Source organism: Rosa chinensis, chromosome 1 (assembly GCF_002994745.2).
Source record: "Rosa chinensis cultivar Old Blush chromosome 1, RchiOBHm-V2, whole genome shotgun sequence".
NCBI lineage: Eukaryota > Viridiplantae > Streptophyta > Magnoliopsida > Rosales > Rosaceae > Rosa > Rosa chinensis.
In genome coordinates, this window is record NC_037088.1 from 39,553,238 (window position 1) to 39,697,416 (window position 144,179).

Consider the following 144,179-nt stretch of genomic DNA (forward strand, 5'->3'; position numbering starts at 1 on the left):
GGGGATCTAGATACGGAATATACATGAAGGTTCATGGTGAACTTCATTTACCCAAGTCAAGAGGCTCTAGACCACGGAGCGCGTTTACAATAAGGTTGAAACATTCACTAAAGTGACTACTTGATTGGGAAGGGATATGCCCACGCATTTCCATAAGAAGTTTCGGATTCCATCGCGGTTCATGTTGGACATGATTAGAAGCCCTTAAAGAGTTAAGGGAAACCGCTGAACACTTGAAATCCGATCTTGAGATGAAGGATTTTGGGAGAACACGATTATGTCTCAGTTTAGAACTTGAGCATCGTGTCGATAGATGCTTAGGCATTTGACAAAGTCAAGCCTTCAATCACCCCCATGATCGTCCATAGTCTTGATCCTGAAAAGGATCCTCTTCATTCGAAGGATGATAATGAAGATGTGTTAGAGGCAGGAGTGCCTTACTTGAGTACAATAGGCGCATTATTGTACTTAGCTAAATGCACAAGATCGGACATCTCATTTACCATGAACTTGTTAGCTAAGATATAGCTCTGAACCAACGCGACGCCATTAGATTGGTGTAAAAGATATCCTTCAGTACTTGAGATGTACGATTGATATGGGCTTATTCTATCCCTACAAAGAGATGATGGATTCGGACCCATCACACACCAGGAACGCCGCCAACACTGGCCTGCGTTCTCTATCCCCATCCCAAAACGATATAAGTGTTTTGAAAGGTTTTGCTGATGTTGGGTATCTATCTGACCCACACAAAGGTCATTCCCAAACTGGTTAAGTGTTCACCATGGGAAAAGACCGTGACATCTTGGAGGTCTACAGAACAGACCGTCGCTATATCTTCGAACCATGCAGATATTATTGCTCTTCACGAAGTAGTTTGTGAATGTTTATGGATTGGATCCATAATTACGCATGTTTGAACAATTGTGGTTTAAAGTCTACCACAGATGAGCCTACGAGCATTTAGGATAATGCTGCTTGTTTTAAACAAATAAAGCTAGGCTACATCAAAGGTGACAACACCAAGTATAATCAGTAACAACAAACTCTCCTCAAGATCAAAGTGAACTAGGTTCGATCTGAGGACAGTGAGGCTGACTTGTTTACTAAGTCATTGCCCAAATCCACGTTCGAGAAACATGTGGCAAGAATTGACTTGCGGAAATTATCTGAACTCCCATGATCGTACTCATCAGGGGGAGGCGCAGGCATCAGGGGGAGATGTCTACATGTTCACCTCGAAACGTGAAGGGTGTGTTGTGCTCTTTTTCCCCTTCGACCGGGGTTATTTTTGTCCTACTGGGTTTTTGTTACTCGGCAAGGTTTTTAACGAGACAACGAGAGAAGCACCGCGTTTGGACAACACAAGGGGGAGTGTTTAAGGATATCTCTATTTTGTGTTTAATCCAAACTCTAGGTTACTCGACCTAGTGGTAATAGGGTTCAATTAAAAGAATCTAGAGATTCTCTTTCCTTGTATGATTCTAACTCTATGCATTGTAATCCTCTATATAAAGAGGCCCCTATTATCAATGAGAATACACAGCAGATTTCTCTCAATTTCTGATTCCCTAAAACAGTTCTGTATTTGTACATATAAATTGTCTTCCTAAAACCTATTACGTGCAAAGTTTAAAATCATGTTTGGATGGATATATAAAAAAATTTCGCCGCCTTCTCCTGTTCATCTAGCTACCAAATATACTAAATTAATTGCAAAATTCATATAGTGATTAGTACGCATGTCGTATGTAATAAGCGTTTGGGCTAACCCTGAAATTTCATGGATGACTCTGAAGTTAATAATTCAATCATTGTTCTTCCTTATTGCCAAGTCTCTTTAAAGAAAAGGGCAATGATATAGGGCCTCAATGAGGCCTAAGATTTATGATCTCAAATCCTAGGTGTCATGCCATGTAAGCAAATACTAATTTTATTTTCAATTTCACATAACATATCTTACCACATCATACTATTGCAACATCAACTTTACCTTTTGAGAGTTTCTATTGGGATCTCCAAATCTGCTCAATTGACCTCATTCTATTATGAATTATTAAATGACATATATAACCTACTATAAAATGATTATTAAGGACAATAATTATACCAAAAAAATATTATATTTATTTTATGTAGACTTTCCAATTCAATAATATTAGATTGTATTCCTTATTATTTTCCTTATCTATTTTCATTTTCCAATTTAACTACATACTCATTAAAGCATTCATATATATTTAATAAGAATTAAAAATATGATTAAGATCATGTGACATAAAAATGTATGATATATATGTTGAACGCATATTGGTGGGGGAAAACAAAATAAATCATCTTATGATTTATGACATAATCTAAGTCAATCCATTATATTTGCAAAAAAAAAAATTAATAAATAATTAATTAATCATGTGGTACAAAAAATACAGAAAAAAATAAACAATAAAAAAACAAATTAAAATTTTTTTTTTGAGAATAAAAACAAATGATTTCTTCATATTTTTTTTTTGCACAGCTAAAGTAGGAAAAAAAAAACATAATAGTTCATGGCATTTTCTTATTGATTAGACATTAATTTTTGAAACTCATGTTTGATTAAGAAATGTATATTTAGTTAAGATTTATGGAGTGATTAAATCATTGAAATGACTAAATTTTTTATTTTAAAGATAATAATTTGTTTGCAAATTATATGAGTGAGGTTATTTGAGAAAATTTAGTGAGGTTTAGTGAGTAAATTTAGTATTTGAAAATTTGATAAGAGGTGTAAAAAGCATAGAGGTCAAGAGAGTAAATTTGGAGGTTCCAATAGAAAAACTCTTACCCTTTTATATTTCCGTTTAGATGTTAGGGGTGAATCAATTACATTAATGAATTTAATTGGTGACGAAAAAAAATCAGCTATTAATTATGTATTAATTTAATAGATATGTCTACAAATTCTTTAACCAATATTTTTCTTCATTTATTTAAATTCTTTCCTATAATTTTTCTTTCCAAATAGCATAAATATATTGAATTAGGTGTCAAGAAATAGGCAATAACTTTATTGATTAATTTCATCCAAAAAAATAGCATTAATAAATTGAATTTGGAAAATACATATGTCTAAATTAAGAGGTAAGAAAAAAAATTTCATGTTAGTAGCATTCATTAATTATCATCTACAATCTAAATATAAGGAAAATAAACAAACAGAAAATAATAAACTAAAATATAACGTTTAAACCCTAGCTACATAAAGAGAAAAGAATGTACATAAGAACATATATAATGATATAACTATGTATTTTTCACATTATATTTTCAAAATTTACAGAACGCAACAAATGTTGAACTCATATACATATGTTATGCAAATCTATTGATCAAATGTATGTGCAAATCTATTGATTGAATTACATGAAATTTTTTCTATTCTTGACATTGTTATTTAAATCTAAGCATGAGTGTAATGAAAAGAAAAAAAAAAGACAAAATAATTTTTTCTTTTAGAAAAAAAAATCAAAATAACTTAGAGTCATTAAATTTTGGAAGACTAAAATGGTATTTTTCTCAAGAATTACATGGCATGATTTGACAAATAGGTGATGTGTGTATGTGACATGGCATGACACCTAATATTGAGGTCATAAATCTTAGACCTCATTGAGACCACAAATAATTTTCCTAAAGGAAACTTGATAAAAGATTAAGCACAAATAAAATTTGTTAATGCTGATGATTAGTTACCCATTAAGAAAAGTTAGTTCTTCAACCGGGATTTAAGGAGATGATATGAAAACAGGGAGAAACAAATTATGTTTGAAATAAAATTAAGAAAAATTAATTTAGAATTATGTTGAGAATAATGGTGAGAGTTAGTGGCCGGTTTTATATATAGGTTATGGGAGTTAGGAATGTTTAAGGTTAGTGTAACGATCTAAGGAGGTATTGGGTTTAGGGTTTAGGAGATTGTCTATATAATTAAGTAGGCTAATCAAGTTGAGTAAGGTGTGTAGAGGAGGATTTTGAAGAAGTATTGTATGTAAGAGTGAATTTCTATTATCAGTTATTTTACACCATTGGGTAGCTCTGTACAATATTGAGTTGTACATCTCTCATATTGTGTGTCATTCATACACCATGTCTCTCTACCAAAAATTAGTTTTCAATATTTATGCTTCCGCTCATATCTAACAAATTATATGAAACAATAAAAGATTAGAAACAGCACAACTACTTTCAAGGAAATCACATACTGTACTACTCAAAGCCGAGAGTAGCGAGGAGTGCCACCCTCAATATGCTGGACATCACATGCAAGGGAGGCCATTACATGAATCCTACATGGTCGACGCCTTGGACAAAATGTCGCTGTGATCAAAAACTCTATCTTGTTGTAGTAAAAAGGAATTGCAGGGAGAATTGTGTTGTATTATTGATAATATGAGCCCTTTATATAGGGACTTACAGAGTACATGAAAGGTAATAGAATCCGAACATAACTAGGAAATCTAGAACCTTCTCCTATTACAACTCTACGACTAAAACCCTAGTTTGAAGAGGCACACATGATGTCGACATCCTTCAACACTCCCCCTTGTGCTTCTCAAACTTAGTGATGACGCTTTGATCGTTACCTCACTAAAAATCTTGCCAGGTAACAAAAATCATGTGGGACAAAAATAACCTTGTTCGAATGACAAAAAGAGGACAACACATCCTTCACTCTTCGAGATCAAACATGTAGACATCATACCTCCCCCTGATGTCAATATCTCCCCTTGATTGCAACAATCATGGGAGTTTGGATAACTTTCTTAATCCGATGCTCTTCCACTACTAGAATTTTTCTCATATACATCGGCCAAAAACCGATGTAAAAAAAAATTTGTACACATGTGTTAGTGGGTGATGTAAAAGATCGCCAAAAAATAGACATCGGTTAAAAACCGATGTCCCATACAACAATAAACATCGGATTAGATTCCAGAATCGATGTTAAACTGCTATTATGATCACAAATTGATGTTTTTAGATATTGTTAAACCTTCATATTTATGCATTTAATGCTTAACGAAATATAGGTCCAATAGCACTAGTATTCATTTTAACATCGTTACTCATTCTAGAAACGATGTGTAATATATTCTTAAACATCGGTGTTTTTGAAATTTGCCTGCTGTTTATAAGCTTTACGGGTACTTGCCATAAATCACACTATTTAAGATTGAATCTACATTCTTTTGTATTACTCGACCGATGTTCATTATTCTGTTAAACATCATTTCCTTTTACGAAGTGATGTCCATTTTTCTATTAAACATCAGTTTTTAAGGTTGACACCGATGTTCATTCTTATACTAGACATCGTTTTTCATTTAATAAATCGATGTCCATTGATTTGTTTTACATCGTTTCTTACTTAATAAGTCGATGTCCATTGCGTTGTTTTACATCGTTTCTTACTTAATAACTCGATGTGTATTGAATAAAGAGACATCGATTTTTATTTCCAATCTAATGTATCATCTCTTTAATGACATCATTTTTGTAGTTTAATATTGATTTGAAATAGACGTATATACATCATGTCCTTTACATGAGCATGATGTCCACTAACTTTGTAATTGCTGCTACAATGCATCTATGTAATCCACATTTGACAACATGAAATCCCAAATAATTTGAATATGGGGCATTGCATTAATTTGTATCCAACATCAAAGATGTTAATAGTTCAAAAAATAGGCAAAAAGACCCCAATCTACTTCAAGGCTAGCCTAAAACATACCATTGCAATAAGTGTACATGTAGTTTTGTTCACAAAAAATCTAGCTAGCTTTACTGAAAATCACTTTGCTAGTCAACATCTATAGCAAAGTCTGCAAATAGTCAGCCACTTCAATGCGCACCTTGTCAAGTTGCTGTTGGGTGTATCCTTTCCGAGTCTTTGTTGCCCACTAGGAATGTATTTCATAACGTAAGTCATAATCATCGGGTAAACGCGCTATTTATAATTAAACAAAAGTTTATATCAACTATAATGCATATACCTTAGTCGGACACAAAAACGTGTCATCATTTATAATCTCCTTCATCTATCTCCTACACATAACATCTACAAAATACTGCCTAAGTAATCTCCAGACTCATATAGAATAAACCATGCCCCTTTCGAAGTCTTGCCCAGGCTATGGTTGCTGCTGCCGCACCACCCAAGTGTGCAGATTTGGAGATCTGACTGTTTCCCTGTAACAACAACATAATGTCACACTGCATTTACTAGAAAATAACAACGGCTGTGTACTCGGGGTTTTATGGGGAAGAAAGTTCAGTAGTTCAAACTCATTATGGCACAATGAGGTTGCTTGGTCATGACAAGTCGGGCCAGCTTATCACACTTGAACAATAATATGCACAGAACATAAACAAAATGATGAACAAAATCTAATTGTCAAAATACTCGGTTTAGTTTTAAAACAACTGAGTGATGATAATCATGGCTAAACTCCAACTCTATTTTAAAAGCCAATGCGCATGCAGAAATATAAAAACTGTAGAAATCAACATACCTCCATTATTCTTAAGATATCCTTTCCAATTAGAAAGATTCCCTAAAATAGAAAAAGCAGAGGTAACATATTTTAGGTATTTGCATAACGGCCTCAACAAATCAAACGACATATATAGAAGCACACTTACCAGCAGCATGGCAGGAACTGGTATGATAAAATCAAAGTAGAGGGTAGCTGTGGAGTGAAGGAATATATCAAGCAACATGATGGCATTAACAGCACCGCTTGCCCCCTAAATGTCACAAACATACTCAATAGTTAGATGTTTCAAGTCATGATCCTGACAGAATATAACAACTAATCAAAGTTAGTTTGTCAACTTTTAGTCAAACAATCGATGAAAATAATGAAGCTGGTGGAGTGAAGGTCTATGTTAAACTATTCATCCTTTCTTGCCTCCATATAACATGCCTTCATTCAAAACATAACTAGCATTGTGCATGGCATTATATGTCAGAAAGTAAACAGTGACTTGAATAAATAGACTACGTCTCACAATGCCATGCATAAACAACAAGTTATATAGTGGTGAGAATGACAAATGTTCTCGGAGAGAAGTTAATTTCCACAGTATATTTTCTTATATTCATTGGTAAGATTTGACACCAGACACTTCTACAGGAGAGGTAAGGAAAGGGAAATAAATAGAAACCCAAATACCATGCAAAAAAAGAAATATCACATTTCTATTCCCATTTATAAACTTCATTGGATGGATAATTCAGACTAAAAAGTATAACATCCCTTTCATGATTATTTCCTTTGGTAATTTTTTTTTTTTTTTTGAAGGGCTTTGGTAATTATTTATAGGCTGTTAAAATTTGTTGAGAATTTATATACAGAGAATCTACTATCATTTAGTAGCCTGGTTGATAACATACCAATCCTGGGGCCTTAGAAGCGTCCATAATCCCAAATGGTTGATTCTGCAAACATTAGACTGAGAGAATTCTCAATAGATATATTCAGTAAAAGTTCACTGAAATATATTGACATCTACTTAATGTTATGATCTTTTTGGGTAGAATAATCCCATCTTATTAGAGGGGATTACCACTTAATTCCATTACAGTATCTACTACTTTGCTAGAAACTTCAATTGCGGACAATTACTTTTTATGTTTATAAAATACTGACTCAATGCTTGATAGCTGATAGAGTTGTTATCTTTAGTATCATGGTACCTTCAATGATGCAGCAAGGAAGGCATGGTGCACCAAGTAAAAGATTGAGCCACCAATAGCTCCAGCTAGATACAACTTCAGCAAAAACTCAGGCCCAAAAGTGAAATCCAATCTGGTCAATATACCAAAGCCAGTAAGCAAGATTGAAACTGATTGAACTCGCCATTTCATAAAGATTATATTAACAAAATAAGTTGGGCAAACTTAGCTTTATGATACATGCTTCAACTAAACAGATTCCATAACAAATATAGTAGCATACAGGAATCCTTTAGGATATGTGTGTTTAAGAAAAATTGGAACCAATAGCACGCAAGAGAAATAGCTTATGAGGAAGCTGAGCTTACATTGATCCCAAAAAAATACAGTCCAATCATGTTAGAAATGATAGGCCCAATATCAACATGACTAAATGCAGAAGTTATCAATGTGTGATGACGTCCACTTGTAAAATTGTTTAATGAGATCTGCTTAGAGAAAATCAAGAAGTTAGGAAAATGAAGTAAGAAATGGAATATTATGAGACAAGAATACTAAGCACCTATAAAGAGTTATGTCCGTCAACACATTGTTTCCTTGAGTTGTGCACTTGTTACTTAAGTCACTTATGAAAAGCCAATGGGTACACATAATCAAGCAGCTGCTCCAGAAGACAGAGCCCATAAATGGTCAGGAATTAAAGATTAAATACAAAAAAGTTGACAGCACTTAGTAGCACACAAGTTCAAATTAAGAATTCACAGTAAAATTGTTGTATATGAATATAGGGTCTGCTATCCTCCATAAAAGAAAAATAGCAACATTAGCTACAACCAATCCCAAAACCATGTCACCTCTTGATAACCTTCGCAACCATGTTCTCCTGCAAACAGAACATATAAATTATTCACAAAAAGGATCTTGCATGTAGTGTGTTAAACGACAAATATGGAGTGACGAGAAACTCAAAAATCTGCTGTTGTGTTTGATAGTATTCTCTTTTCAATATGTGTTTCTTCAATAAGTGAAATCCGAGATCTTGTAAGTGTACTTATTTTGTAGCAGTATCGAAGAAACAAGCTGAACTAGAAACTGCATATCAGATCTATACTTGATTCGTAATCCATAACATGACCACAGGTCCACAAGTAAAGTAATACCTATAGTCATATGCAGTAAGTCTTGCAACTGAACAACTCATCGCTACCAGAACTCGTTTTTTATTTTAACTCAAAAACACAGTAATTTCACATTTCCAACTCGAAGATGATATCTCATAAAAAATAATAAAAAATTAAAAAAGGAAAAAAACTTGAAGACGGTATGAAGGCATATCGAATCTCAGACTATTCTGCCCACTGATGTTTAATACATAATAATGTAAAACCCAAAACCTATAACTCAACAAAAGTGCAAAAATTTCCCAAAATCAATCACAAACAATGAGAAGAATCGAGAGAGAGCAAACCAAACATGGAGAATGCCTAGAAAGCTCAGAACATGAATGCCCAGAAAGCTCGAATGCAGCCCACAAAGCTTCGGTAGATGAAACACAAATCCTTGGAAGCAAAATAAGAAACAAAATCAGATCAGTGAATTAAGGACTCACAAATCTTTCGAAGACATGCATTGAACAAATTCGTCAATTACCTAAGACAAAAAGCTCAAATTTTCTCCAAAAGCCCGGCCTCCATCTCTAATTTTCTTCACCGTCTTCGAGCAGAGGAGCTGGTCCGAGGCGGAAAAGGAGGAGGACGAGGCCGGTCGGATTGTGATTGTAGCTGGAGAACGAAGACGAGGAGGACGGTTGTGGTCGGAGGCGGAGAATGAAGAGGAGGATGGTTTTTGTCGGATGGGGAGAACAAAGAGGCTGATTCTCTTCACCATCTTCGAGCAGAGGAGCTGGTCCGAGGTGAAAAGGAGGAGGACGAGGAGGGTAGGGTTGTGATTGTAGCAGGAGAACGGAGACGAGGAGGAGGGTTGTGGTTGGAGGCGGAGAACGAAGAGGAGGATGATTTTTGTCGGAGGCAGAGAACGAAGAAGAAAAGGGAGGTTTGGTTGAATAGTGTTAGGGCAAGCTGAAGTCAATGATACTCCAAATATGTCTAAGTGTGGGAATGAGTTTTTCCTCCCCCGCGCTTCTTTTAGAAATTTCAACTTAGCCGCTCAGCGGTTTTTTGAAAATTCAAACAAAAGTTTTGTTATCGGTCAACAATAAAAAGCGATGTCAATTATATGCATACAAATCGGTTTTTGAGGAATCAATGTTAATGACATTGTTTTACATCGCGTGTATTTCTCACCGACTTAAATGGCATGATGTCTATGAGCATAATTCTAGTAGTGTTCACATGTTTCTTGAAGGTGGATTTAGGTAACGACTTAGTAAATAAGTCTGCTACATTATCCTCTGATCGGATTTGGTTCACTTCAATATTTAGAAGTGCTTGTTGTTGCTAATTGTAAAAGAACTTAGGCGATATATGCTTGGTGTTGTCGGCCTTGATGAAACCTAATTTCATTTGCTCAATACAAGCTGTATTATCTTTATAAATGCATGTAGGTTCATCTGTGGTAAACTTCAAACCACAAGTTCCTCGAATGTGTCTAACTACAAACCTTAGCCATATGCATTCTCTCACAACTTCATGTAGAGCAATAATCTTTGCATGATTTGAGGAAGTAGCAACAAGGGTCTGCTTTGTAGACCTCCAAGATAACATGGTAAAAACATAACCCGTTTGGGAGCGACATTTGTGAGGGTCAGAGAGATACTTTGCATCAGAAAAACCCATCAAGACATCGTTGTTATTTTGATGGAGGGGAGGAGGAGGACGTCGGCCACCATGGACGGTGTCACTGGTGTCAACATCACGGAAGATGGCATTTTGCCTTGTGGGGTCCGATCCCACACTTCCTTTATTTCTTTTCTCTCTGTAGGGATAAAATAAGCTCATATCAATCGTACCTCTCAAGTGTCTTTATACCAATCTAATTAGGCCTCATCAAAAAGCCCGCGGATCAAGTGGGCCGATGGAGGCCCGCCGGCCCTGAGGGCTAAAAGCCCGGGCCGGCCAGTTAAAAAGCCCGCAAAAGCCCTCCTCCTTGGGTAGTGGGCCGGCCGGCCAAAAGCCCGCAAAAACCCGGCCCGGCCCACCAAAGGCCAGCTAAGCCCGGCCCGTAAAAGCCCGTAAAATATTATATATATATATATATATATATGTGTAGATATTTGTGTGTGTGTTTATAAATATATATATATATATATACACACACACACATATAGATTTATATTTGTGTGTGTGTTTATATATATATATATATATATATATATATATATATATATATATATATATATAGAGAAGGTACTGTTTGATTGAGAATCTGCAGTGCAGTAAATTGGTTTTGCTGAATAAGGAACTAAATTACGTAAGTAGTAAACTCTTTTTCACTTGCCTTGAATCATGCTTTTAGGGCCTCTGTGTATGCTGTTATTGTTAGACTAAGAAGAATGGGAATTGGTTGTCTTTCTACCATAAAATATCCTTTGTTTGAGTTTAGACTAGCTAAAAGGCTAGGAGAGGGTATAATACTACTCCATTACTTTGAAAATGGAGCCATCAAGGTTTAAGTAAGGCCATTCAGCAGTGGTTAATTATAGTTTTCCTTCCTCTATTATTATGGCCAATTTACATATTTGTTCTCATTTAATCAATCTGGTAATTGGTCGTGTTAGACAGTGTTTCCCTTCGATCTACTATATTACTTTGATCATTGCTTTATGGGCTGAGTGTTGAATGCTTTTTTTCGTTTTCAGTTCAGATTTTGGACTATATTCTTTTCATCCTATAATGCACTGTGCAATTGACATTAATTAATATATAAGTGAATATATATATGCATATATTGTTTACTCATCCACCGTTTTCAGTTCACATCCCAAGTGTTCTGTTATGATCTACCATTGGCTGCTAAGGAGTTCGCATGAATCATCCCGTATTTGTGAGATACAGTATTCTTCTCAAAGTTGATGACTATTTTGTTTCATTTAAAAGAGTATGTACAACTACAAGGAAGAGTATCTTTGAGGTTTATTCTTTTAGGGGTGATCAGAATTAGGTTTATTCTTACAATGGTCATCAGAATTAGGGACAATCTTTTTAACTTTTTGCGTATTTAAGGTTTATCTCCCCTCGATGAACACAAATTGAAAGAAGATAAAAAGAAAGTAAAAGACTTGTTGTTCATATATATCACCTATAGGTTGTCAGTCATATTGATCTTCAAATCTGAACTTTTCTGTGGTAATGCAGGTATCTGTGTTGAATATAGATAGCAGAAGATTATTCTCACTGTGAGTTCCTGATCCAGCTCCCAGGATACTGCCCAAGTATGTGGTTTTGTACAACCCGAAGAGTAGTATTTTACCTTATTTTGTGGGAAAAAAAGTCCAGCTAGCAAAGATTTTTTTTTTTGGGGCCTTCTGATGAGTCCAGCTTCAGTTCGGTTGGTTCACTAGAACAGTTGGTTGGTAATAGAAACATCGGAAAAGGTATGTTCAAAGTCTCGATTCATTGCCTTTGCATAGAAGCCTATATTTGCCTTCTCCTTCGTTTTTTTTTTTTTGGCAGGAACCTTCTCCTTCGTTTTTGATGGACTTGAAGCTCTTTTTTCCCTTTCTTTTTTAACTATAGTTTTATTGAAAGTTTCAATCAAAGTTATTATTTTCAATTGTATATCCAATCTTTGTTTCCCTCTCTCTCTCTCTCTCTCCGGTGCACATGGGACTAATGGTGTTTATCTCTTTTTCCTATTCTCTTTTAGGCTTCTTAGCTTCTTTATTTTCGGTTTGAGGTTGGCTATGTTTCCTATATACAGGACTAAAGTTGCAACTATGTCTGCCGGTGCTGGCATCTTCTCTGGAGTTGCAACTATGTCTGCCGGTGCTGGCATCTTCTCTGGAGGTTGAATCTGCAGGTATCTGAGTTTATGACAAATGTTTAACTTGAGTGTTCTCTTATCAAGTTAACGTGATCCAATAATTGGAGCAAAGGTGTTGCAGTTCATGGTATGTTCTTCACTTGGTAGATCCATTTCACTTTGTAGTAAAAAACCAAACACACTATCTTATGTTCTGTTATTTTTTAAAATAATTTTTTGTTCTTCTATGTACTCTCAATTTGTAGGTTGGGCAACAACTGATGACAAATGGATGGCTGAGATGGAGTTGATCGGAGCATGTGGGCTTTACTTTATTGAACAAATACACTTTGTGGAAGTTTCTGTTTAAAAAGTACGTTTCTATTGTAAAGATTTGTATATATCGGTGCATGTTTTATGTTTCTTACTAATAGATTGCTAAAGACATACAATATTTTATAATATTTGTATACGAAAAATAGGAGTTAGGTGATATGCAATGCAGAAATTATATTGCACTCATGAGTAACATATCGGATATACGTAGCAAGAGAGGATGGACAAAACGCACGTGCGAGCGCGGCCCTTCCGCACCCGCATCGCGCTTGCAGGAAGGCTAGTATATATATATAGATATAGATATAGATCTATATAGAGATATATGTATCTATATATATCTATATATATATATATATGTAATATATATATATATATATAGATAGAGATATAGATATAGATATAGATATATATAGAGATATAGATATAGATATATATAGAGATATATATATAGAGAGAGATATATATATATATATATATATATATATAGATGTTTCTATATATATGTGTGTGTGTGGAAGTTCTTATACTTCTATATAGAATATGTGCATTAGTGCATATATATATGAGAAAAATTCAGCTACCATCCCCAAACTATTTTACCAAGGCCAATTTGATACCCGAACTCTCAAAAGTATCAATGTGATACCCAAAGACCTAAATTGGTATCAACGTGATACTTCCGTCCAAAATTTCTGACGGCGCCGTCTGTTTGCTGACGTGGCAAGCTCATGGGTCCCCAAAAAAATGAAATGACCAATTTACCCTTCTTCTTTTTTTGAGAAAATTTCATCTACCATCCCCAAACTATTTTGCCAAAGCCAATTTGATACCCGAACTCTCAAAAGTATCAATGTGATACCCAAATACCTAAATTGGTATCAACGTGATACTTCCGTCCAAAATTATGACAGCGCTGTCTGTTTGCTGATGTGGCAAGCACGTGGATCCCCAAAAAAAAGTGAAATGACCAATTTACCCTTTTTTTTGGTTAATTCATTTTTTTCCTTTTCTTTTCATTTCTTTTTCTTCCTTCTTCTTTTTCTTCCTTCTTCTTCTTCTTCATTCTTCTTCTTCTGGGATTTTCTTCTTCTTCTTCTTAGGGTTTCGCTGCGCCAAGTAGCTTGGGGCTGAAGCTTCCAATCGAACCCAATACCGGTCGAAGAAACTGCTGGTGCTGAGATGATCAACGACCCGTCGGCGTAAATTGGGGCCGCCGAGTTGTTGAGCGAGACGAGGCGTTCAACCTGAAGGTACCGTGAGAGAGTGGTCGTCGAGCATGGTAGCGATTTTGGCGCCGAACGGGAGGGATTTGAGTGATTAGACAGGGAAAGCGATGGGAGGAGGTGGTTAATCCACAGGAGTGCGAGGGAGATGGATTTGTAGCAGGAATTGGAGAGGATCTCGACGGCGTTAGTGATGGTTTGGGCGGAGGAGAAGGAGAGGAGAGAGAGAGAGGAGGAGAGAGAAGAAGAAGAAGAAGAAGAATAGCTAAAATGGCTTCCCTAGAACTGGACAGCCTTCCCTTCGGAGACCGTACGTACCCCGCCTCGACTACCACCCTCTCACGGTACCTTCCGGCTGAACGCCTCGTCTCGCTCAACAACTCGGCGGCCCCAATTTACGCCGACGGGTCGTTGATCATCCCAGCACCAGCATGTTCTTCGACAGGTATCGGGTTCGATTGGGAGCTTCAGCCCCAAGCTGCTTGGTGCCGCGAAACCCTAAGAAGAAGAAGAAGAAAATCCCCGAAGAAGAAGAAGGAAGAAAAAAAATGAAAAGAAAAGGAAAAAAATGAATTAACAAAAAAAGAGAGGGTAAATTGGTCATTTCACTTTTTTTTGGGACCCACGTGCTTGCCACGTCAGCAAACAGACAGCGCCGTCAGAATTTTGGACCGAAGTATCACGTTGATACCAATTTAGGTATTTGGGTATCACATTGATACTTTTGAGAGTTCAGGTATCAAATTGGTTTTGGCAAAATAGTTTGGGGACGATAGATAAATTTTTCTCAAAAAAAAAAAAAAAAAGGGTAAATTGGTCATTTCACTTTTTTTTGGGACCATGTGCTTGCCAAGTCAGCAAACATACGGCGCCGTCAGAAATTTTGGACGGAAGTATCACGTTGATACCAATTTAGGTCTTTGGGTATCACATTGATACTTTTGAGAGTTCGGGTATCAAATTGGCCTTGACAAAATAGTTTGGAGACGATAGCTGAATTTTTCTCTATATATATTCTACATATCGGTTGACCAATTCGATCGGATTCTAAAATATGGTGAAATTGGCTAAATTTTTTACCACACTCATAATTTATTGTAATAAACTCATCCAACGGTCGGTTTTTCCATTTTCTTTGAATTGATAGGGGTTGCTCTTTGGAGTGTATGATAAATAAATATAAGTTTATAAGAGTAACTAAGTTTGACCTAGTGGATCGAATTCGAAACGAGAACCAAATTGGCTGAATTTTCTACAACCACCATAAAACATTACAATCTCTCCATCGAGCGGTTGATTTCTCCGAATTCATTTTCCACTTCATGGTTGCTTTAGAATGAACCTCAACAATTTAAATATAATGTATAAGTCATACAACTTTAGGAAGAAAATTGGTATAGGCCAATGTGTTTGTAATTAATTTTTTTTTTTTTTATCTCATGTCCACACACATCCATCGATGGAATATTTACAAACGTGATGTGAAAAAATAAACACGTTTCGCGGTCGTCATGCCATCGGTCAACCAAGAAAACATACAAGTGACGACGGTTGACCAATTCGATCGGATTCGAAAATATGGTGAAATTGGCTAAATTTTTTACCACACTCGTAATTTATTGTAATAATGTCATCCAACGGTCCATTTTTCCATTTTTTTTTGAATTGATAGGGGTTGCTCTTTGGAGTGTATGATATATAGATATAGATTTATAAGAGTAACTAAATTTGACCTAGTTGATCGAATTCGAAACGAGAATCAAATTAGCTGAATTTTTTACAATCACCATAAAACATTACAATCTCTCAATCGAGCGGTTGATTTCTCTAAATTCATTTTCGACTTCATGGTTGCTTTAAAATGAACCTCAACAATTTAAATGCAATATACAAGTCATACAACTTTAGGAGGCAAATTAATATAGGCCAACATCTTTGTAATTAAAATTGAAATTTTTATCTTATGTCCACGCACATCCATCGATGAAATATTTACAGACGTGATGTGAAAAAATAGGTACGTTTCGCGGTCGTCATGCCATCGGTCAACCAAGAAAACATACAAGTGACAACGGTTGACCAATTCGATCGGATTCGAAAATATGGTGAAATTGGCTAAATTTTTTACCACACTCATAATTTATTGTAATAATCTCATCCAACGGTCCATTTTTCCATTTTATTTGAATTGATAGGGGTTGCTCTTTGGAGTGTATGATATATAGATATAGGTTTATAAGAGTAACTAAATTTGACCTAATTGATCGAATTCGAAACTAGAATCAAATTAGCTGAATTTTTTACAATCACCATAAAACATTACAATCTCTCAATCGAGCGGTTGATTTCTCTAAATTCATTTTCCACTTCATGGTTGCTTTAGAATGAACCTCAACAATTTAAATGCAATATACAAGTCATACGACTTTAGGAGGTAAATTGATATAGGCCAACATCTTTGCAATTAAAATTGAAATTTTTATCTTATGTCCACGCACATCCATCGATGGAATATTTACAGACATGATGTGAAAAAATAAGCACGTTTCGCGGTTGTCATGCCATCGGTCAACCAAGAAAACATACAAGTAACGATGGTTGACCAATTCAATCGGATTCGAAAATATGGTGAAATTGGCTAAATTTTTAACCACACTCATAATTTATTATAATAATCTCATCCAACGGTCGGTTTTTCCATTTTATTTAAGTTGATAGAGGTTTCTTTTTGGAGTGTATGATATATAAATATAAGTTTATAAAAAATATTATCTTTAAAGATTTATTTGTAAATAAAGCCCGCAAGGCCCGCCCCAAAAAAGCCCTCAAGGCTTAGCCCTGCCCGGCCAGGCCGGAAAAAGCCCGCGAGGCCGGCATTAAATAGATGGGCTTGGATCCTTCAATTTACAATAAAGCCCGGCCCGCTACTATTTAAAAATAGAGTAAGGCCCGGCCCGGCCCGGCCCGTTGATGAGGCCTAAATCCAATGGCGGTGTGTTGGCGCAGAGCTATGTCGAGCTAACAAGTTCACTGCAAATGAGATATCCGGTCTTGTGCATTGAGCTAAGTACAATAATGCGCCTATTGCACTTAGATAGGGCACTTCAGCCTCTAATAAGTCTTCGTCCTCATCCCTTGGACGAAATGGATCTTTTCTGGGCTCAAGACTACGGCCGATCATGGGAGTATTCACAGGCTTCGCTTTATCTTCATTAAAGCGCCTTAGCAATTTTTGAGTATATGCAGACTGATGGATCATAATCCCATCACTACGGTGCTCGAGTTCTAATCCGAGACAAAACCGTGTTTTCCCAAGATCTTTCTTCTCAAATTCGGATTTCAAGTATTTAACAGTTTCCTTTAACTCATCTAGAGTTCCAATTAGGTTCATGTCATCGACATATACTGTCACAATTGCAAATCCGGAACTTGTCCTTTTAATAAACATGCATGGGCATATTTCATTGCTGACATATCCCTTCCCAATCAAGTAGTCACTTAGACGGTTATACCACATCCGTCTGGATTGTTTTAATCCATATAATGAGCGTTTCAATCTTATTGAAAACGCGCTTCGTGGTTTAGAGCCACTTGATTTGGGTAATTGAAGTCCATCTGGAACCTTCATATATATATATATATATATATATATATATATCAGTGTTCTAAAACGCGGCCACCCAGGCCGCCTAGGCGCTGGGCGGTGCCTCTCCGCCTCGAGGAATGCATAATCGGAGCTTCTGGGCGTTTGTGATTTAGGCGGGCGTCCAGGCGGCCTAGGCGGATGGGCTGCTGGGCGGCTCGCTGGGCGTTTTTTATATTTTTTATTCGCAATTCAGACCTAAAGGCCAAAACGCCGCTACTTCGCCTCTCTCTCTCGCTCGACCTTCTTTTCCGTCGTTGCTATAACTCTCTATTTCTCTCTGCGAGGCTGAACTCTGGAAGTCTGGAACCAGATGGGAACTCTGAAGCAGATAAGATCGGAAGCTTCTTCGTCGCTCTGGGTCTTTCTCTCTGCGCGCGCGGCTAATTCGTCGCTCTGGGTCTTTCTCTCTAGTCTCTGCTCAGCTGAACTCTGGAACTCTGAAGTAGATCGGAACTCTGAAGCAGATCGGATTGGAAGCTTCTTCGTCGCTCTGGGTCTTTCTCTCTGCGCGCGCGGCTGAATCTTAAGCAGATCGGAAGCTTCTTCACCCCTTCGTACTGGAGTTGAGTCAGTTGACTCTTCCTTCACCATCTCAACCGGCAGCTTCTTTACCCCTTCACTCCACAGCTCCTCCCCTCAGCTTCTCCATGGTAAGTAATAATCTTTGCTTGAATTGATAATCATAATCTGGAAATTGATCATCTTTGTTCTGGTTGAGTTGATGGCTTGTTGCTGGAAAATGGAAATTGATAATCTTATTGTTCTTGTTGCTAGAATTGATAATCTTGTTGTTGAGTTAAGTTGTTGCTGGAAAGTGGAAATTCCGAAATTGATAATCTTCTTCACTTCTTGTAATCTTGTTCTTGTTGGTGGAAATCTGAAATTGATAATCATAATCTTCTTCTTGTTGCTGGAAAAGTGGAAATTGATAATGCTATTGTTTTGGAAATTGATAATCTGGAGACTGGATGTTCCTGTTATAGGCAGTTGTTGATTTGGTGCTAATCCGTGCTATAATCATATAATGTGAACTGTTAAATTATAATGAGTTAAATTAGACAATTAGTTAATGGCTTAATGCTCAACTTTGTTGTTAAGAAAGTTTATATATTTTTAAAAAATTAAATAAAAATTAAAAGGATTAAATACTTGTTACTCCTCAAACTTTTCCCTGAAAAACAGTTTAGTCCCTTGCCTTTCAAATTAAACTGGATGGTCCTTATTCTTTCTAATTCTCACACAACAGGTCCAAAACAAGTCTAAAATGACTATTCTACCCCCAAGATCCTTTTTTATTTTTTTCTCTCTCTTTTTCCAATTTTTCTCTCTTTTTTTATTTATTTTTTCTGCTTCTCTCTCTCTCTCTCTCTCTCTCTCTCTCTCTCTTCATACCTGCAAGAATGTCCAATTCCAAACAAAAAGGCCGGAAAACAGCCCAAGTAAAAGGATTTCCGGCGAGCTACTGTTCACCTTCGAATTTCTCCTCTACTGGTCGCTTCAAGCTGCAATAAGCATACCCACAAAATCAGTGTTCTTCCAACAACAAGATTCACCAAGGTTTCCAGCCGAAAAATCACCGAAAACCAAAAACCCAACCTAGAAATCGACGTTTTTCTCTCCTCTTCGATTTGCTTCAATCCAAGCCTAATCACCTAAAATCCTTACCAGAGATGGAGGAGGAGGAAGAGAGGAAGCTTCGATGGCCGGCGACGAGTCCAACTGGGGTCCGGCTGCAGTGATTTTGCCGGAATTTGGGTCCGGTCCGAGGAGAAGAGAAAAGAAAGGGGGAGGGGGCTGGAGGTGAATTTGGATATGGGGTTACTCTTGGATTTGGGAGTGTGAATTTGGAGAGGTGGAGGAATTTTATGGGGAGGATTGGCTCTAGATTAAATTAAATTGGAATATGGAGTAGAGTAAGAAGGGGAAAAAATAGCAAAGAAGAACGAAGAACGAAGAAAGAAGGAAGAGAGAGAGAGAGAGAGAGAGAGAGAGAGAGAGAGAGAGAGAGAGAGAAGCAGAAAAAATAAATAAAAAAAGAGAGAAAAATAAAAAAGGATCTTAGGGGTAGAATAGTCATTTTAGACCTGTTTTGGACCTGTTGTGTGAGAATTAGAAAGAATAAGGACTATCCAGATTAATTTGAAATGCGAGGGACTAAACTTTTTTTCAGGGAAAAGTTTGAGGAGTAACAAGTATTTAATCCAAATTAAAAAATACAAAACCGCCAAGGCGCCGCCTAGGCACCCGCCTAGCGGCTTGGGCGCTCCTCCCCAGCCCACCGCCCGACTAGCGCCTAGCGTTTTTTAGAACCTTGATATATATATATATATATATATATATATATATATATCTGAATCTAGATACCCATAGAGATATGCTGTAACCACATCCATAAGTTGCATGTCAAGTTTTTTGGAAACTACCAAACTGACAAGGTAGCGGAACTTTATAACGTCCATTATGGGAGAATATGTCTCCTCGTAGTCGATTCCAAGGCGTTGTGAGAAACCTTGTGCCACAAGGCTGGCTTTGTATCTAACAACCTCATTTTTCTCATTACGCTTTCTATCAAAGACCCATTTATGGCCAACAGACTTTATACTTGGGGGTGTTGGAGTTATAGGCCCAAATACCTGTCTCTTTGTTAGTGAATCCAATTCAACCTAGATCGCATCTTTCTATTTATGTCAATCTGCTCTTCGTTGACATTCTTCAATGGAGCGAGATTCGATATCATCGTGTTCTATAATTCCTTGAGAAATAGAATATGTAAACACATCATCAAGGATAATAGAATCTCGATTCAATGTCTCATGTATACTAGTGTAATTCATGGAGATCTCCCTATTCCCTGGAATTGGTTCTAACATTGCAGCGTCCTCTAATGATGTCTCTTGGACATAACCATAATCCGGAATATCTTCATGAGATGGGTTATTTATGTCGATGATTAATGGATCTTTTTGTGCCAAACTCGCTTTCTTTCTCGGGCAAGAATCCATCGAACCTTTGGGCCTCCCACATTTCCTTGCTGGGAGCCCAGCCTTAGCCACATTGCCATCACTATTAGTGGTGGCGACGCCATGCCCAATACCCCTAGGGGTGGCGCCATGTCCTTGATTTTTAGGGACATCAATCCTTGCAGGCAAGTTCGCAGCAAGTATATGTGATCAGAAAAAGCATCAGACATAGAGTCTGCTATGTTATGAAGATCCAGAATTCTCCGCACTTCAATTTCGGACTGTGCGGTTCAGGGATCAAGATGAGACAAAGTGGGGACAGACCACGACAATTCCTGTCGTTCCTGTTGAACATTATTGTTCTTATCTCCCCTTAACGACAGGAAGACTGTCTCATCAAAGTGACAATCCGAAAATCTAGCGGTAAATAGATCACCTGTCAAGGGTTCTAAGTAGCGGATAATAGTTGGAGAGTCATATCCAACATAAATGCCTAATCGTTTTTGAGGACCCATTTTGGTGAGCTGTGGCGGCGCAATTGGCACATAAACTGCACACCCAAATATGTGTAAATGTGAGACATCAGGCTCATATCCAGTAACCATCTAGGATGCAGAAAAGGGTTGAGTGACAGTAGGCCTCAGACGAAAGAGCACAGCTGCATGCAATATTGCATAGCCCCAAGCAGAAACAGAGATATTGGTGCACATAACCAATGCTCTAGCTACCATTTGAAGTCTTTTAATGGCAGCTTATGCGAGACCATTTTGGGTGTGAACATGAGAAACAGGGTGTTCAACCTCAATCCCAATGGACATACAATAGTCATCAAACGTTTTTGATGTAAACTCTCCAGCATTATCAAGATGAATTGACTTAATGGGATGATTAGGGTGTTGAGCCCTTAATTTAATGATTTGTGCTAGGAGTTCAGCAAATGTAGTATTTCTTGTGGACAAAAGCATGACATGTGACCAGCGTGTCGATGCATCAACCAACACCATAAAATATCTAAATGGTCCACAAGTTGTTGAATAGGTCCACAAATATCACCTTGGATTCTTTGCAAGAATGGAATATTTTCCTTAATGTCATTTGCATAGGATGGTCTTGATCCTAATTTTGCTAAAGAGCAGGCTTTGCAAAACGAAAGATGGGCTTTAGAAGCAACCAGGGAAGAATCCGGTTGAGCCACAAAGTCACAATTGACTTTAGAAGTAGAAAAAGGAACCAAGGAGGCATTGGTGGCATCAATACCACTTTTGGGCCACAAGGGGTAGGCGGCGCCAGCCCTACCTTGGACCGGATTTCAGTTCTGACTTTTTTTTTTTGAAAAATGGATGTATGTGTGAAGTCTTTAATATACGGATCATCATATCATGACCTGGATGTCCCAAATGGTCATGCCAAAGCCTATATGTGTCAGATTCCCATAAGTCATCTCTCATGACATGGTTGGATTCAATAATTCGAATAGTGGTTGCATATAACCCACTAGAGCGACACATAAGTTTCTCTAATACTCATTTATGTCCTTAGTCATTAGAGGTGATGCAAAGGAACTCTTGTCCATTCTCACAATGTGTTTCCACATGAAAACCATTGGCTCTTATATCTTTAAAACTCAATAGGGTTCTTCCAGCCCTAGGAGCATATAGAGCTTCGGTGACATTAATATTTGTGCCATTTGGCAACATAAATTGAGCTAGTCCTCGACCATGAATCAATTGTGATGGTCCAGCCATCGTAGTCACTGAAGATCGACTAGGCGTCATCCATAGAAATAGTTGCCTATGTCACAATATAGTATGTGTGGTGCCACTATCAACAAGGCATTCCAACTCTCCAAGAAACATACTGAAAAATAATAAAGTTTGGAATTAAAACATGTTCATGACATCGAATAATAATACGAAACTTTATTAATAAAAATAGCCAATGATTACATTAAAGGTCCCAAAAAGTCTAATCAAAAATAAAGAAAATCAAACTTAGACAAATTGTAGTCACTCAATCCGTTTGGTAACTCCAATCAAATATGATTAGGAAAGTAGAGAGAGATGTTGGTGGAGCGAGGCTCTCTTAAGTACCACTGATCTCAATTACTTTCCTAGACATCATACTTCATTGGATGCGCCACATGAGAAAGAGTTAATACAATTGTCATTTATTGACTAAGGCATATTGCCATTACATAATTCTTGGAAAATAAAAAGGACTATTCTAATCAAAGTCTGCGGCATCCTTGTGCACTTCATCTCCAGCTTTGAAGTCCTCTATGGTGAGATTGACATCTTCACCATCTTCTTCTTCTGCAAGGTATACTTCTTGCTCCCTCAGGTCCTTGTATGCCCTGTATCTTACAGATAGTTGCTCGCTTGCCTTGCATTGCTTGAACCAATGCTCACTTGATCCACATCAATGACACACATCATTATGGTTGCCCTTCAATTGAGGTGCACGTTGTGGGCGTTCCCTAGGAGGGTTGACACCACCACCACGACCCATGGCGCCACCACCACGGCCAGGGATACCACGACCACCTCTCCCACGTGTGGCATTGCCACCACGTGTATCCGCACCAAACTTGCGGTTTCCTTCCTTGTTAGGGCAGTTATATGGACCCATACGTCCCTCATGTCCCTTATTAGGGTTCCACTCCTTGCACCCTCTTTTGGGTGCATTATAATTCACCTCATGAACGCTCTTAGTTCCAATGGGCCTTGAATTATAATTCATCACGAGTATGTTATCATGTTTCTCAGCTACAGATATAACATTGATAAGCTAATGAAACCTCGTGATCCGTCCAGCATTGACCTCGGTACGATATTTCTTTGATAACACAATGGCTGGAACGGGGAAGGTGGAGAGAGTTTTCTTAATTAGCTCTTGCTCTATGACAGGTTGTCCACAAAATCTCAACATGGATTGTAGGCGAAGAGCTTCTGAATTATATTCAGCAATAGACTTGAAGTCAGCGAAGCGCAGATTGTTCCATTGAACCTTCAAGTCAGGGAGGAGGGAATCTTGGACATTGTCAAAGCTCTCTTCTAGAGCTACCCATAGCTCTCTTGCATCTTTGATCGACATGTACTCCAATCTGAGTGCTTTGTCCATATGACGTCACATCAATATGACTACTTGAGCATGCTTTGTAGGTGTTCGCACTATGGGAAAATCTTTATCAGATGATGCTTTTCACACAATGAAAAAAAATATTCCATCGTGTGTTGATGAAAATGGCTTCAGACAACACGTTTAAAGAACTTACGTCGTATAAGGCTGTTGAAATTCAGAAGTTTTTAGCTAGAAGGTCATTGCACAACACTTATAAGAATGGTCTATTGTGTGAATGAAAAAAAAAATGAGCGGCAGATTTCCCTCCTAGCTTGCTCAAATTTAGCTTCAAATTTATACAACATTATACAACAGAATAGCTATATCTGTTGTTTGAGTATAGCTTATAAAATGTCATACAACAGTTTTTTACTTTTGTGTTGTGTGATCAAGGAAGATAATTTGGGAAAGTTTGGATTTGCCCCCAAATATCACTTATTCCCCCAAAGCCTACAAATTTTGATCGACATATATGTGATGACTGTAGGCTCATACAATACAAATACATAATTTGTGTTGTCTGAATGAGAAATGTTTGTCCCTAGCGCCAAAACTAATACTTTGATTGCACATAGGTGAGAATTTTGCCTCCTTGCTCCCTTAACTCAAATTTAATATGTACATTATCAGACAACCACAACTTATTTTTGTGTTGTGTAATTCATGAATACAAAATTGAAAAAAAAAAGAAGGTCGGGCTTTGACAACTTCATTAGGGTGACTTTGTCTCCCCATTTGGACAAAATAGCTTTCCTATCACTTACACAATAGCTCTGCCTTTTCATCCCTCTTCTTTTTCTATCTATCTCTTATCTCCTCTCATTTCCCCTCTCATCTCCCCTCATCACTTGCAAACCAAAAAGGGAGAAGCCCAAACGTTTGGTTCTAAGCAACATCACCACCAAGGTAATTCCCTTTTCTCCTTCTCTAGATTTGGTCTTTTTGCCCCAGTCTACCACGCTTGGATTTCCATATTTTCCATATTTTTGTTTTTTAGATCGGGAAGAGATACTCTTCATCCTCTCTTCAACTGAGCTACTACAAGAGAATTTTGGTGAGGAAAAGCTAGTTTCTCTTTTTTGATTTTCGATCTCTCAATTCAATTTCTCTTTCAGCTTGGGTCAATAAAATTTTAGAAACTTAGGTATGTCCTAGTATTCATTTCGATTTCAAGTTTATTTGTGTGATTTAAAAACTTGGGGTTTCATATTTGGGCAACAGAACTTCTGATTCGGGGGAGGAGACGATTTTGACAAACGTTAAGGTATCTCTCTCTTAGGGTTAATTAGTTTCTCTTGTTTGACTGTACCTTATTGTCTTTTGTATCCCTTGCATTATATTCTGAAAAGAGAATTGAAGTTTGGTTTGGGAGAATCTGGGTTTCTGTTTATATTGTGCCGTACGAACTTTGCGTTAGTGTTCCTGTACAGAAACTTCGTATTTTGGCTTGAAATTTTATATCTTAAAATAGACATCCTAATCGTTCTTCGGTTAAAATTTCATAAACTTCCAGCCCGTTTTGAAGTCTACATGATTTTCTCAATTTGGGATAGAAGTACAGAATTTTCTGTCGACAGAATTAAAGAACGTCTTGCAGTCATCAGTTGAAAGACCAAATGATTTATTTCAGTCTTCATATTTTTCTGGGATGTTTATCTTTGTGTTTAGTTTCTTTTTACAAACTTTCAAGAATTTATATCTTATAGTTATTTTTATAAAATTCGAAAATCATCTAAACCATGCCTGTTTAAGTTGAGAAATTTGTTTCTGTTGTGGTTGCAAGGGAAACTTTTGGGGTTCATGGAATGATGGTTTTGCTCTCAAATTTTTAATGTGTTCTAACTATTGAGTCTTAAATAGTTTTTTAAATTTCAATAATTTTAAGATAGTATTGAAACCTATGGACTTTTTGGAATTTCCATTGATAGTGATAGTTTCATTTCTGGGCAGCAACAGTGGTCGTTTTTGGAAAATTATTTGGAATAGTTTTTGCTCTTCTTTTGACTTCATATTTTTACAATAGATACTTGAGGTTGTCTAGTTTTATCTTGTAAATTTTCAAGGGGTTTAGTTTATGAGTGTAGCAAGTGAATGAAAATACGTCCTGCTAAGGTGCTTTTAACACAGATTGTAAGATTCTAGTTCGTGTCTCATTTTGAGTGTTTGTTTACTTTAGGCTGAGAAAACTCAACTTAGGACGCCTTGCCGGTTGCTGGTATAACCTTTTCAATTGAGGTAAGTAATTCTAGACTCTTCCTGGGATCACAATAAACATATATGTGCTATTGTCTTGTTGTGGTTTATACGTACGATGTCTATGCATGTATACCATTGTGTAAACTCCTAGTTGGTAGTGAAACTAAGCAGATGTATATACATACACAGTGTATACATATACAGATATATGTTCAATGACATGAATAAATGGTTTGTGCTCTATGTTATGAGAATTAAAAAACAGGTTAATGTCTGTATGAATGTTTGTTATCTAGAAAGCTTTGTGTTCATCGTGCTCTTGGTAGGCATATGGAGCTTCTGTCTAGTGTCTCTATATTCATATGGAGACCGATTGGTACATGTGGGAGGGTCTATCGATGATCACGATAAGAGTCTGGCTCTAGCCTTTGTGCAACTAGCTTAAGTTTGTGATGTATACATTCTTGTCCTGATATGCAGCTTTTTGTCAAGTGTGTTCATATGCCTCATTCTTGTAATTATATCTCTTATAATTGAATATCACAACTTAATGGCCTGCTTCATGAGTCTAAAGTTAGTCTAATCCAATTTATGGTGTTTGTGAACTCTTAGTCTGTAGCTAAAGATTATTCATCTATTCTTTTACTTTGTAGCCCTGAAGGTATAATTGAGATGGAATTCTTATAAAAGAATATGCCGTTACAATATATTTTGGTCTCTCTGTTCTTGTAATCTCATATGTTGTGAAAAGTGAGTGTGGTTGGAGCCAAACTGCCTTTACATATTTGTCATGAAAACAAAAATGAGTTGATTTTGATTTTAGAGTTTTTCTTTTGTTTTCCAAAGCGAAAAGAGACATGTGTCTAAGTGTGTAACATAGACCAGATGTCCTCATAAGTGCTTAGAGGTATTTAGTCTTCGTTAGTTGCTCAGTTTACACTCTTTCATGTTTAGTTGTTCATATTTTAAAGGTTTTCATGATGGTTTTATCTGCTCATGATGCAGAACATTGACAAAATTCATTTGGTCAATTGCCCTAATTTGGTCATCCATGTGAGTAACTCCTTTCCTTTAAATTATATTCATTATGTTTCTCAGATGTTTGTGAATCTAAATATGCATGGTAAGCTATTAATGTAGATTAATGGCATAAGAGATCTTCAACTCATGCACTGGTGCACTAGTACTTCATTCAACTTGCAGAGATTTAACTGATAATTATCAAAAGAAAGGAATATTTTATGACTATGTTGTGATTCTTTGCTTTTGCTCTTCCTCCATAAACAAATGGAGACACTCTTGAGTATTCATCTGAAGAAACTTTGTGAATCATATACAAAATAGGCACAAAAGGGGCTTCAATTTCTCGTTTTCATTTTTTCATGATATTTTCACATAGAAGGGAAAATCCCCTTTTTCCAGGAAGAAAAACCTATCCCTGTTAAAGTACTAAACTTAATACAAATTAAAGGTAGGAGCTACCTGCAATATATTTAAAACCTCTAGCCAAAGGCCACAGCCTGCAAAATATAAAAGTTTGATTGTTACCAGTTTTCTGAAAAGGTTTGAAGCTTGCATCTTATTCTTTTAAATATGTTCTATTTCGAACATGCATAGGCAACAACTATAAATCTTGTTTTTTGGTCCACTTTTTAGTTAAAGGTAGCTGAGGTTGAATGCAAATTGGCAATAGATTCTGTTGAACATGTTGCTTTGTCTTTCCCAGCTTGTTCAAGAAACTCCACTAGGTCATGCTAACATGTGCGTTTCTATCTATGAGGCACTTGAGGAGAAAGCAAAAGTGTCATTTCCTGTGAAAGATGAATTGAAACAGTGAAGCAGGCTTTGGGGAGTTGAGTAGCATGGCCTAAACACTTGGTCATAAAATCATATGTCAATGTTGGAATTAACTCAGTATAATTCAACCTAGGTACTTTGATAAAATTCATTTGTTTGAAGATATTTACTCTTTAGATATGTAGCATATATTTATGATATATACCTTACATTTATTTTCTTATTCTAGAAACCTGCCGAGGATAATGTTGAGAAGAAGAAGAAAAGGAAAGAGATAGGGGAGGAAAGGTAGCAGCCAATACACCCAAGCATATACTGATCAAGTGCCAAATGAGTGGGAGAAGTTTGTTGTCAACACATATGTGCATGAGCCATAAAGTAGCGCGCTTGTTGCTGGTCTATTTTTGCTAAGGAAAACATTTTTTTTTATGCTTCTCTGCTGGTACATTGTCATGCACCATGTGTTGCCTGTTTTGGAATAAATGGATATATATATATATATATATATATATATATATATGTATCAGCTTTTTGATGTCCCAAGTAGATGAGCATGCACTAGAATGCTTTTCTTGTTTAAAATGTTGGGTTCAATGATTAGTGGTTTGCAATGTTTATATTTGATGGTTTGCAATGTTTATATATGGTATTTAAATGGATCAAATACACAATTTAATTCAGGAATGGGATTTTTCAAATAATTAGACAACATGACAGATATAATGATAAATGCATGTTGTCTGAATGGCCAAAAATGGGGACAAATCACAGTGCAATCATTTATATCACACATCGGTTTTTAACAAATCACTGTCTTCTAATCTACACTCACACAACAAAGCAATTAAACTTTGTTGTCGCAAATTTAATTAGACAACAGATATAGTCAAAGAACTGAAGTTTGAATATCAGTCAGACAACACACAAAATAAAAGTCCGTTGTCTAAGAAGCTCAACATACAACAGTTTCAAAACTAGCACTGTTGTCTGAAGGCAGCGTCGCAACTGTGTGGCATCTGTCAAGCCACCTACCGAGCCATCACACAACAGTTATAACACATACCCGTTGTCTGTGTATTTCTCAGACAACTGTGTTCCACCGTTGTCTGATTTTTCATCAGACAACGGCTCGCTCTACAACGGTGGCACTCCAAATCACACCACAGTTTTGGCCCGTCGTCTGATAAGGTTTTTGGCATAGTGTCGTATGAACACGAGATACAGGTTAGGTTCCTAGATTATGGGTAATATTCCCTTTGAAGTGAGGTGGTTCTCAACATTGGTTACCCAACTATAGTAATCCAAGTCTGTTGAGTCAAGCATGAGAAAGTCGAGTCTAGGTTCATTCGACATCTTGAAAATAAGAAGAGAAGATATATTAGTTTCGGAGCTAAACTTTCACGAAAACTAAAATAATAAGATTTCCGAGCTATGCTACCAAGAAATCAATTTCCAAGAATATTTGGATTAGACCAAACAATGATGTTTTAATATGATCACAATTTGATGCTTGCGGACGCTCTTAGTCTGAATATGATGAACACTCTTAGTTCATTGATTACGAACGCTATTAGTTCGTTTATTATGAACACTCTTAGTTCACTGATTATGAACGCTCTTAGTTCGTTTAGCGTGAATCCGACAATTCCGCTTATAAATACTCGAAACCATGTTCATATATTTCAAAATCCTGCAGCAAATAAAAGAAAGGGTTAAATACTTTTTACTCCCTGAACTTTTACCCAAAAAACACTTCAATTCCTGTCCTTCTAATTTCACACATTTACTCCTTGTACTCTCAATTTTGGACCAATAGGTCCACTCCGTCACTCTCCATCCAAAAATTAATTCCGTTAAATCGCTGACGTGGCAATATTTCTGCGTAGAAATGTCTATTATACCCTCACTCATTTTTATTTTTTTTAGTTTTCTCTTCTTCTTCCAGCTCTCCTCATTCCAGCTTCCATTTCTATTCAACGATCTTCTTCTGATTCATCATTCTTCTTTCTTGTTCGCTTCTTCTTCTTTTGATTTTTCTTTCTTCTTCGTAATTGTCTTTTCTTTAGAATTTCTCCTTCATTCTTCTTTTTTGTTCGTAGTTCCCTTTTTTTTTTTTTTTTGAAAACTTCATCTTCTTTTGGTCATTTGTGCTGACCTATTGGATTCTTCACAAACCAAACTTTTCAAGGGTCAAGAAAACAAAAAGTATACCAGCCGAGCAATTAAACACCACATTCTGCAAACCCAACGCACAACAAGCCAATGCACACAAATCCCACACCTTCGTTTCCAAAACTGAGCACAAGAACATCAACTAGTGTGAAAAATCCCAAATTCTGCAAACCCAGATATGGAAAATCCCATTATTTGTCAATTAAGCTTAAAATCCCAGATTCTGCAAACCCAAATGATTAGTTCATCTCCAAACCCAGATTCTCCATTGATCTAATCATGAAAATCAAAATCAAAGCAAAACCCATGAATGGAAACCCACAAATTCAAGAACTTTGGAGATCAAAAACTCAATCTCAGTCCCTTTCCATCCTCTTCATTATTAACAAACAAAAAAAAATCAAAAATAAACTCACACCTATACCCAATACCATTATAGAACAAGATGGCAGTAGGCACAACCGTTTGGTAGCCGAAATTCAGCAACGGGGAGAGAGATGAGCAGGACAACGGTGCCAGACTTAAAGAACGAGAGGTCGCGGTTGGTCTCGATGCGATTGATCTTCTTGGTCTTGGTCTCGCCTGTGAGATTGTCTGAGTATTTGAAGTTTGAGAGGAAAGAAGGGGTCACCATTGGAAGAAGGTGAAAGGAAATTTGATCTGAAAAACTTGGAACGAGTTTGATCTAATGAAGAAGATGAGAAAAAAAAAAAATTAAATAAAAATGTGTGAGGGTATAATAGACATTTCTATGCAGAAATATAGCCATGTCCGCGATTTAATGGAATTTCTGGATGGAGAGTAACGAAATAGACCTATTGGTCCAAAATTGAGAGTACAAGGAGTAAACGTGTGAAATTAGAAGGACAAGGACTGAAGTGTTTTTTGGGTAAAAGTTCAGGGAGTAAACAATATTTAACCCTAAAAAGAATTTAAAATACAAGAAATCAGCAACTTTAATCACAAAAACTTACGTGATGGTTCGGGGCTTGAGAACACGAGTATGTTGGAGCAGGAGTGTTAGGGCAACAATTAGCAGCAGCAACAGCACTAATCGGCAGCAGCAGCAGCAGGCTTGCGGCAGGGACGTTGGTAGGCATCAGCGGGCAACAGCAGGCGCGACAGGGATGCTCACAGGCAGCAGCAGGGGTGGCAGGGACGCTCGCAGGCAGCAGCGGGTAGCAACAGGCTAGCAGGCAGCAGCAGGCACGCAGGAGGCTAGCACGGGCTGTAGGCTATAGAGCGGGGAGCGGTGGCAATGTGGGCTGCAGGGGCGAGTGCGGATGTGCAGGCAGGGTAGGCGAGCTGGGCAGGGCTGGTGCTCGGGCTGCAGTGGGAGTAGGGCTGTGGGGCAGTGGATGTGCTTTAGGGGCAGCGTGGGCTAGGCACAGGGCTACGGGGAGCAGCAGTTGTGCGGTGGGGAGGCTGTAGGGGGCTGCGGTGCTTGCGGCAGCAGGCTGCAAGTAGGGTTTTCGCAGTTTTGGTGAGGGAAGCTTTTTTTAGGGTTTTGTTTTTTTTTTTTTTTTTTTTATGCTAGGGTTAGAGCGTCGTGCTGATAACGTGAAGGAATTGCAGGGAGAATTGTGTTGTATTATTAATGATAGGAGCCTTTTATATAGGGAGTTACATAGTACATGAAAGGTAATAGAATCCAAACATAACTAGGAAATCTAGAACCTTCTCATATTACAACTCTACGACTAAAATCCTAGTTTAAAGAGGCACGCATGATGTCGACATCCTTCAACATATCTGAAACGTTTGGTTGGAGCGAGTGAGGCGGTAATGGGGTATGATATATTGTTTAATAATAATGCTTTAGTAATGAAGATAAGAAAAAGTTGGAACTCTTGGCAAAGGAATTAATTTTTCTAAATAATTGGATTCTTGCATACTCGATCGCATAGAAATATTTCCGACCGCTGTCTTGTCTTTCTGTGTATGTCCAAGGCACCTCCAACAAGTATTCTGTCTTTTGGTCGTTGTACCAATTACCAAACCTGCTACGCGCTGTTGTCAACAAAAGAATAATCAAAAGATTAATCTTCCCTAAAAGGAAGAAGGAAATCTAGTAATGGGGAGAGGTTACTCCTCATAGTCCAAGATACAAACAAAGAAAACATATCCCTTTCTTTTCTTATTCTTTTTTTTTTTTTTTTCTGAGAAGAAAACATTCATTTCAACTTCTATTCAAAAGGTTTAGGCACGTAGACGTCTCCAGTCGCTTGAGCATATATAGCTAGAGGGAAGAAAACTAAACACTAACCTCTAAAAACCTCGATGTTAAATAAACGGAGTGAAATAGAAAAGGCCCGTTCGACCCCATCGATCACACTTCAAATGATGCAGGATGCCATCGCCGTCAAGGTGACACCGTTCGACGAAAGATGAAAAGAAGACCTAGCTTAGGGTGAAGCACGTGGGGTGACTATGTTGTTTATAAAGAACAACCTCCTTCCTGCCCAGACCAAAGAAAACATGATATATATCATCATTATTATATATATGTTACCTCAAAATAATGGTGAACGATTCTAGAGGAGCCAATGGTACCTTACCTAGCTCACTGTTACCGCCGGTCATTGTTGACTACAATAAAGGGTTCTTTATGCTAAAATTCTTTTCGAGACGTATTCTTAGATTATCTTTTCATAATATATTGGGCCATTCTTCAGCTGCGCGCTTTCTATATACACAATACGTAGACACCCACCCACTTAGACCCTTAATAATTTCCACAGCACTGTAGCTCACTCAGAGCTCATCAGTAAACCAAAACAAGGTGTTAGCGATGGCCGATGTTAGAGCAGCTCATCACAAAACTTCATCTTCCAATACTGCATCTCCTTTTCCCAGTAGGTATCATGTGTTCTTGAGTTTCAGGGGCCAAGACACTCGCAAGACTTTTACCGATCACCTCTATACAGCCTTTAAGGACCAAGGCTTTCGCACATTCCTAGATGACGATGAACTCGAGAGAGGGGAAGATATTAACCCGGGACTTGAGAAAGCCATTCAACAGTCGCGAAGTTCTGTCATTGTGTTCTCAAAAGATTACGCGTCTTCCAGGTGGTGCCTTAACGAGCTGTTGATGATCCTTGAACGCAAGAGGACCTCAGATCATGTAGTTTTACCAGTCTTCTACAACGTGGAACCATCCCAAGTGAGGAAGCAGACGGGAAGTTTTGGGGAGGCATTTGCCAGACACCAAAAGACTCAATCGTTGGACAAGGTGAAAGAATGGAAGGACGCACTTACGAAAGTTGCAGATCTTGGAGGGATGGTCTTACAGAACCAAGATGACGGGTAATTAATTATTTTCATTTTCAGATACAAGTCTTTTTTTCATTTAATTTTTTTGTCAGAAACTTAAATTTTCTTTTGTTTTTGTATGGAGCTCTACATCAAAAACATTCCATTAATGAAATATGTAAATTCATTGGAAAATCAAAAATATGCATGTTGGATGAAATGGTTCTATCAGATCTGGGAATTTCCTTTTTTTTTATTTTTATAAATAATAAGGTCCAATGGCTAGTGCACACCCTCAAACCATGATTAATGAAACCACAAAATACTTGAAGTGGGGGAGGGAGATGGTGTCTATACCCTAGATTATAAAACACAGCAAAAATGTTTTATAATGAGATAGTAACATGAGTCTCAACTAAAAATATGTATTCTAACCAACATCAATCAGCGAAGAGTGCTATCTGGCTACTTCATCTGCTTTTCTTTTTAGATTTAGTTGTCTTAAATAATTTGACTAAACGAGTGGTGCTCTTCATACTTTCATAATTCAACCCCCTTGTTTGAACCATGATATGTTCCATTACACTTCTTAGTTTGATTATACTACTTCATGACTTGTTTGACTAATCTTTAATTTCATTTGCATATTCTAATTTTCTAGGTATGAGTCAAAGTTTATTAAAACAATTGTTAAAGAGATAGGTGACAAGCTTAGTCGTACACCACTAAGTGTTGGCTTCAACCTGATTGGAATCCATTCTCGAGCCTACGAAATTAATCAATGGATACAAGATGGATCAAATGGTATCGGTATACATGTAATTTTTGGGATGTCTGGAATAGGGAAGACAACAGTTGCAAAACATGTCTATAATGCAAACTTCAGAAGATTCGAAGGAAGTAGTTTCATCGAAAATATTAGAGAAACCTCAGAACAAACCAATGGCCTAGTTAAAATACAAAAACAACTCCTTAATGATATTTTGAATGGAAGAGAAGTGAAACTACGAAATGCTAGCGAGGGGAAAATTAAGATTGAGGATGCCATAAGCTGTAAAAGAGTTCTTCTTGTTCTTGATGACGTGGATCATATGGACCAATTTGATGCAGTACTTGCGATGCAAGATCGATTTTATCCAGGAAGTAAAATCATCATAACAACTAGCCGTGCAACGCTACTAAAGGCTCAGGGAGTTAGTGGGGTGCATTATGTTCAAGCTTTGGATGATAGTGAATCATTGAAGCTCTTTAGTTGGCATGCTTTTCGACAAGATCATCCTATTGAAGGTTACATGGAACATACTAAAAAGTTTGTACGCCACAGCGGGGGGCTTCCATTAGCTCTTCAAGTTTTGGGTTCTTCTCTATTCAGAGAAAATATAGATGTTTGGGAAAGTGCATTAAGAAAGTTGGAAGCAATTCCGAATAGTGAAATCATGCATAAACTCAGAATTAGTTACGATGCAGTAGATAAACATGATCAGGAAGTGTTCCTCCACATTGCTTGTTTCTTTATTGGAAATGATAAAGATTACACTGTTGGAATACTAGATGAATGTGACTTGCACACAACTATTGGCATTATAAATCTCATTGATAGATGCTTAGTAGCAATTGACGGCAATAACAAGGTAGTGATGCATGACGTGGTTCGTGATATGGGAAGAGGAATTGTTCGCTTAGCAGCAGAGGAGCCCCGGAAACGTAGTAGATTATGGCATCACAAGGACTCTATGAGAGTATTGAGAGAAAAGAATGTAAGCAACATTTATTCACTCTGTTTATGTGTATTTTTTATTCCTTCTTTTTATGCAACTTATATCTCCCCCCCTTTTTAACTAGGGTACCAAAAGAATTGAAGGTTTTGAATTAAACTTGCAAAGGCACCTTGGAGTTACTACCCCTTCAACTATCCCGAACAATTTTGTCGTCGAAACCAGTGCATTTGCAAGGATGCACAAACTAAAACTGCTCCGGCTCAGTCATGTACATCTCACTGGATGCTATGAAGAATTTCCTACAGAATTGAGAATGTTGTGTTGGATTGCATTTCCTTTGGATTCTATACCTATTAATTTTCATTTGGAGAACCTAGTTGTTCTGGAAATGCAGTATAGCAGCTTGAGACAAATCTTGAATGGAACAAAGGTATATGTAACCATATACTCTACTCTTTGGCCATTTTTCCTTTTTCTTTTCTCTGTCTGTTAGGGTTTAATTAATGAAAAACATAAACAAGATAATACTGAATGAAAGTTCTCTGTATACTGAATTCCAAACTTTAATAGTTACATGTGTAAGGATTTATACTAGTGATTGAGGCCTTGATTAAGGAAGCCCTAAAGAACCATGCCTATTGTGACACCTATATTGGTTTGTCCATCAGATTTTGGCTGTTTATCATGCATGCTCAATAATCTTGGTCTGCAATCACAAGTTGCACATGTCCATTATCTCTGCAACTCTTATCTTTGAATGATTCTTTTGAATTGATTCCTCTTACTGAGGTGGTGTGCTTTTCCATTTCATGATCTGATGATGCCGGTGATGACTATGATGTTGAATGCTGATGTAGAATTCTACAGCTGCTATTATTAATTATAGTAATGAATGCTAGGTAATTAGATAATTAAATATTTTTTGCCCCCAGTGTTTGTACTTGCTTTACCTTACTTTTCTTTCTTCTTTACAGTGTTTTCCATCCATGAAGATCCTTGATCTCAGCCATTCTCATGACCTTATTGCAGCTGTTGACTTCTCTCTATGTCTGAATCTAGAGAAACTGATACTTCTAGAGTGTGAAGGCTTGATTGATGTCCATGAATCCATTGGAAAGCTAGGCAGACTTGTTTATTTGAATATGAAAGATTGCAAAAGTCTTAGGAGACTCCCAAAGACCATTGGTACGCTAAAGCGACTTGACACACTTATTCTATCTGGTTGTTTAAATCTTAACAACTCTTCAATTGAGATGATTAGGGGCATGGAGTCTCTGAAAGTGCTTGAATTGGATAGAATTCCAATAAGTCAATTATTCACTCTCTGTGGGGAGGTCAAATTAGAGAGTTACTTACCATTCTCTTTACTATCTTTAAGTCTCAAGGGGTGCAATCTTTCTGATGATTCTTTTCCTGTGGATTTTGGTAGCCTATCCTTACTGAGAAGTTTAGATCTAAGTGATAATCCAATTTGTGGCCTACCAAATTGCGTCAAGGGACTGACAATGCTAGATGAACTCTCTTTTTCCAACTGTTTGAGCCTCAAATCCCTTTTAGGGCTACCAAAAGTAAATTTTATGTTGAGTTTGGGTGATTGCAAAGCATTGGTAAAAATAACATATCAGTCAAGGTTTGGCACACCATACCAATGGGATAAGAACCACAGCCTAGTTGACTGGGAATACAAATATAAGTTAGAACCCATTGGAAGAGTTGATGTAGAAATACTTAACCTTTTGGGCTTGAGAAACTTGGACTTCGAAATCATGCCAACCATTCGGATATGTAAACCATTTCAAGGTTATGAAATATTTCATCATGGTGGAATCCAGGTGCGTTTCTATCCTTCCCTTTCTCGCTTCTCATGATCATATGTAAGAGACACTAAGAGTTGACTAGAAGTATTAATATTTTGCATATATGACATAGGGACTGCATGAGTATGATTGTACAAACTCTTACTTCAAAGGAAATGCAAGAAAGATAGATATGTTCAGCACATTTCTTCCTGGGAATGTGGTTCCAGGCCATTTCACCCATAAAAGTAAAGAACCCTCCTCAATATCATTTATAGTGCCTTTGCCTTCACTTCCCGGTCTTAGAATTCGAGGCTTTAACATCTTCATTGTCTATGCAATTTCTGATGATGTCGATGACAAAAATTATTACTGGCCTAGTAATGAACGTGACAAGGGTGCAGTATCTATTAAAGTCGAAAATGAGAGCAACGATGACAACTGGGATTATAGTCCAGTATTCCATGCTATTCCAGGGAAGGGAGAAGACATGACATGGTTAAGCCATTGGAATATGAAAAATCAAGTCAAAGGTGGGGATCAAATGGCTGTTTCATTCCAGGTACAATTTAGTACATTTTTGTTTCTGGTAAAAGAGTGGGGAATCCAGGTTGTACAGGAGAAGCAAGAGGATAAGACGTATACCGACCTCAACAGTACCACCAATGCTAATTGTAATCCGTGTGCCACTGGCGGAGATATGTCAAGCTCTGATGAGCCATTGCCAGGACCATACTTGCTCTCCTATGAACCTCATGCAGTGGAAGCAGATAATTGTAATCCCTGTGGCACTGATGGAGATATGTCAAGCTCTGATGAACCATTGCCAGGACCATACTTGCTCTCCTATGAACCTCATACAGTGGAAGCAGATAAAGGTGTGTTGTTTGTTACTGCGCACATCTGATTTACTTCAACTATTTTTTTCATGCAAGGTGTTAAAAGCTGCATCATAGATTAAACATATCTATATGGACATATGGATTCACTTCGATAGATTAAAAAAATGTTGCCTCTAAATTTAAGGTGGCATGGGGATCATTTCCTGTTGTTTTTGTGTTTTTTTAGATAAAAAAGGAGATGAAGAAGAGGCAGAGGGTGATCTTTTTCCTGCATCAGCAATGAGGACTGGCAGCAACAGCCGCGAGCGGGGTTTCAGAAAGTGGAAGGTGCTTATCATTGCCGCTGTCATCCTTGCTGCTGCCATCAGTGCCGCTCATCATTTTGAGGACCCTGATCTCGACACAAATCTATCTAAAACTGTCACTAATCCAGGTGTGTTAGACAACAAAGCATTTAAGTATACTCCAATGAAATTGCTCCATGAAACATGTACATCCATATCGATTCTCTTCCTCTAATTTTCTTTATTTATATGCTTTTAATTACGACAATGAAGAAGAAGAGGATGAAGATCAAACACTTGGAGCAGCAGCTAGCACTGATGGCAGTAACAACGGCACGCAGGGACTCAGAATGCGGAAGATGCTCATCATTGCCGCTGTCTTCTTTATTCTCTCTTTATCTGTTCACTGGCTCTTCTCTTTCTCCGGTAGAGAGAGATCCATGTCGTCCATTTTGGTACCTACATGAATGTATTGTACGTGTTCAAAATATCTTGTGGGTACCTTCTAGCTCTCTCAGCTCCTTTTGAGTTATGTACAAGTAATCTCTGGTAGTGAGATCTTTGGATATCAATATACCTTATAATTTTGTTCATTCACTCACTCATAAAATTTATTCCTTGATAACAGTAGGGGAAGAAAACCAGAATCTGGTGCTCTCACTAAAAATTAATGCGAAGCTACATGCTAGATCACATTTGATATTTCCCCTTTGACCCCCAAGATTTAGAGTACCTTTGGTGTTTCATGAAACAAACTAAAATAGATATGTCTTAAACAAGATCGGAACTGAAAATTTGAACTACGCTCAAGACAAAATAGTTTTCTAGATGCTAGAGACGCTTTAGTACGATGAAGAACTTCATTAATAAACGAAGAATACAATAAGAATGATTACAAGAGTTTTCCAACATCCCCCAACAAGAGTCAGAAAGAAAACGGTTCCCACTTGGACTTTACACTCAAAATTCATACTGACATACTGATGGAACCAAATAGACCCGACTTCAAACAAAGAAAAAGTTGACTTAATTTCAAGGTGCGAAGTTAATATTAAGTTCATCTAATGACAGATTATATATATAACATTCTCTTCCAACTTAAAAACCCAACTAACAATAAATTTTCTTTTCCTTTAGAAACTCGCTAAATCTATAGCCCAGATGATGAACCCATGATTTAATTTGATTCCATCATAACCTGCAGTACTTATTTCCAATCCTGATTTAAGGCCTTTCATAAATATAGGTTGGCATTGTCCAAAAAGTAAAAAGCTTAGCAATGCACCAGGAACTTCCTCTTTTCTTGTTATGTATGTTTCCAAAAAAAAAACAAGGCTGACATTGCAAAATTTTTGTAGATTACAGAACATATGAGCTTAAATATGATATCAAATCAGTTAAATAACAAGATGTAAGAGCCTTGGGTGTAAGGACTATAAAGCTTGCTCAGCCATGCATGGGTTACCACTACCGCACTACAGAAGCTGGTTTTGAGTTCTTCATTCCGAACAAACAAGTGAGGTCAGGGAACATAGGAGGAAGAACCCTAGGCTCTGGAGCCATGAAATTTACAATCTTCTCATGAACATTATACCTGCCAAAGCACAATAGCAGCAATCTTCAATAGTCTGGCCTAATATGCTCAGTGAATAATACAAAATTCCACAACAAAACTGCAGCACTTTCCCACATGAAACGCAAAAATCTACATTTACCTTATCTTACGACTCTTTGAGGCTCGCCTATCAACAATCTTCCTCTTCTTAGACTGCATCTTTTTCAGTGAATAAAAGGCCGTCTCTGTTGATTACAAATAGTAAAGATCAATATCATTGAATATTATGCTGAAAAGAATGATTAGTAATTAAATATTTGGAGCTACTATGCTATCGTGCTCCACTTTGGAAAGTTATAAGAACTTGAAACCAAGAGGCAGTAACCGAATAGCCCACTGTAGTAGAAACAATTCAGTGAAACAGCCGGATAACATTAATCTCGACACTGACTTCCCCTTGTCACTGACTTTAAAGTTGGTTAGAGGATTGCAAATTGGTGGACAGCTATATCCATCGACTCTTCATATCTAAAGCAGCAATTTAAAGAGCATAATTATATATGCTACAAAGATATTACCAGAAGATGTTGGGTCAATTGTCTCAAAAAATTCTTTTAGTAATTGCTGGTAAAACTCCGAGTCATCCAAAAGTTCAGGGTCACCATCAGCTTGCTCAGCAGCATCAGATTGGGATTCCTGTCAGATTCAAGGAATACAATTACCCAATTTGTGTCAATAGGCACACAACTTTGCATAATATCTAAATTTACTTCCCTGTCACCAAATTGTAGCTAAAAAAACAAAAAATTATGTGAACTTGATATACATTTTCTTAAGGGTCCTTTCTTAAGACAATTGACCTAAAGAGAAAAATAACGTCAAACGTTTATCTAATGACTTGTTTTAAATACAATATTATTAGAATTCTCACAGGTTCCACACTTCCGCATCAAAGTGGCAAATGATTAAACTGAAACATACTAGATAGAATTGAATCTGATGACGTTGACCCATGATGGGTATAAAACTAACAGCCCTCATGCAAAGAGGGCACGATTCATCACTATATAGTGGTGAAAGAAAAAAATCAACATCGGGACCATCCAAAAACAAACACTATAACTGACCCAAAAATTAGTCAAATATTATTTTTATAAGACTTCGGGTAAAGATATATCAGTTTTATAATCTGGCTCCATCCCAAACAATAGATTTGCAACTTGCTTGCAAATCAAAATAACACAAGGGAATATAAGGGTCATTATTTGCGATGTGATTCACATAAAGGATGGGTCTTGAAAGTAGGACATAGTTGAATTAAGTGAATTATGTGCAGTAGAGTAAATTACCTCTCCCTTTGGAGTATCCTCCCCCTTAAGAACCTGCCAATATGTCAGGTATCAGTAGATGTACATAATTAAGAGAAGTTATCTCGTTAAATGAAGTATGAAGTGCAAGTCTGTCATCGAGAATTCACTATTTACAATTTAAAGGAAGATTTAACATCTTACAGTCCCAAATACACCAACTGCCGATCGCCTCATCTGCATCTGTTTAACCATTCTGCTTGGATCTCTCATATAGGCAGCAACTTGTTGGCTAATACTCTGCAATTGGAAAAGGAAATGAATGCCATCAAACATTTGGCAAAGCATGGTCACAAGTCACTTATAAGCATGGCATGAGTCAATCATAGGGTCCAACCTGATTAAAAGCTTGTAGTCGGCCCTTAATAGAAGCAGCACCTGTGTTGACCTGTGCCCTCGTTTGCCATTTGTCAATTTCTTTGTTTCTGAAAGTAGCTATTCTATAAAATGCAACAGAAAGGTCTTAGTTAGCTCAAGTCAGAATTAGAAGATTTTAAATGCAAATGATAAAAGAAGTTTTTGAGCATGAACAAATAACTTTTTGATAGAACAGCACTGATTCAAATTTTTTACAACAATAAAGATATAGATAGGCATTATGTTCGACTGCTGGCTCGTTTTGAAAGCTTACAAATCTACTTTTTAGTACTGTAATTGGAATTGTTAAGAAAATCAACCAATTTTAATTGCAAGAGGACTATTCTCTCGTTCCATCTGTTACAGTTACAGGAAACTTCATAGTATAATACTATAAATAGATGGTGTATTAACCATAAAGAATAATGGTGTATACTGGGGAACTGAAAAGCAACAATAGTAATTAAGAATCAGATTTGAGAACAAAACTGAGAAACTTCAACACAAAACTGAGAACAAAAGTTCATTTTACTGCTTTAGATGGATCAGATTTGAGAGTATTTGACAAAGAATCAAAACTCAAAATATCAACAACTGTAGTTAAAGTTCAAGGGAGCAAATTTAGAATATGAATTGAGTACCTTGAAAGCCAGTTAGAAATCCTTGACCAATCCTCATCACCATCAACACCAATGTTCTTAGATGGTTCTGAATGCTTAGATCGTCCAGAGTTACCTTTAGAATGGGAAACACATTAGGGCAAGCAATACATGTACATATGCAGTATGAAATTAATGAAAAACTCAAAATAGTAACTAGGACTATCAATTAAACCGAGCTAACCCAAAAACCAAGTTTGACTTGACTTTCAAGCTAGTCTTTATAACAATTCGAGCTAGCAGGATTTCTGGGTTGACATTTTAGTCCAACCAGCAGATATTAGTATTTGGTTAAACCAGGGTTTAGCCTACAGCGTAACTGGCCAAGGTTTAGGTTTGAAACTCATGTTTACGTGATCCTTAAAATTTCAAGCCAAGCTCAGACAAAGCCTGAAACCAAACCACACCCCCTTTCAAAAAAAAACAAAAAAACAAAAAAAAAAAACAAAAACAAAACAAAACAAAATCCATTCTGCTTGATTGACACTCTCAGTAGTTAGCAATCAAATAATATGACCAATAATAGTCCACATTATAGTGAATAACCTTGCAGAGAACGCTCTCGAATTATGGGAACTCTCAAATAAAGGGTAGGAAAACTTTTATGGCAAAGATCAATCTGAATAACAAAGTAATGTAATATAATAGTTTCTCGTCTATACATACCAGTTGTTGCATCTTGTGTGATAGATGGGCTCTTTTCAACCAAAGCCTGTAACAAGAAGCTTAGGATGATGAGACAAGTGTGGTACAGACATATGAAAATATTAAACAAATTATGAAAATGTATAAAAACTTATGATATTACTACAGGCTAACTATACCTCTTGCAGTTCCAGAAGAGAATTCAAAGTTTTCTTTGATGATGTAACTAGATCGGAATATGCTGCATTCACATCCTCATGTGATCCACAGAACAGAGACCTAACTGGCTCCTGCAGACAACAATTAGGTATGACCGTATGACCATAATGCAGAGAGCTAGAAGAATATGAAAAAATTAGCCTGCTACAACAAACCTGTGGTAATCTATTTGAACTTGAGAACGCTTTCTGAAGCAAGAATCTGAACTCAAGAGTTTTGTCCCAGATAGCCTTCAGAAAAAAAAAAAAAAAAAAAAAAAAAAAAGCAAGATTTTATTAAAATCAAAATGAACAACAAGCAGGTAATAATTTGCTCCAATGAGAACTAAAATGGCATCCAACAGTTAACAATCTAAAAGCCATTTGCCAAATACTTTAAACAATGAGCAATAATTTTTCTGGTTACATCAATGAACGATTGTGTCTATGTGTCACAAATATTATGAACCATTTTCTACAAACAACACACCTTTTGGTTCTTCAGTGCTTGACCTTTGAGAAGATCTTCACCCTTGTGATGCTTTAGATTCTTGAGAATATCTCTGAACAAAAAGAATCCAACAAAAATGAATGAAAATGAAGAAGATCAACTCCATATATCAGCCCAGATATATGTACTTTCCATTTTGTTTATCGACAACTGACATATTCACATGTCTTCTCCTTGTAGTTTGAGACAAAACACCAATGCAATTAACCACTACCATATTAGCTCACAAATTGCAACAGAATCTACATCTCAATCCTAAAGCAAAAAGAAAAGACTGGTGAAGCATATATCTTACTGCTCTTCGTGACGAATATCCATGTATTGTTTCTCAAGTTCTTCCATCTCAGCATCTTTATTACCATTTTCTTCTTCCCCCTCTTCTTCATCCTCTTCTTCTCCGCTACCGGATTCTTCTTCATTACCAGATTTTTCATCCTCCTCGTCCTCAAATTCATCCTCCTCTTCCTCCATCTACAATACAAACTATCAATTAACAACATACCCACCAAAATAAAATCAAATGATTACGAAAACCCGAAAATAATCTACAGAAATTAAACTAACATTTAGCTCATGGCTATCCAAATCACCACCGTCCTCAAAATCACTGTCACTTTCAGGCGCCTTTCTCGACCGCTTTGAAGGCTTTCCCATTACTTCTGAACCCCTGCAACTTCAAACACTAGGTTACAGACGCAATCGATTCCTATAAAATTGGGTATCTACACAATTAGTGCCCTAAAGCATTTAGCTTCACGCATACAACTTCACTTTTGGAAGATTAAAGGAGTTCAGGAATTTCTGAACTCCGAAAATAATTGAGCTTACCTTGTGTCTTGTTCAGAAACCAAAACAGGTGATTGCCCAGGCAAAACAATAGAAGAGTGAGGCTTTGAAGGTGAAAGACGGCTAGAGAGTTGAGAGGTCAGAGAAGCAAGTGCGTGGGGTTTTGAGGGTTTAACCGCGACTCGTGTAGCGGCTCTGCTACCTGTGATTCTGTTTTTTTTTTTTTTTTTTTTTTTCCCTCTTCTTCTGGCACTACCCGTTTGTTTGGGCTTTTGACTAGGAGGGCCTGCTGGCTGCTATATGGGTTTTCCCTTTTGGGCCTTTGTGCTTCTGCCTGGTTAAGGAAAAGTGGGACAGCTTCATGTTAAAGGAATAGAGTAATAGACACTCTCATTTTCTCCAATATCTTTATGTCTCTTGTCTTGCCTCTGTTCATTCTACAACATAAATCATTATATGAAGAGAGTTTTGGCTCTTTTAATCCTAGTTATTATGGCTTTGGGTTCTAGCAATGGCATAAGGTATCGATCTCAAATCTATGTGGAGTTCTCCTTTTTGTACATATAGGTCTGGCAATTCAACCCATGACCCGTTAACCGTTCATTAACCGCCAGCTAAAAACTCATTTATTTCCGCCCGATAACTTAACGTATTAATGGGCTGCCAACCCGTTAGTTAACGGGAGGAAACGGGCTGCCCGACTGAACCCATCGAGCCCGGTTAGAAGAGGAAAAAAAAAAAAAAATATATATATATATATATATATATGTGTGTTCAAGGAAAACCTAATTTGTGTTTAGCCCAAACTCTAGGTTACTTAGGTAATAGGATTTAATTAGAAGGATCTAGAATCCTAATCAATGTAGAATTACTTTCCTTGTATGATTGAGATTCTATGCATTGTAATCCTCTATATAAAGAGGCCCCTATTATCAATGAGAACACACAGCAAATTCCTCCCAAATTCAGTTTCTCTAAAACACGTTATCAGCACGAGCCCTAACCCTGAAACAAATAGCCAAACCCTGATTTAAGAAGCTAAAAACCTTGAATCCGAATACAAATCTTTGAAGCCTTTTCTGCCTCCACCTCACAGCTTAAAGGAATCGATCTCAGGAGTCCAGAACTGGCAGCCCCACCCCAAGAACCGGCCGGAAACTTACCGAACCGGCCACCGGAAGCTCCATACAACTCGCAGCAAATATTCCACCGGTTCACCATCTTCCGGACCTTCAAATTTCACCAAATTTTGATACCAGAAGCCCATTGATATGAAGTTTCAGGAACCGGAAGAAAAATTGCAAAAACTGGCCTAAAAAAGCGTGAACCGGCCACTTGAGCTGCTGCATCTTGAACCGGCAGAAAAGAAAAGAAAAGAAAAGAAAAAGAGAAAGCAAAAGAAGCCCAGAAGGACAGAAGCCCAAGCCCAAGCCCACTGACGCAGACCCCACGGCCACGTCAGCACCCTGACCCACTGCCACGTCATCACAGGGACCCACTGCCACGTCAGCAACAGGGACCCACTGCCACGTCAGCAGTGGTCGACGGTCAACGGTCAACAGTCGACGGTCAACATTCCGGTCAACACTTTTCCGGCCAACTTCCGACCACTTTTCCGGCTAACTTCCAGGCACTTTTCCGGCGACTTTCCTGCCAGCTATAGTAACTCACTGCTACAGTACTTCCGGCGCTACAGTAACTTCCGACGACGATTTTTTCCGACCATCTTTTTAAGGTACTTTTTCTAAAAGTTCCCGTTTTTGAAGTTTTATTTCAATTTCTTCTTCTTTTCTCGGGGACTTCCAACATCCCTTCTTCTACTCCCCTTTCTTCTTCATAGGGGAGACCAATAGCCGAACTGTAGGGGTTCGTGCTCACTCCAAGCTTGGAGCTTGTAGAGTCCTCCAAACTTAGAGTTTGTTGAGAAGAAAACGATCGACCACATACATCGTTGTTTCGATCTAATCCAAAAACCCCTCTTGGAATCGGATTTTCTTAGAAGCGACTACGCTCAGAAAATCTCTAATTTCTTGGAAGCAACTACGCTAAGAAATTTAATAGTTTTTCGTGGTAGCCCTTTCGCTCCGAAACTAACCCTAATCTTGTGTTGTTTTTCAGAATGAGTAACCTGAACAAGTTGAACTTCGTTCCACTAGAAACAACTGGCGCAGGATACCATAGGTGGGTCCGAGATGTGCGCCAACATCTTAAGGCTGATGGACTTCTGGGAGCCATCCAAGAGCCTGGTCAGAACGTGCTCTCCATTGAGCAAGCTACTGCTTTCGAAGCAAAACAAGCTAAAGCCATAATTCTCATGACAAGGCACATGAATGACGCGCTCCAAAATGAATACCTCAATGAGGAAGACCCAAGAAAGCTATGGGTAGAACTTGAGCAGCGATTTGGCAACGTTCGTGACTCCCTGCTTCCTGATTTAGAAGTGCGATGGCATAGCCTCCGCTTTTGTGATTTCAAGTCTGTGCTTGATTATAACTCGGAAGCTCTTCGTATCAAGTCTCTGATGGAGTTTTGTGGCCAAGCCATAACTGATACGATGTTGATCAAGAAGACTCTCTCTACCTTCCCCGTCTCTGCACTGATGATTTCAAAGAATTATCGGATTGATGTAAATGCAGGACGTATCACAAGGTTTCATGAGCTCATTGGCGCCATGAACGTAGCTGAAAAGCACGACAATATCCTTGTGAAGAACTATAATGCTAGACCCGTGGGAACTAAGCCTATTCCGGAGTCTAACTATAGTCGCGCCCCTAATGGAGGACGTAAGGAGCGAAACCCTAAGGATAGGGACAATTCTGGACATTCTGGTCCATATGTTCGCCCTAAAGAGGAAGGAAATCGCCAAGAGAGGCGTGCACGGAACCGTGGAGGTCAACGTGTGAAGAGAGAGAGAGGCGGAGCCTCCGACCATGGTGGTAACGCCACCAAGAGGATAGGTCATCCAAATCGCGCCCCAATGGCGCCTCGATCAAGGGAGCCTGACCATAATGATGTTTGTTTTAGATGTGGATCAACTGAACATTGGGCCAAATCATGTACTGCACCCCAGAATGTTGCAAACGCATACAAGACGTATCGTGAAGCAAGGGAAGCGAATTACATGGCACAAGAAGATCAAGATGGCGATCTAGATCTAAGGGTGGAAGACTACAAGGATCAAGACCCAGAAACTGGCGATTTTGATTAAGTCTTTTTATTTTCCAAGAGTTGTAGGCGATTGCCATATTACTTTTTATTGGATTAGATTTTCTTTGATCATAGAAACAATGATGTATTCCGTTGGCTTATGAATAAAATTTCAAGTTCTTTTCATTATGACTCAATTTTGATTCTGAGCATATGACTTTGTGACTACGATGGCTGGGCCATCAGTATTAATTCAAGGACATGGAATAGCCCAAGTTCCACTTGCCAAATGGCACCTTGATTACAGTTGTCACAGAAACTCTCTACGCTCTTGGGGCAAATAGTATCCTATGAATAGCCAACGAATTCCATGCGAAAATGCATGTAGAGAACGGAAATGAGTTCCTTTGCATTACCTCTAATGATTGCGAACAAAGACGCATCTTAGAGAAGTTTATGTGTCGCTCTAGTGGACTTTATGTCACTATTCGAGCTATTAAATCCAATAAAGTTATGAGAGAAGATCTCTTGGACTTAGACACATATTGGCTTTGTGACGACATGATAAGTCATCCTGGTCATGATATGATTATCCGTCTACAAAAAGACTTCACACGGACATCTTTTACTAAGCCTGTTCCTTAGGGAAATTAGGACTGAGACCGTCCTATGCAAAGGATATGACATTACTCATTATGTTCTTCCAAAGAATCCGTAGGGATTTTGTGGATTGATTCAACCAACTTGCGGACGCTTAAATATTTCATGATGTTGGTTGACACGCAAACACACTGGTCACGTGTTGTGCCATTGTCCACTTGTAATGCTGCATATGCTACACTCCTAGCACATATCATACAACAACGGGCTCACTCCCCAAATCATCCTATTCAGTCAATTGGATTTGACTATGCTAGTGAGTTTACATCGAAAGACTTTCGATGGATATTGCAATGGGTTTGATGTTGGACATCATATTCCCATGAGCACACCCAAATGGTCTCGCGGAAACGACTACGATGGTAGTCCGAACATTGGTAATGCGCACCAATCTTCTTCCATCCGCTTGGGGTGATGCAATATCGCATGCAGCTATGCTAATTCGTCTACGACCTAATGCCACTCAATGTACCTCTGCGTTACAGCTAGTGACTGGGTACACGTCTTTTGTACTTACGCACATTTGAGTGAGCCATTTTTGTGCCAATTGCGCCGCCACAGCGCCCTATGATGGGTCCTTACAGACGAATGGGCAACTACGTTGGATTTGGGACTCCAACAATCGTCCGCCTCTTAATGCCCTTGCAAGGCGATCTCCTTACCGCTAGATTTGCGGGTTGTCACTTTGATGAGACAGTCTTCCCGTCGTTAGGGGGAGATAAGAACACGGATGTTCAGCAGGAACGACAGGGATTGTCGTGGCCTGTCCCCACTATGTCTCATCCCGATCCCTGTCAAAGTGACGAGATCAAACAAATATGCTGCAAACATGCCTGCAAGGAAGGACGTCCCTACGAGAGGACGTAGCGCCACCCTACACGGAGGTAGGCAAGGCGCCAACGCCAAAGAGAGTGGCACTCTGGCGTTACAGGCCATGGCCCCAGCTAGGATGCGTGGGAGGCACGTGGGTTCGAAGGATACTTTGGCACATTCCAATCCTTTGATCATCAAGACTCAAAATCCGTCTCATGAGTATCTTCCGAGTTATGGTTATCGTTGGGGGACGCCTCAACGTTAGAACCTATTCCTGAGAATATAGAGCTCTATGAAACTTACACTAGTGTACATGAGATGTCGGATAGAAACTCCATCATAATTGGTGATGTAGTTGCGTATTTTGTTGCGCATGAGTTTGTTGAGTCAGATGATATCGAACCACGCTCCGTTGATGAATGAATGCCAACGTAGAGAGTTTTTGGCCTAAATGGAAAGATGCGATCCAGGTTAAGATAGATTCTCTAACGAAGAGGAAGGTTTTCGAGCTAGAGATGCCAACACCTCCTAACATAAAACCTGTTGACTAATGGGTCTTCGTTAGAAAACGTAGTGAGAAAAAGAGATGGTAATCTCACCTTATGGCGCAAGGCTTCTCACAAAACGCCCTGGAATTGACTACGATGAGACATATTCTCTCGTAGTGGATGTCACTGCACTCCACTACCTTGTCAGTTTGGTAGTTTCCGAATAACTGAACATGCAGCTTACAAATGTGGTCACTACGTATCTCTATAGGGATCTAGATACGGAATATACATGAAGGTTCATGGTGAACTTCATTTACTCAAGTCAAGTGGCTCTAGACCATGGAGCGCGTTTACAAAGAGGTTGAAACGCTCACTAAAGTGACTACTTGATTGGGAAGGGATATGCCCACGCGTTTCTATGACAAGTTTTAGATTCTATCGCGGTTCATGTTGGACATGATCTTCATTAGAAGCCCTTAAAGAGTTAAGGGAAACCGCTGAACACTTGAAATCCAATTTTGAGATGAAGGATTTTGGGAGAACACGATTATGGCTCGGTTTGGAACTTGAGCATCGTGTCGATAGATGCTTAGGCATTTTGACAAGGTCAAGCCTTCGAGCACCCCCATGATCTTCCGTAGTCTTGATCCTGAAAAGGATCATCTTCGTCGAAAGGATGATGACGAAGATGTGCTAGAGGCAAAAGTGTCTTACTTAGTACAATAGGCGCATTATTGTACTTATCTCAATGCACAAGACCGGACATCTCATATGTTGTGAACTTGTTAGCTAGATATAGCTCTGCGCCAACGCGACGCCATTGGATTGGTGTAAAAGATATCTTTCGATACTTGAGATGTATGAATGATATGGGCTTGTTCTATCCCTACAAAGAGATGATGGATTCGGACCCATCACACACCAGAAACGCCGCCAACGCTGGCCTGCGTTCTCTATCCCCATCCCAAAACGACATGTGTTTTGGAAGGTTTTGCTGATGTTGGGTATCTCTCTGACCCACACAATGGTCATTCCCAAACTGGTTAAGTGTTCACCATGGGAAAAGACCGTGATATCTTGGAGGTCTACAGAACAGACCGTAGTCGCTATATCTTCGAACAATGCAGAGATCATTGCTCTTCACGAAGTGGTTCGTGAATGCATATGGATTGGATCCATAATTACGCATGTTCGAACAATTGTGGTTTGAAGTCTACCACAGATGAGCCTACGAGCATTTAGGATAATGCTACTTGTTTTGAACAAATGAGGCAAGGCTACATCAATAGCAATAACACCAAGCATAATCAGCAACAACAGACACTCCTCGAGATCAAAGTGAACTAGGTTCGATCTGAGGACAGTGAGGCAGACTTGTTTACTAAGTCATTGCCCAATACCACGTTCGAGAAACATGTGGCAAGAATTGGCTTGCGGAAATTATCTAAACTCCCATGATCGTAGTCATCAGGGGGAGGTGCAGACATCAGGGGGAGATGTCTACATGTTTGTCTCGAATCGTGAAGGGTGTGTTGTGCTCTTTTTCCCCTTCGACCGAGGTTATTTTTGTCCCACTGGGTTTTTGTTACTCGGCAAGGTTTTTAACGAGGCAACGAGAGAAGCACCGCGTTTGGGCAACACAAGGGGGAGTGTTCAAGGAAAACCTAATTTGTGTTTAGCCCAAACTCTAGGTTACTTAGGTAATAGGATTTAATTAGAAGGATCTAGAATCCTAATCAATGTAGAATTACTTTCCTTGTATGATTGAGATTCTATGCATTGTAATCCTCTATATAAAGAGGCCCCTATTATCAATGAGAACACACAGCAAATTCCTCCCAAATTCAGTTTCTCTAAAACAATATATATATTTTTAGAATTGTGAGCCCAATATGTATTAACTTTTGATAGTTCGATTTAATGAAAATCAACAATGAAAAAGAGTTTTAATGGGTAATGGGTTGGAAGAGGGTTTTTAAAAAAATAAAAAAAATAAAATTTGTTTTGAAGGGTTTTAATAGATAATGGGTGTAAAAAAGAGTTTTAAAAAATGCAAAAATAATAATAATAATAAATTCATTTTTATGTTAGTTGGTCTTAACGGGTTTCAATGGCCAATTTATTGTTAACAGGTATTAATGGGTTTTAGTGGGTAATTGATTAGAAAAAATTTTAATTTTTTTAAAAAAAAAAAAAAAAAAAAAAACCTTAGCAGTCTTAACTGTTTCCAACGGGTAACCTGCGAACCCATCGGGCTCAACCCGTTATAACCCATTAAGATAACAGGTTATAACGAGTTGAGCCCATTAAGACCGCCAACCAGTTAAGTCCGCCTGTAACCCGCCCGTGACCGCACTGTTGCCAGGCCTATGTACATACCTAGTTGTTGACAGTTCCATCTCCAATGTTGATATCCCTCGGCGAGCACTAAATTGAAATTGAAGGATCGAGCATAGTTGTTGGACTTCGCATCACATAAATGACTTTTTATTAGACCAGATTTGTAGCTGATGGCGAGAATTAGATGCTACGAACCCATTGTAAAAAGTAAGTGTAAATTGATGCTACAAACTTGCTTAATTTTTATAGCATCAATTCACACTTCTCTAGTAGTAATGCATATCTTCCTTTTTTGATAGATTGATGAGTGCTATATTCTGTAATGAGCTTTGTATTAGTGGTTTAGATGAGTAGTACAAACTTTATGCAAGGTCAAGGGTACTGCTAATCAGTTTGCTTTGATGGGGTCTCACTTTTTTTTTAAAGCAGTCCATTAGTTTCCAATACACGTCTCAAGAATTAAGATCATGTAGGTGGTTCTCTTGGTAATTGTCTTTGGGATGTTGAGTAGTTGTTATGTTATGTATAATTATGCTTGAGGGTGGATAAAGTCGCTATGTTATGTCATACAAAAGTCGTTCTCAAACTTTCCGTAGAAGACATTATTAAATTCTCCTCTTCCCTATCACAACCAACTACATAAATTGTTTTTTATTTTTAAAAATTAGATAAAAAAAAGACTTAACCCTGATTAAATTTTGTAATAAAGAAAAGATCTGAAAGAACATTTCAAAAAAAAAGAAAAAAGATCTGAAAGAGAGATCATCATTATCCTCATTCCCCCCCAATTTGGGTCCAGATACAGTAAACCACAAGTGAAAGCAAACTCTCCTTTTAACCACAGTTAAAGCCAACCCCAATCATGGTTAAAATCATTGGTTAATGAATCTGGCAGCAAAAAGCTAAAGCCTACACAGAGTGACAGAGCCATCAACAACTTTATCATAATAGCCCAGTAGACCCCATAGCTTCCCTAGTCAGCCTCCCTCTGGTACAAGTCATGATTACCTCAACACCCTCTCTCTGTATCTGAATCTCTTTATAACAATAATAGCCCCATCATCCTCTTACTGCAAAAAGCAAAAACCGAAAGGCAGACACACACACCCACTGCCATTTTCAACCGTCCTTACCATTCTCTCTACTCTGGGGAAAGAAAAAAATGGGTGACAAAAATGATGAGTTGGGGTTGAGTTTAGGTCTGGGTTTGGGTTATGGAGCCAAACCGTCTTCTTCTTCTTCTTCCTCATTTCACTTGAACCTCATGCAGAACCCAGAAACTAATCATCAACGAGTTTTTGGGATTTTTGGATTCACCGGTATGTTTTTCGGGGTTTCTGTTTTTTTTTCTTTCCCATCAGATCTGTTTCTTATGGTTTTGTTTGTTTACAGATCGAAATGCGACTTCGTTTCGGCGAGGAATCGACGTGAACCAGGCGGCGGTGGGGGATTTCGAGGACGAAAACGGCGTGTCGTCTCCGAACAGCACGGTGTCGAGCCTGAGCGGGAAGCGTAGCGAGAGAGGCGAAGACAACGAGGCGGAGAGGACTTCGTGCTCGCTCGGCGGAAGCGACGACGAGGACGGCATTGGCGGCGGCGACACGTCGAAGAAGAAGCTCCGCCTCACCAAGGAGCAGTCTCTGCTGCTCGAGGACATGTTCAAGGAGCACCATACCCTCAACACGGTTAGTGTCAATTCGGTAATTTTCCACTCTTCTTTAGTGGCAGTTCTGTAATTTTGGCGGTGGAAGAGGCTGTTTTGGTTGCGTTCTTATTATTATTATTATCATTATTATTATTTTTTTTTTTTTTGTGGGTTTCAGAGGCAAAAGCAGGAATTGGCACAGAAGTTGAACCTGAGCGCAAGACAAGTGGAGGTGTGGTTTCAGAACAGGAGGGCAAGGTGAGAAATTTCCTCACTATCTCAAGGGTGGAATTGTCATTTGGACATATACCAAACTGCTTTCACAAATCACTCTGCTTCTGTAACTTACCAGACTGCTTTCACTATTCTCATGTGTGTGCATTCAATGATACGAGTAACTTGTGGTTACATGCAGTAAATGTCAGTCTGATTATAACTGCCCACCAAACCCATTTGAGTAAATTTAGAAAAAACTGCACACAGTTTGATTTGAAAGTTGGGTTAAAATAATGTGTGGATGTTCTAGAATAGGAAGAGTATGTTATTGGTTTTTGGTAAATGGTTTGTGAGGGGTGACTTCAAGTAATGAACTATGCTTTTTGGGTATTTGGTAAATGCTTCAAATAAATATTAATGAACTAGGGCATTGAAATTAATTTTGAATGCAGGACTAAGTTGAAGCAAACAGAGGTGGATTGTGATCAACTAAGGAAGTGCTGTGAGAATCTGACAGAAGAGAACAGGAGGTTGCAGAAAGAAGTGCAAGAGCTGAGGGCACTCAAGCTTTCGCCACAGTTCTACATGCAAATGAACCCCCCCACGACTCTCACCATGTGCCCTTCATGCCAATGTGTGGGTGTCTCATCCTCATCCTCATCCTCTGCTAGTGCTACTACTGCTTCCTCCACAGTTCCGGCAACCAGCCCAACTGGCCACCCAGTGCAGCCAACTATCCATCGGCCTGTTCCAATCAGCCCGTGGGCCACATTGCCGATCCCGCAGCATCGACCAGTTGATGCACCTGCACCTGCACCTCGGTCGTGACAACTTTTAGGGCATTAAGAAAGCTGATGCCTTTAGATTGACATTTTGGTCATTAGGAGGTAATGGGTGACAAATGTATATGGAAAGGAAGGGAACTGGTAGAAAATATGGCGGGGGGTTAGTTGTCAGGGTATGATTTTGTTGGATGAAAACCCCCACCCCCTTGTTACTTTGTTCTTCTCAATTTTGGGCTTTTACTGATTGGTATAGCCAAAATTATATAAGTGAGATGGAAATAGGGTTTGGTGGATAAGCAAGAAAGTGATGTTTATAAATGCCAACTAGTAGGTGTAGAAATGTAGGATAAGTTAAATGGCACAAAAGAGTCTGAACTTGTCCATCAAAAGGGTGATTTAAAAGCAGGTGAACATTGAAATTGACCATATTCCATCACCTTTCAACATGTGGTGCAAATGCAATTCAGTAATTGGCTCAAAGTAGACCTAATTTGTACTTTTATATTGCAAATAGAAATACAATAAAATATTAAAAATTAGTCTCTTTTGTAGGGCATGTAGAATTCTCTCATATCAACGGTTTATGACTTCAATAGAAACCAACACAATCAAAAACATAATAGAAACCAACACAATCAAAAACATAATAGAAACCAACATATAAAAGATGGAAAACACCACTAAGGATTTGATATTGAGATTGCTCAGAAGCAGAAAAAATCAGTACCAAGATACAAAACATTCTGGAAGGGCATTTGCTGGAAGTTACAGGGGAACAGCAGGTGTTCTAGTTTGTTATACATTTAGGCGAGCATATCAACCTTGTAAGTGTTTACCAGAAGAAGTGATGGAAATCAAACTGTATTCACTGTGTCTGAAAGCGAACGTAGTATGCATCCCAAACCAGCTCTCTCCGTCAGTTTTTCATGAATCCGAAGGCACTGGTCGCATGTGGGGCGGTCTCCAGTAGACAAGCCTCTATACAAGTACCTTCAATGATAGAAATTTCAACACTGTAATATCTCTTATAAACAATATGCACCAAAGATGGGGGAAAGAAGAGCAGTATATCCTTGGAAAAGGTACCGTAATTGTGAAAACTACTGAAAATGACAGCATAAAACTGAAAATACATATATAGAAAACAAATAATAAAAGGACTAATGACTATACTGACTTTCTGAAAGACAAGAAAAAAGCGTTCCATATATAATGACAGATTATAAGTACTATACTAAACTATATCCAGATGTTTACTTTCAGGCACTTTTCGGTGTTTTTTTTCTTTCCCTGAAGATCAAATATATCACCCAAACTTTGATAAGCCATGAATGCAACCATCTTCTCATGATAATGTCAGTCTCAAAATAAAATTGGTGCGAAAGGTAGATGAAAAAATGCATGTTAAAATCCATGAAGGTGCAGAAGGATGCAGACATGCAGTGTTGTTACAAAATCACGAGGAAAACTGGTTCTTATTTCCCCTGATTCTCACTCATTAATTACACAAGTTTTTTTTTTGACTTTGTCAAGGGGAACCCAAAGGCTTCCTAGGCCCAAGATAAACCCTTTCGGCGCATGTGAAATGCTCCAACTATGCATTGCAGCACAGTGCCTGGCCACTTTGACAGCTTCGGGGTTCGAACCTAGGTTGGGAAGCACACCCAACTAGGCAAGAACCATTAGACCACTTGCAGTGGTTTATTAATTACACAAGTTATTGAACCCTTTAGAGTTATAAGTAACTTGAAGCAATAATGGTGGATACTCTGAAGGTTCTTTGTTGCCTAACAAGAACAAGTTGAAGTCCTATGAATAATGCAATTGTGCGGCTACCCCCCACTACAAAACTTGCTTATAACCAACACCATCTAAAGGTATAAAGATATATAATTCATGCAAGAAGAACCAACCCCATGATGTACAATATCATATCTACCTACTTCATCAAAGCATATTCATTTCTGTAGCTCAAGATACTTTTAAGCATACCCTATGTGCACTATGAACTTAGTCGAAGAACTACCACTAGCTAAATAGCTCACTGAATCCTACACTAGCAAAAGTAAGTCCTTGTATCAAACTAAAATCACCCCTGAAACATACACAAACAATCTAAATTGCCCCATTTTAATAAATCACAATTCAGTGTTATCCACATAAATTACCTCAATGAAAGTTCATTATTATAATTAAAAGAAGAAATTGCGGAATACTTACTTCATAAGAATATCATAGTACTCAGGATCCAAAGAAGAAAACATTCCATCAACATCTTTTATAGCCATAATAGCTCTATGCACCATTATCCAATTCGCAGACTGCAAAGAGGCCAAAATTTCTCATCAATTTTTCTCCATTTCCACCCCAAACCGACCAAAACCAGTAAATTAAACACATTAAAATCCCAAAATTGCTCAATTTTCTACTGGCTCGTCAAATTTCCAAGCCAAAAAAAAAAAAAAATTGAGGAAAATAGGAAGGATCAGACCTTGCATCGTTCGTCTCTGGTATTGGGAGGCGAGCCTTCGAGAGCGGTTTTGAGAGCTTCGACGGGTCTGTACCTGAAAGGAGAGTGGAGCAAATAGTTGAGAGGGTTTGGTTAAATATCAAAGAAATGAGGGGGGGTTTCAGAGAAAAAGGGGATTACTGTTTGAGTAAGCTTTCGATCTTTCGAGATTTGTGCTCGATTCGGGCGATTATTGCCTCTGCGTTATCGGCTTCCACATGTTCGTCTGCCATACTCAGCTCCTCACTGGGGTTTTGAGATTCTGGGCGATTGGAAAGGACCAGGGAAACAGAGAGCGATGCGCGCCTTGATTAAACGGGGTCGTTTCGTCTGGAAGGGAATCAAGGGATTCTCTGTTCTCTTTTTCTCACTGTCCCTCTCTGTCACCAAACCAGGCTTTAACATCTGTCTCTGTCCTTCCATCTCACCAACTTCAAAAAAAAAAAAAAAGAACAAGAGGGAAGTAATGTAGTTCATAAATCTACACTATCACAGTAAACAACTTGTTATGATCGTAGGGCTAGATTAAGATTAGAATGACTATTCTATGAATGCATGGCCGATATAAATTTATATCAAACTAATGTATTTTTGAATTAATCTCAAATTGGATTATAATTTCATTAGATATATTACATACTTATTTGCTTTCATGTACGGACATATCAATAAATTGTGGTAGTATATATTCACAGTTATACATAAAAATAGATTCACTCATTAGACATCAAGTGCATAGATAATCCTCCTCTTTTGATACTACTCTAAAAGATTCACTAGAAACACATAGAAATACCTCCCTAAAAAATTAAGAAATTATTGAAAAATACAACTAATTAAAAGAAAAATAATAATTAAACAGCCAAAGGCCTAACCGCCCAACTCCCTCCTCCACCTCCCCCTGTGCAGAGAAGTCACGCACACACCGTAGACAACCGCCGCCCATGGCCATGATCATACCGCCGCTGCCCAGGTCAAAGAACACCATCACCACTACTCGGTCACCGGTCAGAGGACGATATCAGAACGCACACCAGACCCGATCCAAACTGAAATTGGATACACTGCACCCCAACAGTCCACAGAAACCCATTAATTGATGACGCCAACATTAGAGAACATGTTCTCTAGAGCATGTAAAGAGTTGGGTCTTCAAGTAGTGAACACGATTGTGACTAAATACTTCACAACAAGTAAACATGCTAGTTATTTGCATAAACTCAGTCACCATTAAATCATTGCACACACGTACAACTTACTTTACAAGTACGTGATCAGCAAGTAATCAACAGTCTGCAACTTTCTATTTGCATTATTACATTATAAAAACTGAAGCAATAAGCAGATTCGGATTGTAGCTGATACATCCATTATAAAAACTACAAAGAGAAGACAGACAGATACCAAGCTAGTAACGAGTAACTAGGAAACAAATATCGAAAGACACACAAGGAAAAAAAACAGACCAAACAATATATGGCAGCCATCAAATAAAGCGTCCAGACCTCTTCCAGCGTGTGATCCTTCCCATTAGTCTGATCAACGTTCCAACTATCTCAAGAAACATCACAGGCCTCCTTGTGATTGCTACATCCGCAAGTACCACTCCCACCACCAACCCACTTCCAAATCCCGACAACACAAATTTCCAATCAAATTCAATTCCAAACCCTGAACTGTTTTCTTCTGTGCCAGAAGGTGGCAGTTGAGCCAGGGTATCAGAATTCCCACATTTCTTTGGCAATGGATCTCCACACAGCCCGGAGTTTCCCTCGTATGCAGTGACATTAAACCCTCTGAGTTGGGATCCACTCGGTATAGGACCTGTGAGATTGTTGTGAGCAATGAATTAAAAAGCGCGCCTTGAGCAAAATGCGATTTTCTGGCCTGAAAATGAGTGTGTTTCAGGGGCTAGGCGACGACGCTGGTGAGGTGTCCTCCAAGGCGCGAAAGGCGTCCTCTAAGGCACGAAAGGCGTACGCGCAGAAAAAATGAGAAGTGACGTCGTTTTGAAACAAAATGGGTTTAAAGGCTGTCTAGGTCGCGACTGCTACCCCAAATTCGATTTTAGCTCGATTTCAGCCCTCTGCCCCTCTCTATTCGCAAATTCGATCCCTAAGTCCCTAACCCAGAGTTCGAGTTAGGAGTTCGATTTCAGCCCTCTGCCCCTCTTTGCGCAGCAGTCAATTTGAGCTTGATTGGAGGTCGATTCGCAACAGGCCATTTGAACTTCTAAAAGTATGATTCCCAACTTCCCGTCTATATTTACTTGGGTTTGAGTTGTTCTTGTATAGACAATCATATATGTCCAGCAACCCCATTAATTTGGTTGCAATAGTTTGTGGGTTACTGTCAATTACTCAATTTTGCAAATTTTGATCTTTTAGATATTCTTGTTTGTGGGTTACTGTCAATTTTGCAGATTTAGTGATCCCATTGGAATTGATTTAGATTTTGTTGGATTCAGTTTGAGTTTTGAGTAAAGACTTCATCTTTTTTTATTGGGTGAAGGCTCGGGGAGTGGCTTGAAAATGGGGATTGAAGGATCCTCTTCAGGAAGGGATTCTTCTCCAGCATCCTTTTTGGGTGCTCTGTTCTTGGTCCTCTTTTGAAGTAGCAGCTGGAAGATATTGAGTTGGGCTGAACTGGGTTTATTATATTGAGGCCGAGTAGCTATCTGATTATCTCTTGTGTTAATTGATATATGATTAGCTATATGATTGTCTGGGTTTACTACTTTACTATATGAGTGTCTCGTGTTAATTGATATGCCATCATTATAATAATAGTTATGTTAATTGAGTGTTAATTGATATGCCATCATTATAATAGTTGTGTTAATTGAGTGATCGTCTCTTGTGTATGAGTCAAGTACTCATTTTGAGCTGCAGGGGAGAGAGATCAAAATAGGAGATTTTTTTTTTTCTTTTGGTAAGCTGCACATTGGGAATTTGAGTGTTAAACTGTTAATTAATAGCAGCAGGAAGATATTGATTGTCTCTAGAACTCATTGATGAGGATGATGATTTCCAAGCATGAAGTAGATTTCAACATTTGTTCTTGATCTTTGGTGTTAGAACTTTCTTGATCTTTGGTGTTTGAACTTTAAATCCTTGATTTCATTTTATGTTGGTAATTTTGTTGAATCATATGCTTCTAGTACTTCATTTATTGTGAGTGAATGACAATTAGTAATGTTCTTTTGGTTACTCTTAATGTGGTATGTATAAGAGTAGAAATTACATGGATATAGGTGATTTATACGAAACGCTTACGCCTTATGCGCCTTATGCCTCAAGGCTGCAAGGCTCTCCCGAAAACGCCTCGTGTACGCCTTCAGCGTTTTAAAACATTGGTTGTGAGAAACATTGAATTTTGCAAGGAATGTCAGTTGCGCCAGTTGTTGGGGGATCGATCCCGAGAGCTTGTTATTTGAAAGGTCCAGTGATTCAAGCTGCGCTAAGTTCCCTAAAAATGCGCCGAAGGGGTTTATCTTGGGTCTAGGAAGCCTTTGGATTCCCCTTGACAAAGTCAAAAAAAAAGTTCCCTAAAAATGATGGGATTCCACCAGTGAGAAGATTATTGGAAATATTGAGTGAAATAAGCCCTTTTAGATTCCCAATCCATTCATCAATCTTCCCTTCAAATTTGTTGCTTGAGATATCAATGACTGCAAAGGCTTCTTGAATCTTTGAATAGTATCTGTCCACCCCTTTACTAGTTATTGTAATAGTGGAAGCATAAGACAGAGTGATGTCACCATTACCAGATTCGTAGCTGATGTCAGCGTCTATGTATGTTGTCTGGCTGACCGTTACATTTGGTCTCATGGCATACTCAGTGAAGATGTACTCAGCTAGAAACTGGCCAGTGAAATTGTTATACGACATATCCAATAGACGCAACTTTGGGAATCGTTGATTGTTTTTAGGCTTTCCTATCACTCCATGGAACCCATTATGCCGCATTGCCAAAAGTTTTAAACTCCGGAAGAGTCCCTAACCAAATGGGGAAGACATCACTCAAGTTATTGTTTGACATTATCAAAGTCTCAAGCATCAGACAATTCGCCAACGACCTCGGTAGTTGCCCTTGCAATTGATTTTGACTCACATCAAGCATCCTTAAGTTGCTTTTGTTGGTGTATGCATGTTTGGGGAAGAGTGCCATGAAACGAGTTATTTCCAAGCAGCAAAAGTGTCAGATGGTCACTAAAGTTTCCAAAACACTGCGGAATCATGCCACTGAAGTTGTTATTAGACATATCAAGGGCTAGAAGAGAACTCAGATTGCAGATCCCTGGTGGAACTTCTCCGGCAAAGTTGTTATACTGAACTTCATAGCCTAAGGTGGATGCTGCCGGTATTGGGAGTGGCCCATGGAACATGTTGGACGAAAGACTTAAAAATCGTAAGTTAACCCAAGGAAGGACATCTGGAAGTTGCTCAAAGCCTGAAAGGAGGTTACGGCCAAGGTTGAAGTACTTCAAACTTTCGGTGCTCATGTTCCACATCCATTTTGGTACTAGGCCATGGATTTTGTTTTGATCAAGGTACAAATTCTGCAATTTTTTTTTATATCTCAAGAAATATGGGAACTGTGTTAAGTTGCATCTAGCCAATCCTAGAACCTGGAACTGTGGAACCGTTGCATTGATAATCATTGAGTCAGTGAGAAATTCCAGATTATTAGCACTTAGATCGAGTTGGTTGAGATTTTGAAGGTTTTGATTTTTGAAACGTTTGAAACTCCACTGTACCTCTCAGGTCATTATACTGAAGATAAAGAATCTCGAGGTTCGTGAGATTGGAAAATGAAGCAAGAATTGAACCATTCAGTCTACTATACGAAAAATCTAGGTAAACTAGCTTGCTGAAATTACCTATCCAAGATGGGACCGGACCAGTTAATGGACTTGTACTAATCCTAAACACAGTCAATTGGGTAAGGTTTGCGAAGGAATCAGGAATCGGACCTACAAATTTGTTGGCTGAAAGTTCTAGATAAACGAGTTGTCTAAGATTACCTATTGAAGACGGAACCAACCCTTCTGAAAAATTGCATGCAGCCACATCCAACTGCTTGAAAGAATCAATCTTTCCTATGGAAGAAGGAAAGTTCCCTGAAAATCTAGTTCCTTGAAGATCAAGTGTTATGAGACGACTACTTTGATTAAATTCAGGCAAATAACCAATGAGATCTTGGTTGTCTCTAAGATAGAGACTTCTCAAGTTTTGTAAGTGGAAAACTGTTACAGGAAAGTTTCCAAACAACTTACATTGATGTAAGTCGAGGGTTGTCAAAAATGATAAATTGGCCATGGAATGGGGTATTGTTGAAGATATGTTGACGTAACGGAGACGAAGATGTTCTAGACTGGTTAAGTTTTTAACCAGACTTCTGAAGTTGGATATATCAAGTTTCAACAATCCTACACCAGAAGAAGGATCGGTATTGGAAGAAAGATTAAGCAGTGACAACTTGACTAGCTGTGAAACTTCCGATAGGACTGGACCAGAAAACACAGAACCAGAGAGGTCGAGATGGGTAAGCCTTGGAAAATTCCTAATGCTAGTAGGGATATGAGAGTAATTGAAGTGATTTTCAGCAAGGTTCAGCCTCGGAAGGTGAACAAGACGGAAGATGGAGCTGTTGGAGTTGATAGAGCCGTACGTAGAGGCAACTGCTTCTGAGATCAAGCCCAATCACGTACATGACCCGTGTGTTCGTCACACTCGACCCCATCCCATGTGCAGCAGCTGGTGTTGTTTCCTCCTTGAGCTGTTTTCCACGACCAAACTTTCGGATACGCACCAACCAAACTTGAAGCAGATGCGTTGATAGTAAAGCTGTGCTTGAATTGTAGCAACGCAGTGCTCTCCTCATCAGGACAATAAGATGGCTGTTGCAAAGAGTACGAACGAAGCATGAAACAAGAACAACAACAACAAGCATATAGATTATATGAGCACCACTGGGTACCTCATGGGTAGTACTGGTACTGCACCCTAAACTCTAAACAACAACAACAACAAGAAGCATATTAATTATATGAGCAGTACTGGGTACCTCATGGGTAGTATTGGTGCTGCATTTTCTGAACAAAAATATGAAAAACAGAAACAGGCACTGGGATAATCCCATCATAGAACGTGTGTTGAGTTTTTTTTTTTTTTTTGGCTGTAGTACTCTCTCAGCTGTTCATATGGAAGAAGCAGGCTAGTAGTGTGAATTAATCTATTGAGAGCTATTTATAGACCCAGCTAGAATAATTAATTTTCCGTTGAAAAAAAAGAAAAGAATAATAATTAATTTAAGGGAAATAATTAATTAGGGATGTTCTCAATTCCATTAATTCCTCAATTCCATTAATTAAGGATTTAGTGAAATCTCTTGAGATGTTCATGAGCAAAAGAATTGAGGCACCTTAAAGTATTTTTAGCAGACTCTCTATTTTTGCTCCTTAGCTATTTTGGAGAGCATGTTTAGCTTTTTATATATTTTAGCTACTGCACCAGACTCCTAAGTGGCTCTCTATTATAACTTTTAGCTATCTCACTCCTAAATATAGAGAGCAAGATGAGGCTCTCTATAATTTAAAACATTCCTATTGAGTTATTTTATATAACATATAAATATATTTAAACTATTTAATCTTCATTTAATAAATAATATAAATTCAGAACTATCTAGAATAGAGAGCACTGATGCAGATGTATTTCTAAAATGACTAGCCAAAATGACTTTTTAGCTATTTTAGCTAAAATTTAACTCAAAAATAGTTAGCATTGCTAAAGATGTTCTTAGTTAGCTATCTTACTGAAATAACATAATTCATTTTCCGAACTACAAAATTTCCACCTACTACATATGGTGGGTGTTAAAGGAAAAACATATTATGTGCCTTCGTCAAAGCGACTGATGGAAAGGGAATCAAGGAATCAGCGATTACCATCAATCAACCCAATTACGGATCAATCAGCATTTAATGTCATCATTGTAATTGATATTTTCGTTGTAATTTCATCCCTATATAAAGGAGCTATGAAATGAAATGAGTAGACCAATTCGATTCTCATTTTACTTTTACACGTTATCAGCACGGTCAGAGCCAATAACCAAGAAAAAACAATTTTCTAATTTATTTCTTCTTCCGACGAAAAAAAAAAACACCCAAACCCTAGAACAAGAAAAAAAATTCTCTTCCTTTTCTTTCTGCCGCCCTTCCCACCCGATCCTAGCCCACCAGGGCGAGCGCTGCAGCTTCCAACACAGCCCCGGCGGCCCCTCGCCCTACCCAACATTTGCTCAACTGCACCAGCGCTACTGCTCTGCGTCTGCTACAAATCCCACCACCGCCGAGCCAACGCAACGCACAGCCGCGCAGCCCACCCCTGTTGCCCACCTGTGTAGGCTGACACCTACAGATCCCGTCGCCTGCATCTCCGCATCGTCCAGCCTAGCGCCTGCAGATCGCGTTGTTTGGCCTAGCACCCTTGCAGCCTCCACACCAGACCAGCCTGCGCGCGTTTGCACAGCTAGGTCCAGCGACCTGCAACACCGATCCAAACCGGCCTGCAGCAGCCCAGTGCCTACGCCCTGCGGCAACCCCCCCCTCCCGCGCCTGCACCTCAGCGGCCCCCACTTCGCCTTCGTCCAGACCGGCATCTGCAGCCACCCATCTGAAAACCAGGAGAAAAAGTCGTGAAGAAGAGAGAGAGAAAAAAAAAAAGGAGCAAAAAGTGACCCTGCCCAAAGAAAAGGACCGGCCCAAAAAAAGGGGAAAAAACCAAGCCCAAAAGAAAAAATAGCAGGCCCTACGGCCCAGAAAAAAAAAGGCAAAGAAAAAAGGCCCAAAGAACATACCCAACCCAAAAAAGAAAAGAAAAAAAACAACAAGGTCCATGACCCATTGCTGAAAATAGAGAGGAAGCAGCCCAGTTTTTCTCAAGTCTAAAAACATCACTACGCACGCCTGCATCAACACGCGCGTGCGCTAGGATTGTTTTATTTTCTCCAAACCAAGTATGTTCTCTTTTACTTCTTTATTTTCATACTATGGTATATTTAATTGTTTATAATTAGAATTTTTTTGAGCATGCTATTTTATTGCTTGTTATATATGTGATATATATTTGTGGAATTTAAAGCATGTGATTTTCATATATTTTACTATTTTTTTAAGCATGCTCTATATTTTATTGTTTATGTTTTTATCATGAAATTTTGAGCATGTTTTATTTTATTTACGATTACATAATTATTTCTAAGCATGTCTTTATCTTATGCTATTGTTTATATTTTATTTTTACACATGATATATGTAACATATATTTTGTTGTATATTTGTGCAATTTGAGCATGCCATGCCATGCAATTTATTTTTATACATGCTATGTTTTATTCTTTATTACGTGCTATGATTATTCCTTATTTAGAATGCTATACAAAAATTCGGTTTTGCCATGATAATGAAAATTCATGCGCATTATACATACACACTTACCGTGATAAAGTATTTTCACATAGCATCGAAAAAAAATGTGACCATTACGAATCTTGGTCTTGAAATCTAATTCATATTTTTGGAAAATAATTCACGTAGATGTCTTTATGACTACGTAATTTATATCTTCACTCTTGTTTATGTAGATGGCTGATCCAACTCGACCTGAATTTGACGTCTTGGACTCAGAAGGACTTGAGTACCATCGTTAGGTTTCCGATGTGGAAATTGCCTTGGTGGCAAAAGACTACACTGCCACCATTACCGACTCCAAAGACGATGTACCGTCTAACAAGGTGAAAGCAAATATCTTGATGTTTCTGAGGCGACATGTTGATCCTAGCCTATGCTGGGAGTACTTTCAGTTGAAGACACCCAAAGAACTGTGGGATACTCTTAAGGGACGTTTTGGGAACATTCATGACACTTTGCTCCCAGAACTGACTGTTCAGTGGAATGAAATCCGCTTACTTGACTACAAAAGGGTCAATAACTTCAACAATGACATGTTGCGCCTAAAGGCACGTCTCAATTTCTGTGGAAAAGAACTCGCAGAAGATGATATGATCCAGAAGACTCTTTCTACTTTTCCTACTTCAGCAATTATACTAGCGAATCAGTATAGGCTGGAATATGACAACAAAAGAATCACAACAAGCTGATCAACCTACTGCAAGTGGCTGAGAGGCATAATGAGTTTCTCTTGAACAACAATGCCAGGACTACTGGGATAAAGAAAATTCCTGAGGCTAATTATGGAAAAATGAAAGGTGGAAATAACCCCAATGCAAAGGGGGTTGGACGTGCTGATCCCTACCCACGCGGTAAGGGACGTGGGGGTCATAGTATGGGCTGTGGAGGCCTTCCCAATGTATGGCGCAGAGATGGTGGTGCTAGCCCTAGTGGTCATGGAAACAAGGTGCAAAGGGCACCGAAGAACCCTTCAGTCAAACAGGAAAGAGTTGGTAATGAACCATGCTATAGGTGTGGAGTCATTAGGCATTGGTACAAGAACTACCAAGAAAGCAACATAGTTGCAGCCACTTACAAGAGGTATATGGAGTCTAAAGAACAAGAGGCTCACTATATGGAAAAAGGAGGCCATGACCTAGACGTCAACCTCACAATTGCAGACTTCAATGGCAACAAGGAACTTGCTTAGTCAATGGATGCACTAGATTTTGACTGATCTGCTTTATCTATTTATTTTCCAAAAACAGTTGTTAAGGCATAATGCCTCATTTTTAAATAGACTATTACTTGGTCTTAAAGTTTATTTCAATAATGGTTTGATGAATTAGATTTCTGAACAAGACCTTGATTTGATTATCATTGGCTTATTAAATTAATAAATTTCAAATTTTATTCTCAAGCATTGAATTTATTCGACTTTTATTTACTACACATAATTACATGGTTCGAAATAGCATTATAAAGATGTCAAGCAATACATCTCGAAAAAGAAAAAAATTATTAGAATGAAAAGATTATCATTCTACTAAAATAGAAATACTCTAAAGAATATGAGATATATTTAGAGTCAAAGACGCTCTGTATGCACCAAGAGCTAATCGAACCTTCTTAAGTTTCAAAGATATTCGTGCCAACAGTTATCATGTAAAAACACACTGTGAGAATAGAACTGAATACCTTTATATTACCTCTAATAAATGTAGAAGGAAACGCATTTTAGAGAAACTTATGAGTCAATCTAGTGGACTGTACCTCACTACGATTCGGATTATTGAATCATATGCTGTCAACAACAACGAAATGTGGGACACTGACTCATATAGGCTTTGGCACGACCGCCTAGGGCACCCCCATCTTGACATGATGATCCATATTTCAAAAAACTCACACGGACATCCCTTCTTTCGAGTGAAAAATAAAATGGGAGAAAAATCAGCCACACTGTAAGGTGTCGGTCCTAGTATTGCTCAAATGCAGCCATTGCCTTCTGAAGTACCAGAAGCACTACCTCCCTCCTATTATGCCTCATTGACTATTTCAAAGGCACATCACTCGTTTTGCAAAGCCTGCTCTTTGGCAAAAACAGGATCGAGACCTTCCTATGCTAAAGATACAAAACAAAACATTCCATTTTTACAAAGGATACAAGGAAATATCTGTGGACCTATCCATCCAAAATGCGGACCATTCAAGTACTTTATGATTCTGGTGGATGCTTCGACACACTGGTCACATGTCGTTTTATTGTCCACAAGAAATGCTGCATTTGCAAAACTCCTAGCACAGATTATACGTTTAAGGGCTCACCACCCTGATCACCCTATCAAGTCTATAAGGCTTGATAACGCTGGAGAGTTTACATCAAAAGCATTTGATGAATATTGCATGTCTATTGGGATCGATGTAAAGCATCCTGTACCCCATGTGCATACACAAAATGGTTTCGCAGAAGCCACCATCAAAAGGCTACAGATGGTGGCTAGAGCATTGGTTATGTGCACCAACCTGCCTTTATCTGCATGGGGTTATGCAATATTGCACGCAGCTTTACTTATTTATTTCAAACCCACTGCTAGCCAACCATTTTCTGCGTACTAGTTGGTAACTAGATATAAGCCTGACATTTCACACTTACACATATTTGGTTGCACAATATATGTGCCTATTGCGCCCCCACGACACATCAAAATGGGTCCTCAGAGACGATTAAGTATTTATGTTGGATACGAATCCCCAACAATTATCCGCTACTTGGAACCCTTGACAGGTGATCTCTTTACCGCTAGATTTGCGGATTGTCACTTTGATGAGACAGTCTTCTCGTCGTTAGGGGGAGATAGGAGAAAGGATTTTCCAAGGGAATGACATGAATTGTCGGGGTTTGTCCCACTCTGTCTCATTTTGATCCCCGCACTTCACAAAGTGAAAGTGAAGTGAAAAGAATAATCGATCTTCAGAACGTAGCAGATTCGATGTCTGATGCGTTTATTGATATCGCAAAAGTGACGAGATCACATATACCAGCTGCAAATGTGCCTGCAAGGTTAGAAGTCCCCAAAAAATGGCACGGTGGAGCAGATAGAGGCACTGCAACCACACTTAGTGGAGGTGTGGTTGAGGCCGTGGCTCCCCAAAGGAAGAGGGGGAGGCCACTTGGTTCGATTGACACTCACCCAAGGAAGAAGAGGGCGAGTAAGGCACAAACCGATCCATTAATCATCAATGTAGAGAATCCCTCTCATGAGATTGTCTTTGATTATAGTTAAGTCCATGAATCAATACTGGAGGACACTCCGATGTTTGAAATGATTCCAGAGAACAAAGAAATCTCAATGGATTATGAGAGTGTGTATGAGTTGATAGAAAGATCTTCCATACACATTGATGATGTATTTGCATACACTGTTGCTCAAGAAATCATAGAGCACGATGATATCAAACCACACTCTGTTGCAGAATGTCAACAAAGAGCAGACTGGCCTAAATAGAAAGAAGCAATCCAGGTAGAACTAGATTTTATGGCAAAGAGATAGGTATTTGGTTCGATAGTGCTAACCCTACCAAATGTAAAGCATGTAGGACATAAATGGGTTTTTGTTAGAAAGCGTAATGAGAATAATGAAGTCCTGAGGTACAAGACTCGCCTTGTGGCGCAAGGTTTCTCACAACACCCTGGAATTGACTATGAGGAGACATACTCTCCAGTAATAGACGTTATAACATTCCGCTACTTAGTTAGCTTGGTAGTTTCCGAAGGAATGGAATTGCAGCTCAAGGATGTGGTTACTACATATCTCTATGGGGATCTTGATTCAGAGATATAAATGAAAGTGCCTGATGGCCTTACATTACCCAAGTCAAGTGACTCTAAACCACGGAGTGCGTTTGCAATTAGGTTGAAACGCTCACTTTACGGATTGAAACAATCCGGGCGGATGTGGTATACCCGTCTAAGTGACTACTTGATTGGGAAGAGATATAAGAACAATGAATTATGCCCCTGCGTATTCATAAAGAAAACAAGTTCCGGATTTGCAATTGTGGTTGGATATGTCGATGATATGAACATAATAGGTACTCTTGATGAAATAAGAGAAACTGCAAGCTACTTGAACTCTGAATTTGAGATGAAGGATCTTGGGAACTCGATTCTATCTAGGCCTTGAACTAGAACACCGAGTTTATGGAATACTAATCCACCAATCTGCGTATGTCCAAAAGTCAGGTGATTTAATATGGACAAAGCGCATCCTGCTACCACACCCATTATCGGTCAAAGTTTGGATGCAAGGAAAGATCCATTTCATCCAAAGGAAGATGACGAAGAGGTGTTGGGAGCTGGAATTCCTTATCTAAGTGCAATAGGCGCATTATTGTACTTAGCCTAGTGTACTCGACCAAACATTGCTTTCTCAATGAACTTGTTAGCTAGATTTAGCTCAACGCCAACGCAGCGTCACTGGAATGGTATCAAGAACATTTCTGATACCTAAAAGGAACCATTGACTTGGGACTGTTCTTTCCCTACAGAGAGACAAGAGGGACCGCAGATGGAATTGCAATCCCTAAAGGAAATATTGATGGCGAAAGCGCCACTCACTACACCGAAACGCCAAATGACGTTTTGGTTGGTTTTGCTGATGCTGGGTACCTCTTTGACCCACATAAAGGTCGTTCCCAAACTGGTTATGTATTTACCATTGGGAACACAACAATATCTTAGAGATCAACCAAGCAAATCTTTGTGGCTACCTCCTCAAACCACTCAGAGATCATTGTTCTACATGAGGCGTTCGTGAGTGTATATGGTTAAGAGCTATCATTACACATATTCGAGGGACTAGTGGTTTGAGTTCTACCACTAAAGAGCCTACTTGCGTTTATGAAGATAATGCAGCTTGCATCGAACAGATGAAGCTAGAATATATCAAGGGTGATAATACAAAACACATATCACCAAAGTTTTTCTACTATCAACAACAACAGGCCCACTTCAAGATTCAAGTGAATAGAGTAAGGTCTGAGGAGAATGTGGCAGATTTGTTCACTAAATCATTGCTGGCCATATTTGAGAAACATGTGAAAAGCATAGGAATGCGAAGATTTTCCAAGCTCCCTTGATTAATGTAAGGATCAGAGGGAGGTGTAGACGTCAGGGGGAGTCTAACACACACACATGTCATACTCAAATGTAGAAGGTGCGTTGTGCTCTTTTCCTTTGACCAAAGTGTATTTTTTGTTCCACAGGGTTTTTATTGTTACTTGGCAAGGTTTTTAGTGAGGCAACAATTCATGCACCATTCCGTCTTTGACTTGGCACAAGGGGGAGTGTTAAAGGAAAAACATATTATGTGCCTTCGTCAAAGTGACTGACGGAGAGAGAATCAAGGAATCAGCGATTACCATCAATCAGCACAATTATGGATCAATCAGCATTTAATGTCATCATTGTAATTGATATTTCCGTTGTAATTTCATCCCTATATAAAGGGGCTATGAAAGAAAATGAGTAGACCAATTCGATTCTCATTTTACTTTTATAGTGGGAACTTTTTTCTTTTTTTTTTCTTTTCGAATAATAGTTGTGAACCTAGCTTTGAAAAACTCCAATACCCATTCCGATTCACTTTGGTTTTCCATAAAAGTTGCTTTGGCTGAAATTAATTAATTACATTAATTGCAGATATTATCATCCACTTTATTCCATGTGTTCAAAGAAATGTTATGCATACTCCTAGCAGCTAGCTGACAAACTCTGCTTCTTCCTCTCTCTTTTTTTATTAAAAAAAAAAAAGACAAACGAACGAACGAACAAACTCTGCTTCTAGTTTAGAACACACTGGCTCTATACAGTCTAACTCTTTCAATTTCGAACTACTAGAGATTATTTATGCCCTTATTTTGATATCGTAATTATCTGCGTACTGTTCTAGTAATGTTCTGAGGCCTTGAAAGTTTCAATTTCATTTTACTAATATCTTGCATGTGGGTTTGACCCAAGAAGTTTGTACAAACTGGTCTGGTGAGAATGCTGCTACTAATGAAACTAATAATAATAATAATAAAGAATATAAAAATTAAAAAACCTCATTAACATGCTCACTAACATCTTTATGAATTGTATATTAGGGTTTGACCTAAGAAGTTTGTACAAATTAGTGAGAATGCTGCTACTAATGAATAGGGCTGTCAATGGGTCGTGTCGGGTTGGGTTCGTGTCGGGTCAAGGTATTTGTCGTGTCGCAAGATACAAACCCAAACCCAACCCATTTAATAATCGTGTCAAAAATTTAAACCCAAACCCAACCTATTTATTAAACAAGTTACCCGTTTCCAACCCGCTTAACCCATTTAATAAATAGGTTGTGTCGTGTTTAACAAAATGACTCATTTAAGGGTTAACAATGCGACCCATTTAACTAAAAAAATGCATACATTGATTAAATTTACTAAAAACTCTACAAGACGAATAATATAAATAATTATATATAATTCATAAATAATTAAATCTAATAATTATAAAGCAAAATATTTCAAATTGTCTAATCCTATGATCAAATACTCTCAACGTCTAAAATTTCAGGATGAAGTATAGCATAATCGGGTTATACGGGTTCACTTCGTGTTGGTAGGTTGACCCGTGGCCGACCCATTTAATAAATGGGTCATGACGGGTTGACCCATGGCTGACCCGCTTTTTAATCGTGCGGGTTCAACCCGCTTTATTTCGTGCGGGTTGCGAGTCGTGTTATCGGGTCGTGTCGGAATTGACAGCCCTACTAATGAATTCAAAAAATTAAAAATTAAAAAACCCGTTAACATGCTCACTACACTTCACGACGGTGCGGGACATTTTTATGAATTGTATGTTAATCATGAGTAGTTCACTTGACAAAAAAAATCATGAGTAGTTCTATATCCACAGTCATATACTTTTTTCATCTTTTCTTGTATGTATCCATCCTTCTTGGAGACTTTTCTAGTGTACTGGTCATCTTCCTCTGTAGAGATTATAATTGTCTCGTACAGACTGTCATGAGAAGTTAATATAATTTAATCCTTTTTTTATTAAAAATAAATATATAAAATAAAATTTTAGTGTTAACTACCTGAGGCCCTAGCTAATATTTTTAGCACATTACTGATGGTGACCTTCGACCTTAATTTCAATAAACTAGTACTCCTTAAAGTCAAATGTGCACCCTGTTGAAGTCATGAAGACGCCTTTGTATCAATAGTTCACTTCAACGAAATAATCATGACGCGCTATTTCCACCTTGATTGCAATTTTGGTCTCCGATTGTCCTTTTTTTTTTTTTAGTTGTGATTGGATTGGTCCTTTAAAAAAAAAAAAACATAAATGTGAATTTACTCAAATTACAAGTTGATTAATTTGCCAATTTATGTAAAAATATTGATCGTTGTCCAGTAAATCAATGGCTTCATAACTTACATCACGACAAGTTAGAAGGGCGCATACATAACACCCTTAAGTTTGTGCCTCAAATCAATGACCAAGCATTATAGGACGGATCAAATGTCCCTCAATACCGCATTTCACTCACTTATTTGAATTAAGCCTACACAAGACAAAATCTCTAATAATCGCCTAAACAAGGGAAAATCATTCGTGCAGTACCTAATCTTTCACCTATTATAAAATTTGGTACCTCAAGTTTCAAAAATAGTTATGACATCAACCTAACAATAGGGGAAAATGGTTCGTACGGTACCCGACGTTTGCCTCCTTATAACTTTTGGTACCTGAACTTAAAAAAATATCAATACAGTACCTGAGGTTCTCTGCCCGACCAAGGATTGGTAGATATGGCCGTTAGAACCGCTACAGCGTCAGCCAGCTAGCAATTTTTGAAGGGTATTTTCGTCTTTTCATGCCTTAATTTTTAATTTTAATTTTTTAAGCATATATATATATATATATATATATATATATATATCTCTCTCTCTCTCTCTCTCTCCCTCCCTCTCCCCCCACCACACTAGAATTCCCCCGCCTCCCTCCGACGAACTCAATCTGGGTCTGACCGACTTCCGTCCCAGCTCCGACCCGACTTTCTCCACTTCCTAATTCCTAACAACAGATGCGATTCCGACAAAGCTCGAGTTTCAGAAGTGTAAGTCAGCCAACGAAATTCAAGAACAGGTGAAGCTTCTGATGGTGGTGGAGATGGCGGAGGTGCCAGCTTGACGAAGATCGAGTACGCCGTTGTAGCCCATTCTCTCCCACGCACAACATGCACTTCATTTCTCCTATCAAAGCTTTCTTCTTCAACATTCTTCTCCGACAAACAAACAACCCCCACTTCATTTCTCCCCAAACCAAACTCATGCCTCTCACTACTTTCATTAAACAAGTTCTCTACACCATCATGCCCATCAAAGCCTTCTTGCACAACATTCTTCTCCTTAACTTTTAGATTTGATTTTCTCTAAATTTTATGAAATTAGTATGGGGATTACTTTTGTTTCTGGGTTTTCATTGATTTCAGTTATGCGTTGTTTTTGTTTCTCACATTTGCATCTTGATATCAAATTTGCATAAGTTAGAAGAATTATACATGCAAGGATTTTGGAACTTTATGGGGTGGTTTCGGGGAGAAGGAGAACATGGATGCAGATTGTATCCCAAATTATGTTGAGTTCAATCCGAATTGGGTTGAGTTTGATACACGTATCGGCACATACGAGAAGATGGTCATAAGTCAATATCCTTGAAGCTTGACACCATCAGTCGCTTACCGGACCGAGCTTTTAATACGGTGATGAAACATAGTAGAGAGGTTATGGTGGGAAGGGTGCCGAAGGTTAATTGACATATTTGTGAAATATGAACATGGGAGATTACAAGAAGTGAAGCATCTCTTTTTAATTGGTTGATATCGATACCAGCCGATGAACACAATAACATGGGTTCTGAAATAACCTGTGTTGCAGAACTTGGAAACTTTGTATATGGATCTTTGATCTGGAAAGAGGGACAAAGGAGGGGGGGGGGGGGGGGGAGTGCGAGGGAAGGGAGAGAGAGAGAGAGAGAGAGAGAGAGAGAGAGAGAGAGAGAGAGAGAGAGAGAGAGAGAGAGAGAGAGAGAGAGAGAGAGAGAGAGAGAGAGAGAGAGAGAGAGGAACTACGCAAAAAATAATAAAAATAAAAATAATAATAATAATAATAATAATAATAATAATAATAATAATAATAATAATAATAAAGGGTAAATTGGTCATTTTAGGTTTAAAAATTGCTACATGGCAGACGCCGTAACGGAGCTAACGACCATATGTACCAATCTCCGGTCGAGCAGAGAACCTCAGGTACCGTATTGATATTTTTTGAAGTTCAGGTACCAAAACTTATAAGGAGGCAAACATCGGGTACCGTACGGACTATTTTCCCCTAACAATAGTACATGAAACTATTAGCTCCGTTACTTTACCCGAACTAATGCACACTCTTAACTTCAATATCCGACTATGCAAAACTATCACTTTGGTATCACATGTTTGAAGCTCGACCCAAGAATGGTACACACTGTCCATAACAGCGTTAAGTCTCTTGCCATGTGTCATATTTTAAGGGGTAATTGGGTCACTCCATCTTAACCCAGACGTTTATATATATATATATATATATATATATATATATTTCTAAAGGGTGTCTAGAAAAATTATTATCTTATGCATTTAGCGAGGTTATTACTAAATCCGGAGAAATTTATTATTTAATTAAGGTTATTAATTTATCGAACATTCATATATCGAGGTTTTATTGTATAAAATAAACAAAGTACAAATTTTTTTTTGGGGGGGGGGGGGGGGGGGAATCAACCTTACCTCTTTTTTTTTTTTTTAATCGGCCCGAGGGGCAATAATATCATTCATCACAAACCAGAATAGGTCGTTACATACCCTTCCGCTGCCATTTAAGGTCATAGGTAGACAAGAAGATAGTGGTAGTACCCACAGTGGTACATAGAAATAGACCTACTCATTATACAATCAAATACGTAGAGGTAGCGGGCCAAGGGCCAAAACCCTAATGCAAGGAAATTTATTGTAATTAGACAATAAAGCTAAAAACATAGAGTTGGGCCAAGGGCCAAAACCCTAGCCCAATTGAAGGCCCTAGGGTAGCCCAAAAAGAGAAACCCAAACCACAAGGCCCAGCAGGATATGAAGCAGGCCCAAACTTCATCTCCTACGTGCATCCGTGCAACGCCGTTTGCTCCACCACCTTCCACTGTAACTGGCCGCGCCAACCAGGCTCAACCAAGTCGCACCTACCCGACCCAGCCTACAACAGCCACCGTTGGCCTCGCCGCGCACCCCACCAGAAACAGAAGCCACCCAAGTCCTCCAGATTCTCACCGCCGCACAGCTCGTCAGAACTACACGGCCGCTCCACCTGTCAGAACCACGCCGCCGCACGAATCTGCAGAGCCCACGTCATACCTCCATCCCTGTACAACGCTATGCGACCACACCTAGAGATTTAGTCTGGAAACCCACCTAACCCCGTGCAACACCCTGAGCCCGATGCTTCCCACTTTGATCTTCCCTAGCAAATAGCATTCAACACCCGTCCGACAGCAACCCAAGAGTGGCGAGGCGAACCTCCACCGATCTAGAGCACCGCCGGATGAGCAGAATTTTTGAAAACCTCGACCTAGGGTACTCCGGGTTTCTTGGAGCTCTTCAGAGAGTATTCGTAAGAACGAGTTTAGTCCTTTTTTTTTTATAATAACCTCACCTCTTATGAAAGAAAAATTACAATGAACATGAAATTGAGCATAAATCAATGTGCAAATACAACTGAGAAAATACTTCAAAAACCCAAACAAAGATCCAAAATAGAAGCTAGGAAACACATGGACGTTGATTGAGTAGCAACCAAGACGTCGAGTAGATTAAGGCTGCAAAGGCAATGTGACAAAGATAACCTAAACATACAATTAACAAAAATATAGCGCTAAGGTATCGTTTGGTTCACGGAAAAGAAAGTAATTCCTTTGTCTTTCCCATGGGTAGGGAAATGAAATTTTCCAACAACTTTCAATTCCGATATTTGGTAACGTAAGGAAAGTTGTTAAAAAGTTGGTAAATAATGTAATAAAAAAATATGTTGTGAGTAATAAATGCAAGGAAAGAGAGGGGGGGGGGGGGGGGAGTGATTCCTTTGAGGTTTTTAGATTTCACATTGTCTACAAAGAAGAAGAAGTGGTAAGGTGGGGTATTGTGCTTTGAAATTAGATATGAGTAAGGCTTATGATAGGGTGGAGTGGCCTTTTCTGGAAGCGGTAATGAAGAAGGGGTTTTGGAGAGGTATGGGTGTGTTGGATTATGAATTGTGTTTCTACGATCTCTTACTCTTTCATCATCAATGGGGAGCCACGAGGCCATGTTTGTCCACCTAAAGGTTTGAGGCAGGGGGATTCAATTTCTCCATATTTTTTCCTTATATGTGTTGAAGTGTTATCGAGATGTATCCTGCATGCGGAGAATCTGGGTACTATGCATGGGGTTCGGATTTGTAGAGGGGCGCCCAGTATAAGCCATCTTTTTTTTGCAGACGATTCTTTCATCTTCTTTAGAGCTGGGAGGGAGGATTGTGAGGCTCTTAAACGTATTCTTTCTGAGTATGAGAGTGCCTCAGGTCAACAGGTGAATTATCAAAAGAGTTGTATTTCTTTTAGTAAAAATGTTCACATGTTTATGCAGGAAGGGATTGCTTTCATTCTTAGGGTGCAAAGAGTTGAAAAACATGATAAGTACTTGGGTCTTCCCACGGAAATTAGCTATTCTAAGACGGAAGCTTTTGGTTTTTTGAATGAGAAGGTTCGAGCAAGGACTCAAGGATGGAGGGAGAAGACTTTGAGTGTGGCAGGGAAGGAACACTTGATCAAGGCGGTGGCACAAGCAATTCCATCCTATGTGATGAGTTGTTTTGAGCTCCCCAAGCATTTATGTCAAGAAATGCATTGCTTGATGGCCCTTTTTTGGTGGGGGGTGGGGGGTGGGGGAGGGGGGGGGGGGGGGGGATGATAACAATGGTCGGAAGATTCACTGGTTAGCATGGGAGAAATTGTGTTGTTCTAAAAGGGATGGTGGTTTGGGCTTCCGGAATATGCACTATTTTAATCTGGCTCTATTGGCAAAGCAAGGGTGGAGGATTTTACATAACCCTGATTTGACTATTGCTAAGTTATACAAGGATAAGTACTTCCCAAGGTGTTCATTTATGGAGGCGGAGTTAAAGGGGGGAGAGTCATACTCTTGGCGTAGTATCATTTCGGGTTGTGAAGTGCTTAGGATGGGACTGAGGTTTTAGGTTGGTAGGGCAACATCTCTGTGTGGCATGACCCTTGGGTACCTATTCCCCATTCTTTCCGACCGTACTCCCCTATCATGGAAGGAATGGATGATTTGTTGGTTAGTGATTTAATTGACCAAGAATTGATGTCTTGGGCTACAAACTTTATGCATGAACTTTTCACAGAGGGGGAAGTGGAGAAAATGGCAGCTATTCCCATTAGTTTTCGTGGGGCTGATGACCGCTTGATCTGCCATTATGACAAGAAGGGTTTGTATCAGGTTCACAGTGGTTATCATGTGTATAATTTGGCTATGTCTAAGAAGCACTGGGCGTCAACGTCATTAGGGGATATTGGTGGATAGCAAGTATTGGGCTAATGTCTGGGGGGCCCGTACTCCTCCAAAAGTGAAATGCTTTATCTGGAGGCTTTTGAAGAATATTATTCCTACAAAGGAGGCACTCATGCAACGTAGAGTTGCTATGGTGGACCCCAAAAGCATGTTCTACATGGCTGCAGTGGAAACTGGTACGCATTTGTTTAAGTCTTGTTTAGCTTTACATTGTTTATGATTATTTGGCCCTTTGAAATTAAATGCTACTGCACACCCGGCCACCTGTGTCCGATATTAGGTCTTAGATATGATTGAATCCTTGAGTGGGGATCAGTGGGATTTTTTCTTCATGGGCTTATGGGCCATTTGGACAGAGAGGAATAAGCTTGTGTGGAATGATGATCACTTCCAGCCCATGCATATGATCCAATGGTCTACTCAAATGCTTGAGGATTTTCAAATGTACCACCCGAAGGCAGTTAGGAAGCAACGAAGGCCTCTAACTAAGTGGCAAAATCCTCCAAGTGGTCGTCTGAAAATCAATGTTGATGGGGCCTTTAGAGCTGAGGAGGGGAGTGGAGGTATTGGGGTAGTTGTCAGGAATGATGCTAGTATGGGTATTGCTGCTTTGGCCAGGACTTTTCAACATGCACACTCGGTTTTTAATATGGAAGTGGAGGCGTGTAGGGCTGGCTTACTTCTTGGTATTCACCAAGGTTGGATTAACATAGATGTTGAAAGCGACTCTGCCATCCTGATTTCTGCTCTCAATAGTCGAGAGAAGAATTTCTCTGAGGTAAGTCGAGTTTTAGATGATTGTAGGGAGTATATTACTGCTTTTCAATCTGTTAGAATTTGACATATTTACCGTGAAACAAATGGTGTAGCGGATAGGCTTGCTCACCGTGCTAGTAGTGGTTTTATTGATGATGTATGGTTAGATGAGACACCTGCAATCATTCAGGATGTTCTCTATGAGGATTATTGTAACTGTTCTACTGTAGCTCGGGGTTCAGGCTTTATGTCCCCCCCCCCCCCCCCCCCCCCCCCCCCCCCCCCCCCCCCCGATGCAAAATTATACTATTAATTTAATAAATGAAACCGGGCGTGAGGCTGAGCCTCTCAGCTAGGCTGGGTTCCAAACCCCTTTCAAAAAAAAAAAAAAAGGAACCACTTTCTCCCTTATTTTCCCATCCTTTAGGAAATGATTTCATTTCCTTTTGCATCCCAAACGCAGGGAAGGAACAAGTTTCCTTTCTTAATGCTTACTTTCCGCGAACCAAACGTGGCCTAGCTAAGAGTAAAGTATCTAAGCAAACCTGGAACTTGCAAACTTTCATCATGCTGAAATGACATTATTATATATAGGTACGTAAATTCACATGGGCACATGAAACTTAATTTCCCATAAAATTAGGAAAAGTAATCATCAACCATTGTCAACTACATCAAAGAGAACAAATGAAAACTTTGAATTTGTAGCATGCATTACAAAATCTCCAATTATAATACATTATAACCTTTGTAATGAAACCAAAATATAGCTTTCCATACTCCATAGAGCTCGCGGACTTTGAAAGCCAAATGATTCTGCAGCAAGCATATAAGAAAAGAAAGCTTATAAAGTATCCTTGCGATCCAATGCTCACTATCCAAATGTTACTTTAAAATTGATTAGCATACCTTGCAAGTTGCAAGACACAATCTGCAACACTGAAACAAAGTACCTTTTGTTGGAAAATTTGGTCAATGGATGCTACTTCTGTCACCAGATTTCGGTTCCTACAAAATTGTACAAATATAATATTTTATTAGTAAATAAATATAATCACATTAATGCCATAATAAGCTGAAAATAGAAGATCAACACTTATCTTTTAGATTTGTGAGCCTCCACCAATTGATTACTTCAAAAAGAGTTTAAGGTTGAGGAGTGTAAACACTGCCCTTAAGAGTAGATTTCGCCCCTCAGAGACAATATCTCGGTATAGCAGGTTTGTGGCGCCCTACCTTCCAGGGTACAACAACCTCGATTCTTGTAGGTGTACACTCACAATACTCGGATCGTATCGAACAGCTTGAAACTTTCTTTTGGTAGAATAGATAAATTAAAGGAAACACATGAATATTTTGAGCTCGGAAAGGAAACAAAGGAGGTTGAATTTCTGTTGTGTATTTTTATGTGGAAAGCTAGAGATTATATATATGGCAGGAATGGTCAATGCGATGATAATTTAACAATAGCAATTAAGCTATGTAACTTATGTAACCGAAAGGAATATTATGACATTGATTAGGAAGAATCAAAACGTCAAAATAGGAATGACATTTAAACTCTGTAACTTATGTGACAGAAAGACAATATATATCTTGATATTGATGAGTAAATCAAAACGGAAGAAAGTAAATAAGGAACCACCATAATTGCAGACTTTGAACAAATGAATGATATATGAGTAAACTGATGAAATCTTTGTGTCAATCACAATCAAAGAGAGTTAATGAGTATTGCCATCTGCAATTAAAGGTCCAATGGAGGTTTCAAATATAGCTGGTATTTTGAAATATTCTAACTAAATTCCAACAAGCTTTGCCCTGAAGGGAGCCCTTCCAGAAATTCTCGAGGGCACTGGGCTGAACCCAGGCCGAGGAGGGGGTTTGGAAATAGTTTTCAACCAGCAATGGACGCGCCTCGGTTAGAACCTCATTAGTATCACAGAAAACCCAACTGATTTTGATGAAACAAATGAAGGAGTTCAAAAGATAGACCGATGTTATATCTATCATGAAGGAGATAAAGGACTTTGTATTCCAAGTGCATGAGTCTGCTTTGTCTATAATTTGATATTATACAAAGTTACGCCACTATTGCGATACTAATTGCTAAATAATTATCTATATTTACCAAATTTACCCCCTAATGCCTAAAGCAACACTGGCTGCCTCCTGTCAAACTTGGACGCAGAGGTCGCCCAAACCATAGTTTGCCGTAATCAACCTTATAGGATCATACTCACCAAGTAAGAGCATGCGCCTATTGAAAAACCAGGGTTCCCCATGCAGGATCTTATTGCACTCATCACAGCACTGAAAACGAAACAGATATCGGCCCTCTCCCACCGCGAAGATGGCCAAGTGATCACCAAGTCCCCAAATCAGCGGGAGAGTGCTCGGAAGGCCCTTCTCATTGCCTACCTTCCTTTGAACCAAACGCCCCATTAAGTAGAAAAATTCCTCCAGCACCACCGCCAAACCAACCTCCCCAAAATCCACCACCACGTCCTCCGTCAAAGCCAACGCCGCCACAAGCCTTGATGCCATGTCCTCCGCCATCACTAAAGTTGAGAGAAGATGCAAGAACTCAAATGAAGTTTCTCAACCCTAGCATAGAGCGGCTAGGTTTTTTATAAGAGCATTTTACGATAACATATCCTTGGTATATGTTGAAATGACTGGAATGAAACGAACAAACAAAAGAAAACCTAAACTGTTATTTCATAGGCAGTCGGTGAAAATTAACAAAGTTATTCAATTAAGGGTTAACTACAAAGCACTACCAGACAAAAGATTTTTTGACAACAAAGTCCACAACCTTTTCCTTTATATAATTAAGGACACACACTATTCTCCTTTTACCTCTTTTTGTTCTTTACACAGTATCAGCTTATATTTTACTTTTCCAGACTAAACACAGTATCAGCCTAAGGACTAGCCTTCAACATGCCACAACTTCGCCTAACGACTTCCTGTCTAAGCGGCTACTATCAGGGCGGAATCACTGCTGCCTAAGTATGATAAGGGTCATCTTTTAAAATAAAATAGAAAGCTTACTACTGCTTACTAACTGCTACTGTTACCAAAACATAAATGCAGAAACAGCAAAATATTTTTGTGACGGGGTACTGGGCACAAACAACTGAATTTATTTATTCAAACATAAATACAGATACAGAACCCAGAGCCTCACTCTTGGGCAAACAGCTAGAAGCTGCTTAGCTACTCATAACTTGATTACAAATACTTACTTGGAATCAGATGCACACTTGCATCAAGAGACTTATAGAAAACCTGCTACTGCTGCTACTATGGCTTTCTTATTTTTGAGAGAATCTGATTCTGCTCAATTTTCGAATATTAGACTGATGTTTCTTTTTCCGAATGCCTTCTAAGAGAAGCTAAAGCTCCTTATATAGGGAGCGGAACTCAAATTACAATTCAAAACAACAAAATGTACAGAACGACTCCGTGATTTCCTGCTTTCCTTAGTGCTCCTGCTGGTGGAGGTCGGCCGGGGAAAAAGCAGATTCCTTTAGGTGAAATGTTTTTCACCTGCTTTTTGAAAAGCAAAAGTCACTTTTGGAAAAATACAAAAGAACTTTAGGTGTTTTCTACACCTGCTGCTTCACATGTTCTCGTCAGTTTCTGAATTGTGACCAAGGACAAACGAGTCGTTATCTGCCTGGGCCATCCTTACTGTTGTTGCATTGTCTTCGACATCTGTATCAACATACATCTTGTAGTGGTTGTCAGTTTCAAGCTTCTCCACCCATCGTAAGCATGCCAGTGTCGAATCTATCTCCTTTCTGGTAAGAGATAGGAATAAGTCACTGCTGACTACGTCAGGATGATCGTAAGCAGTGATGATAATTTTCTCTCCTGCTGCCAGGAAGGTATTGTAGGTATCCTCAGAGATGATCTTTTTGATATATTCTAGAGTCATGGCCTTCATCCACGGGATGCTTGAGTTTGGTTGGCCATTGTACCCTACACAGGCTGGTTGAAGATATTTCCTTTGAATAATTCTTACATAATGATAAGGAGGAATATATTCAACTTCACCGTTTGCCTTCTGGATCCATTCTGGAGGAGTGGATCTGAACTTCAGTCGAAGCATACAGTCATTTTTTCTTACATTTTTGACTGTATTGACAATGATAGGCGGCAAACCTTTTAGATCATCATTTGTTTTAGTCCACAGATTATGGACAAAACCATTTTCAACAAGCCAGAGCTTGTGTTCTTGAGGATGTTCACTTTGAACATTAACCAGGTATCTTCCAACATAAGGACCTGAAACAATAAAGAGAGTTGGAGGAACTAGGTCTTCTGGATTATGTCTTCCTATCAGACTATGGAATTCATGCCAGTCTGATTCATTAAGAGCCATGACAGGAACTCTAGCACTTTCTGGACTTTCAAGGAAGAGAATTTTTTCTTTTCTTGCAGCACTCTGCTGTATATGACTTTCTTCAAATTGTGGTCTGGCGTTCTCATATAGTTCTTCAGCTAGTGCAAAGAGTGCCGGGAACATTAGACCACTGCTTCTTTCTTGGAAAGCAAATAAGAGATTATCCAGGATTGCCTTCTGGTGATAAGCTAGTCTCCTGCCAGTTCTGAACACAGGAGTGTCAAAAGTTCTTAATTCATAATTAAAAACATTTATGACTCCAGTTGGAGTTGGTCTGCTTTTTGGCAAAGCAGCAACCGTCAACGGTCTTGATGAGCCTTTACCGTCTGTCGTTTGAGACGGGCTAGCCAATCCTTTACCCTGGGATTGATCAGTTGAGGCTAGTCCTTTAGGACTTAGCAGAAACCTTTTAAGAACCTTTTCTTTGGTTTCCATAGGATCTTCTTGAAGCTCATGTTCTTTCCCAGTCCTTCTGCTTCTGGGATTACGACCTTCGTCGTCTTCTTTCTGGCTGAACATTGCCATTTCCCTGGTTAATGCTTCTGGAAGATAATTCTTGTTTCCTGCAATTAATTCAACATTATAATCATATTGGTTAAGAAATAATTGCCAGTTTGCTAATCTTCCTCTATCAGCAGCTTTATCAAGTTTGAAATTTTTGAAATTCTTTACTCTAGCACAATCGGTGCGGACAGTAAAGGGTTTTCCAAGAAAAGCTGGAGAATTTAAAATCGTTTTCTTAACAGCCAAAATTTCTTTTTCCCCTGTGGGATAATTTAGTTCTGCAGGACTGAACTTGCCACTACAAAATTTACAGATCTTTTCAACGTTAGTTCCAGGCGCCTTTGCCAGAACCACACCGGACCAATAATTATCGCTCGCATCTGTCTGGAGGATAATTTCATCATTCTCTTCTGGTTGTTGCAGAGGAGGGAGGTTCTTGCAGAGATTTTTTATCTGCTTCACGATTTTTTCATCATCTTCTGTGAAGTTCCATTAGATAACATCGCTGTTAACCCTGAGATTTTAGGGATGAAATCTCTCCCATAGTTTATGACACCAAGGAATCTCTCTAGACTCTTAGCATCAGGAATTTTGTCTGGGAACTTCTAGATCTTTTCAAGAATATGAGGTTGGAGTTTTATTACTCCATTTTTGATGTTTATTCCTAGGAAATCAACTTCATCAAGGATAAAGAAGATTTTCTTTTCACCTAGGATGATTCCATGCTGAACTATCAGCTTTACTACCTCATGGAGGTGTTTCATGTGTTCTTCTTTGTTTTTGGAGAAGACTAGGATGTCATCTATGTAGACGACGCAGAACTCTGCCACATGCTTGAAGATGTTGTCCATCTTTCTTTGGAAGATTGAGGGAGCTTGCTTTAGACCAAAAGGCATTACTAACCATTCGTAATGGCCTTGTGGTGTTCCAAATGCAGTGAAAGGAATACTCTCAGGATGCATCTTGACCTGCCAGAAACCCAACTTTGCATCGAATTTCGAAAAGACTTTAGCTCCTCTGAGCTGGTTGATCAGTACTCTTATGTGATCAATCTGATAGCCGTCTTTGACAGTCTTCTTATTGACATCTCTGTAGTCAATAACCATTCTAGCTTTTCCTCTTAGATTTTCTGCATGATTTCTCACATAGAATGCTGGAGCATGATGAGGGCTAGTGGAAGGTTGAATTAATCTCTTCTTCAGGAGATCTTCAATATCACTTCTGAACTCTTTCTGATCTTCCTCTTTGTACTAAGGAATGGCTTTGACATGACAGATGGCATTTATGTCATGCAATCTTAATTCACAGACCACTGGGTGTTTTTCCCAAAACTTCTGAGGATTTGTATCCACATTTTGCTCTAGTATTTTCTTGATTTTTTCAAGAGTGGGAATTTGCTGAGACTCAAGCTTGTTCTGAAAGTGCTTGAGGTTATGCTCATGGATGAAACTAGCTTCTTCATCTTCACTAGTTTCTTCTTCTTCAGAAGATTCTTCAACAAGTAATTCTTCTTGTTGCTTGATTTGGAGTATGGGTTGGAATTTTGGTTTGTAGGGGGTAAGATCACCACTATTCTGTTGCGATCTCGGATACTAAGTAGTAAAACCGGGACCGACTACAGTTCTGGCTTGTGTGAGGCGGTCTGCCCAGAACACCCGTTCTCCTTTCCTGAAGCCTATCGCTTCTTCATCCTGAATGAATCGTTGTTGGAGAATAAAATCATTTCCCAACAAGAAATCAGATCCTTGGCCTTCAGATTGCCAAACATTCTGGATGATAAATGTTCCTCCACCGATGGTGATATGAACATTTTTTGCTACTTTCTTCATGGTGAGATGGCTCCCATCAAATGTAACACCAGTAGCAGATTTTTTCTTATCTTCTTTCCAGAGTTCTTCTGGAATTGCAAATCTCTTTGCAACAGTAAATCCCAATCCGTTATCTACAAAGGCATGTAGATGATATTTTTTATGATCAGGGAATTTTAGTCCAATCTCTATGTAGTTGCTATATCTACTTGTAGAGACGACTTTCGATTGATGAAGCTCATTTTCCTGAGCTTGTTCCTTTGGAATGAATGGTTTGCATTCTTCTTTTGGAACTTTTTCTGGATGAGGTGATTTATCAAAACTAGAAGGTTTTGTATCATCCCAGTTTGTAGGAATTATCTCTTTGATGTCTGGGTCACTGAACCATGACGGAGGGTCATATCTGACTTTATAATCAAACTTGCCTGATGGTTGGCCAAGTAGATCCCATGTTTCAGTAGCCTCTTGTCGTTCTAAGAGATGAACAGTTTCTGGTGGTTTCACCAGTTCTACATTTTCTGGTATTTCAACCAGTTCAATATCTTCATCGATGATTTCTTCCTTTTTTGAGGAAGATGGTTCCATGGTTTCCTGGAACAGAGTTTCAACTTCTTTCGCCTTTTGCTCAGCGAAATATTCTTCATATTCTTGCTCAACCAACTGGCTGACAAGACCATTTTTGGTTTTTCTTCTTGCTTCAGCTATGAAGCATTCTTTATGATAAGTCTTCTTAGACTCTTCACAAAACATAGGGAGACCATTCTTTTCATGACATAAGCAGTAGTCACAAACGAATGTACCAGGGTTCACCTGATAAGAAGACATGAAGGATTCTGTCTTGCTTTCTTCCCAATTTTTGATTCTCAAAACATTCATTTATCTGGATTCGAAGTACTCTACTTCAGAATCGATCTCAGACTCATCTGATGAAATTTCTTCTTCAGACCAGGCAGAGTAGACTGACCTGTCATCATCTTCATCATCAGAATAGGCTATTTCGTAGCCTTTCATGTTTGCTACCTCTACTATTTGCTCATATTCTTCGAAGAGAGCAGCTTTAGTAGATCTTTTACCCTTTTCAGGGCATTCATTGGCATAGTGCCCTTCAGCTTTACATAACCAACATCTGCAAGCTTTCTTGCTTGGTTGTTTATGCTGATGAGTATTCTTCTTTTTCTTGAAGAATTTCTTTTTAGGATCTTCATCCTTTTGTTTCTTGTAATTGGAACTCTTAATGAATTTCCAATCTCTTTTCTGATTACTCTTTTTGAATTTTTTAGAGTAATATTTTTCTTTTTTCTTCTTTCTGTGGAATTTGGATTCATGACATCCCCAGTTTGTGGGCATATCCAGTATTCCATAACAGAAATTTTCAACTCCTTTGAGTTGTTTCTTGGCCATCTTAGCTCTAAGATTGGCTTTGCATTGCTCCTTCAGTAATTGCCGGATTCTGTCGGCAATTCCTCCAACTGAAAATCTTTCAATTGGTTTTTCAGCTATGCTTTCTCTCACAGCTGTTCTCCATGGTTCAGGGAGTTTCCTGTGCAATAGATTAACTAGATCAGTATTCTCTAGTTCACCAATTGTACAGTAATATTCCTGAAACTCATTCAGGTATTCTTCGAAATATCTCATGTCACAGATCTTGAGAGCATAGATATTCGATTTTGCCGATTCTTTGGCTTTTTCACTCAGATTTGAAAGATCTCCACAGAACTGATCGTACAAGGGTACGGCAAAATCATACGGAGATTTTGAATTTTTTATCTCTTCAAGCCAGTCTCTTCCTCTGGCAGTTTCTTTGAAAGATAGGTAGTACTTTTTTGCTACTCCAGTAAGAGTAGTTTCATAGTACACCTGCAAATCTGGTGCTTCAAATTTGCCAAGGGTAAGTGCAGAAGCCATCATCAGGCTATCTACCCATTGGTCAATGGTTTTTCTTTTATCTAGACTCTTATCTAGATTTAACCAGATGTCGTAGTTCGTGATAGGAACTCTAGGCAGATTATCCTCTGGGACAAATCTTTGGGAATTTCTTTCTCCTTTTTTACCCGTGGGGGCTTTCTGTAATGGGAGTTTTACTTTCCCTTTTTCTCTGCTAATGAAAGTTTTGGAGCTTTCTCCTTCTTCCATTTCAATATCTTGATAAGGAAAGACTTTTCTAGTCTTTCTGATTTTGAATTCTTTCATTTCCTCGATTAGTTTTTCTAATCGTTCAGGATTTTCACAATTCTCAGCTTCTTTATAGAGTTCATAGAGCCTCTCAGCTCTGAGCATATTGACTGGTCTGTTCAGATCAGCTTCCAATTCTTCTTCAGAAATTGGATCTTCTATGGTGGGTTTTGTACCACTGACACTAGCTTCTCTAGTGCTGTAGCTCCTTCTCATAAGACTGCTGTTTATCCTGAGGTTCTCAGGACAGACATCACTTTTTCTGTGATTATCAAAGTTGAGGCTGATTTCTCCAGTTTTTCTACTCTCGTAGATTTTTGCTTTTGCTCTTTCCGGTTGCCTTTTTGGACCTGATAATTTCCATTCAAGAGGAAAAGTCACTTCATTCCAAGTAACTTTATGAATCTGCTGCGAATGGTTCTTCTGGTTGGTGAGGAATCCAGTAGTAAGACCTGGGATATTTGTTATCCTTGTCTTGGGGGCTACTGTAGTACTCATCAATTTATAGTATATTCTATATACTATTGCAAGTTCTTGCATATCTTCTTTCATGGATATGCCGTCTGTCTTGACTCTCAATCGTAGACAGTGAGCTGCATCTTTCAAGCTGGTGGTGAAGTTGGGGAAGCAGTTGAAATATGCTACTTGATCGCACAGAGATGCTTCAAGTGTTCCCAACAGACTAGCTTGGAAGTCTGTTAACCTGTTGCCATGTAGAACACATAGGACTGAACAGTTTATGCCTTCACGAGCAAGCAGATTTATGCCTACTTGGACTGCTCCAATATGCATAAATTGATATTTTTTTGCTTGTGCTCTGGCAACTTCTGAAGGAGTGATTAATAGAAGATCAGTCTCTCCACCTGCTGTAGCGGGGGTTGTGATTTCCAGTAGTTTAAAATAATGGCTATCCATTAGATCAAACTTTCCCCTCTTGTAGATTTGTTTAAAATCTAATTTTGGGATTGAGGAATTTTTTACCTCCTGTTCGATTTCGTTGAATTCGAACTCTTCAGCATTTAGGAGTTGTACTCCTTTCTTTTTTCCAAAGATGCTTAACATCTTGATATCTCTTTTCTCCGGGTTTTCATACCGGATACTAGTCTGACTAGTAAATGGTTCCAGAAAAATCATGTTTGGAACACGATTTGTGTCTGGTTTTTCTAATGGTTTGAATCCATCAGTTTTCTTTTTTACTGTAGGCCCTTTCTTGTCCTTCAGTATATTTTTCATAGATTCCAGCGTTTTTTGCTGTTCATTGATTTTTCTACTGACAACTGTCAGCTTTTCTTCTTCCGTTTTTGGAAGTTCTTTGATATAATCCAGTTTGTTTTCCAATCTTTCCAATTGGTGGATTATAGTAGGTAATTTTTCTAGAGTCGATTGACATCTAGATATCTCTAATAACAGCTTCTGATATTTCTCATCAGAAGATTTCAGTAGAGAATTTATTTTCTCTAATAACAATTCTGACATTGTCCCTATTAAGGAGGAGTTCTCCTTGAGCTATAATACAAGCTCTGATACCAGTGATGTGCGGATCTAACCAATGCTCAAATAATCAAGAGGTTTTTGTTCCTCTTCCAGAACATCTAAGAGATTATCTATCTCCTCTTCTATTCTATAGATTCTAGTCTGTAGTCTATAGATAATATCCCAGTAATTGGGAGAATCTCTACTAAGATTATCTCTATAGGTTTTTAATTTTCTTAATTTCTCTCTCTCCTTTTGCAGTTCCTTAGTAGTAATTTTGCAGATAGCAATCAACTCAAGTCTATCAACAATCGAAATTATGAATGGTAAAAATAACCGTTTACCTTCGAGTATAGAGGATGGATTTATACCTGCAATATGGTTAAACAAACAAATTCAAAAGCATTGACCCACTACGCTCCGTCAATTTTATTTTTACCAAAGGAAGAGATAACTATTAAGGAAAGTAAAAGAAGCTAGATTTGCGGATTGTCACTTTGATGAGACAGTCTTCCCGTCGTTAGGGGGAGATAGGAACATAAATGTTCAACAGGAAAAACCGCGCCTTCGACAATGGTTTGGTGGCCGGAAACGGCCGGAATCGCCGGAAATCGACGAAACCTCCGTTTGGCTACAGTGGACTTCTTGGCTCAAATCCGAGCTCCTCCGGCTGAGCCACCGCAAAACACCACCCCAGGCATGACAAGAAGGAGGAGGCGAGCTTGCCAATGCCCGGATTCGGTCATGGGGTGGCCGGAAACGGAAGAATTCGCCGGTGGAAGAAAACGGCAGAAGCAGAAGGAAAATCGGGGAAGAGGAGAGAGAAAATTCTGTTAAATATTTTGGACCATTAGATTAGTAATATATCCAATGGTCCAAAATATTTAAAATTTGGTAACCTATAGTCCTTAGCCAATTACTATTAGTTAGGCTAGTGGTGGACGGAGGCAGTGCCCTAGGCAACAGCGTCGGTCACACTTAGTCCAAGAATCAACTTTTGATTCATGTTTTATTTCGCTCGAGAGAAAGGATGTCCATGTGAAGTCTTTGGTAGACGGATCATCATATCATGACTAGGATTAAAAATGGCACCAATTTTTTAAAAATAATTTGGGGAATGTTTCCCACTGTTGTTAGAGTGCCAACTAAAGATATCACAGTGTAAAAAGATGATGTGGCACCCACAGTTATCAAATACGCAATCCGATCCAGACTCCTAGTCCTCTCTCTCATCATCCTATGGCGCACCCTCCTCAGCCCCTACGATACCTCCGCACCCATCAACCCCACTTGCCTATCTCTAACGATCATAAGTAATGTATGACTAACGATCAGTTGAATTTGAATCAACGAATGTGGGGAAAGGAACCTGACCATCTCCAAATGTCATCGAATTAGAATACAGACTTTAAAGTGTCGAGAGTGACTTTCCATCACATAGTAATATAACCAACAGTATGCCCAGCTCCAGAAGGATCAAACAAATTATCCAATAAGCATTCTGCTAGTTGAGAAAATACTGAGGCCAATTAAAAAAAAAAATCACTGAGGCCATTGCCAGAGGCTTTCAATTGTTCCAAATAATGATCATTAAACTTAGAGACATCAATTTCGCCCCTAAAAGAGTAACAAAACCAAACTTCTATTGCAACATCAATGCCCTCTGTATACCCAAAAATAACTTCAAGCAACTAAAACTATATTAATCAGAACAATCAATAATATTATTTAAAGAGTCCGTGAGACTTGGTAATGGATTGGTTTATAGTTCAGCAATTCCTACAACTCAAAGCCAGATACGAAAACTGGAACATAATTTTTTCATGTTAAAGCCTTATACAAGGTAACAATAAAAAATTGCAAAGTCAGCATTTTCCCACTTTAGACAGGAAAAAAAAAAAAGCATAAACAGAGCGAAGGAAAGATAACTAAGCTATCTTAAGAATCTTTTTCATTTTGAATCAATGTAATGTGGTAAGTAACTAAAATTTCAAAGAGTTATCCAAAAGTATCAGAAGTGGAAAATAGATTAGGTATATGATGAATGCATTTCCAGTGACCCTGCCCAACCTAAAAACATGATTGAAATTTAGAAGTATTTCAGTTTAAACTTCTAACAGCTATGAAGTATAAAGATTGCTGAAAGACATAACTCATGTATAACTTTCAAACATGCTTTTCATTGGAACACTTATTACATTTGAAACTTAATTAACCGTATATAGCATGTCACACATTCCCTAAATTTATGCATTTGAACCAATAATGAAGTAAAGACTGAATGCTAAACATAGTTTTCCAGCGATTGTTATTACAGTCAACAAAAGTGAAAAAAAGAAGAGTCACAGACTCACACCAAGATGGAAGCTGAAGAATGCGAGTAAGTCACCAAATGGCAAATGAAAAAGCAAACGCGCGATACTAGTGCATAATACTCTCTCCAACAAAAGATGAGATCCAGAAAAATAATAACAGACAAATCCAAATACTACTGTTACACTAAATTTTATCGTTTAAGAGTCAAAACTTAGTTACATTTTCTTAGTACTAGCTATCATCTACCATTATGCCACTCCTAACATAAAGATTCATGCCCCAGGCATCATATCTGACAGAAAAGAGCAAGAAAAGATTCACAATGTTGATGTCAGATGTCTGCAACACGGCTGGTTACTGGTGAAACTAAAGTCTCCCTGTAAATGGCTGCATATCCAACTTCCATTTGTTTTGCGTCCTAATAACAACGCTAAATATCTGTTCTTTCAGGCTATATAACACCAAGGACTGATAATTATCTATTTTAACCATCAAAACTTCACCATTCTCTAAAATGCACAGAGGTGTCAAGAGAGATAATTCATACTCTTCAGGTAAACTCTCCGAACATATAACCTCGGTCCAAGACTCCTTGACCCCATATTCCTTCATCATCCATATTCTAAAACCAGTGGTCTCATTGTGTAGGAAGCCAAGTATATACACACTGAGACAATCTCCAAGAGTAAAAATATAACTAAAGGCAAGATAGGGCAATGCAAGCATCTCCCTAAACTCCTCCTTTCCTAAATCAAATGAGATAATTTTCGACCCTGTTGGATGATAATCGGTGAATGTGGTCTCTAACCAATGCAGAACTCCATTTAACAAGCACCCCCGCCCTGCCAAGTTAAAGTAATCGAGACCCTTATGGTGTTAGTGTGAGTCATCGTTCCCTATTAGGAATAGACTACAAGGGAATATATTGTTGTAACTACTTACCTTGTATATGTTGTGTAGTACAGTAGTACACAATAGTTGTAGTACGTTGTAGTACAATTGTAATCTGTTTATATACACCACAGAATTGGTGTAATAAGATATCAGAAAATTCATTCTATCAACCTTGTTCTATTTGACTTGGTATCAGAGCAAAGATTCGACAAGGACTTTGTCTCTTTGTTCTTTCTTTATTTTTCTCTTAATTAGAGGAAAAAGTTTAAAACCCCATTTGTTAGGGTTCTATCTCTAACCGACATCAGCCTTCATCCTTTCAAGATCGGCTTTGTCGTCATCTGTCTATTTCTCTAAAGCAACGCCATCCTTCATCTACCCAGATCGGAGTCGTCCTTTTTCATCAGATCAGAGTCGTCCTGTTCACCAGACCGGAGTCATTCCTCAACTACCAAACCGGTGTCGTCCCTATTCCATTCCTCCAGAATTCCAGATCAGCTTCACCAGACCGAATCTCATCTTCTCATCAGCTCGCACGCTGTCAATCTACCATACCTCAGTTCGTGCGCCGTCAATCCACCAGACCGGGTACCATCTCCACTTCAGTTCGCGCGCGTGTCAATCCCATCTCCTCATCTGATCGGTTCTTCAGACTGGTCGGCTTTCACTTGTTGCCCAGTTCCCGGCGCCACTCTGCTCAGACCAGCATCACAAGTCACCATCACAAACTAGTCAACCCGAACAAACAGGTTCAAAAAAACAAAAAACAAAAAACAAAAAAAAGGGAGAAAGGGTTGTTACACTATTTTGTTATTATTATTGGAGTTTTTCTTTTATTATTTCCACTGCATCCTCTGTGCTTTTCCTACTATATTGTTGTGATGGATAGTGATGAAATTGAAAGCCAGAGTTCCAGGATCAATGAGGTCCAAAAGGTTGAGGTGTCTGTCCGAAGTTCAAACGGTGGTTCTTTTGGGGCTACGAAACTCAATGGGACCAACTTTCGGACATGGAAGAAGATTATGTCTGCCCACCTTCGTGGCATACACAAGATGGGGCATGTGACAGGAACAACCAAAGCACCTAGTAGGGAAGATGTGGATGCCTATACTAAGTGGGAGGATGATGATGGATCTGTGATGGCAATTTTATTCAAAGCCATGTCTGAAGATGTGCTACAATTGGTGGAAGAGTGTGAGACTGCTGAAGCTATATGGAAGACATTGGGGGACCTATATACAAATGAGTATGATTTTATACAGGGTCATGAATTAATGTGTAAAGCTGCCAGTATGCAACAGAATGCAACCAGTAGCTGTGTATTTCACCAAGCTGAAGAATGTATGGGCTGAAATTAATCAGAAGCATTCTTTCAAGATTAAGAATCAGGAAGATCTTGTGTGGTACCAGAAGGAGAAGGAGCTAGAAAGGGTTCATGTATTCCTGAGAGGACTTGATGAGAAGCATAGCAGTGCCAAGGGAGAATTGCTCAGAATGACAGACCCTCCTAGTTTGAACACAGTTTTTACATACATCCGCAAGGATGAGTCTCAGCAGGAAAGTGTCAAACATGCACAGGTTGAAGTATCTAGCCTAGCCATTCAGGCCAAGTCACTGACACCTTTCCTTCAGCAGCAGAGTTCAGCCCCACTTCATCAGCAAGGTTTCCCACAAGGCTTCACCAACTGCCCTTGTCCTCAATGTTCTTATTGCAACGACCTTGGGCATGTTCGGGAGAATTGTTGGAAGTTGAACCCACACCTTAAACCTAAAAAGCAAGGTTATCGTCCTAAGGCGAAAGCAGCTACTGTTCAATTGGTCCAAGAACCAGATTTCTATGGAGTGGCTGGCCAAGATCATCATACAGCAAGTGGAGCTACTCCTACAGCCTCTATAGCTGGTCGAGGTAAAATTGGTATGGCTTTAAAGGTTTCTAACTTTGTTGGTTCTGATACATGGATTATTGATTCTGGTGCCTCTGATCATATGACTTATGACAAATCATATTTTACTGAATTGTCTTCCCCACTAGTGTCCTATGTAACCAATGCCAATGGTGAGGCTTTTCCTGTGTTAGGGTCAGGGTCAATGCGTATTACTCCGACTTTAGAACTTCATAATGTGTTATATGTGCCTGACTTATCTCATCACTTGATATCTGTCCCACAGTTGAACACTGAGTCTAAAAGCTCTGTAACCTTTTATCCTATGTATGTGATTTTTCAGGATCTTCTCACCAGGGAGATAGTCGGTCGGGGGTATCTGAGGGGCAGGTTGTTCCATTTGGATCAGACATACGCAGGAGAGAAACCAGGAGCACAGTCTCAAGCCGCTTTGACTTCGAATTCTGATAAGTTAAGTGAAATTTGGTTGTGGCATCTCCGTTTAGGGCATCCATCTTTTAGTCTTATGAAAAAAGCCATGCCTACTCTGTTTATTGGTGTGGATGAGTCAGTTTTACATTGTGAAACATGTGTTTTGGCCAAGAGTCATCGTGCTACTTATTCTCCTAGTGTTTCTAATAAAAGTGTTATTCCTTTTGAGTTGATTCATTCTGATGTTTGGAGACCTTCTAGAGAGCCCACTGTATCGGGTATGCGATACTTGGTGTTGTTTATTGATGATTGTACGAGATTGTCATGGGTTGCTATTCTTCAAACCAAAGATGAAGTCTTCCCTGCTTTTCAAACATTTCGTAATCTTGTTCAAACACAATATCATAGCACCATTAAAGTCCTTCGCTCTGACAATTAGGGGGGGGGGGGGAGTATGTTAACCATGTGTTCCAAGAGGTTTTTAAAACCCATGGGATTGTTCACCAAACCACTTGTCCGCAAACACCAGAACAGAATGGAGTGTCTGAAAGGAAAAACAGTCATTTACTTGATATGGCTCGTGCCCTTCTTTTTAGTGCTCATATGCCTAAGTATCTTTGGGGCGATGCTATACATGCTTCCTCTCATCTTATCAATCGTCTTCCATCCAGTGTCCTTCAGGGAAAAATTCCATTTGAGGTTCTCGCCTCTCATGTCTCCTTACCATCATTTCATAATCTTTCAGCTCGTGTTTTTGGTTGTGTTGCTTTTGTTTATGTACCAAAAAATCAGAGGTCTAAGTTGGATGCCCGGGCCCTTAAGTGTGTGTATGTTGGCTACGGAGGCTATCAGAAGGGGTACAAGTGCTATCATCCACCAACCAGAAAGTATTATGTCACTATGGATGTTACTTTCTTTGAAGACATGAGTTAGTTCTCCTCTTCAGATACAGCTCTTCAGGGGGAGAATTCATATTTTGAAGAGCTATATCATGGAGAGAGGAAGGAATTAGAAGGAGAAGGAGAAGCCATACAGCAAGGAGGTATTTTGACGGATCTGGTTGAGACTATTAGCTCGCCTCCTCCAGCAGCAGAAGCACCAGTTTCCATCACTCAGAATGAGGTTGAAGACACAACTGCCCCTCCTGCCACAGCTTCTACCCCTGACCCACAGCTTTCTGGTACTGAAGATCACCCATTTGAGGTATGTCCATCCACTGATACTAGTAGTAGTCAGTCTAATGTTGAGCAATATGTGTTACCACATAGGACCACTCGAGGTCAATCAGCTAAAAGATATGAACCTACTCTTACTGCCAAATCAAATACCCAATAGCCAACTATATGTCCACTAGGAGTTGTCTAAGTCATATGAATCATTTGTGAATCAAATATCAGCTGTATCAGTACCTAACAAAGTGCAGGATGCATTGGGGGATCCAAAGTGGAGGAAGGTTATGGATGAAGAGATGGAGGCGTTGCAGAAGAACAATACTTGGCAACTTCTGCCTCCACCACAAGGCAAGAAGGCTGTAGGTTGTAGTTGGGTGTTTACAGTGAAGCATAATTCAGATGGATCAGTGAATCGATACAAAGCACGTCTTGTAGCAAAGGGATTTACTCAGACGTATGGTATAGACTATGATGAAACTTTTGCTCCTGTTGCCAAGATGAAAACTATTCGGGTTTTGCTCTCATTCGCTACTAGTTTAAACTGGCCACTCCGACAGTTTGATGTCAAGAATGCATTTCTTCATGGAGAGTTAGCCGAGGAAGTGTACATGAGCCTTCTACAAGGTATGTAGTTGCTTCTCTTGGTGAGTTTGTATGCAAATTGAGAAAATCTCTGTATGGTCTCAAACAGTCACCTCGTGCTTGGTTTGGAAGATTTTCACAGTTCATGCGCAAGGTTGGTTACAGGCAGAGCAATTCAGACCATACCTTGTTTCTCAAGCATCAACAAGGGAAGGTAACAGCTCTAATTATTTATGTGGATGATATGATAATCATCGGTAATGATGCTGTTGAGATGGATAGACTGCAGAGACAGCTAGCCTCTGAGTTTGAGATGAAGGACTTGGGTGAGCTTAAGTACTTCTTAGGAATTGAGGTAGCCAGGGGGAGAGGGGGAGAGAAGGAATCTATCTGTGCCAGAGGAAGTATGTTCTTGACTTGCTGACAGAGATAGGTTTGTTGGATTGCAGACCTATTGACACTCATATTGAGCAAAACCATTGTTTAGCTGAGTATCCAGATCAGGTACCTACTGATCGAGCTCGCTATCAGAGGTTAGTTGGGCGCTTGATTTATTTGGCTCATACTAGACCTGACGTTGCATATGCAGTGAGTGTGGTGAGTCAGTGCATGCATAATCCGAGTGAGAGTCACATGGATGTTGTTATGCGAATTCTGAAGTACTTGAAGTCAGCTCCAGGAAGGGGAGTACTGCTTTCTAAACACAACAACATTCTTTGAGGTTTGTGGCTTCACAGATGCAGATTGGGCAGGAAATACCACAGACAGGAGGTCGACATCAGGTTACTTTACCTTTGTGGGAGGTAATTTGGTTACATGGAAGAGTAAGAAACAGAAAGTTGTGGCACGTTCTAGTGCTGAGGCCGAGTATAGAGGTATGGCTCACGGAGTGTGTGAATTATTCTGGCTGAGAAATCTATTACATGTTCTAGGTTTCAAACTCAAAAATTCCATGCGGGTTGTATTGTGACAACAAGGCAGCTATTGACATATCACATAATCCAGTACAGCATGATCGTACATAAGCATGTGGAGGTTAATCATCACTTTATAAAGGAGAAGCTGGGTGCCAAAATGATTAGTTTTCCTTTTGTTCCAACTGAAGAGCAACTTGCAGATGTACTTACCAAAGGAGTTTCCAGGAAGGCGTTTTATGACTCACTAAGCAAGTTGGGCATGGTTGATGTATATGCGCCAACTTGTGTGAGTCATCGTTCCATATTAGGAATAGACTACAAGGGAATATATTGTTGTAACTACTTACCTTGTATATGTTGTGTAGTACAGTAGTACACAATAGTTGTAGTAAGTTGTAGTACAATTGTAATCTGCTTATACACACCACAGAATGGGTGTAATAAGATATCAGAAAGTTCATTCTAACAACCTTGTTCTATTTTACTCATGGGTCCTCAACGCACCTGATTTTAAACTAAAGACCTGAACCACTGTTTCCTCAGAACCCTTAACTCTATAATTGTACCCTCTCACTACCTTATATTCATCATTAGTGGAATCATAACCAAATCCGCAAAACTATGGAATGTAATGATCAGTAGGTTTTGACAACACATTGGATTCTCCAGTACAAGGGTTCCATATCGCAATCCCTTCTAGGTCAACATCTACGCATATCAGCCCATTGCAAGAACCTATAATTGTTCTAATACTTGAATCAGGGAACATTACCGGAAACTTGAGCTTTCTGATTGCAAGATGAGAATCTGCATCATTCAGATCCTTGAAGGCTTCGTAGTCTATGGATTCAACTGGGCTCGTCGAGAAAAGGAGCCTTGAGGTGGTCTTGGTGATGCCTTGGCTTGCGTAAGTGAAGTGCTTGGTGACAAAATGAGACTGGGAAATGAGATCACGCCATGAGTTGCAGACGCAGCGAAATCTCATCAGTGATTTGACCGGTACCCTTGCCAGAATCTGGTCAAGGATGCCATCGTGGTCGGCGAGATTGGTAAGAGCTCGCTTATGATGGCCGCCGACTTCCGCCATGGAACTGGTGGCGATTAGTTTGGAGTGGGAGGAGGGCCGATGAGGTGCGTTTTGGAGGAAGGGTCTTCGAATTCTTGTGTATTTTGGATTTCGAGTTCGTTCTTGGTTGGTTTTCGTCTCAGCATTTCTGCTCTCTCAACAGTTTGTCATCAGCTCTTCACCCACTGCATTCTCACTTCTCAGCGTGTCGTTTTGGTCTGAAATGAAATGCATTTTGCTAGCACCTTTTTGAATATATATTCAAAGAAAAGAAAAAAAGGCCAAGTCTTATTTAGTTCCCTTTTTAAATCGTGAGTGTGGTAGCAAGTCATCTCAATTCAGGATATTCCAGCAAAATCATACTAATCTCCTATTGCAAGTGCATAAATTCGAAGGCCTCTCAAACTTGGTGGCCACAAAATGGCGGGAGTTGAAGCGTGAATGCTAGAACTAAATATCTCAGTAAAGCCAGACCAATCCCCTCCGCAGCAGGTAGGAGCGGAACCAGAATTTGTAACTTGACGTGTTCGGAACATAATTAAACATATAACTAAAAACAAAACAAAAAACTTCACAGCATTTTTCTTTAGACTTCAACTATAGCAAGCAATCTCTTTATAAACATTATTCTTCAATCCTTACTATGATCTGATAAAACTTTAAATCTAAAAAATTAACCATAAACCGTAACAAGTTAAGTGTTTAAACAGTGTTGAGCGACGGTAAATTAAAAAAAAAAATTTCTTTATATTTGATTGAATCCTAATAAATGAATTCTTATGAATTTTAGTAAATAATTAATGAGAGATCTTATATATCTCTCTTTTTGACCAAAATAATAATGAGAGGTAAATAGTATCACTGCATTAAATACTGTGTAATATATATATTTTTTTTTGAGGAATTCCCGCTATTGGTGATGGGACTTCCGCAACCGGTGACCGGATTCTAGCGACGGTGACCGGAGTCCCGCGCTGGTCACTAGAGTCCGGCAAGGTCTTTGATGACTTCTCTCTCTAAGTGACAAAGAAGGAGAGCGCAAAATTGTCCTAAACATAAATAAAAAGTAATAAAAAAATACTTAATTGGGTATTAATGCAAAATAATATTTTATGTGTACGTGGGCAATATCTTAGAGTGTTTGGGTAAGTAGGGTTAATTAACTCCAAAATTGTGTAAACAGTCATCATCCCTTATTTTATATCCAATGGTACCTTACCATTAATTTTATGATCATGGGTGACCAAGTGAACATATGTGTACTTAGGTATCTTTATATTTTAGTAAACGTGATTTGTGTGCTAAGTGATTCTAGCCTTCTAGGCAAGTAGTACGTTGAAGTTGGAAACCTACCAAATTCTAACTCATTGCCAACTTGCTCTCTCCAGTGCCCAATTAACAAGCATAAATTTTATGATCATGGGTGACCAAGTGAACATATGTGTTACGTGCCGTATCTCAATTTACCGATTTACTAGTCATTTGGACGGTAAACAGCAATTACTTTCACTTTTTACTTTGTTTCGATATTTTTAGTGGCCCTAAACGTTGGCTTTTTGTTCGGGTCAAAATTTGAGAAAATTTTCTTCTGGAAAGTTGTACAGGACGTTAAACCGCGACCGTGCATATATGATACGTAAAAATCGGAGTTCGTATGTGAAAGTTATGGATGAAATATGTAAAGTTACTGTTCATGATAAGTTTCTATATAAATGGAAAGTTACTGTGGTAGGTTTCCATTTCCGGAAACCTACCCACTCGGTAACTCTCTCTCTTTCTTCGTCCCCGAGCCGTCTCTCTCTCTCTCTCCTCTGCAACTTTGGCGTCCTCTTAAGTCCGGCCACTTGGGAGCGAGCCGCGGCCATCATTCTCTCCCTCTCCTCTTCCTGGACTCGCTTGCTGTGGTAGCTCGCCGAGTCTTACCTGGAAAACGAAGAACCAAGCTCAAGAACCTTACTATTGCAGTTTTGAGTCAACGCCGGTATCTTCTGATTCCAGCCACCTCCGGCGATAAACCTTAGTCCATTGGAAGCACCTTAAGACGTAGATGATGCCCTCCAAGTTTTTGGCAGCGATTTGAAGCGTGGAGGAAGAATCAAAGGTTTGAATTTTTATCTCACTGTTCATAATCTAGGTTTACTGTGTTCATAATTGTTGAGGCAGTTCTAGTTGTTTTCTGGCTTGGCGGTAGTTGAGAGAAGTGTTTAGGAGGTTGAGATGGAGCTGCTGCCAAAATTTAGTGGCCATCGGAGGTGACGGCCCACGCACTGCCACTGTGGGAGGCGCATGGCAGCGCGTAGAACAGTGATTTAACTTCTATTTTTAGGTAGTAAAATCCTATATTTGATGTAGATCTTGTATATGTGAATTTGGTGAAGATTGGAGAAGTTTTTAATCGAATTTCTGAAAATTTATAATTTCGATTATCGATTTACGAGAATCCGACCGTCGGATTTCTCTCGAATCTGCCCTAGAACTTGTAAATTAATGAAATGGTGTTAGTGGTAAATTTTGGGTTGAATTTGAGAAGGAAATGGAGATGTGGACGTAAGAGGATTGATTTTGGAATCGTATTTAATTGCCAAATTGTTATTCACGGAATATAATTGTGTACATGGCCCTATACCGAGTTACCGCTCGACGAAGAAATCCGTATGCATGGTCGCCTAAATAGTACTGTGAGTGGACTTTTATTTTCAAAGAATGATGCATGCCCTTATTTTTCCCGAAATAATAATTTATTTATCATTTTATTTTTCGAGTATAAAATTTTGCTTTGGATTAAAATTTTGGCATTGTTTTTCCATATGGATTTTGGATACGAATTTTTTATGCTCGGATTTGGAGTTATGATTTATTTTTGGAAATATGATTTAATTTTCGGAGATTAATTATGATTTATTTTAATTATGTTTCGGAAATGGATTTTGAGCCTTCGATAGTTTATCTCCGAAATATGTTTTCAATTGATATCATGATTTATGTGATTCTCGACGAATCATTTCCCGAGATGATTTTTGGAATTTAGTAATATATTTTATTCGTCGACTTTGAGATTTCTGCCATATTATCATACTTGAGGTTTTTGGAAGGATTGTTATATTTATTATTTCTCGCCTATTTGATTATGTTTTTGAGAATATTTTGGCATGCGGGGTCACGTCACTAGAATATATTTATTTTCTCGTGAGAAATGTGGGGAAGCCTTATAGATTTACTGGATTTGAATGTTTTCTTCACCATACCGGGGTCGTTCTATTAGTTCTCCTCTACACTTACTTTGTGTTTGTGAGTGGCAGTCGAGGTGATTTATTCTCCTCCTCACGTGAGTGGTAGTCGAGGTTATTAGTTCTTCTCCTGACACAATCTATGTGTGAGTGGCAGCCGAGGGTAGGTAGAGCCTAAGGGGCTCCTTTACCCATATGGTGATTTCTTCTTCCCCATATCCGGCCTATTATTACTTGACTTGATTGGCGGGGCTAGTCTGATTTCTCTTAACCAACGGGGCTGGTTTGTTTTCACGAGATTTTGAGTTTAACGAAATTTGTTTTATAAACGTTTCATGCATCGAGATTTTATAAGTTTAAATATGTGGAAAAGTATTCAAGTTTGCTTCTTTTAAATTATTTTGATTATTTATTTTTTGTCCACTCACACTAATCTGTTTTTCAATACTTTCCCATGGGCCCTTCGGTTTCAAATGCCTAGTTTGCAGGCTAGACTAGTTGAGGTCGAGCATACATGGAGTTAAGGCATAGTTGTCACTGCTTCCGCATTGTAGGATCTATCGATCCTTCACCCTCTATACTTTTATTTCTATTATACCTTTTGTTTTAGAATTGCTCTGATAACCTGTGGGATTAATATTATTAAGTTGAGATTTGTGTATTGTGAATTGAAAGATGTTGTGATTTGGGGAGCAGGGTGGCTCCAGGAGAAAATGATGGATTACTTAGATGTGTGAATGTCTTTCTACAGGTTTTGGGTAGTCCATTTTAGGGGAAGTTCCGCCAAATTTTTAGTAAAATTTCTTCTAAGGTGGGCCCCGCAAGGCCACTTAGGATTTCAGGGTGAAATCCGAGGCAGGTTCTGTCAATATGTGTACTTGAGTATCTTTGTATTTTAATAAAAGTGATTGTATGCTAATTGATTCTAGGCATGGCATTATGTTGAAGTTGGAAACCTACCAAATTCTAACTCATTGCCAACTTGCTCTCTCCAGTGCCCAACAAGCATCTCGATAGTTGCCTAATAAGCGACCTCACCAATTCAATTGTGGCCACATTGTTAGGCCATCTTATAACCTAATTGACAAATTTCACCACCACTTCATCAACGACTCTATACATGTCTAATCAGTAACCTTGCTAACTAGTCGGCTATTGGTCAACTAACAAACCCTATCGCCACGTCACTAGGAACCACATGAGTTGTAGACACAATGGAATCGCACTAAGGATTTGATGGGTACTCCTTGAAACTCCTTTTTGTGTTCGTACAGATTTTAGACCATATAAAAAGAATTTGACTTCTTAAATAGACCGCATGAAAAGAAAATGGATGTATCTAAATATATATTAAATACATCATCACATAGATTTTCATAGATTCTAAAACTTAAGCTAGAATGGCTATTACATACCTTTCAACTTCCATCTATAGGCAGAAAATAAGTTGTGGTGGTATCACGGTGATACAGAGAGATAGCTCCACTCATTAGACTTCTATTGCTCACTTATTAAAGTAAGCCTCTATTCAACTATGAACCAGACAATGCATAATAATAGGCTAAGATTAAACAAAAACTAAAATTTTTTTTCCTACCCTTTGAGCTAGAGCTAGGAGATTTGCAAGGTTTTTTCATCAATCTCCCGTGGTTGGAAACGACTCGTCATTGAGTCAAAGCTCTGCTCAATACATGTCCCATAGTATGGTTACAAATCAGCAACATAGAAAGTTGCTAATACCTCCATATCTCCAGGTAAGTCAATCTGGAATGCATTCTCACCTTGACGCTTAAGCGCTCGAAATATACCCTCAGCTCTAGCATTGAGTTTGCCAAACTTACCTCTTGGGAACCTTTCTTTGTAGAGATTTTCAGTTTGAAAAGTGCATCTTTGGAACTGGGTGGAACGCCAAGTGGCTTTAGATTTTGAGGTTCCCGTTATAGCCAAACATGATGGAAAGATCATTTATGCGGATACTGACAAGATAATTCTATCAGGTAATGAGGATACTCTAAACATTCCATTAGTTATATACCAACGTTCCAACAAAAATATGTGTATGCACCAAAAACCCCAAGTTTAGCAAGGTAAATAAATTAAAAAGGGACAAATTTTAGCGAATGGTACTGCTATATATGGTTGGTGATGAACTCACTTTGGGAAAAAAAATGTATTAGTAGCATATATGCCATGGGCGGGTTACTTATTAGTGAGTGTCTGATATATGGAGATATTTATACTTCTTTTCACATATGGAAATATGAAATTCCGACTCATGTGACAAGCAACGGTCGTAAAAGAATTACTAATGAAATACCACATCTAGAAGCCCATTAACTCAGCAATTTAGACAAAAATGGAATTGTGAGGCTGGGATCTTGGGTAAAGACGGGTGATATTTTAGTAGGTAAATTAATGCTGCAGAGCATAATATCATGAAAAATGGATAAAAACTTTGGCTGCTACTTAGTATCAGCAATATCTGAAAAAGTATCTAAAAATATCAAATTTTGATATTTGTATCTTGTCGAAGTAAGGAACCATGGCATATATGTTTGGAATATATTCCATCTTGAGAGAGTTGAAAAGGCACTATTGAAAGGTTCTATACGTGTGCCCTTTCTCAAAGCATTTCTTTAGACAACAACCCCACTTTTTCCTCTTTTCAGATGGTAAATATTTTTCAACATATGGAGTGTGAATCAAACCCATATATGAATTGAAATTGAGATACTAATGCGAGTTCTTCCCTTCTAAATCAGACATATTCATATCTAAAAGGGGTTGGCAAGAAGTTCTTTCAAAACTGACTATTTGTTCTTCTGTTAGAAGTATCCCAGAAATTTCTGCGATCGAGTAAATAGCTCAACAAAAAAATGGATCAGATCGAATTGAAAAATGAAAAGATTTGTACAAGTCGTGCCCACAGTAAACGTTGGTAGCCAACTGCGGAGCGGATAGCGGCTGAAAGCATCTAAGTAGTAAGCCCACCCCAAGATGAGTGCTCTCCTATTCTAACTTAAGTGGAAGTGCAGTGATGTATGCAGCTAAGGCATCCTAACAGACCAGTAGTTTTTCTTTGAACTCCATATATCTTTGATGCTTGTCTGCTGCTATTTTGTACTTCTTATTATTTTCTTCCAATCTCTTCTTAACTTGTGAGTGCAAATTTTTCATATGTGCTGCCATGTCTTTAGCATCACCACTGAATTTGTTGGTGATTGGCAGAGGAAGTAAATCAAGTGGGCCATTTGGAATCACCCCATAGACTATCTCAAAAGGGCACTTTCCCTTTGATATATTTTTGGACATGTTGTATGCGAACTCAGCTTGTGACAAAGAGAGGTCTCAATTATGCTTTTATTCTCCAACAAGACTTCTTAAGTGATTTCCAAGAGATCGATTTACGACTTCAGTCTGACCATCTATTTGAGGGTGATGAGAGCTACTGAATTGAAGACGAGTTCCCATTTTACACCATAGTGTCATCCAAAAATGGCTAATGAACTTAGGATCATGATAAGATGTAATAGACTTAGGCACCCTATGAAGTTTGATAACCTCTCTGAAACACAACTGAGCCACATGAGTTAAATCAAAGATTTTGGTGCAGAAAAGAAAATGTGTCATCTTGGAAAATCTGTCTACCACCACAAGAATATAATCAACCCCACGTCTTGTCTTCAGCAAGCCCAAAACAAAGTCCATAGAGACATATTCCCAAGGTGATTCAGGAACGGGCAATGGTGTATACAATCTTTTATTCTTAGACTTACTACTTGGCTACATGGCACGTGCACATTCGACACCTCTCCACGTGCTTAGTAACATCTCTATGCATTCCATTCCAATAAACTTTTCTTCAACTTACCCCAAAGTTTTGTCATGCCTAAAGTGTCCATCAAGGCCTCCCTCATGCAATTCATATATTATAACATGTCATAAATAACATATTGGTAGGCACAAGCGGTTGCCATAAAACAAGTACCCATCATGCAAGAAGAACTTCAAAGCCTCTCCTTCTCGACAATCTTTCCAAATCTTCAGAAAGTCGTGATCGTCTGAAAATTATTATTTTAGAATTAAAAATAAAAATAAAAAAGAAAAATAAAATTATTATTTTAGAATTTTAATAAAAATAAAATTATTATCTTGTCTTCATTTTTTTCATTTTCTTTTCTGCATATTATTCTTTCAAATCCAATCACAGAGACCTGCATAGAACTCAACATAAATGATATTCTACCCAATGCATCAACAAATTTGTTTTGGAGGCCAGATTTATGCTAAATTGGAAAGGTAAATTCCTGAAAGTAAGCCACGCATTTTGCATGTCTAGCATTTACTTTGTGTTGGCCATCGATGTACTTCAGAGCCTCATAATTTGAGAATAAAATCAACTCTCTGCGAATCAAATAATGGCGCCAACAACACAAGAAATGAAAAATAGCATAGAACTCCACATCGTAAATTGAATAGCGACGCTTTGCTTCATGGAGCTTCTCACTAAGAAGGCAAATGATTTTCCTTCTTGACTCAAAACAGCTCCTATTTACTTGTGGGGAAGCATCACAATTTAAAGAAAATACCTTCTCAAAATTTGGCATTGCTAACACAAGGTTAGTAGTCATTTTCTCTTTTACTAACTCAAACCTTTCAGTAGCTTTCTTACTCCATTCAAATTCACCTTTCTTTAAGCAATCAGTGATGAGGGCTATAATTGAGCTAAAATTCAGAATAAACCTCCTATAAAAAAGAGATGGTAAATGAAAGCTTCATACCTCATAGATATTACTAGGAGTTGGCCAACTGCAAATAACATCCACCTTGCTTGGATCAACTTTAATTCCCTCCTTTGAAATAACATAACCAAGAAAACACCAAGCTATCAGTTAAGAAGTCACACTTCTTAAGATTGGCATATAACTTCTGTTCTAACAATACTTGGAACACTTGTCTGAGGTGATCAGTATGTTGTTTTTCATTCAGACTGTACACCAAAATATCATCAAAGTAAACCACCAAAAACTTACCAATGAATGGTCGAAATATCTTATTCATGAGGCATATAAAAGTACTTAGTGCATTTGACAATCCAAAGGGCATGACACGCCATTTGTACAACCCATCTCTGGTCTTGATGACCGCTTCCATTCATCTCCAAGTCTGACTCTTATTTGATGGTACCCACTCCTTATATCAATCTTGGAAAAAATCTAGAAGCCACATAGCATAGCAAACATATATTTGGATGAGGGATAAGTTAACTGTAACAGTTCTTCAGCAGCACACTTCTTAGCTTTAGGATTCTTGTTTTTATATCCTTTAGGGTTGTAGCTCTCAACCTTAGAACAGTGACTTAACTTTGGTAACCTATCCAACACCTTAAAAGAAAATTACAAAAAACAAAGCTCAAAGCTCAAAGCCCAAAATCAACTACCAAAAGCCTAAGCCCAAAGGCCAAACTCTAGCGACAACATGGGCCCTTGAAAGAACTCAAAACTTCTTTGGACACTTGGGCGAAACCTTAAAGACATTGGCGACCCCAAGTTCTATGAGCACCCAAGCTCTTGGAACCCAGAAATCGGTGGGAAGAACTAGACCTGCATCGCAGTTCTTCGCCGCCCCCTTCCTCAACCAGGTTGCAGGTGAGCCACGACAGCGCCGCCGCACACTAGCACTAGTATTGCGTCTCCATCGATCTATTGCAAGGCCTATCTACCAGTGCACCTTGACGCAGCTTAAGGCCACCATCATCTCCGACGTCATCTGCAACTTTGTCAACTCCTCACAAAGTAACAACAATCCTCATTGCAATCGAGCCTTCTCCCTCCAAAACTGGTTAGTACAAGATTGACAAAAAACTCATCTCTCACTACAACTTTCATCCCTTTACTTCGACTGTTGAGCTAAGGCCGTCGTGACTTGGTTTCCCAGCGATCCAGATCGGGCGTAGCAGAGCCACCCCCATAGAATATGTGGAGGTTGGAGCAAAGTACTTGGTTGGTTGGAGCCAGATTGATGGCCTCGGTGGAGTGGGTAATGGCAACACTGAAGTCGTCAGCAGAGTAGATAGTATTGCCATTGGCTTTGGCTCTGGCTTCATCGGCCACAAATGATCCTTGGAAACAAATAATCGGACGACTATCAAGGTCGCCATAGATGCTAGCTTATAGCCCACTCCCATGAAACATGATGATAGTGATGACAATCATTAGTGAAGTTGATGGTAATTGACATTAAAAAGCAGCGGTGATAAAAAACCAGAAACAGCTAGGGTTTAGGAGAGTATAAGTCATTAAAATTCTCCATTGTTTAGATCAATTGGATGTCAAAATATAAAAAACAAATAATAATGAATTAATAAAAACCCACAAACGGATGATATTATAATTTCGGGAGGCTTTAGGTCAAGTTCAATTTAAGTGCCTTGCGGATGAATGTGTAGAACTTTATAATTTACTATATACTAAAGGAGAGTTGCATGTTGTTCATAAGGGCCTGAAATGGAGTGACGGTTTTGGCCCTGAATTTTTTGTCACCATATGAAGAATTGACGCAGAAAAGTGAGAGAGGGCGGGTTGGGTTGGAGTACCTTTGACGAACTCTTCGAGTTAGGAGGGACAAAGAGAAGCAATGTCGATTGGGTTCCGAGCGTAGAGGCGGTTGTCTTCTGCATTATCTTCCAAACCTCTCAGGCTTTGAGGAGAAAGAGCAAGAAAAGCCTAAAGGAGATGGAACAATTGATTTCATCAATCAGTAGAATAGTTGATGTCGATTTTGATGGAAAATTTAAAACAGTACAATAGTTGAAGACGGTGAAAACGGAGGCTTCCTGAAGATCCTCGATCGTTTTGGACTTTTGGTTATACTCACAATAAGCACATGCAATCAAATAAGAACGCACTAAACCAATGGGCAAGTATAATTGACAAAAAAAATCAGGGGCAAAACCGTCACTCCATTTCAGGCCTTTATGAATAGCAACTTTGCTTTAGTATATAGTAAATTTATGACCTCAGTTGTTAATAGAGATTGATTTATTGTTGCTGAAACCCTGAAAAACGTAGAGCTTTGCTTTTGGTGGGCAAGGGATAAGGAAGGAAAAAAAGAAGAAGCAGAAAATCATAGAAATAGAATAACTAAAGTTCAAGATACTATATTAGATAGTAGTTTGTGTAATTTTTCTGTTGGTTGAATTTTTTTGTTCTAAAAATTCTGTCATTTTGGTTTTTGGGCAAACTTCAATTTTTAAAAGGAAGGTAATATTACTGAAGTTGGAGATTCACATTTTGTTGCCCTCTATTAGGAGAAGTTATACATGAGCATGATCAAAATGCTCTTCTCATTGTCTTCATTGCTATAATTTGCATGTTTTGATCTAATTTATGAGAAGAAACCGTTACTATCTCTGAGAAGCATCTCATCTTGGTTGCCAGAAAAGTTTCTCATTCAGAAGCCAGTTTACTTGGATCAAGAAGCTTCCAACAGCCAATAAGGTAACTTTTTTCATCTGCGTAATGGTAAAGTTTTGATCTTTTTGCTTGATAATCCTTCCTCATATTTTAACCGCATAAGAAGTCATCAGTTTAGGAGGGGTATTGAATCCAGAAGAAACTCTAGCATAAATTACCACATGCATCAGACGCCACCAAGTGTTTAATTGGTTAGATTTAAGCCTCCAATTATTGCTCAATGTATAGTATTTTAGTGCTATCAAAATTTCTATCAACTTCTTTGCACTAATTGTGTGCAGTACCATCATGGATTCTTCTGCCAGCTATGAATGTATGCATATCATTCATATGTTAGACTGTTAAAGCATTGTACATATAATTTTGCATATAAATAGGCTCTTTGTAAAAGAGTGTTATCTTGCATGCTTTCACTTTTTTGTTATGCCATTCAAATTGAGAATGAGTAATGAAACTCATCAGGAGAAACTATAAAACTCAAGAAACCTCAACATGATGCACATCAACAATTGGCTTTTCAGATTTTTCATCTCAGCTTAGAAGAAACTCTTGATTTTATATTCATAAATTGGCACACGTCATTATTAAAAATTCCGATTTATCTATTTGTGAACTGTTGAACAACTGTTGGTGCTGCTTGTATCATTTGTTTTTCTTAAGGATCCTGAAAAATACCAACACTATCTCTTTGTTTCTTTATTCTGGGTTGTCAGTTTCCTTATGCAGAACATGAAGACGCCCTTACTCTGGCTTAATTAGTTTGCTTTCATAAATTGCTAATCTTAGTGACAGACTATGCTGGTGATGCAGTATAGCATTACTTCAATTTACTAGATTCTCTAAATGTTAGGTTTCACATGGTTGATTAATTTTATTATATGCGATGTAAATTTGTACAAAATAGTGGTCCTGGCAATAAAAATTACAAATAGGGATGCAAATTTGATAGAGATTTATGTTGTCCCTTTTGATGAGAAAGGAAATGAGGTGAATTTTTCTTTGGTGAACTAATATACTTTGATGGTAAAAGAATTTCTTCCCGTGATCCAGAGGATATGAAAAGTTGGTGATGTGGAGATATATATTAGCTGTCACCGATGTCGTATGGACTGAATGACATCCGGTGCAATCACTTCCTTGGAAGAAGTTGGAGACATGTAATCATCATTATATGACTCGAATAGAACATAAGTAGAACAAGTGAGAATTAATTGAAATATGTTGTCTAGCTAATATGCATCTTTTTTACAGATCCTTAGCAACTTAACAGAACCTTTAGGAGTAATGGTCTCTTGAAGTCTCAAGGAGTGTTCGCAGAAGCATGTTGGTACTGGATTCGTGTAGTTGCTTTATTTGGATTTATTCTTCTATATATTCAGCTTACTTTTTATTTTGGCACTTCAATATCTTCAACGTAAGTACTGAAGTATCTTGAACTTGAATACCAACCTAGACAAGTTTCTATCTTTGGATGGAAAAGACTTTCTAACAACCCAAATAACTTTTTGCTGCTCTTGGTAAGTCTCATGCAGCACTTTCCAAAGAGGCCTTGGCAAAGAAACAAGCCACCGAAACTAGAGAGGTACGGTCTCTGAATTATTGTAAACAGGAAAGAGCTATATTGGGGAGTCAGAATGCTTAAAAATTTATTCTTCCATTCTACATTATAGAGTCGAAAATATATGTAATTGGTATATTGTATCAATGCAGGTGCAACTAATGAAAGAATAGATAATGTGGTAGTCAATCTTACTGATTAGCGAGGAATGGTTCTTCTTTTTAAAGCCCTCTCAATTACTGAAAATTCTATAATACATACCTGTATGTCATACACACATTTATAAAAGTGACAACAAATTTATTGTCAAAGTGGTAATGTTGAGTCCTATTTCGAATAACATCATCTGGGTAGTGGTAAAGTTTTGATCTTTTTGCTTGATAATCCTCCCTCATATTTTAACCACATAAGAAGTCACCTGTTTAGGAGGGGTATTGAACCCAGAAGAAATTCTAGCATAAATTACGTACCACATGCATCAGACCCCACCAAATGTTTAATTGGTTAGATTTAAGCCTCCCATTATTGCTCAATGTACAATATTTTAGTGCTATCAAAATTTCTATCAACTTTTTTGCACTAATTGTGTGCACTATCATCATGGATTCTTCTGCCAGCTATGAATGTATGCATATCTTTCATATGCTAGACTGTTAAAGCATTGTACATATAATTTTGCATATAAATAGGCTCTTTGTAAAAGAGTGTTATCTTGCATGCTTTCACTTTTTTGTTCTGCCATTCAAATTGAGAATGAGTGATGAAACTCATCAGGAGAAACCGTAAAACTCAAGAAACCTCAACATGATGCACAACAACAATTGGCTTTTCAGATTTTTCATCTTAGCTTAGATGAAACTCTTGATTTTATATTCAGAAATTGGCAAACGTCATTATTAAAAATCCCGATTTATCTATTTGTGAACTGTTGAACAACTGTTGGTGCTGCTTGTACCATATGTTTTTCTTGAGGATCTTGAAAAATACCAACACTATCTCTTTGTTTCTTTATTCTGGGTTGTCGGTTTCCTTATGCAGAACATGAAGACGCCCTTACTCTGGCTTAATTAGTTTGGTTTCATAAATTGCTAATCTTAGTGTCAGACTATGCTGCTGATGCAGTATAGCATTACTTCAATTTACTAGATTCTCTAAATGTTAGGTTTCACATGGTTGATTAATTTTATTATATGCGATATAAATTTGTACAAAATAGTGGTGCTGGTATTAGAAATCAGAAATAGGGATGCAAATTTGGTAGAGATTTCTGTTGTCCCTTTTGATGAGAAAGGAAATGAGGTGAATTTCTCTTTGGTTAACTAATATAATTTGATGGTAAAAGAATTTCTTCTCGTGATCCAGAGGATATGAAAAGCTGGTGATGTGGAGATATATATTAGCTGTCACCGATGTCATATGCACTGAATGACAGCCGGTGCAATCACTTCCTTGGAAGAAGTTGGAGACATGCAAGCATCATTATATGACTCGAACAGAACATAAGCAGAACATGTGAGAATTAATTGAAATATGTTGTCCAGCTAATATGTATCTTTCTTTACAGATCCTTACCATCTCAATAGAACCTTTAGGAGTAATGGTCTCTTGAAGCCTGGAGGAGTGTTCCCAGAAGCACGTTGGTTCTGGTTTGGTGTAGTAGATTTATTTGGATTCATTCTTCTATATATTCAACTTCCTTTTTATTATGGCACTTCAGTATCTTCAACGTAAGTATTTAAGTATATTGAACTTGAATACCAACGTAGACAAGTTTCTATCTTTGGATGGAAAAGATGTTCTAACAACCCAAATAACTTTTTGCAGCTCTTAGTAAGCCTCATGCAGTACTTTCTAAAGAGGCCTTGGCAAAGAAACAAGCCACCGAAACTCGAGAGGTCTTTCAATTATTGTCAACATGAAAGAGCTATATTTGTGAGTCAGAATGCTTTAAAATTTATTCTTCCATTCTACATTACGGAGTCAAAAATGTATGTAATTGGTATGGTGCATCAATGCAGGTGCAACTAATGAAAGGATAGATAATGTGGTAGTCAATCTTACTGATTAGCGAGGAATGGTTCTTCTTTTTAAAGCCCTCTCAGTTACAAAAAATTCTATAATACATACCTGTATGTCATACACACATTTATAAAAGTGACAACAAATTTGTTGTCAAAGTGGTAATGTTGAGTCCTATTTCGAATAACTTCATCTGGGTAGTGGTAAAGTTTTGATCTTTTTGCTTGATAATCTTCCCTCATATTTTAACCACATAAGAAGTCACCAGTTTAGGAGGGGTATTGAATCCAGAAGAAACTCCAGCATAAATTACTTACCACATGCATCAGACCCCACCAAACGTTTAATTTAAGCCTCCCATTATTGCTCAATGTACAATATTTTAGTGCTATCAAAATTTCTATCAACTTTTTTGCACTAATTGTGTGTAGTATCATAATGGATTCTTCTGCCAGCTATGAATGTATGCATATCTTTCATATGCTAGACTGTTAAAGCATTGTACATATAATTTTGCATATAAATAGGCTCTTTGTAAAAGAGTGTTATCTTGCATGCTTTCACTTTTTTGTTCTTCCATTCAAATTGAGAATGAGCGATAAAACTCATCAGGAGAACACGTAAAACTCAAGAACCTCAACATGATGCACATCAACAATTGGCTTTTCAGATTTTTCATCTTAGCTTAGATGAAACTCTTGATTTTATATTCAGAAATTGGCAAACGTCATTATTAAAAATCCTGATTTATCTATTTGTGAACTGTTGAACAACTATTGGTGCTGCTTGTACCATATGTGTTTCTTGAGGATCCTGAAAAATACCAACACTATCTCTTCGTTTCTTTATTTTGGGTTGTCAGTTTCCTTATGCAGAACATGAAGACGCCCTTACTCTGGCTTAATTAGTTTGGTTTCATAAATTGCTAATCTTAGTGTCAGACTATGCTGCTGATGCAGTATAGCATTACTTCAATTTACTAGATTCTCAAATTGTTAGGTTTCACATGGTTGATTAATTTTATTATATGCGATGTAAATTTATACAAAATAGTGGTGCTGGTATTAGAAATCAGAAATAGGGATGCAAATTTGATAGAGATTTCTGTTGTCCCTTTTGATGAGAAAGGAAATGAGGTGAATTTCTCTTTGGTTAACTAATATAATTTGATGGTAAAAGAATTTCTTCCGGTGATCCAGAGGATATCAAAAGCTTGTGATGTGGAGATATATATTAGCTGTCACCGATGTCGTATGGACTGAATGACAGCTGGTGCCATCACTTCCTTGGAAGAAGTTGGAGACATGCAAGCATCATTATATGACTCGAACAGAACATAAGCAGAACATGTGAGAATTAATTGAAATATGTTGTCTAGCTAATATGTAGCTTTTTTACATATCCTTACCAACTCAACAGAACCTTTAGAAGTAATGGTCTCTTGAAGTCTGGAAGAGTGTTCCCAGAAACACGTTGGTACTGGATTGGTGTAGTAGATTTATTTGGATTCATTCTTCTATATATTCAACTTCCTTTTTATTTTAGCACATCAGTATCTTCAACGTAAGTATTTAAGTATCTTGAACTTGAATACCAACCTAGACAAGTTTCTATCTTTGGATGGAAAAGATGTTCTAACAACCCAAATAACGTTTTGCAGCTCTTAGTAAGCCTCATGCAGTACTTTCTAAAGAGACCTTGGCAAAGAAACAAGCCACCGAAACTAGAGAGGTCTTTCAATTATTGTCAACATGAAAGAGCTATATTTGTGAGTCAGAATGCTTTAAAATTTATTCTTCCATTCTACATTACGGAGTTTAATATATGTAATTGGTATGGTGCATCAGTGCAGGTGCAGCTAATGAAAGGATAGATAATGTGGTAGTCAATCTTACTGATTCGCGAGGAATGGTTCTTCTTTTTAAAGCCCTCTCAGTTACAGAAAATTCTATAATACATACATGTATGTCATACACACATTTATAAAAGTGACAATAAATTTGTTGTCAAAGTGGTAATGTTGAGTCCTATTTCGAATAACTTCATCTGGGTAGTGGTAAAGTTTTGATCTTCCTGCTTGATAATCTTCCCTCATATTTTAACCACATAAGAAGTCACCAGTTTAGGAGGGGTATTGAATCCAGAAGAAACTCCAGCATAAATTACGTACCACATGCATCAGACCCCACCAAATGTTTAATTGGTTAGATTTAGGCGTCCCATTATTGCTCAATGTACAATATTTTAGTGCTATCAAAATTTCTATCAACTTTTTTGCACTAATTGTGTGCAGTATCATCATGGATTCTTCTGCCAGCTATGAATGTATGCATATCTTTCATATGCTAGACTGTTAAAGCATTGTACATATAATTTTGCATATAAATAGGCTCTTTGTAAAAGAGTGTTATCTTGCATGCTTTCACTTTTTTGTTCTGCCATTCAAATTGAGAATGAGTGATGAAGCTCATCAGGAGAAACCGTAAAACTCAAGAAACCTCAACATGATGCACAACAACAATTGGCTTTTCAGATTTTTCATCTTAGCTTAGATGAAACTCTTGATTTTATATTCAGAAATTGGCAAACGTCATTATTAAAAATCCCAATTTATCTATTTGTGAACTGTTGAACAACTGTTGGTGCTGCTTGTACCAGATGTTTTTCTTGAGGATCTTGAAAAATACCAACACTATCTCTTTGTTTCTTTATTCTGGGTTGTCGGTTTCCTTATGCAGAACATGAAGACGTTACTCTGGCTCAATTAGTTTGGTTTCATAAATTGCTAATCTTAGTGTCAGACTATGCTGCTGATGCAGTATAGCATTACTTCAATTTACTAGATTCTCTAAATGTTAGGTTTCACATGGTTGATTAATTTTATTATATGCGATATAAATTTGTACAAAATAGTGGTGCTGGTATTAGAAATCAGAAATAGGGATGCAAATTTGGTAGAGATTTCTGTTGTCCCTTTTGATGAGAAAGGAAATGAGGTGAATTTCTCTTTGGTTAACTAATATAATTTGATGGTAAAAGAATTTCTTCTCGTGATCCAGAGGATATGAAAAGCTGGTGATGTGGAGATATATATTAGCTGTCACCGATGTCATATGCACTGAATGACAGCCGGTGCAATCACTTCCTTGGAAGAAGTTGGAGACATGCAAGCATCATTATATGACTCGAACAGAACATAAGCAGAACATGTGAGAATTAATTGAAATATGTTGTCTAGCTAATATGTATCTTTTTCTACAGATCCTTACCATCTCAACAGAACCTTTAGGAGTAATGGTCTCTTGAAGTCTGGAGGAGTGTTCCCAGAAGCACGTTGGTTCTGGATTGGTGTAGTAGATTTATTTGGATTCATTCTTCTATATATTCAACTTCCTTTTTATTATGGCACTTCAGTATCTTCAACGTAAGTATTTAAGTATCTTGAACTTGAATACCAACCTAGACAAGTTTCTATCTTTGGATGGAAAAGATGTTCTAACAACCCAAATAACTTTTTCAGCTCTTAGTAAGCCTCATGCAGTACTTTCTAAAGAGGCCTTGGCAAAGAAACAAGCCACGGAAACTAGAGAGGTCTTTGAATTATTGTCAACATGAAAGGGCTATATTTGTGAGTCAGAATGCTTTAAAATTTATTCTTCCATTCTACATTACGGAGTCGAAAATGTATGTAATTGGTATGGTGCATCAATGCAGGTGCAACTAATGAAAGGATAGATAATGTGGTAGTCAATCTTACTGATTAGCGAGGAATGGTTCTTCTTTTTAAAGCCCTCTCAGTTACAAAAAATTCTATAATACATACCTGTATGTCATACACACATTTATAAAAGTGACAACAAATTTGTTGTCAAAGTGGTAATGTTGAGTCCTATTTCGAATAACTTCATCTGGATAGTGGTAAAGTTTTGATCTTTTTGCTTGATAATCTTCCCTCATATTTTAACCACATAAGAAGTCACCAGTTTAGGAGGGGTATTGAATCCAGAAGAAACTCCAGCATAAATTACGTACCACATGCATCAGACCCCACCAAATGTTTAATTGGTTAGATTTAAGCCTCCCATTATTGCTCAATGTACAATATTTTAGTGCTATCAAAATTTCTATCAACTTTTTTGCATTAATTGTGTGTAGTATCATCTTGGATTCTTCTGCCAGATATGAATGTATGCATATCTTTTATATGCTAGACTGTTAAAGCATTGTACATATAATTTTACATATAAATAGGCTCTTTGTAAAAGAGTGTTATCTTGCATGCTTTCACTTTTTTGTTCTGCCATTCAAATTGAGAATGAGTGATGAAACTCATCAGGAGAAACCGTAAAAGTCAAGAAACCTCAACATAATGCACAACAACAATTGGCTTTTCTGATTTTTCATCTTAGCTTAGATGAAACTCTTGATTTTATATTCAGAAATTGGTACACGTCATTATTAAATATCCCGATTTATCTATTTGTGAACTGTTGAACAACTGTTGGTGCTGCTTGTACCATATGTTTTTCTTAGGATCCTGAAAATTACCAACACTATCTCTTTGTTTCTTTATTCTGGGTTGTCGGTTTCCTTATGAAGAACATGAAGACGCCCTTACTCTGGCTTATTTAGTTTGGTTTCATAAATTGCTAATCTTAGTGTCAGACTATGCTGCTGATGCTGTATAGCATTACTTCAATTTACCAGATTCTCTAAATGTTAGATTTCACATAGTTGATTATCTTTATTAGGACTAAACACTGTTTAGTCATTGAGCTTTTGACCATAAAATAGTTTAGTCCCTGACCTTCTAATTCCACACGTTTAGTCCCTGTTCTTCAAAATTTCAGACCAATAGGTCCTTGCAGTCTAAAAGTCGCGGCGAAATGTCTATTATAGCCTCAGTTTTTTTTTAATAAATTTATTCCTTTCTCTTTTTTTATTTATTCTGTCTTTATTTTATTTATTCTTTTTTTTCAAACAGAAAGAAAGAAGGGTGATTCTAGTTGAACCTCCAAATTTGATATTTGGACCTCCAATTTTTTTCAGTTATTAATTGATTTTGTCAACTTATATGAAAAGACAAATAAGGATAAAGAGATACAAAATGAAAAATTAAGTAAGTAAATAAATAAATACTCTTCTTACCTCCTCCAACCAAATATAACATTCAATTTAAAAAAAAAAATCCCAATATTTCCTTATATTACCTGTATAGTTTTATAATTTACTTAAAACAATTAAGTAAAATAATAATTTCTATACATGGCCTATCATTTATTATAATGATAAATTCAAAACAATCTGATTTGGAATTTTCTTAAACTAAATTAATTGAATATTATGATATGGTTATTACTAGATTTTCCAACCCAATACTCTTGAAATAATTATTTTAGCAAATTCAAAGGGGTTCCAACAACATATCAAGATTGCGAACCAACCATCTGATTAATTTTGGTGGAGGAGAGACATACTCATAAGAGAGCAATGTCATGTGATTTTGATTCATTTTTATTCTCGTGGTTGAAGATAGAGATAAAAAGTAGAATAACAGATTGTTGTATCTCAAGTTCAAGGGCATTTTGGTAAAAATAAGGAGGTCTACTTAGCTTTTCAAGGATTCTAAAAAATAAATTAGAGGTGTACTAAGTATGGAAGGTCCAAATAGCAAATTTGGAGGTCCAACTAGAACCACCCTAGAAAGAAAGGGAAAAAAAAATCAGTTTTCAAAAAAAAAAAAAAAATAATTTAAAAAAAATGAGGGCATAATATACATTTCACCGCGACTTTTAGACGGCAAGGACCTATTGGTTTGAAATTAGAACGTCAGAGACTGAAGTGTTTTATGGTCAAAAACTCAAGGACTAAACAATATTTAGTCCATTTTTTTATATGCGATGTAAATTTGTACAAAATAGTGGTGCTGGTATTAGAAATCAGAAATAGGGATGTAAATTTGATAGAGATTTTTGTTGTCCCTTTTGATGAGAAAGGAAATGAGGTGAATTTCTCTTTGGTTAACTAATATACTTTGATGGTAAAAGAATTTCTTTCTGTGATCCAGAGGATATGAAAAGCTGGTGATGTGGAGATATTAGCTGTCATCGATGTCGTATGGACTGAATAACAGCCGATGCAATCACTTCCTTGGAAGAAGTTGGAAACATGTAAGCATCATTATATGACTCGAACATAACATAAGAAGAACAGGTGAGAATTAATTGAAATATGTTGTCTAGCTAATATGTATCTTTTTTTACAGATCCTTACCAACTCAACAAAACCTTTAGGAGTAATGGTCTCTTGAAGTCTCGAGGAGTGTTCCCAGAAGCACGTTGGTACTGGATTGGTGTAGTAGCTTTATTTGGATTTATTCTTCTATATATTCAACTTCCTTTTTATTTTGGCACTTCAGTATCTTCAACGTAAGTACTTAAGTATCTTGAACTTGAATACCAACCTAGACAAGTTTCTATCTTTGGATGGAAAAGACATTCTAACAACCCAAATAACTTTTTGCAACTCTTGGTTGCAGTACTTTCCAAAGAGGCCATGGCAAAGAAACAAGCCACCAAAACCGGAGAGGTCTTTGAATTATTGTCAACAGGAAAGAGCTATATTGGTGAGTCAGAATGCTTTGAAATTTATTCTTCCGTTCTACATTACGGAGTCGAAAATATATGTAATTGGTATGGTGTATCAATGCAGGTGCAGCTAATGAAAGAATAGATAATGTGGTAGTCAATCTTACTGATTGGCGAGGAATGGTTCTTCTTTTTAAAGCCCTCTCAGTTATAGAAAATTCTATAATACATACCTGTATGTCATACACACATTTATAAAAGTGACAAAAAATTTATTGTCAAAGTGGTAATGTTGAGTCCTATTTTGAATAACTTAGTTCTATTAATGGTAATTACACCATCTACGACCTTGTTACAAGTTTTTAAAGAAATTTGTTGTCAATAAATAAATAATTATAATTAAAGTAGTATGGTGAAGGAGCAACACCAAACCTCTTGATATAACAAGAATTTTAGTATTGCTCCTTTGCTTTCAAAACTTTCACGAACTCATATATACTAAGACCAAAGTCTTATCCTTTGATAGATGGAACTTCAATAGCAGCTAGGTCTAGAAGGAAATTATGAGCATTACGTTCATGCATAACTTCCATACCAAGGTTAGTGCGGTTAATAATATCAGCCCAAGTATTAATTACACGACCTTGACTATCAACTACAGATTGATTGATATTGTAATTTTTGTTTAATTATATGTAAATAGTGTAAATGAGTGCGATAATTTTGTTCTCAATGTTGTAATTTTGATTCATAGAAATTGTAATTTTTGTTCAAATAGATTGAAATTGAATGTATGAAAAACATCACAGTACCATAGCTTGTCCCCTCAGTTACATCTGATAAAATCAAATATGCTGTTGACATGCCACAGGTACCTTCAATTCATTTTTTGGCCATTTCTTTTGAAATAAACTTGAACTTCTTAGATCACATCGAGTTATAGATGGTTTATTTGTTTCTTAATTCATTGTATCTGATGAACTCCGACTTGGCCTTGACACCAACTAGAGGTGTGTGGAAGTTTTTTTTTTTTTTTTTTTCCATTTCTTTTACTCAACATGGCAGCGCAATACTCAATTTCTATTATGACTATGATTCTTGGGTGCATGAGTTTAGAAAACTTTCTTTCCTCAGCAATAATGCTAAGAGCAAACTGAAACCTTTAGAAACAATAACGGATGATGAACAACACTATAAGCCTATAATATATTTACAATTGAGGCTGATTTCACTAACCATTTTTTGTGTTTCATGGGGTTCACATAAAACTAATATTTCATTTACCATGTCGAAAGAATTTGTCATAGTTTTTAACTCTAGGAGTGTGCTGCTTCTGCATGTTATTTGGTTTAAAATATTAGTATCTGTCAAGTTCATTACTTGGACTCTTAAGGTTATGTAAATTTCAATGTAAAGTGCAATTTGACAGACAGCTCTTTGTAGCATGTAGTATAAGTTTCATGAGCATGATCCCTAAATATCTATTTCATTCACAACTATATGACCAGATCAGTTTTTTGGTTAACTGTTTTGGTAGTGGAATATGTTTATTATGTTTTCTTATATGGAGGTGAATTGCTTGAATGCCATTTCTATTAGCAGATCAATCGTTCCGTTCATATAGATATGATATTTAAACCCTGACTACTCATTGGATGTCATAATTTCTCTATGCTTTTCCTTTATCTCAATTGTACGTATCATTCTGTTTTTTGTCTGTATCAGTTGATCTTCTGTGCTTATTCACTATCAAATCCTATGCTGTTACGATCTGCAGTGAATGCCAGATGCTATATATGTCACCAATTGAGGGAATCTAATGTATTTTTGTTATATCTAACCATTTTTGTAACCAGTATCAAAAACAACTTTGGTTAGAATATGTTTTGAAAAACTGTAAATAGCCAAGCTTGGTCTGTTTTAGAACTTCGATTTTTGGAACATATAAATATATGAAACTGGTAGAACACCAGATTTTGAAATATGTAAATATACATCATGTAACGAAACATGTATATATATATACCCGCAACATTGCGCGGGATATATATCTAGTACACTACTATTTTTGGTAGGAGTCTTATCTTGTATAGAACCCGTCTCGCCTGAGAACAACATGTTTGGTTATACTTCATCAAAGTGAACAAAACTACCAAAACTATCACACCTCACAGGGCAAGATTTACCAATGCAACCAATCAATTCATCCCAGCTAAATAACAAGACCATGCTAAAAAATTTCTACAAAAGTTGTTTGGCCTGCCCAAAAGTAAAAGTTCTTTCATATTTTTTGACTTACTATCTTGGTAGATATATCATTTTATCTTTTGATAACATATCTTGATACATTTTGAAATAAAATTAAACAAATAAAAACCAATATTGGCAGTCAGTGAATCCAAAATAATTTAGTTGTAAATTGTGGGAGATGCAGAAGTCATGTCTATCTAATGGGAGCACCTTTTCCTGAATTCCACCTTCAATTACAACTGGGCTCTTCACCTCTACAACACCTTCAACTTGGTTCAAACATTTTGGAGATTTCCTTGAGCATCATGGTGCTCACATATTAGCTCGATCCCAACAAATCTGACAGTCGAGTCAGAAAGAGTAAGTATCAAGCATTTCATTCACTCAAAATAAAAATCGGTAATGCAGTGTATTTTCTCACTTCAAACTAATACCAACAAATGATAATTAAAGACAAACAAAGGTGTAAAAGGACAAGCTTACACTGTTGTCTGCTATTTTACCTCCAACATATAAATGGTTGATTAGGCAAAAACCGAGGAACAATTATCACCATGATGCTAGTCTTAAGGGGGAGGAAGGAAAAACAAACAAACAAAGTGGATATGCCCCAAATGGCAAGATTATAGAAAATTTTACCAAGCACCAAACAATGTACATAGTAGTGATTGCACAAGAGGAAGTTAGATTCAATACACACCAAAAGTCAGAATCATTCAAAATCATGATGGTAATCATTCAACAAATGTGGGGAACTTAACCGAAACCATTAGGATCGGAGGAGATGTAGACATCAGAGGAAAATGTCTACATATTTGATATCGAAACATGAATGGTGTGTTGTACTATTTTTCTCGTTCGACTGAAGTTATTTTTGTCACATTGGGTTTTTGTTACTCGGCAAGTTTTTTGACGATGCAACGAGAGGAGCAACGACGTTTAGACGACACAAGGGGGAGTGTTACCTAGATTATGTGTCTGGCCTAAACTCTAGTTACTTGTCTGAGTTGTAATAGGGTTAGTCATACAGATATCATAAACATTGTACGATTGCGTTTTCTTATAAGACTCTGATTCTTTACTTGTAATCCTTTATATAACAAGACCCTTATTATTAATGAAATACACAATTCATTATCTATTCAACTAAATCCCTATTTGTGTGTCTGGCCCAAACTCGGTTACTTGTAATAGGGTTTAATTAGAAGAATATAGAGATTATCTTTCCTTGTATGATTCAGACTCTATGCATTGTAATCCTCTATATAAAGAGGCCCCTATTATCAATGAGAATATGCAGCGATTTTCTCTCAATATTTGATTTCCTAAAATAAGTTATCAGCACGAAGCCCTAACTCTGAAAACCCCTAATTTCGTAACCCTCAAAATCCTGTAACCACCGCCCCACATATAGAAACCCTAGTCCCAAGGAGCCTAGAACCGGTGGCGGAACCACCGGAACTGGCCGAAAAACCCTTGAACCGGTCGTCGGAAAATCTGAACCTGCCCCTGCCCCTGCCTTGTGCCTGCCTCTACGCATCTACCGAGCAGTTGCAGAGTCTTGTGCCTGCATCTGCAGAGTAGCTGCCGAGATCTGCCGACAGCCCCTGCGAGCCTGCTGCTGAGACCTGCCGACAGCCCATGCGATCCTTCTGTCAAGACCTGCCGATATCTGCCTAGACACCTGTCGAGCCCTTGCTCACCTGCTGCCGAGACCTGTGCCTGCTTCTGTTCACCCCCGCGCACACCTGCCGAGCATCTGTCGACATTTGCCGACAGATCCCCTGCACGCCCTCGATAGCCTACAGCCCCTCCTAGCACCTGCAACAGCCCTGCAGCAGCTCCGCACAAGCCCTGCCATCTCTGCCTGCAGCCACCACAAGCTCAGCTCAGGCCACCGGTGACCACCGTCCGACCACCACTTTTTCCGACAACCTCCGGCCAAGTTTTCTGACTATCTACAGTAACTTTTTCGGTCAAAATTTCTGGCCACTTTTCAAGGTAAATTTTTCTAAAAGTTTCCGTTTTTGAGTTTTTATTTCAATTTCTCTTCTTTTTCTCGAGGACTTGCAACCTCCCTTCTTCTACCCCCCTTTCTTTATCATATGGGAGACCAAATTAAGCTGAACTGTGGGGGTTCGTCTCACTGCAAGCTTAGACCTTGTTGAGATCTCTAAACTTAGAGTTTGTAGAAAATTTATGATCGACCACTTATGTCATTGTTTCGATCTAATCCAATACCTCTTGGAATTTAATTTCTTGGAAACGATTACGCTCAGGAATTTTATATGTTTTCGTGGTAGCCTTTTACGCTCTGAAACTAACCTTTTTTCCTTGTTCTCTTTCAGGATGAGTAACCTGAACAAATTGGACTTTGCTCCATTGGGAACAACTGGCTCTGGATATCATAGGTGGGTTCGTAATGTCCGCCAGCATCTCAAGACCGATGGAATTCTGGATACGATTCTCGGGCCTAGTTAGGACGTGCTAACTGTTGAGCAAGCTCAAGCTTTGGAAGCAAATAGAGCAGCCTCAGAGGCAAATAAGGCAAAAACCATCATCCTAATGACTCGTCATATGGATAACTCGCTCCAGTACGAGTGTATGAATGAAAAAGACCCCAGAAGGCTATGGGTCTCACTCGAAGAAAGATTTGGCAACATCCGTGACTCCCTGCTTCCTGACCTAGAAGTGAGATGGCATAGGCTCTGCTTCTGTGATCTCAAGTCAGTTCTTGACAACAATTCAGAAGCACTTCGCATTAAATCCTTAATGGAATTCTGTGGTAAAGAGATCACAAATGCGATGTTGATTGAGAAGACTCTCTCTACCTTCCCCGTCTCTGCATTGATGGTTGCTAAGAACTATCGAATCGATGTTACTGCAAGAAGGATCACAAGGTTTCATGAGCTCATTGGAGCTATGAATGTTGCTGAAAAGCATGACAATATCCTTGTGAAGAACTATAATTAGAGATCCATGGGAATAGAGTATATTCCGCAATCCAATTATGTCGCGCCCTAAAGAGAGGGCGCCAAGAGCGAAACCCTAATCTTAGGGATACATTTGGACGTTCTAGTCCATATAATCGCTCTAATTAGGAAGGTAACTACCAAAATAGGCGAACACAGAACCGAAGAGGTCAACGTGGAAAGAGAGAGGGAGGCAACGCCTCTGGCCATGTTGGTGGCGCCACCAACACTAAGAGACATCTAAATGACACTTTCAAAGTGCCTCAATCAATAGAGTTTGAGCAAAGAGATGTATGTTCTAGATGTGGAGTGGCTGATCATTGGGTACACATTTGTAAAGCTTGTGAAGAACTAGTCACCGCCTATAAAGCATATTGTGAAGCAAGAGAAGCTCACTATGTGGAACAAGAAGATCAAGAAGATGATCTAGAGTGAAGGGTTGAAAACTACAAATCTGGCTGGGATCAATAGATCGCCAATTCTGTTTAAGTCTTTAGTTTTCCAAGATATGTAATAGGCAATTGCCATATACTTTGTAGTAAATGTCAATGGTTTAGTCTTTCTTCAAAGTAGGCTCTCCCCAAAGTAAGTGATATGTCTAGGAATGTTCTGAGATTAGTGGTACTTAAGCGAGTCTTGCTCCACCGACATCTTTCTACTCACATGGTCACATTTATTTTGGAATTACCGAAAGAAGTTAGATGACTACCATTGTTTTGCATTAGCTAGCATTTTGGATTAGATTTTCTTTGGTCAAAGAGACAATGATGTAACTCTGTTGGCTTATGAATAAAATTTTGAGTTCTTTTCATTATGACTCAATTTTGATTATGAGCATATTACTTTGTGACTACGATGGCTGGGCCATCAATATTAATTTAAGGACATGGAATAGCCCATGTTTCACTTGCCAAATGGCACCTTGATTACTATCATAGAAACTCTCTACGATCTTAGGGACAATCGTACCCTATGAATAACCAACAGATTCCATGTGAAAACGTATGTAGAGAGCGGAAATGAGTTCTTTTGCAATGCCTCTAATGATTGCGAACAAAGGCGCATCTTAGAGAAGTTTATGTGTCTCTCTAGTGGACTCTATGTCACTATCTGAGCTATTAATCTAATAAAAGTTATGAGAGAAGATCTCTTAGATTTAGACACATATTGGCTTTGTCATGACAGAATAGATCATTCTAGTCATGATATGATGATCCGTTTACAAAAGACTTCACATGGACATCCATTCTATCAAGCGAAATGAAGCATGAATCAAAGGTTGATTCCTGGACTAAGTGTGAGCGATGCTGCTACCTAGGGTACCGCCTCAGTCCACCACCAGCCTAGGCTGGTGTAGTCCCTATCCATGACGCCATGGATGACGTCCATCATGGTGATGGTGCCCCAGGTGATGCTGCAATCACCAACTTGCTTCAAATAGCGTTTCAGACGCTCAGGCCTAACCAAAATTCTCATTGGTTGCTTCTAAAGCCTCTCGCTCGTTTTACAAAGCCGTTCATTAGGGAAATTAGGACTGAGACCGCCCTATGCAAAGGATAAGAAAATACTCATTTTGTTCTTACATAGAATCCGTGGGGATTCTGTGGACTGATTTAACCAACCTGTGGACTTTTAAATATCTCATGATGTTGGTTGACACGCAAACACGCTGGTCACGTGTTGTGCCATTGTCCACTTGTAATGCTGCTTATGCTACACTTCTAGCACATACCATATGACAACGGGCTCACTTCCTGGATCATCCTATTCAGTCAATTGGATTTGACATTGCTAGAGAGTTCACATCGAAAACTTTCGATGGTTATTGCATTGGGATTAATGTTGGACATTATATTCCCATGAACACACCCAAATGGTCTCGAGGAAATGACTACGATGGTAGTCAGGATATTGGTAATGTGCACCAACCTCTATACATCCACTTGGGGTGATGCAATATCGCATGCAGCTATACTAATTCTTCTACAACCCACTGCCACTCCATCTACCTCTGCATTACAGCTAGTGACTGGGTATAAATATAGTACTTATGCATATTTGAGTGTGCAAGTTATATGCCAATTGCACCGCCCCAACGCTCTATAATGGGTCCTTACAGACGAATGGGCAACTACGTTGGATTTAAGACACCAACAATCTTCCGCCACTTAATGCCCATGCAAGGCGATCTCATTACCGCTAGATTTGCGGATTGTCACTTTAATGAGACAATCTTCCCGTCGTTAGGGGGAGATAAGAACACAGATGTTCAGCAGGAACGACAGGAATTGTCTTGGTCTGTCCCCACTATGTCTCATTTCGATCCCTACTAAAGTGACGAGATCACACATATGCTGCAAATATGCCTACAAGGAAGTACGTCCCTACGAGAGGACGTAGTGCCACCCTACACGGAGGTAGGCATAACGCCAACGCCAAAGAGAGTGGCACTCTAGCGTTATAGGCTATGGCCCCAGCTAGGATGCGTGGGAGGCCCGTGGGTTCGAAGGATACTTTGGCACATTTCAATCCTTTGATCATCGACACTCAAAATCCGTCTCATGAGTATTTTCCAGATTAAGGTTATTGTTGGGGGACGCCTCAACGTCAGATCCTGTTCCTGATAATATAGAGCTCTATGAAAATTACACTAGTGTACATAAGACGTGGGATAGAAACTCCATCATAATTGATGATGTAGTCGCACATGAGTTTGTTGAGTCCGATGATATCGAACCACGCTCTGTTGATGAATGAATGCCAACGTAGAGAAATTTGGCCTAAATAGAAAGATGTGATCCAGGTTAAGTTGGATTCTCTAACGAAAAGGAGGGTTTTTGAGCCAATGATGCCAACACCTCCTAACATAAAACATGTTGACTAATGGGTCTTCGTTAGAAAGCGTAGTGAGAAAAAGATATGGTAATCTCGCCTTATGGCGCAAGGCTTCTCATAAAACGTCCTGGAATCGACTACGATGAGACATATTCTCTCGTAATAGATGTCATTACACTCCACTACCCTGTCAGTTTGGTAGTTTCCGAATAACTGATCATTTAGCTTACAAATGTGGTCACTACGTATCTCTATGGGAATCTAGATACGGAATATATATGAAGGTTCATGGTGAACTTCATTTACCCAAGTCAAGTGGCTTAGACCACGGAGCGCGTTCGCAATAAGTTTGAAACGCTCACTAAGATGACTACTTGATTGGGAAGGGATATGCTCACGCGTTTCCATAATAATTTTCAGATTCCATCGCGGTTCATGTTGGAATGATCTTCATTAGAAACTCTAAAAGAGTTAAGGGAAACCGCTGAACACTTGAAATCCAAATTTGAGATGAAGGATTTTGGGAGAACACGATATATCTCGGTTTAGAACTTACGCATCGTGTTGATAGATGCTTAGGCATTTTGACAAGGTCAAACTTTCAAGCACCCCCATGATCGCCCGTAGTTTTGATCCTGAAAAGGATTTTCTTCGTTCAAAGGATGATGACGAAGATGTGCTAGAGGCAAGAGTGACTTACTTAAGTACAGTAGGCGCATTATTGTACTTAGCTAAATGCACAAGACCGGACATCTCATTTGCAATGAACTTGTTAGCTAGATACAACTTTGCGCCAACGCGACGCCATTAGATTGGTGTAAAAGATATCTTTCGGTACTTGAGATGTACGATTGATATGAGCTTGTTCTATCCCTATAGAGAGATGATGGATTCGGACCCATCACACACCAGGATCGCCGCCAACACTGGCCTGTGTCCAACATCCCCATCCCAAAACGACATGTGTTTTGGAAGATTTTGTTGATATTGGGTATCTCTCTGACCCATACAAAGGTCATTCCCAAACTGGTGAAGTGTTCACCATGGGTAAAGACCGTGATATCTTAGAGGTCTACAAAAATAGACCCTAGTCGCTATATTTTCTAACAATGCAGAGATTATTGCTCCTCACAAAGTGATTCGTGAATGTATATGGATTGGATCCATAGTTACGCATGTTCGAACAATTGTGATCTGAAGTCTACCACATATGAGCCTACGAGCATATAGGATAATAGGATAATGCTACTTGTTTTGAAGCAAGACTACATCAAAAGCGACCACACCAAGTATAATAAGCAATAACAAACTCTCCTCAAGATCAAGTGAACTAGGTTTGATCTGAGGATAGTATGAAAGACTTGCTCACTAAGTCATTGCCTAAATTCCATTTTCAAGAAACATGTAGGTAGCATCATTTGCGGAAGTTATCCGAACTCCAATGACTGTAGTCGTCAGGGGGAGGTGTCTACATGTATGGTCTCGAAACGTGAAGGGTGTGTTGTGCTCTTTTTCCCTTTCGACCGAGGTTATTTTTGTCCCACTGGGTTTTGTTACGTGGCAATGTTTTTAATGAGGTAACGAGAGGAGCACCACGTACCACGTTTAGGCGACACAAAGGAGAGTGGTCAAGTAAATCTCTATTTGTGTGTTTGGCCCAAACTCTAAGTTATTTGACTTAGTAGTAATAGAGTTTGATTAGAAGAATCTAGAGATTGTCTTTCCTTGTATGATTCAGACTCTATGCATTATAATCCTCTATATAAAGAGGCCCTATTATCAATGAGAATACACAGCAATTTTCTCTCAATGTTTATTTTCCTAAAACATTATCCAAATTATGCATGCAAATAATTGAAAAGCATATATGCATGTAAACATACGTGCATAACAAAATATGCAAATGATTTTTGGAAACTTCTATTTCATTAATTGAATAACTGATCGCAACGTGTCCACCACCATCACCAACCATACTTTATTTCATATAAGACAACAACAACATCGTACAACTTTAACACTATAAAAATGACGGACCACCGACCTGATGGAAACTTCCCACAAAGGCAGCGAAAGGCACAGTAGCTAGGTACGTATATATGGCTTTACATGATGGCGCACGCTTGGGAATTTTCTTCACTGAAACAATCGGGGCTGGTCACGCAGTAACTAGTAGTATAGCTCCTCCCACCGCCGTAACTATCACAGACCTGCCTTCCACAGTAGCCATCGTACGGTATGCAAGGGGCAGGACCACAAGGACACCGTCCGTAACAATCCATACAACACGGGTTCACCGGCCGGCAAGGTGGAGGCGGAGGTGGAGGCGGAGGAGGAGGAGGAGGAGGCCTTTTGCAACAATCCGAACAACATGGTTTCACCAGCCGGCAAGGGCAAGCTGGAGGCGGAGACGGAGGAGGCCTTTTGCAACAATCCGAACAACACGGTTTCACCGGCCGGCAAGGGCAAGGCGGAGGCGGAGGAGGAGTCGGAGTCTTAGTCGGAGGCGGAGTCGGAGTCTTAGTCGGAGGCGGAGGCGGTTCAGGTTTTACGATCTCGATGCACTTAAAGACGCCACCTCCTTTGCAGCATAGCTTGTCCCTGATCTTTTCAGGACTGCAGCAGACCACTTTGATGATCACCTGGTTCTTCTTCTCGTCGTACGTCTGGTCACGTATTTCTCTTGTTCACAAATATCCAACCAATAGTACCACAAATCACTTAGTTTACGTTTTTCACAATATTAATGAACCGAACTGGAAGAGAAAAGAGAGACTCACCAGGGAATTTACAGAGAACTTTCTTGACCTTCCTGTAGCATTTTTCACACTGAAGATCTACCTTCAGAATCATAGTCACCTGACATTAATACAATCATTTGCAGAAATTAGATAGATATAGAAAGGAGGTTTTTTTTTTTTTTTTCTGCAAAACAAGAAGGCGTGATTAAGAATTGATCGAGGTTGATGTTCTCGGTTTTGAAGATTAGAAATCGAATCCATCAGGTTCTGTGTTTCTGACAGAAGAATGATGGATTGAGTAGTATGTGACAAATTGAAGAAGAAACAGCGCAAAAACTTGAGAATTAAACCTTTTTTTTTTTTTTTTTCTGAAGAGGAAAATAAAATTACAACACAAAGTCTCTAACTACACTAAAATTAAATTGGTCTACATCAAACGCTAAGCAAGTTGAAAGGGGTAGCTTGTCTCGCCAGATAATTGGATCCAGAGCTTGATGTCCAAGAGAGGTAATTGTGTCCGCCACAAAATTTGCTTCGCAAGGAATATGAGAGAGAGATTTCAAATAGAGTAGAGATGCCTTAGATATCACGAACAAGTGAACGAATTCATTTTCCAAGGAGGGTCACATTTTTGCTCCTCACAAAAAATACATATTGAGAGGAGCATAATTGATCAAATGGGTGATCTAGTTACCTATATCATAAGAAAAAAGAAATGGAAAAGCATAGACAACTTTCTAGTGCATGCATGGAGAAATACCTTCTCTTCCCCCATTGTTGTAGCGGTGAGTGCTCGACCAGATGAGATCTGATGTTTGAACAAAGTCTTGGCTGAAATGATTGAATATAGGGGAGGAACTACTATATATAAATGGTGAAGGGGTACGTCAAGACCCCCCAAGTCAACATCTGACATTTCTTCACTTAATTATTATAGGAATAAATTCAGTTTACCCCCATGAACTTTAGGCCTAAAATCAGACTGGTCCTTAAACTTTTTTTTTAATCAGACTGATCCTTGTACTCTCAAACAACATCACTAAAGTCCAAAATTTGAACCCGGGTCCAAAAATGACGTCAGCTGCTGAGTTGGAGCCTACAAGGGGGCCTACACTTCAGATTTTTAAACCCTGAAGGAGGGCATAATGGACATTTCCTATTTAATATAATTTTTTTTCTCTATATTCTCTCTCTCTCTCTCTCTTCACTGCGCAGTCCTCATGGAGGAGGCTCTCTCTCTCCCTTTTCTCTCTCTTCACTGCGCAGTCCTCATGGAGGAGGCTGCAAAGTCTCCGATCCGATCCCAAATCCTCCAACTCCGATCCAATCCCAAGTCCTCATCGCCTTCTCTCTCTCCTCCTCCTACTCTGCTCTCCACCAATCCTCCCCGATCCACGTGCCGCACCTCCCTACACTTCGACGCCCTCCCTCCTCCTTCTCCTCCGACCATGTCAACACCCCCAAATCTGTTGTGCAACACAAGAAATCAAAGCACAAGGAGAAGAGCAAGTGGAGTAGAGCTGAAATCGATTTTTCGCCGGTGTCGCCAAATGAAGGTGAGTTTGAGGTTGGTGATGATGTGCATGTGAAGAGGAGAGAGGATGCGAGCTCCGACGAGAAAGTGGTTCAGGTGGAGGAATGTAGTTTGAAATTTACTTTTAGTTTGATTTGGAAATTTTGGATTTTGGATCTTGAAATTGCAGATCCAGAGTTGCTTGAATTTGTTGATTTGGGAGGGAGTTCGGGAGTAGATTACTTCGTGGCGGAGCAAAGATTGGCGACTGTGAGGGCGGTGGTGAGGGGGGGGGGGTCGTTTGTTAAGCTCGTTAAAACTGTGGAGGCGAAAGTTTTGGTTTGGATGAGTTTTGGGGACATGGATACGTGTATGTCGAGATTGAGAGGGAGTGAGAATGTTGGAGAATGGAGAGTTGGTCTGGTTTGAGTGATGAGATGAGAATGGTGAACATTGTTTCGAATACGAATTCGGATGCAAATGTAGGGATGAGGAGAATGGGAATTGAGTGAGAGAGTGAGGGTGGATGGGCTGGTTGGGCCTCTGGTGAAACGAGTCTTTGGGGTGGAATGAAAGAGAGGATTTGCTTCTAGCGGCGGCGGGGAGGGAGGGAGGGAGGGAGGGAGGGGGGAGAGAGAGAGAGAGAGAGTATAGAGAAAAAAAAATAAAAAAAAAATTAGAAATTATATTAAATAGGAAATGTCCATTATGACCTCATTCAGGGTTTAAAAATCTGAAGTGTGGGCCCCCTTGTCGGCTCCAACTCAACAGCTGATGTCATTTTTGGACCCGGATTCAAATTTTGGACTTCGGTGATGTTGTTTGAGAGTACAAGGACCAGTCTGATTTTAGGTCTAAAGTTCAGGGGGGTAAACTGAATTTAATCCATTATCATACATATACTAAATATGGTTGCACTGTTCATTATGGTTCATAAGACAGTGAAGTGACGGTTTTGGCCCCAGCTTTTGACTGAAATTACACTTTTGCCATAATATTTCAATTTTTTTTTTTAAATTTTTTTTAAGGGAGAGCAATTCTATTTTGTATATGTAAATTTCGACAAATTATGGAAAATGTTTATTATTTGCTGTATCCCATTTGTTGCTACTCTATTATTAATAACAAAACAAATCATATTCTAAGTAGCGCCAATGTTTTGTAGATTGCGAGTATTCATCTATAATATATGAAACTTGGAAAAGAAAAAAAAAACAAATCTGCAGCATTGCGCAGGTCAGTTTGCTAGTTATTATTCTATATGTTAAACGTGGATGCACTATTACGCTGTTCTAAGGACAGTGTCCTTGATTTTTTCTCATAATTTCAGGCTGCTATTGGTGTATTCTAAGTACGGTAAACAGTCGTTAGATGTTGGGGATATTATGAGGCTGACATTCAGGGGGAGTTGAAAAGTGGTTTTTGACCTTGGTTTTCTCCAATAAGATGAAGTTGCTGTATGGATAGGGATGATTGAAAAAAGCATTAACTTTTTATTTTTAATCAGCTCATCTTTTTCACTTTTGAGTTTTGACTACTTGCTCTTCTGTAATGTTTTTGTCTTACTAGGAATTTTTGTGTTTGTCTTTGGAACCATCACACCTTTTGAGCTTATGACTTCGTAATAAATTATAGGATTAATTTCAGTTTACCCCACTGAGGTTTAGGGGTGTCATCATTTCACCCCCTGTACTTTCAATTTTGAATTTTTACCCCCCTAAACTTTCCAATTTCAATCAACCGTGTCCAATTTCTACTATTCCGTCCAAATTGGACGTTAAGTTTGACTTTTGAGGGCTAAAATGGTCATTTCAACATAAAAAATTTAAAAAAAATTTAAAATTAAAATTTTTTTAAAATTTTTCATTTATTTATTTATTTTGTCTTCAACCTATACACCACAAGTTATAATAGGTTTATAAAAACAAAAAAATACTCTACGTGGTTGAATCCCGCTTGCTAGTCTATGATATTTATGATATATCTCTGATAAAATGAAGAATTTTAGGATATATCCCCAATAAAGTGAAGAAATATTTGTAAAAAATAATTTTACACTTTATCTGTAAATAAATATCTGTATATTCCCAATAAAGTGAAGAAATATCTGTGTAAAATCATTTTTGGTCTATGATATTTGTGATATATCTCCAATAAATTGAAGAATTTTATGATATATCCCCAATAAAGTGAAGAAATATCTGTAAAAAATGATTTTACACTTTATCTATAAATATCTGTATATCCCCAATAAAGTGAAGAAATATCTGTGTAAAATCATTTTTGGTCTATGATATTTGTGATATATCTCCAATAAATTGAAGAATTTTATGATATATCCCCAAGAAAGTGAAGAAATATATGTGTAAAATCATTTTTTACAGATATTTATTTACAGATAAAGTGTAAAATTATTTTTTACAAATATTTCATATATATATATATATATATTCACTTTATGGGGGATATATCCTAAATTCTTCACTTTATCGGAGATATGTCACAAATATCGTAGACCAGCGAGCAGCTTTCAAGTTGAAGACAAAAAATACTCTAGGTAGTTGAAAGTTTCAACTACCTAGAGTATTTTTTTTGTTTTCATAAACCTATCATAACTTGTGGTGCATAGGTTGAAGACAAAATAAAATAAAAAATAATAAAAAAAATAAAAGAAAAACGAAGAAACAGAAAAAAAAAAAAAAAAAAAAAAATGAAGAAACAAAAAAAAAAAAAAGGCAAAGAAACCGAAAAATAAACTAAAAATCAGAAAAAAAGAAATTTTTTATTTTTTTATGTTGAAATGACCATTTTAGCCCTCAAAAGTCAAATTTAACGTCCAATTTGGACGGAATAGTAGAAATTGGACACTGCTGATTGAAATTGAAAAGTTTAGGGGGTAAAAATTCAAAATTGAAAGTACAGGGGGTGAAATGATGATACCCCCAAACCTCAGGGGGGTAAACTGAAATTAATCCTAAATTATATAGGAAACTACAAATACCCCCTTGTCAAAATTTCAAAGCACAAATAACTCCTCAACATTTGGTTTTACACATTTAAGTACATAAGTTTACACTTAATGACATTTTGTCTTTAGTGAGTCTTTTATTTTCCTTTAGCATTTATTTCTTCCTTCAGTAAAAATAAAATTGACGGAGCGTAGTGGGCCCGTGCTTTTGAATTTGTTTGTTTAAACACATTGTAGGTATATAATCCATCCTCTATACTGAAAGGTAAACAGTTATTTTTACTATTCATAATTCCAATCGTCAACAAACTTGAGTTAAATGCTATCTGTAAAATTACTAGCAAAGAATTGAAAAAGGAAAAAGAAAAATTGGAAAAATTGAAATATTTAAGAGAAAATCTTAAAAGAGATACTCTCGACTATTGGGATATCATCTTTAGGATTCAAACAAGAATCTATAAACTTGAGCTAGATATTGAAAATATCTTATATATTCTCAAAGAGGAACAAAAACCTCTTGATTATTTGAGCATTGGTTAGTCCGCAAATCACTGGTATCAGAGTTTGTAAAATAGCTCAAAAGGGGAATCTCCAATGGGGACAATGTCTGATTTAATATTAGAGAAGTTGAATTCTCTACTAAAATCCTCTGATGAGAAACATCAGATCTTGCTGAAAGAATTATCTAGATGTCAAGATCATCTAAAAAAATTACCTGCTATAATCTACCAATTAGAAAAATTAGAAAACAAAATAGATTATATCAAGGAACTTCCAAAAACGGAAGAAGAAAAGCTAACAAGTGTTAGTAGAAAAATCAATGAACAGCAAAAAACGCTGGATTCTATGAAAAATATACTGAAAGCTAATGGATTTAAACCATTAGAAAAACCTGAGAAGAATCCTGTTCCAAACATGATTTTTCTTGGACCCTCTACTAGTCAAACTAGTATTCGGTATGAAAACCCGAAAGATACAAGAGATGTCAAAATGATTAGCATCTTTGGGAAAAAGAAAGGAGTACAACTCCTCAATGCTGAAGAGTTCGAATACAATGAGATCGAACATGAGGTAAAAAACTCCTCAATTCCAAAGTTAGATTTCAAACAAATCTACAAAAGGGGAACATTTGATCTGATGGATAGCCATAACTTCAAATTACTAGAATTTACAACCCCCTCTACAACAAGAGAAACCGATCTACTGATGATCACTCCTGTAGAAGTTGCCCGAGCAAGAACAAAAAATTATCAATTTATGCATATTGGAGCAGTCCAAGTAGGCATAAAACTTTTGGCTCGAGAAGGCATAAACTGTTCAGTTCTATGTGTCCTATAAGACAATAGACTAACATATTTTCAAGCTAGTCTATTGGGAACTCTTGAAGCATCTTTATGCAATCAAGTAGCTTATTTCAACTGTTTCCCAAATTTCTCAATCAGCTTGAAAGATGCAGCTCACTGTCTAAGACTGAGAGTCAAGACAGATGGCATATCAATGAAAAAATATATGCAAGAACTGGCTATAGTATACAGAATATACTATAAGTTGATGAGTACCACAGTAGAACCTAAAACCAGAATATCAAATATCTCAGGTCTTACTACTGGTTTCCTCACCAGCCAGAAGAACCATTCACAACAGATTCACAAGGTTACTTGGAATGAAGTAACTTTTCCTATTGAATGGAAATTGTCTGGTCTGAAAAAACCAGCAGAAAATGCCAAAGTGGCAATATATGAAAGCAGAAAGACTGGAGATATCAGTCTAAAATTCGACGATCACAGAAAAAGTGACGTCTGTCCTGATGAATGTCAGGATAAACAACAATCTTCTCAGAAGAAGCTACATCACTAGAGAAGCTAGTGTTAGTGGTACTAAATACTCTGAAGAACCATCAGAGTCTATCACTGAAGAAGAATTAGAAGCTGATCTGAACAGATTAGTCAATATGCTTAGAGCACAAAAGCTCTATGATCTCTATAATGAAGCAGAATCCTGCGAAAATCCTGAACGATTAGAAAAACTAATCAAAGAAATGAAAATTTTCAAAACAGGTAAGACAAGAAAAGTCCTTCCCTATCAAGATATAGAAATGGAAGAAGGAGAAAGCTTCAAAACAGTCATCATAAGAGAAAAGGGAAAAGTAAAACTCCTTTTACAGAAAGCCCCTACGGGCAAAAATGGAGAAAGAAATTCTCAAAGATTTGTCCCAGAGGACAATATACCAGAATACCAATTTCTACTCACGGTATCTGGCTAAATCTAGACAAAGCTCTAGACAAGAGAAAAACTCTTGACCAATGGGTTGATAGCCTGATGTAGCTTCTGCTCTAACCCTTGGAAAATTTGAAGCACCAAATCTTCAGGTGTACTATGAAACTACTCTCACCGGAGTAGCAAAAAAGTATTACTTCTCTTTCAAAGAGACTGCCAGAGGGAAAGATTGGCTTAAAGAGATAAAAAATTCAAAATCTCCTTATGATTTTGCAATACCCCTATACGATCAGTTCTGTGGAGATCTCTCAAATTTAAGTGAGAAGGCTAAAGAAACAGCCAAATTAAATATCTATGCTCTCAAAATCTGCGACATGAGATATTTTTAAGAATACTTGAATGAATTTCAAGAATATTACTGTACGATTGGTGAACTAGAAAATACTGATCTAGTCAACCTGTTGCACAGGAAGCTCCCTGAACCATGGAGAACAGCTGTGAGAGAAAGTATAGCTGAAAAACCAATTGAACGATTTTTAGTTGGAGGAATTGCCGACAGAATTAGGCAATTACTGAAAGAACAATGCAAAGCCAATCTTAGAGCTAAGATGGCCAAGAAAGAACTCAAAGGAGTTGAAAATTTCTGTTATGGAATACTGGATATGCCAACCAACTGGGGATGTCATGAATCCAAGTTCCACCAAAAAAGAAAAGAGAATTATTACTCGAGAAAATTCAAGAAGAGTAATAAGAAAAAAGATTGGAAATTTAAGAAAAGTTGCAACTTCAAACAACATGATGAAAATCCTAAAAAGAAATTCTTCAAGAAAAAGAAGAATAATAGAGTCAACCATCAGAATACTCAACCAGGCAAGAAAGCTTGCAGATGCTGGTTATGTAAAGCTGAAGGGCACTATGCCAAATGAATGCCCAGAAAAGGGTAAAAGATCTACTAAAGCTCTATTTGAAGAATATGAGCCTATAGTAGAAACAGCAAACATGAAGGGCTACGAAATAGCCTATTCTGATGATGAAGAAGATGACAGATCAGTTTACTCTGCCTGGTCTGAAGAAAAAGAATCATCTGATTCAGAAACAGATTCTGAAGTAGAGTACTTAGAATCTAGACAAATGAATGTTTTACATGTCAAAAACTGGGAAGAAAGTAAGATGGAAGCAATAACGTCTTCTTGTCAGGTGAACTGGTACATTCGCTTGTGACTACTGCTTATGTCATGAAAAGAATGGACTTCCTATGTTCTGTGAAAAGTCAAAAAGACTTATCACAAGGAATGCTTCATAGCTGAAGCAAGAAGAAAGACCAAAAATGTCACTTGTCAGCCAATTGGAAGAACAAGAATATGCATAATTTTTCTCTGAGCAAAAAGAGAAAGAAATAGAGACTATGTTCCAAGAAGTTATGGAACCCTCTTCCTCAAAAATAAAGGAAGAAAAAATAGAGGAAGAAAAACTCGATATAAAAGAAGAAAAAATCAAAGAAGAAAACCTCGATACAACTATTGAACTTGTTGAAATACCAGAAAATGTTCCAGAAGAATGTAAACCATTCATACCTCAGGAACAAGCTCAAAAAAATGAGCTACAACAATCGAAAGTCGTCTGTACTAGTACATACAGCAACTACATAGAGCTTGGACTCAAATTTCCTGACCATAAAAAATATCATCTACATGCATTTGTAGACAATGGATCGGGATTTACAGTTGCAAAGAGATTTACAATTCCAGAAGAACTCTGGAAAGAAGATAAGAAAAGAATAGCTACTGGTGTTACATTTGATGAAAGCCATCTCACAATGAATAAAGTAGCAAAAAATGTTCACATCACCATTGGTGGAGGAACATTTATCATCCATAATGTTTGGCAATCTGAAGGCCAAGGATCCGATTTTTTGTTGGGAAATTATTTTATTCTCCAACAAAGATTCATCCAGGATGAAGAAGCAATAGGCTTCAGAAAAGGTGAATGGGTGTTCTGGGCAGATAGGCTTACTCAAGCCAGAAGTGTAGTAGGTCAAAATTTTACTACACAATACCAGAGATCGCAACAGAATAGTGGTGATCTTACCCCCTACCAACCCAAATTTGAAACCATCCTCCAAATCAAACAACAAGAAGAATTACTTATTAAAGAATCATCTTCTAAAGATGAAGAAGAAGAAGAAGAAACAACTAGCACAGATGAAGAAGCTAGTTTCATCCATGAACATAACCTCAAGCACTTTCAGAACAAGCTTGAGTCTCAGAAAATTCCCACTCTTGATAAAATCAAGAAACTACTCGAGCAGAATATCGATGTAGACCCTCAGAAGTTTTGGGAAAAAGACCCAGTGGTCTGTGAATTAAGATTACATGATATGAATGTCATCTGTCATGTCAAAGCTATTCCTCAGTACAAAGAGGAAGACCAGAAAAAATTCAGAAAAGACATTGAAGGTCTCCTGAACAAGAGATTAATTCAACCTTCCACTAGCCCTCATCATGCTCTAGCATTCTACATAAGAAATCATGCAAAAAACCTCAGAGGAAAAGCTAGAATGGTAATTGACTACAGAGATGTCAACAAGAAGACAGTCAAAGACAGTTATCAAATTGCTCAAGTAAGAGTACTGATCAACCAGCTCAGAGGAGCTAAAGTCTTTTCAAAATTCGATGCAAAGTCGGGTTTTTGGCAAGTCAAGATGCATCCTGAGAATATCCCTCTCACTGCATTCGGAACACCATAAGGCCATTATGAATGGTTAGTAATGCCTTTTGGTCTAAAGCAAGCTCCCTCAATCTTCCAAAGAAAGATGGATAACATCTTCAAATATGTTGCGGAGTTCTGTGTCGTTTATATTGATGACATCCTTGTCTTCTCCAAAAATAAAGAAGAACACATGAAACACCTCCATGAGATTGTAAAGCTGATAGTTCAGCATGGAATTATCCTAGGAGAAAAGAAAATCTTCTTTATCCTCGATGAAGTCGATTTCCTAGGAATAAACATCAAGAATGGAGTAATAAAACTCCAACCTCACATCCTTGAGAAGATCTGGAAATTCCCAGATAGAATTCCTGATGTTAAGAGTCTAGAGAGATTCTTAGGAGTCATAAACTATGGGAGAGATTCTTAGGAGTCATAAACTATGGGAGAGATTTTATTCCCAAAATCTTAGGACTAACAGCAATGTTATCTCCTAAAACAAGTTCCAAAAGAAAATGGAACTTCACTGAAGATGATGAAAACATTGTGAAGCAGATAAAAAATCTCTGCAAAAACCTCCCTCCTCTACAACAACCAGAGGAAAATGATGAAATTATCCTCCAAACAGACGCGAGTGATAATTACTGGCCCGGTGTTGTTCTGGCAAAAACGTCTGAAACTAACATTGAAAAGATCTGCAAATTTTGTAGCGGCAAGTTCAGCCCTGCAGAACTAAATTATCCCACAGCGGAAAAAGAAATTTTGGCTGTCAAGAGAACTATTTTGAATTCTCCATCTTTTCTTGGAAAACCCTTTACTGTCCGCACCGATTGTGCTAGAGTAAAGAATTTCAAAAATTTTAAACTTGATAAAGCTGCTGATAGAGGAAGACTAGCAAATTGGCAATTATTTCTTAACCAATATGATTATAATGTTGAATTAATTGCAGGAAACAAGAATTATCTTCTAGACGCCCTAACCAGGGAAATGGCGATGTTCAGCCAAAGAGATGACAACGAAGGTCGCAATCCCAGAAACAGAAGAACTGGGAAAGAACATGAAACCACTGAGGATCCTAAAGAAAAAATCCTCAAAAGGTTCTTGCTAAGTCCAAAAGGACTATCCACAGCTGATTAATCCCAGGGTAAAGGATTGGCTAGCCCGTCTCAAACGGTAAACGATAAAGGCTCATCAAGACCGTTGACGGCTGTTGCTTTGCCGAAAAGCAAACATACTCAGACTAGAGTAATAAATGTTTTTAATTATGAATTAAGAACTTTTGCTGATCCTGTGTTCAAAACTGGCAGGAGGCTAGCTTACCACCAGAAGGCAATCTTGGATAATCTCTTATTTTCCTTTCAGGAAAGAAACAGTGGTATTATGTTCCCAGCTTTGTTCGCACTAGCTGAAGAACTCCATGAAAATGCTAGACCACAGCATGAAGAAATTCAAATACAGCAGAGTGCTATTAGAAGTGAAAAAATTCACTATCTTGAATATCTAGAAAGTGCTAGAGTTCCTATCATAGCACTCAAAGAATCAGATTGGTTTGAATTCCATAATCTGATTGGAAGCCATAATTCTGAAAATCGAATTCCTACAACCCTATTCATTGTTGCAGGACCTTATGTTAGAAGATATGGTGTAAATGTTCAGAGTGAACATCCTCAAGAACACAAGCTCTGGCTTGTTGAAAATGGTTTTGTCCATAATCTATGGACTAAAACAAATGATGATCTCAAGGGACTGCCCCTTATCATTGTAAATACAGTCAAAAATGTCAGAAAAAATGACTGTATGCTGAGACTGAAGTTCAGATCCACTCCACCAGAATGGATACATAAGGCAAATGGTCAAGTTTAGTATATTTCTCCATATCATTATGTGAGAATCATTCAAAGAAGATATCTTCAGCCTGCCTGCGTTGGATACAATGGCCAGCCAAATTCAAGCATTCCATGGATGAAGGCCATGTCTCTAGAATATATCAAGAAGATCATCTCTGAAGATACAAAGAATACCTTCTTGGCAGCAGGAGAAAAGACAATTATCACTGCTTACGATCATCTTGACGTCGTCAGTAGTGACCTTTTCCTATCTCTCACAAGAAAGGAGATAGATTTGACACTGGCATGCTTATAGTGGGTTGAAAAGCTTGAAACAAACAACCACTACAAGATGTATGTTGATACAGATGTCGAAGATAATGCAACAACTACTCGTATGGCCCAGGCAGATAACAACTCATTTGTCCTTGGTCACAACTCAGAAACAGATGAGAACATGTGAAGCAGCAGGTGTAGAAAGCACCAAAAGTACTTTTAGACTTTTCCCAAAAGTTGCTTTTTCTTTTCAAAAAGACAGGTGAAAAGCACTTCACCTAAAAGAATCTGCTTTTCCCCGTCCGACCTCCACTAGCAAGAGCACTCAAGAAAGTAGAAAATCACGGAGTTGTGCTATACATTTTTATGATTTGAATTCCAGTTTGGAGTCCGCTCCCTATATAAGAAGCTTTAAGTTTCATTTGTAGGGCATCCGAAAATTTTCATATCAGTTCTAAATCAGAAAATTGAGCAGAATTAGATTCTCTCAAGAAGTAAGAAAGCCATAGTAGCAGCAGCAGGCTTTCTAGAAGTCTTTTGATGCAGTGTGCATCTTATCTCAAGTAAGTACTTGTAATCAATTATGAGTAGCTAAACAGCTTTTAGCTGTTTGCCCAAGAGTGAGGCTCTAGGTTCTGTATCTGTATTTATGTTTGAATAAAATAAATTCAGCTTGTGCCCAATACACTGTCACAAAAATACTTTGGTTGTTTCTGCATTTGTAAAGTAGCAGTAGCAGTTGTTATGTTTTTTTTTAAAAAAAAGTCTAAACCCTTTATCATACTAATGCAGCAGTGATTCCGCCCTGTTAGAAGCCGCTTAGACAGGAAGTCGTTAGGCGAAATTGTGGCATGTTGAAGGCTAGTCCTTCGGCTGATATTGTGTAAAGACTTTTGGTAGAAAATATTGGCTGATACTGTGAAAAAATTGTGAAAAGGTAAAAAGGAATAGGGTGCGTCCTTAATTGTGTAAGGGAAAAGGTTGTGGACTTTTGTGTTAAATAAAAGGTTGTCTGGGAGTCCTTTGTAGTTGTCTATAAATTATATGGCATTTTTCAAGTCAATATTATATGTCTTCAGAATGCTTTCTTGATTGTACTGGTAAGAGCTCTTGGCTGCCTATTCTATCTATATAAGCGCATATTCTAATCGCTAACACGATTATAAGATATGAGAGTAAATACATAGTGCAGAAAACTTCCAAAGCAAGGTTGAATATATCAAACAACTATTTAATCACAATCAATATTTTCGATGAAAAAGATGCTGAATCATTATGGAGAAAGAAAAGAAAGGAGCTTCTTTGAATTGAAAGACATACTAACAAAGTGGGAAAATTCTACAATGTGTTAACGTATGACATGCATACAATTGCCTGAAAAGTGGTAAAATGAGTCCCTAAAATAGTAATATTAGTCCTCAAAGTAGTAACATGAGTCCTTAAAGTGATAAATTTTTTTAGTTACCACATGAATCCTCAAAATAGTAATATTAGTCCTCAAAGTTGGAACATGAGTCCTTAAAGTGGTAAATTTTCTTAGTTTACTATATGAGTCCTGAAAATAGTAATATTAGTCCTCAAAGTGATAACATGAGTTCTTAGAGGGGTAAAAATAGTTGATGTATGAGAAATATTAACATACCATAGCTTTACCCGACAGAGTGATATTTTTGATAACACACGACCTGAGAATTGAATCAATTGAAATGCATAATTGATAAATTGAATAGAAATCCATTTTTGTATGTATATATTTCAATTGATGAATCAAATAGGAATCACTTTTCCCGATTGAAAACTTTATGAGTCCAAGTATAATACAAATATTTATAATTTATACAAATTTCTCTTCTTTTTACTAAAATCTGCTTTGATTTATTTAATATCAGTGGTAAGTGGTAACTCATTTCTCTTCTTTTTACTAAATTCGCTGACAAAGTCTTCAATATCAGTGGTAAGTGGTAACTCATTTAATATTTACGATTCTTATTTATCTTTGTGTTCATTTTGTGATGTTTGTTTAGAAGTTATTCACTGCACAGCATATTGGTTTCTAATTATTTGAAAAATTTTGTGCTATTTACACTATGCACATTTGTTCTGCATATACTGTTTACTTTAGTGTTGACTAGGTAGTCCCACGCGATGCTGCGGGGAAGAAAATTGATAGTAAATTAAATGGAGGTTTATATATATGCAAATGGTCAGGACAATCGGTGCATGCCTTGAAACTTAAAAGTGGATGATTGTAGCTTAAATTTCCCTCAATTCAAAACACAGAGGTGTTGCCTCACAAAAGTGAAAACCAAAACTAAAAACAAAATCAATGTCTGCAGTAATCATGTTTGATGTTTGTATTTGATTGTGTAAATTTGTAATCAACACCAAAATGATAGGAGCAAATGCAAAAGCAAAAGTCATCAATTTCAATTTCAATTTCATGTTCTTCTTTTCCAAGTCTACATGTTGGATGAGCATAGAGACTGCATTCTCAGTGTGATCTAATGCTTTGATTCCTCCCACCACAGAAATGGTCACTGCTGCTGCAACCTCTGAGGGTTTAAATTCCAAGAAGTCAATTCCTGCATTGAATTCCCACCCACCAAAAATCCAGCACAAACAAAAAATGTAAAACAAAACAATCATAATGTATATTGAACACAACCAAGCTTGAATAAGAAGATGAAATTGAAATTGAAACCTACCTCAGGAACAGTTTGAGTTGATTTAGAGAAGCTTTCGCAATCTGAAAGCTTATGACAGGGTTAATATCTTCAAAAAGCATCT

The 144,179-nt window shown here is 38.2% G+C and overlaps 8 protein-coding genes, 2 long non-coding RNA genes and 1 other non-coding gene across 16 annotated transcripts; 4 read left to right on the top strand and 7 right to left on the bottom strand.

Annotated features, from left to right (window-relative positions):
- Window positions 1-5,664: 5,664 nt before the first annotated feature.
- Window positions 5,665-8,470, bottom strand: LOC112182997 (RHOMBOID-like protein 12, mitochondrial). 4 transcript variants are annotated; one of them, XR_005803898.1, is made up of 7 exons: window positions 8,292-8,468; window positions 7,751-7,862; window positions 7,448-7,492; window positions 6,694-6,798; window positions 6,564-6,605; window positions 6,045-6,240; window positions 5,665-5,951 (listed from the first exon to the last, which is right to left on the bottom strand). XR_005803898.1 is itself a non-coding variant. In XM_040511966.1 (6 exons), exons 1-6 carry the CDS (start codon window positions 8,411-8,413, stop codon window positions 6,124-6,126), a joined length of 543 nt encoding a protein of 180 aa, XP_040367900.1. In that variant the 5' UTR covers window positions 8,414-8,470; the 3' UTR covers window positions 5,665-6,123. The 4 variants fall into 4 exon arrangements, 1 of the variants encoding a protein (XP_040367900.1); XR_005803900.1 differs by lacking the exon at window positions 7,448-7,492 and having other exon boundaries at window positions 8,292-8,469; XR_005803902.1 differs by lacking the exon at window positions 8,292-8,468 and having other exon boundaries at window positions 7,751-8,063.
- Window positions 8,471-24,710: 16,240 nt separating this feature from the next.
- LOC121050094 lies at window positions 24,711-28,389 on the top strand. Its single transcript, XR_005801808.1, has 7 exons — window positions 24,711-24,843; window positions 24,935-24,991; window positions 25,159-25,201; window positions 26,114-26,172; window positions 27,139-27,186; window positions 27,860-28,063; window positions 28,160-28,389. It is a non-coding gene; the product is annotated as an uncharacterized LOC121050094 (long non-coding RNA).
- Window positions 28,390-32,817: 4,428 nt separating this feature from the next.
- LOC112187018 (disease resistance protein RUN1-like) lies at window positions 32,818-38,587 on the top strand. 2 transcript variants are annotated; one of them, XM_024325632.2, is made up of 7 exons: window positions 32,818-33,408; window positions 34,016-35,111; window positions 35,197-35,502; window positions 36,047-36,904; window positions 37,002-37,746; window positions 37,937-38,143; window positions 38,268-38,587. In XM_024325632.2, the coding sequence occupies exons 1-7, from the start codon at window positions 32,894-32,896 to the stop codon at window positions 38,459-38,461; spliced, it is 3,921 nt and encodes a 1,306-aa protein (XP_024181400.1). In that variant the 5' UTR covers window positions 32,818-32,893; the 3' UTR covers window positions 38,462-38,587. The 2 variants fall into 2 exon arrangements, with proteins under 2 accessions (XP_024181400.1, XP_040370701.1); XM_040514767.1 differs by having other exon boundaries at window positions 38,271-38,587.
- Window positions 38,588-39,267: 680 nt separating this feature from the next.
- LOC112196637 (protein AATF) lies at window positions 39,268-44,287 on the bottom strand. Its single transcript, XM_024337043.2, has 14 exons — window positions 44,114-44,287; window positions 43,850-43,952; window positions 43,581-43,756; window positions 43,265-43,337; window positions 42,952-43,026; window positions 42,757-42,867; window positions 42,599-42,644; window positions 41,915-42,008; window positions 41,254-41,356; window positions 41,061-41,156; window positions 40,899-40,931; window positions 40,128-40,245; window positions 39,710-39,794; window positions 39,268-39,588 (listed from the first exon to the last, which is right to left on the bottom strand). Exons 2-14 carry the CDS (start codon window positions 43,937-43,939, stop codon window positions 39,462-39,464), a joined length of 1,227 nt encoding a protein of 408 aa, XP_024192811.1. The 5' UTR covers window positions 43,940-43,952; window positions 44,114-44,287; the 3' UTR covers window positions 39,268-39,461.
- An 8,207-nt stretch (window positions 44,288-52,494) lies between these two features.
- LOC112181719 (homeobox-leucine zipper protein HAT3) lies at window positions 52,495-54,594 on the top strand. Of its 2 annotated transcripts, none has more exons than XM_024320105.2 (4): window positions 52,495-52,841; window positions 52,915-53,222; window positions 53,346-53,425; window positions 53,836-54,594. In XM_024320105.2, exons 1-4 carry the CDS (start codon window positions 52,685-52,687, stop codon window positions 54,209-54,211), a joined length of 921 nt encoding a protein of 306 aa, XP_024175873.1. In that variant the 5' UTR covers window positions 52,495-52,684; the 3' UTR covers window positions 54,212-54,594. The 2 variants fall into 2 exon arrangements, with proteins under 2 accessions (XP_024175873.1, XP_024175874.1); XM_024320106.2 differs by having other exon boundaries at window positions 52,498-52,841; window positions 52,915-53,207.
- A 235-nt stretch (window positions 54,595-54,829) lies between these two features.
- LOC112181720 (actin-related protein 2/3 complex subunit 5A) lies at window positions 54,830-57,056 on the bottom strand. The gene is made up of 4 exons (XM_024320107.2): window positions 56,819-57,056; window positions 56,660-56,732; window positions 56,389-56,489; window positions 54,830-55,158 (listed from the first exon to the last, which is right to left on the bottom strand). Exons 1-4 carry the CDS (start codon window positions 56,908-56,910, stop codon window positions 55,023-55,025), a joined length of 402 nt encoding a protein of 133 aa, XP_024175875.1. The 5' UTR covers window positions 56,911-57,056; the 3' UTR covers window positions 54,830-55,022.
- Window positions 57,057-58,384: 1,328 nt separating this feature from the next.
- Window positions 58,385-59,475, top strand: LOC121051592. The gene is made up of 2 exons (XR_005806173.1): window positions 58,385-58,915; window positions 59,100-59,475. It is a non-coding gene; the product is annotated as an uncharacterized LOC121051592 (long non-coding RNA).
- Window positions 59,476-60,154: 679 nt separating this feature from the next.
- On the bottom strand, window positions 60,155-60,760 carry LOC121051590 (receptor-like protein 34). The gene has a single exon (XM_040514207.1). The coding sequence runs from the start codon at window positions 60,643-60,645 to the stop codon at window positions 60,178-60,180; it is 468 nt and encodes a 155-aa protein (XP_040370141.1). The 5' UTR covers window positions 60,646-60,760; the 3' UTR covers window positions 60,155-60,177.
- Window positions 60,761-80,401: 19,641 nt separating this feature from the next.
- LOC112183143 lies at window positions 80,402-80,548 on the bottom strand. The gene has a single exon (XR_002929740.1). It is a non-coding gene; the product is annotated as a U4 spliceosomal RNA (small nuclear RNA).
- A 17,227-nt stretch (window positions 80,549-97,775) lies between these two features.
- LOC112166657 (F-box/kelch-repeat protein At3g23880-like) lies at window positions 97,776-98,243 on the bottom strand. Its single transcript, XM_024303534.1, has one exon. The coding sequence runs from the start codon at window positions 98,241-98,243 to the stop codon at window positions 97,776-97,778; it is 468 nt and encodes a 155-aa protein (XP_024159302.1).
- A 30,820-nt stretch (window positions 98,244-129,063) lies between these two features.
- On the bottom strand, window positions 129,064-130,753 carry LOC112183621 (protein PYRICULARIA ORYZAE RESISTANCE 21-like). The gene is made up of 3 exons (XM_024321992.2): window positions 130,647-130,753; window positions 129,926-130,004; window positions 129,064-129,825 (listed from the first exon to the last, which is right to left on the bottom strand). The coding sequence occupies exons 1-3, from the start codon at window positions 130,659-130,661 to the stop codon at window positions 129,251-129,253; spliced, it is 669 nt and encodes a 222-aa protein (XP_024177760.1). The 5' UTR covers window positions 130,662-130,753; the 3' UTR covers window positions 129,064-129,250.
- Window positions 130,754-144,179: the final 13,426 nt, after the last annotated feature.

Excerpts from the sequence above, each read along its gene's own strand:
- LOC112181720 (XM_024320107.2), bottom strand. The coding sequence starts at position 56,910 with ATGGCAGACGAACATGTGGAAGCCGATAACGCAGAGGCAATAATCGCC. Across the intron at positions 56,490-56,659 it reads CCAGAGACGAACGATGCAAG|TCTGCGAATTGGATAATGGT; the intron begins GTCTGATCCTTC and ends GCCTCTTTGCAG. Across the intron at positions 55,159-56,388 it reads TACTATGATATTCTTATGAA|GTACTTGTATAGAGGCTTGT; the intron begins GTAAGTATTCCG and ends CTATCATTGAAG.
- LOC112181719 (XM_024320105.2), top strand. The coding sequence starts at position 52,685 with ATGGGTGACAAAAATGATGAGTTGGGGTTGAGTTTAGGTCTGGGTTTG. Across the intron at positions 52,842-52,914 it reads TGGGATTTTTGGATTCACCG|ATCGAAATGCGACTTCGTTT; the intron begins GTATGTTTTTCG and ends GTTTGTTTACAG. Across the intron at positions 53,223-53,345 it reads ACACGGTTAGTGTCAATTCG|AGGCAAAAGCAGGAATTGGC; the intron begins GTAATTTTCCAC and ends TGTGGGTTTCAG.
- LOC112183621 (XM_024321992.2), bottom strand. Across the intron at positions 129,826-129,925 it reads AGTTCTCTGTAAATTCCCTG|AAATACGTGACCAGACGTAC; the intron begins GTGAGTCTCTCT and ends TGTGAACAAGAG.
- LOC112187018 (XM_024325632.2), top strand. The coding sequence starts at position 32,894 with ATGGCCGATGTTAGAGCAGCTCATCACAAAACTTCATCTTCCAATACT. Across the intron at positions 33,409-34,015 it reads TTACAGAACCAAGATGACGG|GTATGAGTCAAAGTTTATTA; the intron begins GTAATTAATTAT and ends CTAATTTTCTAG. Across the intron at positions 35,503-36,046 it reads AAATCTTGAATGGAACAAAG|TGTTTTCCATCCATGAAGAT; the intron begins GTATATGTAACC and ends TCTTCTTTACAG.
- LOC121051590 (XM_040514207.1), bottom strand. The coding sequence starts at position 60,645 with ATGCGGCATAATGGGTTCCATGGAGTGATAGGAAAGCCTAAAAACAAT.
- LOC112196637 (XM_024337043.2), bottom strand. The coding sequence starts at position 43,939 with ATGGGAAAGCCTTCAAAGCGGTCGAGAAAGGCGCCTGAAAGTGACAGT. Across the intron at positions 41,357-41,914 it reads ATTTCTAACTGGCTTTCAAG|AATAGCTACTTTCAGAAACA; the intron begins GTACTCAATTCA and ends TGCATTTTATAG. Across the intron at positions 40,246-40,898 it reads AGGATACTCCAAAGGGAGAG|GAATCCCAATCTGATGCTGC; the intron begins GTAATTTACTCT and ends TGAATCTGACAG.
- LOC112166657 (XM_024303534.1), bottom strand. The coding sequence starts at position 98,243 with ATGGCGGAAGTCGGCGGCCATCATAAGCGAGCTCTTACCAATCTCGCC.
- LOC112182997 (XM_040511966.1), bottom strand. The coding sequence starts at position 8,413 with ATGGGCTCTGTCTTCTGGAGCAGCTGCTTGATTATGTGTACCCATTGG. Across the intron at positions 7,493-7,750 it reads TCCTTGCTGCATCATTGAAG|AATCAACCATTTGGGATTAT; the intron begins GTACCATGATAC and ends TAATGTTTGCAG. Across the intron at positions 6,606-6,693 it reads CAGTTCCTGCCATGCTGCTG|GGAATCTTTCTAATTGGAAA; the intron begins GTAAGTGTGCTT and ends TTTCTATTTTAG.